General features: G+C 40.1%; 1 protein-coding gene across 1 annotated transcript; it reads right to left on the bottom strand.

Moving 5' to 3' along the window:
* Positions 1-21655: 21655 nt before the first annotated feature.
* LOC121876766 (melanotransferrin-like) lies at positions 21656-105595 on the bottom strand. Its single transcript, XM_042382138.1, has 17 exons — positions 105394-105595; positions 96897-97030; positions 96419-96551; positions 92163-92305; positions 91330-91447; positions 82522-82705; positions 78207-78360; positions 76029-76130; positions 70421-70588; positions 61655-61743; positions 59774-59940; positions 52206-52472; positions 51250-51393; positions 41124-41295; positions 38051-38099; positions 37751-37811; positions 21656-22542 (listed from the first exon to the last, which is right to left on the bottom strand). Exons 1-17 carry the CDS (start codon positions 105593-105595, stop codon positions 22430-22432), a joined length of 2400 nt encoding a protein of 799 aa, XP_042238072.1. The 3' UTR covers positions 21656-22429.
* Between the last annotated feature and the right edge of the window lie 31372 nt (positions 105596-136967).

Below are 136967 nucleotides of genomic sequence, written 5' to 3'. Positions count from 1 at the left end.
ATGGTACAACTTAGCCTCCACGATCAAATTCACTATGGAATTAGAGCAAGACTGTAAATTGCCATTTCTAGACTGTCTGATACACAGAATAGGTAACACTTTTAAGTTCAGTATTTATAGAAAACCAACTAATGTGTGTTCATACATTCATTATTATTCTGCCCACCATAACAGAGTCAAACAGTCAGTATTTTCAACAATGTTTTTACGTGCTTTGAGAATTTGCAGTCCGGAATTCATTGATGAGGAATACAAATATATCTATAATATTGGCTCAAACCTTAAATACCCTAGATCTTTCATGGACAAATGCCTAAACATTACTAAGAAAACTTTTTATAGAACTGATCCCATGCCCTCCCATGACCATAAGAATATCTTAATATTACCATTTCACACAAATTTCTCACATATTCCTTCACAACTAAAAACCTGGAACGTCAATGTGGCATTTAAAAACTCATGCACTGTTAAACAAATGTTAATCAAGAACTCCCCCAACAACACAATTGGTTGCATTTATAAAGTTCCTTGCAAGGAATGTAATATGTTGTGCTTAGGCCAGACAGGTAAAGATCTTGCAACTAGAATTAAACAACACAAATACAGTGTTAGGACAGGCCAGGAATCCAATGCTCTGTTTGTTCATTTGAGGGATAACAAGCATTGCATTAACTGGGATAATGCCTCCTCAATATTACCTTGTAATTCAATTGATAATAGGAACATCATAGAATCTAGTCTTATTAAACATACCGAAGCATTCAACATGAATTTGAGTAATGGCCTGTACAAACTGGACAATTTTGTAATTAAGAAGATTTGTAACCAGGTGAGAAAGTTGGGTCACCTTACCCTCTGACCTGACCACCAACCGTTGTGTGCTATTTAAAGATTAGTAGAGTCATTCCCTAATACCTGACCATTGTGGACCTGGTCTCACCCTCCTCTGTATATATACACCTTGGTTTGCATTTCTCTTTAGTCTGTACTCACCCCTGAAGATGTGAATTACACAAAAGCGCTTGGGAAATTCGTGGTTTCTTCTTTCCTTGTGGTTATCAGCATATACCTAGATCACGCGCACCTACAGTGATCTACTTGCATATATATATATATATATATATATATATATATATATATATATATATATATATATATATATATATATATATATATATATATATATATATATATATATATATATATATATATATATATATATATATATATATATATATATATATATACTATTTATATATATATATGTATATATATATATATATATATATATATATATATATACTGTAAAATTAAATGTCTTTGGATAAGTTAATTTGTTTGTTTTTATGTTCGCTATCTAGGGATACAGTTTTCAAGATAGAGAACTGAAATTTATTGCAGAGATTCTCATGTACCCCGGAAGTGTCCCAAGAGGGATTTGGGAGGGGGAGGGGGCCCTCTTCCCTTGTCCAAGGTTTTTAACACACAAAGCTGAAATAAATCGGTAAATCCATTTCAAGTAAATGAAACAATTGTATTCTACACCGACATTAGTTCAAGTTAAATAACGGACTTTTAAGTGAGTCACTAGTGTTTACACTACACCAACCTGTAACATTTGATGCCATTACTTGAAGTGAATTGGCCTTATTTTAAAAAACCAAGGATGTGTAAACAGCACTGGTCAATGGGATGGTTGGTAAAGGACTACTGGGTCAGTAAGCTCCCAATGGTAAATGTCACATTTGGGGTACCGGTCTTATATAGCGAATAGGGCTCAAAAGCTACTTTTTAAATGGAAATTTTGGGGGCCGTTTTATACATCCCGTCGCCTTGTAGGCCGAGATATACGGTATGTCACTTCATCCCTTTGAGATGTATTATTGTTTTTTGTATCTCAATAAACGTATCAATCAATTAATACACCTTGTTATGTACTTCTCCTTAGTCTGTACTCACCCCTGAAGATGTGAATTACACGAAAGCGCTTGGGAACTTCGTGGTTTCTTCTTTCCTTGTGGTTATCAGCATATATATATATACACTAGCGTAGCTAGGGGCGGGGGCGGTCGCCCCGGGCGGCACTTTTGGGGGCGGCACTTTTGGGGGCGGCACTTTTGGGTCTGCTCATCACCCATATCTGCAGCTACTGGAGACGTTAATCCATCCCTTTGTATCAGCGGCAAGTTAATCCTGTCGATCTGACCTAACACCTGACCCACATCATCACGGCCACGTCATGAGCTACACTCCTATAACGCCCCCTACCACACACACACAACCTGTAACCTGTTGAGGATTAAGGAAACTTATAAAGTTTAAGTATGTTTGTGTGTATTTAAAGCATACTATATTTGAGTATGTGAAAGTACAGTAATATTATAATGGTACATAAACTATTTATATATATATATATATATATATATATATATATATATATATATATATATATATATATATATATATATATATATATATATATATATATATATATATATATATATATAAGAGTGAGTCACTGTGCATATGTATTTTTGTGGGGCACGGGGGCGGCGAACTGAGCCGGCACACACACTCTAGCTACTAATGTATGTATATATATATATATATATATATATATATATATATATATATATATATATATATATATATATATATATATATATATATATATATATATATATATATATATATATATATATATAAGAACATAAGAAAATAAGGAGTCTCAATAGGCCGGTTGGCCTGTGCATGGCAGCTCCTGTCGAGAGTTACTACCACTCTCTATCATCCATGAATCTATCCAGCCTCCTTTTGAAACTTTCCAGCGTTCCAGCACTTACTACAAAGTTGCTAAGCTTGTTCCACTCGTCCACCACCCTATTTGTAAACCAGTTCCTTCCTATCTCCCTCCTAAGCCTAAACTTATCCAACTTAAATCCGTTGTTCCCAGTCCTATCCTGCTCGGATATTATAAGAACTTTATCTATATCGCCTTTATTGATTCCTTTCACCCACTTAAATACTTTTATCATATCTCCCCTCACTCTTCGTCTTTCTAGGGAATGCAAGTTTAGTTTCTTTAACCTATCCTGATATGGAAGGTTTCTAAGTCCTGGAATCATTTTCGTCATTCCTCGCTGCACCGACTCTAGTGAATTGATATCCATTCTATAATTAGGCACCAGAACTGAACCGTATAATCGAGGTGCGGCCTGACTAGCGCAAGATATAGTTGCAATAAGACCACTGCACTCTTATTACTTACACTTCTAGATATAAAACCCAATACCCTGTTTGCTTTATTTCGAACATTAACGCACTGTTTTCTAGGCTGTAGGTCCGGGCTTACAAGTACCCCTCGGTCTCTTTCACAAGTCGACTTCTCTAGGTTGATGTTAAGGCTGTACACATTGACAGTATTTGTTCTTCCAATATTAAGTACGCTGCACTTGCTGGTGTTGAATTTAATTTGCCATTTTTCAGGCCACCCCTGCAGTTTATTTAGATCCTCCTGTAATGCATTTGCATCCTGCCCTGAATTAATCTGCCGCCCTATTTTGGTGTCATCCGCAAACTTGCTGATGTCACTGCTGATCCCAGTATCTAGATTGTTTACGTAGATTATGAACAAGAGTGGGCCTAGTACTGACCCCTGGGGAACCCCACTGGTTACATGACCCCACTCAGATTTAACACCATCTACGCTGACCGTCTGTGGTCTATCGGTGAGCCATGATTTTATCCAATTTAAAACTTTCCCCTCGATACCATGAGCCTTAATTTTTCTCAGAAGCCTCTGATGCGGTACTCTGTCAAATGCTTTGCTAAAGTCTAAGTAAATAACATCGTAAATTTCGTTATTATCTACTAACTCGAAGACTTTCCTAAAAAAATGTCAGCAGATTTGTTCGACAAGATTTTCCCTTTATAAACCCATGTTGAGAGTCGTAGAGGAACTTTTGAAGAGGCATAGGGAGGCGCTGGGGAAGATTACTAGAGATAGGGGGATCTCGATAGGGCGTGGTGTCTGCCTAGAAGAAAGTTGGCCCAGAATGGCTGTCCAGGCAATTGCTATAAATTGCCGACTGGAAAAACATTGTGCAAACAATGGTTGGGCATTCATTGATAACTGGCAACGATTCTATGGCAACGACTACCTGTACTGTCGCGACGGAGTACACTTGTCTCGTGAGGGAGTAAAGACGTTGTCTGCATCCCTGGAGCGTGAAATTGTCACTCCGAAGGGGGGTTTTCGCCAGTAGAGAGGGGTCGGGGAAAGTGGGAGTCAAAAAACAAGCAGGTCCTGGGAAGTAAAATTAGTTGCTCAGGACAAGGGGTAAAACAGGACCAGGGAAGAGTAGGTTTAAATGTATACTATACAAACAGTAGGGGCAGTTCAAAAGATATCGAAGTCTTTAAACTGCTAAGGGAACATATGGGCACTGGGGTGGAGGAGACTGCAGTGGGAGCGGGTAAACAAAGTGAAAGACTACAGGGAAATAGTGTTAGGAATGATGACAAAACTAAATTAGACAGGGAATTTAAAACTAAACGCGGTAAGGGGAGGACTCAGAACACGACTAACTTAAATGTATACTACACGAACAGTAGAAGTATGAAAAACAAAATGGATGATACTAGGGCCTTGGTATGTACCGAAAAAATCGATATAATTGCATTCACTGAAACATGGATCAACCTAGACACGTGAGTTACCAGTCGAATACCAAATTGCGGGTTACAAACTGTCTGGCTACCCATAGGCAGCATCTGTGGAAGATATGGAGTAGCAATCTATGTTAGATAATCTGGGAAGTGAAAAATAAATAAGGAAATAAAACTGAGAGGAATATTAAAACAATTTGGATAGAATTGCTTACTTGTCGGGGAAAAATTAATCACAGAGTAAGATATAGACCTCTAATCTTGATAAAGGGTCAATGAGCGATCAGACATTCCTGATGAAATGCAGGGCTTCCATACACAACAAGTCTGTATAGTAGGCGACTTAACCTTGGCCAAATAGGATTGGACTTGACCTTACGGGCAACCTCCAGGAATCAGAGGATTTTTCGAGACTTATCCAGGACTGTTTCCTAAGTCAACATATAACCGAACCCACACGGGGTAATAATATACTGGATTTAGTTCTGTCGAACAGAGAAAACCTCATTAGCAATGTCGAGGTAGGGAACGAACTTGCAAACAGCGATCACAAAGAAATTCGATTCCAGTTAGATTTTCAGGGCAAACGTAAGGAAAATTCCACTAAAGTACCAGATTTCAGAAGGGCAAACTTTGACAGTTTAATGAGGCAGCTGAGAGAGGGGGTGTCGCGCTTGGCTGTGAACCTGACAGATGACACAGACCTGATAACGAGATCTGAGATTGCCGAGTTCCACGACAATTTAAATAGTGAGTTACTTAATGCACAAAGGCAGAACATACTATACAAAAACTCAGATCAGACAACAATGACCCCAAACAGGATAAATAATTATTTAAAGAACATCATTGGCCAAAGGAAGGCTAAGCAGGCAGAAGGATAAATCGTGGCGAAATTCACCTCCGGACTATTATTATAGTGGTATTACGAGTAGGGCTAAACGAGATACAAGCAAAGAGAATAATGAGGTAAGATAGCAAGGAGGCGAAGACAAAATCCCCAAAGATTCTACCAAATGTATCAAATCAAACACGAGAAAAGATTGGACCAATACTACGGTCAGACTTGGCGAGCTCACTGTCTTGACGAATGAGCAATAATTTGAATAAATATTTTCAACAGTTTTCACGAAAATTTAAACTTATGATACCCGAGGCACCCGACTCTATTCCAGAAATAGTGAAAACAAATTAATTGAGATAGTAGTGACTAGTAGCGATGTTGGTAAGCAAATAGACAAACTAAAATACAATAAGTCACCTGGTCCCAATGAGATATTTGCAAATATTAAAGGAATGTGGGAAAAGAGCTTAATATGCCCTTAGCAAAGTTGTTTAACATGTCATTAAAACAGGTGTAAATACCAGAATCCTGGAGGATAAGCGAATGTAATACCCGATTTTCAGAAGAGGATAGATCACTATCCTCTAACTACCGCTTAATCGATCTAACATCAATAGTAGGCAAATTACCGACAATCATTTCAACTCTATTCGAAATCACCTGGAGAAGCACCGATTGATCAATGATTCCCAGCATGGCTTCTGGCGGACGTTGTTGCCTAACTAATCTATTAACATTCTTTTCATCAGTTTTCGAATCGATTGGGCCCGAGGGCACAGTATGATGTGGTATATCTTGACTTTATGAAGCCTTCGACAGAGTCCCTCCCCGAAAGACTAATGACAAAGGTAAAGCTCTACATGGAATCAAGGTGACATCCTTAAATGGATTAGAGGCGTGGTTACAGGACGGGAAACAGCGAGTGAGCATTACTTGACACTACTAAGTCCCGGTGGAGCAACGTCACAAGTGGAGTTCCCCAGAATCAGTACTTGGACCATTGTATTTATTATATACATAAACGACATAGATATCGGCATTGACAACAACAAAGTAAATTTGCTGATGACACTAAAATAGGACGTGTTATCAAATCTGGCCGAGGACTCGGCAAAACTACAGGAAGATCTAAACAAATTTTTTTCAAATGGTCTGAAAAAATGGCAGATGAAATTCAGCGTTGACAAGAATTAGCAAAGAACTCAGTATAGGAGATGTAAACAGAAGCCAGATACCAGATGAACAACGATGCCATAGAGAAATCCGACTCGAGAGAGATTTAGGAATGATAATGATAAGTAGGAACCTTAAGCCAAGTAAACAATGTGTTTTTGCTCGTAACAAGGCTAATAAGTATAGGTTCATACAAAGGAGTGTTAGTCTAAGACTAGAGAGGTCATCCTAAACTGTATCTTTACTCTTGTGAGACCACACCTGGATTAGCAGTTCAGTTCTGGTCACGTATTACAGAATGGATATAGAATCATGGAAGAATTCAGAGAATGGCAAGACTAATCCCGGGCATTAGGAACATGAGTATAGAGACAGGTTAAAAGCATCTTAATTTGCACTCCCTCAAAGAGGCGTGGGGCGACCTGATAGAGGTGTATAGAGAGTGGAAGGCGGGGGCTAAACAAGGGACATTACAAAGGTACTCAAACTATCAACCAGGAGGCGAACTTCGTAACAATGGTTTTAAATTAGACAAATTTAGATTTACCCGTGAAATAGGTAAACACTGGTTTGGAAACAGAGTAGTGTGGATGAATGGAACAAATTGCAAATATCATCGTGCTTTCGAATCGCTGAATTGCTTCAAACATAGGTTGGATGCTTATATGAGCAATAGGGGTTGGGTGTAAGCAGGACTGCAGTATGGGTAATGGGCCACTGCAGTTTCCTCCATTCTTATGTTCTTATGACAGTACTCCAGATTGGGGTGACAGTACTCCAGATGGGGTGATAGTACTCCAGGCAGGGTGACAGTACTCCAGGCGGGGTGACAGTACTCCAGGCGGGGTGACAGTACTCCAGGCGGGGTGACAGTACTCAAGACAGAATGACAGTACTCCAGATTGGGGTGACAGTACTCCAGACAGGGTGATAGTACTCCAGGCGGGGTGACAGTACTCCAGACGGGATGACAGTACTCCAGACGGGGTGACAGTACTCAAGACAGAGTGACAGTACTCCAGATAGGGGTGACAGTACTCCAGACGGATGACAGTACTCCAGATGGATGACAGTACTCCAGACGGGGTGACAGTACTCCAGGCGGGGAAGTACCTCACCTTCTATGACACTGTTTCATACTTAAGCCTGGGCGTCAAAGCTTAAATCTTTAAATGTCTTAATCTGTTTACTAAGTTGGCAACAGTTCCTAACAGAGCGCCAGTACATGCCCACAGTGCCAACAGTACGTAACAGAGCCAGTACATGCCCACAGTGCCAACAATTCCTAACAGAGAGCCAGTACATGCCCACAGTGCCAACAGTACGTAACAGAGAGCCAGTACATGCCCACAGTGCCAACAGTCATAACAGAGGCCAGTACATGCCCACAGTGCCAACAGTTCCAACAGGGACATGCCCAGTGCAACAGTTCTAACAGAGCGTGTTGGGTTGGTTAACAGAGAGCACATGCCACAGTCATACGTACAAGAGCCAGCATGCCCACAGTGCCAACAGTACATAACAGAGAGCCAGTACATGCCCACAGTGCCAACAGTTCCTAACAGAGAGCCAGTACATGCCAACAGTGCCAACAGTATTGCAACAGAGAGCCAGTACATGCCCACAGTTGCCAACAGTAATGCAACAGAGTGCTGTGTGACATGCCCACAGTTGCCAACAGTACGTAACAGAGAGCCATACATGCTGCCAACAGTGCCAAGCAACAGTACCTAACAGAGAGCCAGTACATGCCAAAAGTGCCAACAGTACGTAACGGAGAGCCAGTACATGCCCACAGTGCCAACAGTACCTAACAGAGAGCCAGTACATGCCCACAGTGCCAACAGTACCTAACAGAGAGCCAGTACATGCCAACAGTGCCAACAGTATGTAACAGAGAGCCAGTACATGCCCACAGTGCCAACAGTACCTAACAGAGAGCCAGTACATGCCAACAGTGCCAACAGTATGTAACAGAGAGCCAGTACATGCCCACAGTGCCAACAGTATGTAACAGAGAGCCAGTACAGGCCCACAGTGCCAACAGTACATAACAGAGAGCCAGTACATGCCTACAGTGCCAACAGTTCCTAACAGAGAGCCAGTACATGCCCACAGTGCCAACAGTACATAACAGAGAGCCAGTACATGCCCACAGTGCCAACAGTTCCTAACAGAGAGCCAGTACATGCCCACAGTGCCAACAGTGAAATAGGTGTAGATCTATACACAGTTTGCACCCCCACCCCCCCACAACAACAACAACCATGAGTATATGTGATTACTGCAGGGAGACGTCGTATATGGAGGATACAGGCCTGATTAATACAACGTTTAGGAAGTTACTAACTGCCGTAAAGCATGATGGCTGTTTCTGGTATTGCCCTGGCTGCACAGTCAAGGTGAATGAAGCAATTGCAAGCCATAAGGGAACGAGTTCTCTTGGGACGAAAATAGATGAAGCAGGAGCCCTGCTGGTTGACAAACTGGAGCAAGTTGGGAAAGAGATTCTTGCTAAGACTGAGGAAGTAGCTGACAGAATGGAGGTGATTGCTAAGAGGAGTTATGCGGACGTATTAACAGGGCCACGGGAGGGGGCGGAGAGTAATGCAGGATCAGAACAGGTTCTACAGCAGATTGGGACTCTGAAGAAGTGCATTGAAGAAATTAAAATTAACGGACCTACTGTTAGGGGAGAGGAGGAACACCAGGAACGTCTCCAGTGCAGGAACATAAGAACATAAGAATGGAGGAAACTGCAGCGGGCCTATTGGCCCATACTGGGCAGTCCCGTTTACACCCAACCCCTATTGCTCATATAAGCATCCAAACTATGTTTGAAGCTATTCAGCGGATTCGAGTTAATGATGATATTTGGTAACTTGTTCCATTCATCCACTACTCTGTTTCCAAACCAGTGTGTACCTATTTCGCGCCTAAATCTAAATTTGTCTAATTTAAAACCATTGTTACGAGTTCGCTCCTGGTTGGATAGTTTGAGTACCTTTGTAATGTCCCCTTTTTTTTAGCCCTGACTTCCATTTATACACCTGTATCAGTCCCAGAGAGCCAGGCGGAGGGAACTTTGAGTAGGGTAACACACAATAAGATGCTGTTTCAAAATATTTGTACAGAGGTTCTGAAGATTCCATCAACCCCTCAGGATGTGAGGAGGCTGGGACAAAAGCAGGGGGCTAAGCCTCGCCCCCTCAGGATCACACTAGTGAGTGAGGAGGAGAAATGGCAGGTTATTCGGCAGGCAAAAAAAAAACAAGGAGCAAGGCATTTCGGGATGTGTTCATTCACCCAGATGGCACGGTAATGCAGAGGGAACAGCACAAGAAGCTCCTGTAGGACTTAAAGCAGAAGAGGGAGGAGTCGAGGAGGAACGGGGACGGGTGTATATGAGTTATACCCAGGGGGAGGGTAGTGGAAACAAGTGTGCTGATGTAACGGGCCGAGTTCTTCTCATTTTATATCCCACCTAATCTGCCATCATTTGTAGTGGCCGCAAATTATTTCACTTTAATATTCCATCTAAGTTGCCACTAATTGTACTGGGCCGAGTTCTTTACTTCATATTTTTCCATCCAGATATTCTTTTCTGTTATTATTCTTCAATTCTTTATTTATAATTATACTTTATATTCTTATTTAGTATTCTTATATAAGTAATTCTCTTCTCAGTTATGTATGTATATTAAACCTTCATGGTGTATTTATTTAATAATTTCTATGCTGTGGCTTTAGTTCCACAATGTACATACATGTCTTATCTTTCTTTTCTTGTACTTTCCAAGTCTTTCATTTCTTTCATATATATTATACGTACTCAATTTCATTGTTCTTACCTTTCTGAAGTATACTCTGTTTTACGTCTATTCTCATACATGGATTAGTTTGGGAACCATGTTATTCTTAGTACACATATTATACTTACAAATAGGCTGCCACCACCAGACTGTTGGGGTTAGAATATAACATATCTCATGGAAAGCTTATGTGTAGTGTGGTAGATGTATAGGCATGTGAGTAAGTATTATTTTCTGGGAACCAATATTTAGAAGGAGTAGAGAGGTGATACTCGTAGATTACTAATTCAATATTTATTAACACAGTGGGTGGATAAGATGTGACTTAGATTCACCCAGACAAAACTGGACTCTCAGGTCTTACTGTACCATTGACAAAACAGATCCGCAATTACTTATTAATTCATCAAACACTTCAGGTACTTATTAACTCATTACACAACTCCAAGTACCTGGTATATCATTTAACTATTTCAATACTCATTACCTCATAAGAACGGTGGTATTATTTCTCTGACAAATGAGATTCAGGAGTTACTACACACGGTCAGATAACACTGGACCCTCAGGTCGTACTTTTAAGTAACAAATTACATCTTCAATCCTAAGTTACAACATTTAACAATCACTATATTATTTCATTGTCACTGCAAGTGAATAATATGACACACTTGATATTATCCCAAATTAAAATAGTCTTTATAACAGCATGTTATTTCGGAATGACTAACGTGACACTTTAACGAGTATTCAGTGGTTTGGTGGACTAAACTCCGAGAATAACAATCACCCTAGAACCACCAACATTCATGGATTCAATACTTAACCTGGGATGACTATATTTCTGCTTGTCATCCCCAAGCAAGGATGTTAATACGGCTCCATACATATAACCAAGAACAGTAGATGGGCCACGATCACACGACGGAGTCAGTGGGCCAAAGTTGTTTACAGGCTCTCTCGCTAGCTCGGAGCACCTGGCCCAGAAAGGGTTGACTGTGGCATCTGCCAAGGAATCTCGCCCTGGGATTCTAATCTCGCCACCTTAAAGACATCCTTCGAGAGCCATCGTGCCCATAGGCGGCTCCCGAACCTCAGTCGTGTTGCCAACACACACAAACATCTGGAGACATGGAGGAGAAATCACAGAGGGAGTGAATATTTAACTTCACTATACAAAACATACGTCTGGCAACGGTCCAGACGATATCTAAATCTCTATGTTACTCGACTTAATTGGCACAGAAGTTACTATGTTAAAACATGAACACTGATATTCACAAAAATCGACTAAGTTAAACTGAATTAACACGGCAGCGAAACACAATCATCTACATACCTGGAGACGTGGAGGAGAATTTACAGAGGAAATGATTTCTCCTCGCGCGTCGGCATACGGTATATACAGGCCTGAGGGCATATCCCTACTAGAAAGACTAATTTTACTAACAATAGACCGTCTATTCAAAGTGGTCATTGGACACCTAGCTGTGACCGACAGTGTCACAGATCAGGCTAATTGTCTACGTCTATCTTTATGATGTAATCAGAGATCGAGTTTGTCAGGAAAGAGGTGAAATGGAGTTATATACGCACTAACAACTCTCCTCGCCTGACCGCAAACCACAGGCCAGGGCGAAACAGCCTTTAAGTCTTGGAGAATTTTAAGTTTGACAGGAAACGTTCAGGAGATTAACGACTTTCTTAAATAGACAAGAAGGTAAATCAGGCAAATAAATTATTGGGTCTTATAAGAAGGTTGTTCAGATATCTAGACGGTCCGTCCCTCGTAACGATCTTCAGGAGTGAAGTCCTTCCCCACCTTGAGTACTGTCACCCCATCTGATCCCCGAGATATGCTAGGGACTGTCAGTTGGTTGAAAATGTTCAAAGGAGGGCCACCAGACTGGTGCCTGTACTTTGGCACCTCAGCTACCCTGAGAGATTGGAGCGCCTGAACTTGCCTAGCTTATACTACAGACGGGCAAGGGGGGACCTAGTTGAGGTGTATAAGCATCTCAGGGGGCACTACTCAGTTGAGTGTCCTTACTTGGAGCTGGCGGACGCTCGCCCCACAAAGGGTCACAGCTCAAGATTGAAGAAGCCGCAAGTCCAGAACACCGTGAGGGTAAACTTTTTCGGAGTAAGGGTTGTAAACTCTTGGAACAATCTACCAGAGTGTTGTTGTGACGGCACCGAGTGCGAGCTCTTTCAAGACAAGACTTGACCAACACTGGAGCGGGTTCAGGTACATTCAGGAGCCAGTGCATGCCCAGTATTTGCCAACAGTGCATGACAGAGACGTGACCGATCGCCCAGGCTGCTAGCGAGCCAATCTTTTGGTGAAGAAGATAAATGAAAAGGAAAAGTAATCAGAGACGTGACCGATCGCCCAAGCGGCTAACAAGCCGATCAGCGGCGAAGAGGATAAAAGTGTCTATCGTAACTAATGACGTCTGTCTTAATGGCAACTGATGCTGTCCTTAAAACAATTAATGACGTCTTTCCATTCTCATGCTGAGTTATTATCTTCATTTTCATCTCAAAAGTAATTGCCTGTCTCCTTTTCTTTGGAGCACCACCAGCACTCTCACTTTTACGCTTTCCAGTCGTTATAAAGTCAATTAAATACGATAATAACGAAAGTTCACAGCGCAATCAGTATAAAGGATACGATAGCCAAACACCAACGAAGCGCTCTACTGAGTGAGTGTACCCACGCTCTCGCCCAGGACAGAAAAGTTTCGGTATAGAAAATGCGCGCGTCATTTGAAAATATTTTTGGTCACGACTGCCGCGGTCGTATGTCCCGACAGTCGTATGTCCCGACAGTCCTAAGGTCAGAGCAGGTCGTAAGTACAGATGGACGTAAGTACAGATGGACGTAAGTCCAAGCAGTCGTAAATCGGGGACTGTGTGTGTGCATATATATATATATATATATATATATATATATATATACACACAGTTGTACCCCACTTAACGCGGTCAATTGAACCCAGAGGGTCCCGCGCTAAGTGAAATCCGCGTTAAGTGAACAACAGAACATATGGGATTAATTCCAATAGAACCCAGCCCGACCCCCAAACTCCACTTTTTGACGACACATAACTATGTTGTAGTAAAAATTCTATCTTAACTTTATGATGGTATGAAAAAACAAGTAATATAGAAGAGGTTAGGTTAGGAAAGATAAAGGTTAACATAGGAAAAATGAAGGTTACCTAAGAGAAACTAAAAGTTAGGTGGAACACTTACGGTAGTAGAAGAGATGGGTCGGCATACGGGGATGGAGGCTGGTTCCGAGGCAGAGGGCAGATTACTGGCCCTCAGGTGAATCACCATTACTAGGTGAATCAACATCACTGTCACTTACAGTTGTCAGGGCTTCCCTGACAAATCCCTCAAAGTCAACTTCACTTTCACTATCACTGGCTTGGGCTGGCTGTGGTGGGTTGCGGGCGAAGAACTCGGTTATGCTTTGCTGACGGCTGGTGTTGATGTTGTCGTGATACACCTTGATGTACGGCTCCATAGCCTGCACCAGTCGGGTATGGAAGACTTCATAGCGTTCATCGTCATTGTCGCGGGAAAGGACGGACTTAATTTTTTCTGTAAACTCTATGACACACTTAATATCACTATGACTTAAACTAGGTTCTTCGGAGAATGACGCACCTTCTTCCTCCTCTTCACTGGCGTGTTCTTCTTCCAACATCTCGTCGGCAGTCACTTCAGGATCTTTGATCACCTCCAGGATGTCTTCGTTGGTGGTCTCGGAGAAGCCTTCAGCTGTAATATTGAGTGCAGCTTCTCTGGCAAGGTCCACTGCTACTGCAACAGTCTGAACCTGACCAGTCACAGGTTCACTCCTCCTCTCACCTGGTATGCCATGCAACACATGTCTCCATGCGTGACGAATCGTAGCAATAGTCAGCAGATCCCATGCCTCCACCAAGAAGTCTACAGCTTGTTTAACGTTAAACTTCTTCCAAAATTGTTTGACGAGAAGTTCTTGAGTCGCCGCCTCTTGTTCCTTGTCCTCGTCGCTTTTGCTCTCGCTGTCGGTGTCACCCAGCTTACGCAACTCATCCTTGGTGTTGGTAGAGTCGTTCAGGAGCTTGAACTTCTTTGCAGAGTACGCAGCTTTCACATTGCAGATCAACTCCTGGTCCATGGGCTGGATTAATGACGTAGTGTTGGGAGGAAGGAAGACCACTTTTACGTTGGGGTGACGATCCATAAGTAGGGGCGAGTGTCCAGGTGCGTTGTCAAGGAGCAACAAAATATTGAATGGAACATTCTGTTGCTCGCAGAATTTCTTCACGTCAGGAACAAAACAGTTGTCAAACCAGAAGAGGGACAGAGAAGAGGACATCCACGCCTTACGTGCGGTTAGCCAGTGGACATTAAGCTTGTTCATGTCCATATTCTTGTAGGCGTGCGGCTTGCGGGCTTTGTGAATCACCGATAACTTTGGTTTACAGGTACCGGAGGCATTGGTGGTAAACAGGACGGTGATGCGTTCCTTCTGCAACTTCCGACCCCTTACCTTGCTGGCAGACTGGACAACGAAGGTCTTGGAAGGTAACTTTTTCCAGAAAAGACCAGATTCGTCCATGTTAAACACCTGGTCGTCACTGTACTGTCCTTCCTCCATAATCTCACGTAAAAACGGAGGAAAATCTCTAGCCGCCACACGGTCAGCACTCGCTTCCTCACCACCAATGTTGATGTTGGTGATCTTGTTCCTCTTCTTAAACCTATGCAGCCAACCAGAGGAAGCATTGAAGGGTTTGGGCTCTGCAATTCCCAGTTTACGTGTCACTGCTGCGTATAGCTCACGTGCGTACTCCTGCACTGAGCGCGTGTCCACCGCCATGTTGCGTCGCGCCTGACGCACCAAATAACTCACCAGCAAATTTTCCACTTTTGCCAGCACCCTGTTCTGGCAATACCTGATAGATGAAGCACCTGCAGACTTTGTGATTTTCATGTGCTCTTTGATCTTGGCTGCATCCTTCTTGATCGTACGAATCGTAGATTCGTTGACGCCATGCTGGCGCGCGAGATCAACTTGCCGTCTTCCTTTCTCCAAATCTTGAACAATTTGGTACTTCATCTCGTAGCTTAATGAACGTCGTGTCTTCTTTGGCTTAGTGCCGCTGGGTCCAGGTAAGGAAAGGTCTCTCTCTGGGGGCGGTGGTGGTCCGGCGGAAGCCATTTTACGGAACAATGGATGCGCGTTAACCCGGGGTGGCCTTGAGGGATGAAACTGCCGCGGCTAGGTCAAGCGTCGTCTCTCCTCCCTCCCTCCCTCCCCGGGGGGGGTCACGTCATAATACTTTAAGCCAATTACAGCTAGCAGCAGAGGGGGTAGGGATGCATGGCCAATCACAGTCCGATACGTCATATGACGTCAGTGATAACCAACAAAGACACACTGCGCAACCTTACCGCGCCGCTTGGGTGGCGCGTGGGGAAAATCTAAAAATAGCGTCGCGCCGGACACTCACCGCGTATATGATGAAAAATTCCGCTCTGGCAAGGCACCGCGTATATGATAAAACGCGCTAAGTGAAACCGCGTTAGGCGGGTTAATACTGTGTGTGTGTGTGTATATATATATATATATATATATATATATATATATATATATATATATATATATATATATATATATATATATATATATATATATATATATATATATATATATATATATATATATATATATATATATATATATATATATATATATATATATATATATATATATATATATATATATATATATATATATATATATATATATATATATATATATATATATATATATATATATATATATATATATATATATATATATATATATATATATATATATATATATATATATATATATATATATATATATATATATATATATATATATATATATATATATATACATACATACACACACAGTATTACCCCGCCTAACGCGGTTTCACTTAGCGCGTTTTACCATATATGCGGTGCCTCGCCAGAGCTGAACTTTCACCTAACACGGGTTTTTTCCACATATAAGCGGTGAGTGTCCGGCTCGAGAGCTATTTTTAGATTCGCCCCACCCCCCACCCTGCCTGACTGCCTGTTTTAGCTCATAAAATTCATACAAATTACCCAGCCAGAATATAATTTACATTGCTGGAATTCTTATAATTTGGTGATCATTTTGAATATAAACATCATAGATTTTGCATTAGACATACAAATTTTAGATGTAAAGTTTATTCTGAGTAAATATGTTATCTTTTGTGAAAAATATATGACATTTATATTCAAAATATTCCTGGTCTTACAAGGAATCCAGCAATGTCAATTATATTATCCTAACTTTAGTTTGAGGTATTATTTATTACTAAAAGGTAAATATTCTGGTTTTCCCACACATCTGGTGAGACGGTTGGTGGGGGGTGGGGGGGAGGGAGGGACCGAACGACCATCTGTTACAGTGAAGAATATTTTTATTTTTTTATTAACTAAAGATATTTGTTTTAGCTCATAAAATTCATACAATTACCCGGTCAGAATATAATTTACATTGCTGGAATTCTTATAATTTGGTGATCATTTTGAATATAAACATCATAGATTTTGCATTAGACATACAAATTTTAGATGTAAAGTTTATTCTGAGTAAATATGTTATCTTTTGTGAAAAATATATGACATTTATATTCAAAATATTCCTGGTCTTACAAGGAATCCAGCAATGTCAATTATATTATCCTAACTTTAATCTGAGGTATTATTTAATACTAAATGTTAAAAACTCTTGAAGGGAGGATTGGTGGGGGGTTGGGGGGAGGGTTGGGACTGACCACGCGGTTGGAAGAGGGGGGGAAGGCAAGGTGGGGTACTTTGATTGACAGATAGTGTCGTGAAGAATATTTTTTTTTTTTTATTAATTGAAGATATTTGTTTTAGCTCATAAAATTCATACAAATTATCCGGCCAGAATATAATTTACATTGCTGGAATTCTTACAATTTGGTGATCATTTTGAATATAAACATCATAGATTTTGCATTAGACATACAAATTTTAGATGTAAAGTTTATTCTGAGTAAATATGTTATCTTTTGTGAAAAATATATGACATTTGTATTCAAAATATTCCTGGTCTTACAAGGAATCCAGCAATGTCAATTATATTATCCTAACTTTAGTTTGAGGAATTATTTATTACTATACCTGGTTTTCCCCCCCAAATTTCTCAGAGGGAAGAGCCAGCGAGTGTAGTGTGAGAGGGGGAGGGAGTCGAGTCCATTATTTGAATGGACATTAACTTGGCGACTGTATTTCTCTATTTCTCTTAAGTATTAATTGTGTGCATGTACCATCATAAAATTAAGATGTTATTTTTACTACAACATAGTTATGTGTCTTCAAAAAGTGGAGTTTGGGGGTCGGGCTGGTTTCTATTGGAATTAATCCCATATGTTCTGTTGTTCACTTAACGCGGATTTCACTTAACACGGGACCCTCTGGGTTCTATTGACCGCGTTAAGTGGGGTACAACTGTATGTTTATATATATGTATGTATATATATATATATATATATATATATATATATATATATATATATATATATATATATATATATATATATATATATATATATATATATATATATATATATATATATATACATACACACACACACACTACAATAATCACATCGATATGTTTACAATGTTTATGCATAATAAATGTGAAAAATATTTTTGGGGTTTCAATTAACCATTAGTCATGCCTACAAAACAATCTTGATTCTCTAAGTGCATGTGTGTGTGTTCAATAATGAGTAACTGATTCACATTATTTTGGTAAATAAAGAAATGAAAAGCAAGCACTTAACCATATGGATATAGATACACGGAAGAAGGGAAATAAGGATGAACCATGGTTTTGATGGAAACAATGTGCTCTGGGACGATGCTCACAATGACGAATGGAAGAAACGTCTTTATGAAACATCTTACCTACTAAGGATAAAGCTTAATGTTACAGAACACACACACACACACACACGCAGTGTAACTTTGTGTGATGCGTTGCATGACTTGGGGTGGCTTTGAGCGAACCATACACTTGATATTACAATTTATGTATACTTCCTGTCCATGATTTACAACAATAACTGTAGGGTAAAAGTTACAATATTATACTAATAACACTGTCATGTATTGATACTATGACTAGTTACCAAGATACAGAGCACGATGAACATAACATGATAATGATAGTGAAGCCTGGAAGGCTTCATATCATAACTTAAGTGTTCGTGTGTATGTTGCCCAGTGAGAGTTACCATGGGCCTCCATGTGCCCAGGTGGGTTGGTCAAAGTATTACACTATAAGTGTGTCAAATGAGGAGTGACTGATCCACATGTAATTTAAGGTTTTTGAAACATGTAGTTAAATTAAACGCGATTTTTATATAGTTATGCGAATTATGGGAAAATAAAAGATATAGATGGGGTGTGGTGGAAGCATCGTGGTCTGGCACACACACACACAAGCGCTGTAAACGTTGTGTGAATTCACTGGGTGGTTTGGAAGTGTTTATTTCCATTCATACTTTCGTAACTACAACCTAAGGTAATTTTTCTTCGTGTTCATATATAGTGAAGGTAATGCAGAGTATAAAATGCCATATACAATACTTAGACATAATGTCATCTATGCAGCCGTACTATGACTGTGTGTGTTCATGCATGTGTGCTTCGTGATAGTTAGAGTGGGCCCCCGTCCAGAAAGGACACTGTACTAACCTCCAGCACCGACCCAGGTGGGCTAGAGAATATGGTTACGACTGAACTTATAAACTAACCCTTAAAAATAAACATATGCTGTAAAATGCTCAGGATTTCATCTATAAATATCCAGAGAAATGTTTATTATACATATTCACAAAATAACTTTCATAACCTCATGCATATCATACACAAGTTTTTAAAATATAAAACTAATTACTGCAATAACAATTTCACACAACAATAAAAGGGGACGGATCCATTTCATTAAAAGCTGCCTTTATGCACCGGTCTAGGAACAGCTGCACAAGAAATCGCTACCAATCAGATTATTGATTCGTCGACTATCTTTCTCTTTCAATAAATACCATACCATACCTTTTCACCACCCCTCATACCATTCACCACGCCCCATACCATTCACCCGCCCTCATACCATTCACCACCCCCTATACCATTCACCACCCCCCATACCATTCACCACCCCTCATACCATTCACCACCCCATACCATTCACCACCCTCATACCATTCACCACCCCATACCATTCAACCCCATGCCATTCACCACCCCCCATGCCATTCACCACCCCCATACCACCCCTGTACCATTCACCACCCCATACCGTCACCACCCCATACCATTCACCACCTCATACCATTCACCACCCCCATACCATTCACCACCCCATACCATTCAACACCCCCCATACCATTCAACACCCCCCATACCCATTCAACACCCCTCACCATTCATCACCCCTCATACCATTCACCACCCCCATACCATTCATCACCCCCATACCATTCACCACCCCATACCATTCACCACCTCATACCATTCACCACCCCTCAAACCATTCACCACCCCTCATACCATTCACCACCCCCATACCATTCATCACCCCCCCACACCATTCACCACCCCCAATACCATTCACCACCCTCATACCATTCACCACCTCCATACCATTCACCACCCTCATACCATTCACCCTCATACCATTCACCACCCCTCATACCATTCACCACCCTCCATACCATTCATCACCCCCCATACCATTCACCACCCCTCATACCATTCACCACCCCTCATACCATTCACCACCCCTCATACCATTCACCACCCCTCATAACAGGAATAAACATGTCCAAAAACACTTATTCCTTTTTCAAATAATATATAATAATATTAAGACTTAAAAACATTCCTAACTACAGTACATAAAAATACTAGTCAATTTTAAATATAGTACTAAGTCTTTAAGCATGAGCAGTTTAATTTTCACATTGACGCTCAACATGTTCTGACATATTACAGCAAGTGAATGGAATATACATTAAATTTCACCTGAACAGCTTTGGCAGTCAACCTATATTAAGTTTTCACATCTAATATCAGAGTTTTCCCACTGAGGATGATACTCCAGATATATATTTTTTTAAGGCTTAGGATCAAGGAGCTAACAGCTTGTGAATTACAGTACAGTAAGTCATTAAACAAACAAGACAAACTAATTATAAAATTAACTTAAAAGATAAAAATTTTTGTTAGATTGGATAAATTATTATTTTTTCCCCAAAAACAATTTAGAAACGCTAAGATATTAGTTGAGTTAGTTGACAAGGTTGCTGCCAATTTCATACTGAACTCTTGAAATATGATAACTAGTACGGTATACTATACTGCAGTAGGGTTACCTATGTGCTGTACTGTGTAACTTGAAAACTTTACATATTTAACTACAATAAAGACTAAAATAATATTTATTACAGGACAAGGTGATGGAAACTACTTATGCAGGGGGTCCCCGGAATACAAACGGGTGCCGTTCCTGAGGACGTTCTCAATTCGGATTTGTACGTAAGTCGGAACACGTGCTATGTGCATACAACCGTACTTACAGAACAATGTTTAAAATCCCATTATATCATTTAAGACAAAAGAAGAAACAGAATGACAAAATACAGTTAATAAAAATAAAAATAAGTAATCAGGTAAATAAAATACAGTACAGTACTGTACATTTCAAGTTTAACCCCATTCATATCGGCGGACATTAACAAGTCGGGGACCCCCTGTACAAATACAGTATAGTCTCGATTTATGCGGATTTCATTTACACGTTTGGTCATTTACCTTGCCAGACCGACAATTTTTATTTACACGGTATTTTCCATCATTTACGCGGGAAGCGGCGCGGGCAGGGTGCGCACAAGGTCGCCCAGTCAACAAAACATTATGGAGTTTTTCACCCGCCACCCACCACAGCCAGCCCAAGTCAGTGATAGTGAGGATATGGACTTTGAGGAGTTTGACAAAGAGGCCCTGCAAGCCTCTGTGGTGGATAGTGATACAGGTGAGGGCCAATAATCTGCTCTCTGCCTCAGAACCAACCCCCCATCCCCGTGTACCCAGCCATCTCTTCTACTAACGTAAGTGTTAAAAAACCTAATATTATTGATACAGTATTTCTCTAAAATATTAATTGTGGGTGCATACCAACATAAAATTAAGATGTTATTTTTACTACAACATACGTATTGTGTCGGAAAAGTGTAGTTTGGGGGTCGGCCCAGTCTCTATTTCAATTAACCCCTTATGTTCTCTTATTTCGTTTACGCGTTCCTCGTTTTACGCAGACCTCCACTGGTTTAATTGACCGCGTAAATCGAGACTATACTGTATTGTACAATATCATAACAGTACTGTAATCTATACAAAAGTACTTATAATACTGTACATTATATAATTACTTTCCAATTTTAGGTAATACACCTGGGCAAAAGAATAATGTTAGGTTTACATGATCCAGACTCCCAGAATTTGGAGACACTATGCTGGCTGGAAAACCATCCTCAACCATTGTTCTTTTCTGCAATAGTTGATTCAGAGGAGTTAATACTCAAGATTCTTTACAGTACTGGTACAGTACAGAATATCAAAATGATAAAAAGCTGCAGGCATTTCCAAATTCCAGGAATACATTTATGTACCACAGAACCTTTGTTCAATCCTTAGATCTGTCATTGAGGCATTTGATTACAAAATTAACCATCTAAAAAAAGTATTTCAGATGATTATTGAAGATTTCTACAATATTTTGGGAATTTACAATAATGTTTCACTGTACAACATTCATCATCAGAGTTAGACACAGCAACAGATATGAGATTTGTAGTGAAGCGGAGTTAGCGGTGCAGTCCACTTCGTACCGAGCATTCAGAAACTCTAAGCCTGGGAAAAAAAATATTTATAAAAATTTATTTGTTTAGCATTTCATAAGATTTATGAGGAATAATGTAAAGCTTGATCCATAATTTTCCAACCACCTCTACCAATATCCAGAAATGGAGGATTATCATGGAAATATGTTACAAACGAGACCACAGATGATGGTTACGTAATCTCACACACCTTGCCTCTACACTTGAAGATTCTAAATACTAAAGGCAGGACCGAACCAATCAGGCCAATTTGCTATCTATATACCTCTGTACTGTACTTCTCATAGTAACTAACACTGTACCATTGAAAGAAAGACTGGAAGCAAGAGTTACCAAGCAGCCTGGCAGATAAGGTACTTAGGCTCCTTCTAAGCGACACGCCGCCACATGAGCCTAGTCTTTTAACATTCATATCTCAAAACATCAGTTTGGCATGACCTCATACCTTCTAGGGGTTTCTTTCTTGTTTTGTAATTCTTATACTGTATATGTGATATTCTGAAATTTTAGAACGGAAAATTACCGATTTGACGAACGGGGAAACATAAGTGAGGCAGTCGTGAGCACTCATACCGCCTGGCCAGTCTGGCAAAGCTATTGTTAACAGTGCACCAGGCAGGGAGTCGGGAACTAAGTGACCAACTAGCGTCATGCAAAATAGGAAAACGTATTTTATCAAATAAATTCATACACCATTGACGAAGTTAAAAGCCAGCTGTAATACAGTATGTTACATAAGGTATCTTGGATAATATTCCATTTGAAAATATGTTACGTGTCCCCTCAGTAAATAATTTAAATATGAGAAGAATGCCGTCCTGCAGTCATGAATTATTAACATAATTACCGGAAAGCCCGAAAGGACGTTTGTGTCCGGAAAGCCTGCCCCTGGATGCAGCATGAGTGAATTGAAATGTTGATGGCTCTGGGAGACAGAAATTCCTAAAGTGCTAGCGAGTACTGTATGCCCACCGAGTATCAGTGCCAAATCTTCGACTAGGTGTCTTCATCTCTCTTCAACTATGGGTGTTTGTGGTTTGTTTAACCATGTCCTGGTGTGAGGTCTACGGTGCTGATAGTTGAACTCACACTTTGGATGTGGAATTGTTTTTTAAAGGATTGTTTTGGTGCTATGATGTGATGGAACTTGACGGTAATGGTGTATTTTGGGCTAGTATTGTTGATCACAGGGACGGTGGAGGAGGAGGAGGAGGCACTCGTGAACTCTGGAGTAAAGTAATAAGAATAAACGGGTGAACCGCCCCCTGATGAGTGGTTTCTCGGTTCTCATATAATTTTGGGTCTTATGTACAGTAAGTTCTCGCTTAACGTCGGGGTTACGTTCCCAAAAATGCGACGTTATACGAAACAACGTTAAGCGGATCAATTTTCCCCATAAGAAATAGATAAAATACAAAATTTACATTCCTGAGCCTCCCTTTGCCCCATGAAATACATTACATATACATAAATTAAAAGATCCTTGTGTGATGCCTGGTAAGGTGCTTGTATGCATTACTATAGTCACATTCACTGAGATGTATAAGAGAAAAACTTAAAACTCCTCTATATGACAGATAAATAACATTAGGTAACCTTGGTTGGTCAGCGGGCTGGCGCCAGCTGTCATAAAAAATCTCCTCCCCTCCGAACTTCCGGCAAGATTGAAGGTTGTTTAGGCTTAAAGTCTTTGTCTTATAAAATAGCACAGACTAAAGTTAACAGAATATAAATTGCATTGCTGGAATCCTTGCAAGACAGCAAATAATATGATATAGACATCATATATTTTGCACAAGGGATAAAAATTTCAATTCCTAAAGTACATTTAAGTACTGTACATGTTTTTTAACTTATCTTTCAGTAGATATAGTAACTTTCATTTATTTTTCTCGTTTACATGCACACACCATCCTAAATACATATTGTGAAAAAGGTAAATGAAATATTTGTCCTAAGGGAGAGAATGATGCTCTGTAGTCCGTGACGACTTAGTACAGAGACACTGGGACATTAAAAAAAATTTTGGTCTCTTAAAGTTTAGCAATGTAGTACCGCAACAACATTAAGCGGGCCGACGTTAAGCGAGGACGTACTGTATGTGCATGCTGATTGGGCTCTGATGATCTCAGGCCGTTATGATTTATCCAAGTTTTTGTGTAGGTTATTAGTTGCCATCTTGGGTCTTTGTGCAGTATATTTAATTGAGAATGTGGAAAATCTCCTACAGATTTAACTAATAATTTTCTAGTAGTTAATATTATCTTTTGAGGTTTTCAGACCACTATGCTATTTTATGAATACAGTACAGTAGAACCTCATTAAATCTGACTAATTGGGGCAGACCCCAGTCCGAAAAATGCGAAAGTCCAAGAAAACCAAATACAGTTCAGTGATATCCCAGTTAGCCGGAACAATTGGTGCAGAGCACTTCCAGGAATGAGAGATTTCCGGGTAACGAGACGACTCTCTCAAAGCCGGAAAAAATCCCTCATCCCCGGAATTTTCCGGGAAACGGAAAAATATTCTTGGAAGTTCCAGAAATTGTGCCCGATTTTTAACTCTCGAACCTGGAAAAAAATTCACCCATCCCCGGAATTTTCCGGAAAATGTGTCCCTCGGAAAATTTCAATTCCAGCTATCGGAGTTCCGGGTTTGGGGGATTCCGGCGAACAGAGATATTACTGTACATGGGGCAGTTGGGGGGGAGGAGGATATAACACTGATTATCTGAACTGTTTAAAGAAAATTAGTTACAGTGAGTTCTGCTATAACGCGTGTTTTGATAACGCGAATTTGCTCTAACGCGATTTATGAATTAGGAACGATATTTGTATAACGCGAACGCTTGTTTGCTATAACGCGATTTTTGCTTACTCTTTCTCCAATTTTGTGGTACAGTGGGGTATGCTATAACGAATCTAATTGGTTCTAGAACCTTGCTCCTTACAGCATTCGTTCGTTATAGGATTAATCCGTTCCAGGCCCCCAAATACAACCACTTAACACTGAAAAATATAATATAAAATTTTAAAAATTGTAAAAAAGTGCATAAATATGCATCTAAACCCCTGAAATAAAGAATATCATTAATATTTGTAATAAAAAAACAATAAATTAGAAAAAAAAAAAATTAAATAATGTTCGTTGTAGGAGTTTCGTTCGTTATAGCATTCTCAATTTTATAGGTAAAACCGTTCGTTATAGGAATATTCGTAGTAGGATCCATTCGTTATAGCATACCCCACTGTATTAACTGTGAATATAGTAAAGAAGAATATCAACAAGAAGCGTTCTGGTGATAGAATTCCCGGTGATGATCGTAAAAGAAAGGATATAACACTTGAAGAGAAGCTCGATTTTATCAACCTCAAAATCACCCTTCTCCCCCATCAAGTAAAGTGTTACATTTACTGTATGATTTCATTATTAGATATGAATGTAACATTTATTTAGACTGTGCTATCCTTTGTGTTAGGCTAACTACTAAATTTTTTCGATTTCGAGTAATCTGCACCTAACCCTATTTTCTCCATAAGCCCTGTTATTTCTATTACGCGATTTTCTATAACACGATATTTTACAAGAACACAATTATCGCGTTATAGCAGAACTACCTGTATGTTATTACTGCACTTCAACAACTAAGGTCATTAAGTGTATAACAGGGTTATTAAAAGAATATTACATCAACAATAAAATAAATATGAAACAGAACTCTCTGGGTTGAAAATCAGACATTAAGTCAGGTTGTCACTGAGATGATTGTTATTTATTGTAAAGTGTAACATGTAAGTAACCATAGATTTGTCTTGTGAATTTAGAGATAACTGTATACTGTACAGTACTATAAAGATAAAAATAAGAACCAATAAGCGTAGGAGTAAAGTGGTCCTTCGGTTAACGAACACAATTGGTTCCACAGAGTTGTTCGTTAACCGAATCTGTTATTTCAATGGGATATTGGGTAATTGGTTCCAACTCACAGAAAAAGTACTACTGTACATACAAAGTACTGTATACCAGTAATAGAATTAACAAAACATTAAATATAAACTAAATACAGTACTGTACTGTACAGTATACTGTACAAAAATAAATAAAAAACAATAGAATACAGGGAAGCCTCGGATAACAACGGTTCGACCAACAACTTTTCATATTTGATACCCTTGATATTTAGGACCCAATTCAGTTTACATCCTTATTTCATTCGTATTTACGTCCAAAATATAATAAAAAATAAATAAAATTACATTTTCATATAAATAATAATTAAATCCTGATATGTAGTATTAAAAAAAAAAAATTACTGTAAAAAAATGAAGAGTGCCTTGCACAAAAAAGCTGCCTTGCTAATGGGTGGAAAACAACACTCTGAGCTTGGCGAGCCTTTTGTTTTCACGCATATGGAACAGGAACTGGAGAAAAATTTTCTCAGGTTTCTTACAGCATTTTTGCATCCCTATTCAACATGAGCAAGAGAGCAAGTGATGGTAGTGTTGTTTCAAAAGCTAATAGAAAGTATCTAAGCTTTGCCAAGAAACTAGATGTGTTAGAACGATATGAAAAAGGTGAGAGGTCTGTGGATATTATATGGAACAATGAACATATTTTCTGAAGTGGATCCATTAACAGAAAGCCTTAAAATTTAAATAAATGCAAAACACCTCTACATAAAGATGTATAATGAGAAAAGAGAGCAGCTGTGCAAGGTTCTTTCGAGAGCTTTATTATTTGAATGCCTAAACCAGGGGTGGGCAAAGTGCGCCCCGCGGGCCACATTTGGCCCGCCAAATTATTTCTGTGGCCCGCCACTGCATTTGGCAATCAGAAAAAAATCCTTATTAATTACAGAAAGGACAATTTTGGAAGTTGGGTGGACATAGCAGCAATACTGGCTCGTCGCTGTTAACCTGTGGCCCGCGAAGTGTGCCACCATTCATGAAGTGGCCCTCCATCAAAAACAATTGCCCACCCCTGGCCTAAACCATCCACTTCAGCATCATAAGCAGCTTCAACATCAACTTCAGGTTCAGTAACAGTTTCAGCAACAGCTTTATAGAAAGCTACAGCTTCAGTCACAGTTGAACCTACAGCTTCAGCCAGAGTTGAACCTGATGACTTCATCATCTGAGTAAAAACTCGCACAATATTCATTGGCTGTCCTTATGTTTTAGACTTTACTGCCATTGGTGAATAGAATTTTAGTTTTACATTCGTAAATATTATTTAAAACATATATGAACAGTAAATAAGTGTTGCTTTCATATTCATATTTTGAGAAATGACGATATGTTTTCACATGTACGCACTTACTGTTCATATGTTGGCGTTCCCAATCGTCTCGCCTTATTTCTTTACCATTAGTGGTTAGCTATTTCTAGTGTTCCATTTTTTAACATTAAATAGCATTACTTAAAACATACACACAGGTATTCAATTTTTTTTTTAATTAAGTTCACTACAGCTACAACCAAGGTATTATTTTCTTCAGTTTCTTATGTAGAACCATCGTCACTCACGAAAACAATGCCGTCTTGTCTCCTCGTGTGTGTTTTACTATTCTACGTATTATTAATGAATTGCATTGTTCATTTCACATATATAAACATGAATTCAATCAAATACATATTCAGTAATAAACAATAATGAATCTTTTGTACACATTCTTAAGATAAATGACGCGGTATCCTTAAATGCGCACGTATATGTTGGCATTCCCAATCCATCTCTTTTTTTTTCTTTGCCGTTAGTGGTTAACTACTTCGATTGTTCCATTTATTAACATTAAATAACGTTACTTAAAACAAATACCGTATATTAATTTTTTTACATTAAATTTACTACAGCTACAACCAGGGTGTTATTTTCTTCATTTTCTCGTGTAGAACTATCGTCCCGGACTCCCGGCTGTAAACACAAACGAAAACAATGGCGTCCCATCTCCTCTTGTGTGACCATATTATTACAGTGGTCCCTCGGTTAATGAGCACAATCCGTTCCAGCAGGTTGCTCGTTAACCGAAACCATTGTTTCAATGGGTTTTTGGGTAATTGGTTCCAGCTCACCGAAAATTGCCTAAATTCAACAAAAAAGGTAGAAAAGTACACTTACTTTGAGGTGTGTATGTAGAAGGCTCCTGGATGATGATGATGATGGGAATTAGAATGGGGGTGGAGAAGAAGGAAGAAGAGAAGGCATTGGGGTGGAAGAGAAGTCACCCCATGGCACCATTTCACCCATAAAATTTTAGTTCTCTTGGTGTAATTCAAGATTATTTTCTTTAAATCAACACTGCACTGCATTATATATTGTCAATATGTAAAATAAATTTCAAAATGACCAATAATTTGCTTGGAAACACAGAAAAAAGCGTTTAGTTGAAGAGAGTCTCAAGCAAGATGTTACCTCCACTGAAAACAGAGAGAGACTAACGCCTGTCTGGTGTGTTAACAGGCTGGATGGCACGCCAGAAACTAGTTTCTTTACCTTCAATTATGTTCAATAATTGTTAAAATGACTAAAAAAGTTAATATTAAACTTTTAAAATTATTGAATAGTATAAACTTCTTGATATTTACTAAAATAGTAAGGAATTTAAGCCCTAAAACCGATTACTGTATTGGCGGACTAATACTACAGCTGGTGGACCGCCAAATGCAAGCGAAAACATGTTGAAGTCGGCTCGTAAAAAACTCGTTAATCGAGGGATTGCTCGTTAACCGAAGTTAAGAATCTTATGGAAGGTAAATCGTTAACCGAAATCTCGTTATCCGAGGCGCTCGTTAACCGAGGGATCACTGTATTCATTTATATTGTATAAGGTGCATTCAGAAACATTATTTAAAGAATATAGTTTGCACTTTTCATTAATTGAATTGTATTGTTTTGTGGGGAAACGAGGGTAAAAAGCCACACAAAAGATATGAAAAGGTCACACTTGGAACGCATCTCATTATTATTGCGATATTTTAATGGTAATTAATGATTCGCGATAAGACGATTCACCTTACACTGCAATACTGGAGGACATATTAACGTTGTTATTCGAGGCTTTACTGTACTTTGAGGCGTGTATGTTGTATTATCGGAAGCTTTGTTTACATATCAAACAGCTGATTGTAGAGGCAGTCGATGATGGCATGCCATATTCTCTACAGAGTGCATTGGTTCTAATACCATCTTCATGTTTCATAATAATTTCTGCACTGTATATTATCAATATGTTAACTAAATTTCAGAATGACCAATAATTTTAATGTAAAAATGAAAAATATTCAAGAGACCAACAAAATCGATGTTCACTCCACTGTAAACAAAGTTAAACTGAGAAGCGTTGTTGGGCGATTCAATCAGCTGATGGGTGCACAAAAACTGTTTCCTGTACTGTATATATTATCAATATGTTAACTAAATTTCAGAATGACTAATAATTTTAATACAAAAAATGCAGAAATATTCAAGAGACCAACTTTCTTGATATTTACTTCACTGGAAATGAATGTAAACATAGAACCAATTACTGTATTGGTAGACTAGCCGATCAGCTGATGTGCACAACAAAACGTGTTTGTCGTCAGGATTTCGTTAGTCGAAGTTTTGTTCGTTAATTGAATTGAAAATCCTTATGGGAGCTAATTCATTAACCGAAATTCAATTACCGGGTAATCGAACTGTTCGTTAACCGAGGGACCACTGTATATTGTATGTGGAAGACGAATGTTTATCATATAATGTAAGATCATTTGGTGCCAGGTTGATAAAATATTATACTAAAAGAATCAACTTTCCTGAAAAAAGAATTCCACATTGAACACCAGGAGTCATTGTTTACAAAGAGCAAACAGCTGATCGGCTTACCACAATGTCTGTTTTCAACACTTAGTAAATTAGTACAGTACAGTTGCGTATTTATCATCACTTATTAAATAATATTGTAGGGTATTTATCATCACTTAATAAGTAATACTGTATTGTAGTCTAAAGTATTATGTATCTGCATATACCGTGGTTTATTCATTAATCATTTGTCTAAGTAAGAGTAGCCAAACTGAGTCATCATATAACACTCAAAGGTAGTAAATAATGTTTTTAAGAAGGCATCTTCATTTCAAATACTATACAGTGTGTCATAGTGACTCCTGTTGTAAGCTGGTCTGCTGAAAGCTCACACAAATGCATCTGAGTAAACAACCTTGCGATACAGCTTATCCTTTTATTTTCAAATCCTATTACAAATTACTTACAGTATTGTATTTCTTTCTATAACTGACGATGCTATATTAATCTTGATGAAAAACCATAAGTGACCAATCATATGAGAATATAATACTGAATCAATAAATAAATAAACCTGATGAATGTGGCAACACCTGATCAGCCCCAGCCTGCTTACATACTCAAGTGTTTTTTTTTTTTTTTTTTCTGGTGACCTTAGTATCTCAAGAGTCCGAAAAAAGCGAATTCCCATATATTAAAGTCCGATTATCAAGGTTTTACCGTACGTGTGCCAAAGGGCTGCCGAGATAAGGATCCGTCGGGGGTTCTGTTTTAATGGGAGCGTCAGTGGGCTTAAACTCGGAAGCGTGACCCTCGTCCTCGGCACCTCCAGAGCCGATGATGTCATATCACCCATTTTGTTGTGACGCCCGGTGTATTCAGGGACGTGCACGGGTCTCGTGTAATTATTGGGTCGTTGTCAGCTCACATTGGGACCAGTAACGTATTTTCTTATGTTGATAATAGTGGAGGCTAGCGATGTAGGATGTGTTGAGGGATCAATCACAATGAATTCCTGTCTTGTGCACTTAATATTTTTTTAAGTGCTGTAAGGGTGATGCTGTTTATTAATACAAGTGTCATTACGTGTGCATCTCTTTAACCCCAACCACAGGACCACCAGTCCAGGTCACGGCAAATATTACAGTGGTCCCTTGGTTAACGAGCACAATTCGCTCCAGAAGGTTGCTCGTTAACCAAAACCATTGTTTCAATGGGTTTTTGGGTAATTGGTTCCAGCTCACCGAAAATTGCCTAAAGTCAACAAAAAAGGCAGTAAAGTACACTTACTTTGAGGTGTGTATGTAGAAGGCTCCTGGATGATGATGATGATGGGAATTAGAATGGGGGTGGAGAAGGGAGAAGAGAAGGCATTGGGGTGGAAGAGAAGTCACCCCATGGCACCATTTCACATATAAAATTTTAGTTCACTTGGTGTAATTCAAGATTATTTTCTTTAAATCAATACTGACACTGCATTACATATTGTCAATATGTAAAATAAATTTCAAAATGACCAATAATTTGACTGGAAACAGAAAAAAAGTGTTTATGTTGAAGAGTGTCTGAAGCAAGATGTTATCTCCAATGAAAAGACACAGAGGCTGACGCCTGTGTGGTGTGTTGACAGGCTGTTTGGCGCGCTAAAAACTAGTTTCCCTGTACAGTACTTAATTATGTTAAAAAATTGTTAAAATGACTAAAAATTTTAATATAAGAATTTTAAAATTATTGATATTTACTAAAATAGTAAGGAATTTAAGCCCTAGAACCGATTTCTGTATTGGCGGACTAATATGACAGCGAGTGTGCAAGCGAAAACATGTTGAGGGGCGCTCGTAAGGAATTAGTTAATCGAGGGACTGCTCGTTAACCAAAGTTAAGAATCTTATGGAAGGTAATTCGTTAACCGAAATTTCGTTAACTGTGGCGCTCGTAAACCGAGGGATCACTGTATATTAAGTTTGTTTGTGCCGAGTTAGTATTCTGAGAGGCCTTTCCACTGCATCACCATCCATTTAAATAAACCCCAATAGGAATTCCTATCGGTTACATACTGTATATGAGAGCAGAGCCTTGATTGGATATAAGGATATGCAAGACCCACCTTCCTCATTACACACAAGATATTAAGTACATTCAGGCCTGGCCTACAAAATCTTATACATACATACATACATACATACATACATACATACATACATACATACATACATACATACATACATACATACATACATACATACATACATACATACATACATACATACATACATACATACATACATACATACATACATACATACATACATCATACATACATACATACATACATACATACATACATACATACATACATACATACATACATACATACATACATACATACATACATATACACATACATACATACATACATACATACATACATACATACATACATATATATATATATATATATATATATATATATATATATATATATATATATATATATATATATATATATATAAAATCAACACCTCAACCCGCCAGGATTCGAACCCACGGCCCACAAGCCTATGACTGTGACCGGGGAACGCTAACCGCTGGACCACCACCTACGTGATACGGGTGGTCTCCATTAGAGGTTCACGGCGCCATAAGCTCGTTGAAAGGCTTTGTGTGAAATATAACAAAGTCTAGGACTGCTTTTAGTATCCTGGTGGTCCAGCGGTTAGCGTTCCCCGGTCACAGTCATAGGCTTGTGGGCCGTGTGTTCGAATCCTGGCGGGTTGAGGTGTTGATTGTATGTAGAAGTCCGCGTGCTTTATTGAGCTAATGAAATATATATATATATATATATATATATATATATATATATATATATATATATATATATATATATATATATATATATTATATATATATATATATATATATATATATATAGATATATATATATATATATATATATATATATATATATATATATATATATTTTATTAGGCCAATAAAGCACGCTGGATTTCTACATACAATCAACACTTACCCGCCAGGATTCAACCTTACGCCCATGCTTATGATTAGATCGAACGCTAATCATGGACCACCAGGATACTAAAAGAAGTCCTAGACTTTTTGTTATATTTCACATGAAGCCTGTTCAATTCAGCTTATGGCGCCGTGAACTCTAATGTGACCACCTGGGATCATGAGGTGGTCAGAGCAACTGCTTACCAAATCAAACACGAGGGATCCATATATATATATATATATATATATATATATATATATATATATATATATATATATATATATATATATATATATATATATATATATATATATATATATATATATATATATATATATATATATATATATATATATATATATATATATATATATATATATATATATATATATATATATATATATATATATTATATTTAGCTTGCCTTATTCAGACATCTTCAGAATAAAGACGAAGCTAAGGTATGTTGTTTCATGTGATTTTATCGTTTATCTTCCACGTTTTCATTGTGATTTACTGAAATATATATATATATATATATATATATATATATATATATATACTTCATTTTTAGTCCATATAACACGCGGACTTTGAACATATAATCAACAACCTTACCAGCAAGGATTTTAACCGACCTACTGGGTGTGACTAGGGAACGCTGTATCGCTAGCCAAGGACACTAAAAGCAGTTCTGGACTTGTTTATTTTCACACAAAGCCTGTTCATCGAGCTGATGGCGCCTGAACCTCATTGGGACCACCATTGACACACATAAGAGCACGGGCAGTTTCCCTAATGAGGTTCACGGCGCCATCAGCTCGATGAACAGGCTTTGTGAAATAAACAGAGTCTAGAACTGCTTTTAGTGTCCTTGTGGCCCAGGTAAGCTGCTCCCAGTCACACCCAGTAGGCTAGGGTTGATTCCTGCTGGTGAGGTTATATATATATATATATATATATATATATATATATATATATATATATATATATATATATATATATATATATATATATATATATATATATATATATATATATATATATATATATATATATATATATATATATATATATATATATATATATATATATATATATATATATATATATATATATATATATATATATATATATATATATATATATATATATATATATATATATATATATATATATATATATATATATATATATATATATACATATATACATACATACATACATACATACATATTACATACATACATATATATACAGGTATATTATAAACTAACGGATCCTACTACTAATATTCCTATAATCTAACGGTTTTACCTATAAAATTGAGAATGCTATAACTAACTTAACTCACAACTAACGCATGATTACACGGGACTATTTCGCCTGGCTATGAATATTGTTGTACCGCAATCCACAACAAGAGCATCAGCGCCATTTTGTATCAGTAGCCAGTGCACCACTGTTATTGTTGAAATTTGTCTTGATGTGGAAATTGCTGTTATTTGTATAACTATTTTGTTATACAAGTATACAATTGTAACAATGAGTCATTCAAAGCAGTGAGAAAGCTAATAACCCTTGGAAACTAAGAAAGAAATTGTAAAGAAACCGTGAGAATGGAAGAAGATTGCAAACTTAGTGATGAATATGGATGGCTAAATCGACTATATGTCCGATTTGAAGAATAAAGAGGAGTTAAAAACTGCAAGTGGCTAAGGGATTTTTTAGACTTAGCAAAGCAAAGTGTAATGTGATTGAAGAGATGGAAAATTTACTCTAGTGTGGATAAAGGAGAAAGAAATGGCAGGTGGTACATTAGTGAAGCTATAATTTGTGAGAAGCGAAACAATTGTTTGAGGACCTTAAAGCCAAGACTCCAGTGGAAGTGATAGTGATGTGCCAGTGTTTAGGGTACCTGCATGCTGAATAACACTAAGGTAAGATAAAGTACCGTATTTTTTACATTTTCCACAGAATTTTTCAGTGTTATGGTTGTATTTGGTGGAACGATTAACTTATATCTAATCTAATCATACCAATCTAGGTTCTGGAACCAATACGTCATAGAAGATACCCACAGTATATATATATATTATACATTCGCTTAGCTGCCATGCCTCGCCAGAGCTGAACTTTCACTTAACGCGGGTTTTTTCCACGTATAGGCGGTGAGTGTCCGGCTCGAGAGCTATTTTTAGATTTGCCCCACCCGCCACCCTGCCTGACTGCCTGTTTTAGCTCATAAAATTCATACAAATTACCCGGCCAGAATATAATTTACATTGTTGGAATTCTTACAATATGATGATCATTTTGAATATAAACATCATAGATTTGCATTAGACATACAAATTTTAGATATAATGTTCACTCTGAGTAAATATGTTATTTTTTGTGCAAAATATATGACATTTGTATTCAAAATATTCCTGGTCTTACAAGGAATCCAGCAATGTCAATTATATTATCCTAACTTTAATCTGAGGTATTATTTAATACTAAATGTTAAAAACTCTTGAATGGAGGATTGGTGGGGGGTGGGGGGAGGGTTGGGACTGACCACGCGGTTGGAAGAGGGGGGGAAGGCAAGGTGGTGTACTTTGATTGACAGATAGTGTCGTGAAGAATATTTTTTTTTATTAACTGAAGATATTTGTTTTAGCTCATAAAATTCATACAAATTACCCGGCCAGAATATAATTTACATTGCTGGAATTCTTACAATTTGATGATCATTTTGAATATAAACATCATAGATTTTGCATTAGACATACAAATTTTAGATGTAATGTTTACTCTGAGTAAATATGTTATCTTTTGTGCAAAATATATGACATTTATATTCAAAATATTCCTGGTCTTACAAGGAATCCAGCAAAGTCAATTATATTATCCTAACTTTAGTCTGAGGTATTATTTATTACTAAAAAGGTAAATATTCTGGTTTTCCCACACATTTATCTGGTAGGGAGGGTTGGTGGGGGGGAGGGAGGGACCGACCGACCATCTGGCACGGTGTGAAGAATATTTTTTTTTTTATTAACTGAAGATATTTGTTTTAGCTCATAAAATTCATACAAATTACTGGACCAGAATATAATTTACATTGCTGGAATTCTTACAATATGATGATCATTTTGAATATAAACATCATGGATTTTGCATTAGACATACAAATTTTAGATCTAATGTAATAATTTGGTTTACACAAAGCAAGTATTTTATCTTTTGTGCAAAATATATGAAGTTTACATTCAAAATATTCCCTGACCTGCAAGGAATCCAGAAATGTCAATTATATTATCCTAACTTTAGTATGAGGTATTAATTATTACTAAACGTTAAAATCTAGTGTTTCACCCAATCATTTCTCAGAGAGGTAGGGGCCAGTGAGCTGGGGAGAGGGGGGGGGGGATGAGTCTATTATTTGAATGGACATTAACCTGGCGACTGTATTTCTCTTAAATATTAATTGTGTGAGCATACCATCATAAAATTTAGATGTTATTTTTACTACAACATAGGTATTGTGTCGGAAAAAGTGGAGTTTGGGGGTCGGGCCAGTCTCTATTGGAATTAATCCCATATGTTCTGTTGTTCCATTTTCGCGGATTTCACTTAACGCGGTACCCTGTGGGTTCAATTGACCGAGTAAATCGGGGTACTACTGTATATATATAAAGACATCAAACTTGGTTGAAAAATTGCCCATTCAAGATGGTGAACATAAGAAAACTCCCTTGTTTCTCCAAAAAGCCTGAACCTCAGAGGCACTTCTTTCTGATACCAGAGTAAGTCATAGGAAAACAGCTTCAATAGAGAAAATTTTTGGATTATTGACCACAAACTCCTCCATGAGTCCAGGACCAGGTGACCTATGGCAAAGGATATCAACAAGTCCTAAAAACCTTGCAAGAGGTTGACTCTATGATATTCTGGAATATATAGTTCATAATGCCGAGTCACCCACACATCATAATTTGACAATTTTATAGATACCAACATGGCTGACAATACTGTACCTCCCAGCATGGGGGTCTTAGCCTTGTAAGTATTAATTTTCTTCAGAATTTGTCTATTCTATAACTTATTATGATTCCTAGTAACTACTGAACAAATTTTCTTGTCATTAACTTCGCAAAGTTGAAAGCCATCTCCATGTCTTATGATAATCTATCTTAAATAAACCACAGCACTTTATTCACCATAACAATTCAACAATTACACCACAGTAAAGTATGTTGATCACCTCAACAACCTTGGATGAAACCACAAAACTCAGCAGCCTAGAGGTTCAAACCACATCACTCTACTCATCAGCTTAAGAGGATCAAACCACAGCTTGACTCTGCTCGACCCTTTAGTGACTAAGTTATACAAAGCAAGACATCCCTAATGTGTCCAAGAAAATATTTACCTAAATATGGATGATAGTGTTGTTCCTCTTCAGGCAGTGGCACCAGCTGTTGTGTGGCATCCTGGGAAAGAGAGAAATAACAATACATAAGACATATGTAATGCCACATCAAAACAAAGCATGATATCAAAATTTAAAGATAAAAACATATGGCAACTGAATTAATGTGATCCTTGTAATTTTCTGAGAAATGATTTACTCTTGTATGAGCAGTAATTATTACCCACAAGGCCAACAATAAACACACCTTCAAAACACCTGATAAAGAAGATAGGTAACAAGCACACACAAGACACATACCTGGAATATGAGATCAGCAAATGGTTCATCTGAATGAAACATCTTGAAGCTGAAACGGAAAATTAAACATTAAAAAAATACAAACACTGGAGTCTGAGGATTATGACATAAACCTTCCTAATAATGTAGGAACAGACTTACAACAGAAAATGTAGTGTATCAGGGGTTATCCCAAATTTCTACCATTTTTCTTGACTGTATTATGCAGTGATGCCTCTTCATTACTGAAAGCCCCAAAAATGAGACAGCATACCGGTACTCTAGATTTAATATACAGTGACCCCTCCGTTAACGAACTCAATCCGTTCCAGAAGGTCGTTCGTTAACCGAAAAGTTCGTTAACCAAAACCATTGTTTCAATGGGTTTTTGGGTAATTGGTTCCAGCTCACCGAAAATTTCCTAAATTCAACAAAAATGGTAGAAAATTTCACTTACTTTGAGGTGTGTATGTAGAAGGCTCCTGGATGATGATGATGATGATGATGGGATTTAGAATGGGGGTGAAGGAGAAGGAAGAAGAGAAGGCATTGGGGTGGAAGAGAAGTCACCCCATGGCACCATTTCACCCATAAAATTTTAGCTCTCTTGGTGTAATTCAAGATTATTTTCTTTAAATCAACACTGCACTGCATTATATATTGTCAATATGTAAAATATATTTCAAAATGACCAATAATTTGCTTGGAAACACAGAAAAAAAACATTTAGTTGAAGAGAGTCTCAAGCAAGATGTTACCTCCAGTGAAAACAGAGAGAGATTAACTCCTGTTTGCTGTGTTAAGAGGCTGGATGCCGTGCTTTAAACTAGTCAACTTTACCTTCAATTATGTTCAATAATTGTTAAAATGGCTAAAAAATTGAATATTAAACTTTTAAATTATTGAATAGTATAAACTTCTTGATATTTACTAAAATAGTAAGGAATTTAAGCCCTAGAACCGATTAATGTATTGGCGGACTGATACTAAAGCTGGTTGCCCGGTCAGTGCAAGCGAAAACATGTTGAGGTCGGTTCATAAGAACTTCGTTAACCGAATTTTTTTTCGTTAACCGAATTGAAGATCCTTATGGAAGGCAGTTCGTTAATCGAAATTACGTTAACCGAGGTGTTCGTTAAACGAGGGGTCACTGTAATCCGGTATAACGAACTCTCGATTTAAAGGAAGGAATTTTTTACGTTATTTTTGGCTAGATATGGTGAGCTAGCTCACTAAAACGAGATTAATTCCGATAATAATCTCACACCTACGGAGGCACCACAGATGCATGATACAGTAAAACTTACTTCGGCCGACAGTGAATTTACTATATGTATAAATACAATAATTAATGATATAAAAAACACCATACAAGATTAACCCCACATTTTAGGAGGAAGTATTTTGAAACTGTTACCATTAACATATACAACCAAAATAACAATGAAAGTATTTGTACCTACATCAAGTACATTATGATGTTCTTGAACTCGAGTACAGCAAGATAATCGTTTACTTGTACTAGATTTTTTCTGAACCCTCCTGGTTGGATAGTCTGAGTACATTTGTAATGTTCCCTTTGTTCAGCCCTGACTTCCATTTATACACCTCTATCATGTCGCCCACACAAACACACACACACCCTCTAACAACCACCCACACACACCCTCCAACAACCACCCACACACACTCCAACAACCACCCACACACACTCCAACAACCACCCACACACACACCCTCCATCAACCCCACACACACCCTCCCCACAAACACACCCACACACACCATCACCACTCACACCCCTCCAACAACCACCCACACACACCCTCCAACAACCACCCACACACTCCAACAACCACCCACACACACACCTCCATCAACCCCACACACACCCTCCCCACAAACACACCCACACACACCATCACCACCACACTCCACACCACCCACACACACCCTCCAACAACCACCCACACACACTCCAACAACCACCCACACACACACCCTCCATCAACCCCACACACACCCTCCCCACAAACACACCCACACACACCATCACCACTCACACCCCCTCCAACAACCACCCACACACACCCTCCAACAACCACCCACACACACACCAACAACCACCCACACACACACCCTCCATCAACCCCACACACACCCTCCCCACAAACACACCCACACACACCATCACCACTCACACACCCCCAACAAGGGAATTAAGACAGCAAGCATGACGAGTGAGGGTCTTATTGTATGAAAAATTTGTGTGTGTGTGACTGCATGGTAGTGAGTTAAATATCACCAGTTGAGGAGTGCTTGGCAACACTCATTTCCACTCCACATCTCTAATTACCCACACCTTTCTTCTTTCTCACTCAATATTTTAAAATTTTATGTAACGTAATGTTGAAGGGATTCAACTTTACTCAATTATACTTACACTAATCACAATCTCCCTGAAAATACTTTAGGTTTTGTGTTTATTCAAGACATCTTCAGGTCATGAGACCCACTTATCCCATACCTAAGAAAGGGTGAACTGACATTTCATCAGAAGGTCAGTAATGTGAGACCACTAATACCCCACCCTACCTCCACCTGACATTGCAACGTCAGGTGAGTTGCACAAGACCCGGTAATCCCCCACAGCTCCATGGGAGTGAAAAATAACATTCTTTGCTGTAACACACAGTTTCATTCATGCCCATATCATTGAGTTGTTATTTTTAAATATATTTATTTAACCAAACTTTTAGATCAATTATTCTGGATTATTATAGGAAAGAAATTAAGTTTCTAACTTAATTAGAACTGCATTTACAGACTCCAGGGAAACCATCCCTAGCACTCAGACACATTCTGGGTAAATGGGCTAGTGTCCATCAGTACAAGATACCTAGTTTAGACACTCGGAAACTTTTACCAGTAATGAGAAAAGATTCCGAGGAAAAGGAATTTTTCCGGGTTTGATAAAGTCGATCGGTCAGCCGGAAATCTCTCGTCCCCGGAATTGCTCTGCACCGACCGTTCTGGCTAACGGGGATATCGCCGTATTTCTATTGTATGTTGCAGAATTCAACGCCGCACTTACTTCCACTCGTCGTCAGAATCACGGCCAAAATGTTGCTGGGCGTACTGGAAGAGGTTAGTGAAAGTATCCACCTCAGTTTTGTTGTAGAGAGAGCCACCGCGTGTCACCACAGCGTTAGAACGAACTGTGCCTAGATTACAGTCCTCATAGTCTGTCACAGGAGCCCGAGTACCTGGTGTAGACACAAACCAAAAATGTATTAATTTTAAATTATATAATGTTGAAGAGTATTCCAGATTCATCCACATGCAAACTTTGGGGAATATAGTAAAGTATCTGTCAATAAAAAATTTGGGCTCCAAGAAGTTTCTGTAAAATTGATACAGCAAACATGTAAAGTGGCTATAATTATTAATATGTGTCCAGAGAGAGAGGAACAGTTCTGTATAGTAATATCTCGGCCGGAATCCCTCAAACCCGGAACTCTCCGATAGCCAGAATTGAAATTTTCTCGGAAAATCGTTCCCAAATACGTAATTTTCCGGAAAATTACGGCTCTGTGAACAATTGTCCGAGGGGAACATTTTCTGGAAAATTCAGAGAAAATTTTTACGATACCCGGAATATTCCAGGAATGGGGGAGGTTTTTTTTCCGGGTTTGAGGGATGAAAATCAGGCACATTTTCTGGAAATTCCGAGAAAAAATTTCTCCTACCCGGAAAATTCCGAGGATGAGAGATTTATTTTTATGGGTTTAAGAGTGTCGTCTCATTACCCGGGAATGAGAGATCTCTCATTCCCGGAAGTGCTCTGCACCAATTGTTCCGGCTAACAAAGATATCACTGTATAGTCAGTTCTGCTATAATGCGTGTTTTGTCAACGCGAATTGCCTGTAACGCGATTGATGAATACAAGAACGATATTTGTAAAACGCTAACGCATGATGGCTGTAAAGCGATTCCACTCGAACGTTTTAAGTGTACCTGTACAGTACTGTCGCTTGGAGTGAGGTTATGCAGTGTTTACAGTTCACGTTCGACATCACATGTTCAATTGATTCATGTGTTTTGTTTGTGAAGTGTTATTTGATAGGGACTATAAATTTCATCCTTTTTTTTTTTTGCAAATTTAGCTGTTCCCATAAATACTGTATGAAAAAATAAATAAAAATAATGTTTCGCAGTGCGGACTAATATCGTTTTACACCCGCGTTCTCTGTTTACATCACACGATCAGTTTAAACACGTGGGTTGTTTTGAAGCGTCCTCAGTGATTTTTGCTTACTATTTCTCCAATTTTGTGGTATTAACTGTGAATATGGAAAAGAAGAATATCTCCAAGAAGCGTTCTGGTGATCGCATTCCCGGTGGTGATCATAAAAGAAAGGCAATAACACTTGAAGAAGAGATTGATGTTATCCTCAAAATCACCCTTCTCCCCCACCAAGTTATATTCATATTTTTTCAAGGTAAATTGTTACATTTACTGTATGATTTCATTATTTGATATGAATGTAACATTTATTTAGACTGTGCTATCCTTTGTGTTAGGCTAACTACAAATTTTTTTTCGATTTTGAGTAATCTGCACCTAACCCTATTTTCTCCATAAGCCCTGTTATTTCCATTGCGTGAATTTCTACAATGCGAGGTTTTACAAGAACACAACTGTCGAGTTATAGCAGAACTGACTGTACTGTACTTGTCACTGCGGTTAAATTATTAGTTTCTGCAAATACCTGTACAGTTGGGTTGGGATATATTGCCAGATAGGGTCCAAGGATGTTCGCTATATACTAAATTGCTATATATATTTACATGTAATCAATGGGGGAAATAGGGTTAGGTTCTGGAGTCCAATAATAGTGACTAAATTGACATAAAATGGCACAGTCTAAAGTTAGCAGAACATAAACTGCATTGGTGGAATCCTTGCAAGACAGCAAATAATTTGAATATAGACATCATATATTTTGCACAAGAGATAAAATTTTTAGTCTTTTAGAGTACCGTACCTGTACATTTAAGTACCTGTACTGTACAGTTTTTAACTCATATTTTTTAGGCTATTCAGGATATTTTTACGAGTGTTTCTAACTTTATACGGTTTTTGGCTTTATGTGAGTTCCCAGGAACATAACTCCACGTAAGTTGTGTCTACTGTAAATAAATTTATCGCTATATATTGGAAAATGTCGATAATTTTGGTAGTCGTGATAAATTTGAAATGTTTTCTGCCCGATTTCCCTCACGAAATAAAAAACATTATCTCTATATACAGTCATGCGCCGGTTAACGTCCGACCGAACAAAGTCCGTGCCCCTCCCCCAAACACAAAACACACACCAAAAAAAAAAAAAAATAAAAAATACGTGATGCCTGCTGGACCACCACTCCACGACCCCCTGACGGAGACAACATGATCCTCCCCATACTGGTCAGATATTATGTGTTAAAGGAATATGCTTCCTTACTTAAGACTTTTTTAAGCATTTGCCTATAGGTGAAATGTTAACCTACATCTATTGAGGATAAAATCTTTCACCTACAAATTGACAATAACACATTTGCTTTAATCAGACATATCTAGTTGCCTCAACAATTGCAACCCCAGTTGCAATTGGGGTTGCAATTTCAAATTCTGTGGCATTTCTAAAAATAGTAAAGTTTCTGGTGCACTCTAAGATTAAGAGAGAATACGGAGGACTCAGGCGTCCTGAGGTGAGAGAAAATGGACTCGTATGATGGGGGACCAAATAAAAAAAGCATAGCTACATGTTTTGTGGACTACAGTATTAAGCGTACCCTTTTCATCACTTTGTAATAAACCTAGCCATGCCTATGTGTGTTTATGATATTTACCATAACATTATATATATATTTAGTGGGTCTAAATGGTCGTAAAATGGGAAACTTGGGGTTGGGTCTTGGGTGCCTGAACCAATTAGAATAAATCCCATAGGTTCTGTACTTTCGTTATTGGCGGGGTCCCAATTAGGCGCAATAACCAAGGGATGACTGTACTGTACTGTATATACTTGTGACACTGGCCAGTTGCTTCTGGTGTGATGGTACAGGAGTACCAAGTGACAGCACTAGGATCCCACTTCCTCTATCAAGGAATAAACAATTAAAATTTAAATTGAAAAAAAAAAAAAATTCAAATAATGGGACCAGTGAACCTAAATGAACCTAGAGCGGGCACAGTCACTTATACATCGCGTATTCTTATAGATTGTGCGGCCAGGCGTACGTTATCTAGTGAATTTAGTCAATATTGTACAGTAACAATGGACCTAAGTGCAAACCTGTATTGTACATGTACTAAATGATTACGGTACTAAAATTGTTATGTCTATTGCAAATATAGCTTGTTTATACAGGTATTCAAATAAATTACTATCTTACAAGAATCCCTCCAATGTAAGTTATATTCACCCAGTTTGTTTGGGTGGCAAATTTTGAGAAAAGCTTAGTCACTCTTAAGTAATGATAAATAAACACGCAGGCAGGCCTTCAGCGCCAACTGTCAAATCTTATCTCAAATAAATAAACAAACAATCGCCAGACATTCTGTCACCTCACCTCCCGCCCCCTCTTCCCACCCTGGTGATTTCTTTATGTTTATTTGCATTGCTGAAATCCTTGCAAGACAGAGATTAATTTGAATATAAGCGTCATATATTGTGCTCAAGATATAAAAAATGTAGTACATTAGTGTACAATACTATAGTACATTTTATAAAAAGTTTTTCAATTGTATTTTTGGGTAGATTTACATAAATTTCTTCATTTATTTTCATCCATTTATATGCACATACCATACTAAAAGAAATAAATGACCTTAGTGCAAAGCTGGAGTGCACATGTACTAATTTGATTACGGTACTAAAATTGTTATGTCTAGTGCGAATTACAACATGTTTATATTCAAATACAGTGATCCCTCGGTTAACGAGCGCCTCGGTTAATGAGTTACCTTCCATAAGAATCTAAACTTTGGTTAACGAGCAATCCCTCGATTAACGAGTTTTTTACAAGCCGACCTCAACATGTTTTCGCTTGCATTTGGCGGTCCACCAGCTGTAGTATTAGTCCGCCAATACAGTAATCGGTTTTAGGGCTTAAATTCCTTACTATTTTAGTAAATATCAAGAAGTTTATACGATTCAATAATTTTAAGTTTAATATTAATATTTTTTAGTCATTTTAACAATTATTGAACATAATTGAAGGTAAAGAAACTAGTTTCTGGCACGCCATCCAGCCTGTTAACACACAAACAGGAGTTAGTCTCTCTCTCTTCAGTGGAGGTAACATCTTGCTTGAGACTCTCTTCAACTAAATGCTTTTTTTCTGTGTTTCCAAGCAAATTATTGGTCATTTTTTAAATTTATTTTACATATTGACAATATATAATGCAGTGCAGTGTTGATTTAAAGAAAATAATCTTGAATTACACCAAGAGAACTAAAATTTTATGGGTGAAATGGCACCATTGGGTGACTTCTCTTCCACCCCAATGCCTTCTCTTCTCCCTTCTCCTCCACCCCCATTTTAATTCCCATCATCATCATCATCATCCAGGAGCCTTCTACATGCACACCTCAAAGTAAGTGTACTTTTCTACATTTTTTTTTAAATTTAGGCAATTTTCTGTGAGCTGGAACCAATTACCCAAAAACCCATTGAAACAATGGTTTTGGTTAACGAGTTTTTCGGTTAACGAGCAACATGCTGGAACGGATTGTACTCGTTAACCGAGGGACCACTGTAAATCAGTATCTTACAAGAATCCCAGCTATGTTAATTATATTCTCCTAGGTCATATCACTGGCATTTTAAAATGAGAGAAGCTTAGTAGGACTGTTAAATAAACACACAGAGACCTTCGCCTCAAACTTATCACCTCAACCCCCCACACCCCCCCAACCCCTCGCTGGGTGGGCTGGCGTCCCCCCCCCAGCCAGGCTTTTAGGCTTACAGTTTTTATCTTATATAATATCTCAGACTAAAGTTAGGAGATTATAATTTGCATTGCTGGAATCCTTGCAAGACAGCCAATAATTTGAATATAAACGTCATATATTTTGCTCAAGAGATAAAAATTGTTGTACATTAGTGTACAGTACTGTAGTACATTTTATAAAAAAGTTTTTCAACTGTATTTTTGGGTAGATTTACATAGATTTCTTCATTTATTTTCATCCATTTACATGCACACACCATACTAAGAGAAACAAATAGAAATAAAAGACCTTAGTGCAAAGCTGGAGTGCACATGTACTAATTTGATTATGGTACTAAAATTGTTTTGTCTAGTGCAAATTATAGCATGTTTATATTCAAATTAATCAGTATGTTACAAGAATCCCAGCTATGTTAATTATATTCACCCAGGTCATTTCACTGGCTTTTTATAAGAGAGAAGCTTAGTCACCTAAGAACTGATAAATATATACGCGTTAGACCTGGGCCTGTGCCCCCTCTCTCTCCCCCATCTGCTCGGCGTTGCTGGAATCCTTGTAAAACAGTGAATAATTTTAATATAAACGTCATATAGTTTGCACAAGAGATAAAACTAATCACCTGTATCACGTTACAGTAAAGATTTAAGAGTAAAAGTGTATATGTACCTATATAGTATTCCACATACACTTAAGTATAAATAAAAAGTTTATGTGATGATCGGACAACGTCCATTTCGGTTAACATCACGTTTTCCAAGAACGTATCTAGGACGTTAACCGGCGCATGACTGTATAGGAAAATGTTGACAATTTTGTTAGCCGCAATATAAATTTTTTTTTTAAATAATGTGGCTATATATCCCGACCTACTGTACACTAATTTACATTATTATTCACTAACACTATCAATGTTATTATGTCCCCATATAAGCTTTCAATGAGTCATCAATCACCATATAAACTGATCCTCAAACTAAAGAAAAGACAAGTAGACTCACACCACCAGACAGACACTAAGCCAGTTGCCTCAACTCCTCTCATGTAATACAATACTAAATGTGGAAAATTAAATAGAAGAAAAATATTCTACATTCTTAAAGGTCAGAGCTATTTACAATACTTTAGATTGTTTCATAAAGTGTATTTTGGGCTGACAGATACAGTAATTTACTGCACTGCCAAATAACAGGAATGAAAAAAAAAATATGCTATTATGTAAACCAAATACAGGTACAGTATTACCCGTAAAGGTTGGTTTCACTTTCCACGATTTCTCATTTACGGGGTACCTCGCCAGAACCGGACATTCACTTTCCACGGTGCATCTACTCATATACACGGGTGAAGTATAATTTTTTTATTTAGCTCATAAAATTCATACAAATTACCCAGCCAGAATATAATTTACATTGCTGGAATTCTTACAATATGATGATCATTTTGAATATAAACATCATACAAATTTTAGATCTAATGTAATAATTTTATCGTTTGTGCAAAATATATGAAGTTTACATTCAAAATATTCCCTGACCCGCAAGGAAACCAGAAATGTCAATTATATTATCCTAACTTTAGTCTGAGTTATTATTTATTAATAAAATTTTAAATATACTATTTTCTCCCAAACATTTCTCTGGCAGGGGGGAGAAGGTGGGGGGTAGGGAGGGAGGGAGGGACCGACCCAGCTAGGGCGGAGGTGGGGTATTTTGATTGACAGATAGTGTCCTTGAAGAATATTCTTTGTTTATTTACTGAAGATATTTGTTTTAGCTCATAAAATTCATACAAATTACTCGGCCAGAATATAATTTACATTGCTGGAATTCTAACAATATGATGATCATTTTGAATATAAACATCATGGATTTTGCATTAGGCATACAGGTAGTTCTGCTATAACGCGATAATTGTGTTCTTGTAAAATATCGTGTTATAGAAAATCGCGTAATAGAAATAACAGGGCTTATGGAGAAAATAGGGTTAGGTGCAGATTACTCGAAATCGAAAAAATTTAGTAGTTAGCCTAACACAAAGGATAGCACAGTCTAAATAAATGTTACATTCATATCTAATAATGAAATCATACAGTAAATTTAACACTTTACCTTGAAAAAATATGAATGTAACTTGATGGGGGAGAAGGGTGATTTTGAGGTTGATAACATCGAGCTTCTCTTCAAGTGTTATATCCTTTCTTTTACGATAATCACCGGGAATTCTATCATCAGAATGCTTTTTGGAGATATTTTTCTTTACCATATTCACAGTTAATACCACAAAATTGGAGAAATAGTAAGCAAAAATCGCGTTATAGCAAACAAGCGTTCGCGTTATACAAATATTGTTCCGAATTCATAAATCGCGTTAGAGCAAATTCGCGTTATCAAAACACGCGTTATAGCAGAACTCACTGTACAAATTTTAGATCTAATGTAATAATTTGGTTTACACAAAGCAAATATTTTATCTTTTGTGCAAAACATATGAAGTTTACATTCAAAATATTCCCTGAACTGCAAGGAATCCAGAAATGTCAATTATATTATCCTAACTTTAGTCTGAGGTATTACTCATTACTATATGTTAAAATCTAGTGTTTTCACCCAAACATTTCTCAGAGAGGTAGGAGCCAGTGAGCTGGGAAGAGGGGGGAGTTAAGTCCATTATTTGAATGGACATTAACCTGGCGACTGCATTTCTCTTAAATATTAATTGTGTGCATACCATCATAAAATTAAGATGTTATTTTTACTACAACATAGGTATTGTCGGAAAAAGTGGAGTTTGGGGGTCAGGCCAGTCTCTATTGGAGTTAATCCCATATGTTCTGTTGTTTACTTTACACGGTTTTCACTTTCCGCGGTACCCTGTGGGTTCAATTGACCGCATAAATCGGGGTACTACTGTACACGACCAATTTTCCAGAACTGATGGTCCGGCACCTCCTTTAGTCTGGACAAAATAACAAGTGTGCACTTGAAATTCCCGCAACTGCCAGACTAGTTTACTGGGCGGCCACAGATGGCGATGTGTGCTCACTTATGTTTACACTGCAGTTGTTGGTGGCATTAACTCGATTTTGTGCAATTCTTAACTAATTTTTCTTACATGTAAAGCTAGGTATGGTTTCTAAGAAATGTGCAAGTGTCAAGCATAAACACCAGTCCATATCGACACAAGATAAGGTAAAACTGCTGAAAAAATGGACCAAAGTGCTTCCGCGCGGAAGCTGTGTGATACGTATGGTAATAGTTCGTCAAGTGATTGCTAGTTGAGTGTCGTCTTCACTGGATTTACTGTTATTATTAGTGTTTACTGATATAATAATGCTTAACAGTGATTAATCGTGGCATTGTAGCTAGGTTACACTCGTCACTGCAACCACAAGGCTACTGGGCCAAGCTGTGAGGTGTTATGGTTGTTTTTCAACTCGTATTTTCGGGTAGATATATGTAACTTTCTTCATTTATTTTTACTTATTTACATGCACACACCATCCGAAATACACATTGTGGAAAAAAGGTAAAAGAAATAATTTTCCAAAGGACAAACCTGCACTCAAATGTACTATGTTAATTAAAAAAAAAATTGTCTAGTGCAAATTATGGGATGTTTGTACTTAAATTATTCACTATCTTTCAATAATTCAAGCAATGTAAGTTACATTCTGCTATGTGAATTCAATGACATTTTATATGCGCAATCCTTAAACTCTGTCTATTTGACTAATAACCACGCACTTTGTTATCTCCTCGCCGGCTGTCAACACCTCACCTCCCCCTCCCCCCAGCCAGGGTGAAGGTAGTTTTAGGCTTAAAGTTTTGATCTTATAAAGTATCGCAAGACTAAATTTAGCAGAATATTACTTGTATTACTGGAATCCTTGCAAGATAGTGATTGATTTGAGTATAAACATCACATTGCACAAGAGATAAAAAATTTTGTTCTTTAGTATACAGTAGTAAATTTGAGTACAAAGTGTGTACAGTAATGTTGCTCAAAATTATGGCTTTTTCACAGTCCACTGTGCTTTTGAGACACGGGAGATATATAATTAGTGGGTCAGAGGCGTCTTGTTTAATTATTGTTACATGACCTCGGTTGGTCTGGCAAAACGGATAATCCAGCAAGGCTTTGGAACCAAGGGTGATGGAAAATCGGTGGTGTACCTGTATTAATAAAAATAAAATAAAAATTAAAAACTTTCCTTACATTTAACTACAATAACAAAAGGTGTTACGCATTATAACTATATGGGAGACCTACAGTGACAGAGGTCACCCTTTGTCACAACACTATACAGTACAGTACAGATCTAGTACTGTACTGTATCTTACATTTGACTCTTCATCAAACGAATTATTGTACTGTACAAACCTCTTGAATGATGTAGATATTGGCTTGCCTTCACGGTACAGTACATTCTAACACAACTTGTTACAGGGATATAACACAATACAACACATGTACTGTACAGTATTTTCTCGATTTAATGAACTAATTCGAGCCAACCTTTTCTGTAAAACCGAAATTTCCATAATTTTCGCTCAATTTAGCAAATTAGTTCGCTAAATCAAGCATGATTCTGTTAAATTCGGCGCCACTTGGCACAGGGGGTTTATTTACACGTGCTCAGTCTGTGTCCTGCTGCCACAGCATGTGTTGTTCACTGCTACCTCTTGGTCAACTAACTACTGTACTTAGATATCAAGCAGAAAGTCTCTCAGAAGACTAAGAAAGGAAGTGGCATGGGGGAGAACATCAAAAGAGTGCAGTTATTAATGGAAAAAGTTTGAAACTTAAAGAAAAATTTTTAAATCACCGAACCCCCTAATTCAAAGTAAGCCATGAATGATGTTTGTAATGTTTCTATGTAGATATCACGTGTCTGAGGTGTCTGCGTAGGTGTGAGCATATTAACGGAATTAATCTATAGTTCACTAAATCGAGTGAAAATTAACGGAAAAAATTCCTCCTGCTATATCGAGAATTCATTATATCGGATTTCGTTAAATTGAGAGTGTACAGTACTGGATGTCGGCAGCCCATGAACAATGATCACAATACTGTACAGTACATACTGAGTAAAGTTACATTATTGTTTTGAAATCACATATTGTACTGTACATGTACTGTATATAATTTGTTATCATAACTGTCCATTCATTAATATTCTTTTTTTACTTCCTCAGCATAAAACAAAAAATACCTACCATCTCGACACACAAGTTGGTAGTCCGAGGTTAGCTGGTTACGAGCCCACCACTCCTTGCGCTTTCCGTCCACATTCTCACGTACGGTGGTATGCTTCACAAATGCAACATCTCCGCCTCCTTCTACGAGGCATCTAAAAGCACCTGGTAATGCATATATAATAAGATATCCTGTAACATTTACCCTCAGCATATAACTTCCACATACAGTACAGTATTGTCAATAGGAAATTAACAATCGATACATAATTTTGTATTCCATAAAAACAATTTGTTATCTTCGTGTCCCTTATTCATTTTTAATAATATGATGGTGAGTCACTTGAAAAACAACAATACAGTCAGTTGTATACTGATGGAGCAATAAAGCTGGAAACAAGCCAATGCTTTACTGTGTATGAAGCTGATCCTTATTTTGGTCTCACACTTGACGGAGAACAAGTACAAATAATATAGTGTTTGTTATTATAGAAAGGTAAGATGGAAGGGAGGTGAGGGTAAGGGAGGGCACATTTCTTACAAACAAAAGTTACAGTAGGCCGAGTGTACTCACAGAAGACTTACGGCTTTTTTTTTATCAAAAAATTATAGGCGTTCACGGTTGTTAGTAATGATCTGATTACAAACTGCATGAAGGATCAAAGCTCTCACTAGATAGGTTGTTTAATTGTTGGCCATATCATTAAACAACGGGTAACAGCAGCAATTTACAGATGTAAAAGTAAATCAACTAATCATGCTAAAAAAGCTAGAATCTAGGAACTTCCAGTAGGCTTAGTTACCCTGATCCCTCCCCCTTACCCAACCACATTAGTTTTGGGCCTGGGCAGCCCTTTGGACCTGCAGATTGATTTACTGATTTCCAGAAATGATCAGAAATAATCTATTATGAAACATTGACAACCAAGTGAACTACAGTACTGAAGTGACTGCACTGTACACAGATCACCACTTACCAGTAAAGCCATAGTAAGGTTCACTGTGGTCTCTGGCACAATAACCACTGCCAGTGCCATGACACAGGTGACACAGGTTGAGGCGAGTCATGTCGTGGCGGTAATAGCTGTTGAGTGCACCCGGTGCGCATGACTTCTGAAAATATTCTGATGCGGCTCTGACCGAGTTACAGTCGTACTGACGGATGAGATTGTTGTTTATGAGGTAAGCCATCGGCACCACCCACCCACCCCCGTGCATCACACCAGGATGGCAAGTCATCTTCCCTGTAAAACACAAAAATATATTTGTTGGTTCTGCAAAACTTTATCACTTAAGTTTACCTCCACAGTTCTCCATCCATTTTCAAATTCTACCATAAAAAAAAGGTACTAATTCATTCCCTTACTGCCTTCTTCACTCATTGCAATTAAGGAAAATGGCTGTAAAATGGTAATGTTGATGATGCAAATGTACTGTTGTGGGAAGGTGCACCCCACTGGTTGTCTTTCCTCAACTCGGCACATCAGCTTGCCCAGGCAGTTGGAGGCTGAGTTTATCAACTACCGTATTTTTCGGCTTGGAAGACGCTGGAGATGAAATTCTAATTTTTTTTTTGTGGCTATTAGCCCACCTGGGCACATGTCACTGACCCACAATGGGGCCTAGGGGGCAAAAATGTAATTATTAATAATAATAATAATAATAATAATAATAATAATAATAATAATAAAGAACCATAAAGAAATACAAAAATGAAAAAAAAATCAAGAGTGAGAAACAATACATGTATGTTGTGTTGTCAAAGTAAGAGAAACAATTGAGACCCTGCAATTGTGTGTAAATGTGGCAGAAAGTCAGATCAGCAACCTGGGACTTGGTCACAATTTTTGTGATGCCATATGGCAGCAGGGTCTACCAATATCTTCCCAAGCAGTAGTACCCGGTACCTCCGGACTACCGACACCAGTGAAACCATTGCTTGATAATTATACAGCCCTTTTGGCACAAGTACACACACCTCTTTGAATATCATCACTTAGAACTGCTTATCAGTCGTCATTTTCATCAATTAAAAAAAAAATCTGTATAAGAAGGTGAAATCATTAATAGAGCACTCATTTTATACACCTGGTCACCTCCACATCTTAGGGGCTGTAGTGTTTACATTCTTTCTCTCGTTTTTGTCGTTATGACAACGACGGGAAATATTTTCCAACAGTAGAAGGTAAGCAAATGTAAACATGTATATCAACGTCTATATAAAACAAAAAATCTTTATTTAAAAACAAAATAAAAGTAAAAACAACTCATTTTTTGCAAAACCAGTGACTGATTGGTTCTACATACAGTTGGGTCTCGCATTACGCGGTTAATGTAACCCGGAGGGTACCGCGGAAAGTGAGGAACGCGTAAAGTGAACAACATAACATATGGGATTAATTGAAATGGAGTCCAGGCCGATCCCCAAACTCCACTTTTTGACGACACATAACTATGTTGCAGTAAAAATTTTATCTTAACTTTATGATGGTATGAAAAAACAAGTAATATAGAAGAGGTTAGGTTAGGAAAGATAAAGGTTAACATAGGAAAAATAAAGGTAAGGTTAGAAAACTAAAAATTATGTGGAACACTTACGGTAGTAGAAGAGATGGGTCGGCATACGGGGATGGAGGCTGGTTCCGAGGCAGAGGGCAGATTACTGGTCCTCAGGTGAATCACCATTACTAGGTGAATCATCATCACTGTCACTTACAGTTGTCAGGGCTTCCCTGACAAATCCCTCAAAGTCAACTTCACTGTCACTATCACTGGCTTGGGCTGGCTGTGGTGGGTTGCGGGTGAAGAAATCTGTTATGCTTTGCTGACGGCTGGCGTTGATGTTGTCGTGATACACCTTGATGTACGGCTCCATAGCCTGCACCAGCCGGTTATGGAAGACTTCATAGCGGTCATCGTCATTGTCGCGGGAAAGGAAGGACTTCATCTTCTCTGCACACTCCATGGCACCCTTAATATCACTATGACTTAAATTGTGTTCTTCGGAGACTGCCGCACCTTCTTCCTCCTCTTCACTGACGTGTTCTTCTTCCAACATCTCGTCGGCAGTCACTTCAGGATTTCTGATCACCTCCAGGATGTCGTCGTTGGTGGTCTCGGAGAAGCCTGGAACTGTAACAGTCTGCGCAGCTTCTCTGGCAAGGTCCACTGCTACTGCAACATTCTGAACCTCACCAGTCACAGATTGACTCCTCCTCTCACCTGGTATTCCATGCAACACATGTCTCCATGCGTGACGAATTGTAGCAATAGACAGCTGATCCCATGACTCCACCAAGATGTCCACAGCTTTCTTGATGTTAAATACTCTCCAGAATTGTTTGAAGAGTATTTTTTGCTGTTCTAACCGTTGTTCCTCATCTTCGTCGCTCTTGCTATCGGTGGTGGTGTCACTCAGGTCACGCAACTCTTCCCTGGTGTTGGTGTAGTCGTTCAGGAGCTGGAATTTTTTTGTTGAGAATGCAGCTTTCACATTGCAAATCAACTCCTGGTCCATGGGCTGGATTAAAGACGTAGTGTTGGGAGGAAGGAAGACCACTTTTACGTTGGGGTGACGATCTAACAGTAGGGGCGAGTGTCCTGGTGCGTTGTCCAGCAGCAACAAAATATTAAATGGGACATTCTGTTGCTCACAGAATTTCTTTACATCGGGAACAAAACAGTCATCAAACCAGGAGAGGGACAGTGTAGAGAACATCCATGCCTTACGTGCTGTCAGCCAGTGGACATTTAGCTTGGTCATGTCCATGCTCTTGTAGGCGTGCGGCTTGCGGGCTGTGTGGATCACCGATAACTTGAGCTTACAGGTACCGGAGGCATTGGTGGTAAACAGGACGGTGATGCGTTCCTTCTGCATTTTCCGGCCCCGAATCCTGCTGGCATTCTTCACAACGAAGGACTTGGAAGGTAGTTTTTTCCAGAAAAGACCAGATTCGTCCATGTTAAACACCTGGTCGTCACTGTACTGTCCTTCCTCCATAATCTCACGTAAAAACGGAGGAAATTCCCGAGCCGCAGCACGATCAGCACTCGCTTCTTCACCACCAATGTTTATATTGGTGATCTTGTTCCGGATCTTAAACCTCTGTAACCACCCAGAGGAAGCAGTAAAGGGTTTGGGCTCTGAAGTTCCCATCTTTCGTGCCACTGCCATGTACAGTTCACGTGCGTAGTCCTTCACAGAGCGCGTGTCGACCGCCATGTTCCGTCGCGCCTGACGCACCAAGTACCTCACAAGTAATTTTTCTGTCTTGAGAAGCACCTGGTTGTGAAAATACTTGATCATAGAAGCACCTGTAGACTTTGTGATCTTCATGTGCTCCTTTATCTTGGCTGAATCCTTCTTTATAGTCCGGATCGTAGATTCGTTCACGCCATGCTGGCGCGCCAAATCAACCTGCCTTGTTCCTTTCTCCAACTCTTGGATGATGCTATACTTCACCTCGTAGCTTAAGGAACGTCGTGTCTTCTTTGGTTTAGTGCCGCTGGGTCCAGGTAAGGAAAGGTTTCTCTCTGGGGGTGGTGGTCCGGCGGAAGCCATTTTACGGAACAATGGATGCGCGTTTACACGGAGTGGCCTGGAGGGATGAAACTGCCGCGGCTAGGTCAAGCGTCGTCTTTCCTCCCTCCCTCCCTCCCCCGGGTGGACACGTCATAATACTTTAAGCCAATTACAGCTAGCAGCAGAGGGGGGTAGGGATGCATGGCCAATCACAGGTCTGATACGTCATATGACGTCAGTGATAACGCAACAAAGACACACACTGCGCAACCTTACCGCGCCGCTTGCCCAAGCGGAGGGAGGAGGAGGGAGGAGGACGGAGAGGCAGGCAGGCAGGTGGGCGGGTGGGTGGCGCGTGGGGCTAATCTAAAAATAGCGTCGCGCCGGACACTCTCCGCGTAATGGCGTTCACGACCGCGGAATGTGAGCATGTTAGGTTCTGGCAAAGCACCGCGTTAACGGTGAAACGCGGAATGCGGGACCGCGTAATGTGAGGATTGACTGTAATTATAAAACTGAAGAAAATAAGTCCTCCATTGTAGCTGTATTAAAATTAATGTAGAAAAATTAATATGGTTGATTTAAGTAATGTTATTTAATGTTAATAAATGGAACAATGGAAGTAGCTAACAATTCAGGGTAAAAAAAGTGAGATCGTGTATGTAAGTGAGCACATGTGTAAACATATCGTCATTACTCTACATAAGAATATGAAAGCAACACGTATTTACTGTTCATATATATATTTTAATTAATGTTTCTGAATAAAAAAAAAATTCTACCCACCAGTGGTAATACAGTTGAAAACATAAGGACAGCCAATGTTGTTGTGTGTGTGTTTTGACTTGGATGATGAAGTTTATTTAAATTTGGAAGATTTTAATTTTGTGGGGTTTTTACAGTCTAAATGGGTCTCCAAATATGAGAGCCTACTGTAAATAGGTGTCAAAATATGAGAGCCTACATATAAAGAAACAAACATTCCTGCATTTGAGACAAGCAGACAACCTTTAGCAATTCCTCAATAGATGGCGCTGCTGCACCACTGCCATTAGTAAACAAACCACACAGCAGCAATTTTTTTTTTTTTTTTGCAATATATTAACAATATTAGTTAAATCAATAGTTTTATAGTACTGTATAGAGAATACTAGTAATTGTTAAGTACTGTAATGAGGTAACAGTCCTTGTAAGGGGCTGATTTCAAAAACCTCTGCTACAACTCATCGACTAGTGTCCTGGAAGACGCATGGTAATTTTCGAGGTATATTTTTGTCATAAAAATTGCGTCTTTTAAGCCTTGTATTAGCCCCTGTCTTATAGGCAGAAGTATTTATATAAATGGGTTAATTACATTAGACTTATATACTCTATCACCCCCCATAACTTTCCACTCGCTATGAGGTAGCATGTTTACAGCACGTAATGAGGTGTGCCCACGGGAAGTTGCGTCACTTGGTGCCACCTATTGCAGGCAGTAGTTTGATAACCTTGACTAGAGGAAGACGGTATGGAGAGCCATCGTGGACGGTTCCGTCTTCCCTCGAGGGAGGATGTCGGATATACAGGTTGTACCTCTCTAGTCCAGCAACCTCGGGACCTGACCGGTGCCGGACCATGGAAATTCACCCTTTTCCTGGATAGATAGTGACTTGTGCTTATGCCTGGAAGCACTAGCACCACTTTCTCTGCGTCATGGTCTCTTTGAAGACATATTGAAGGGTTAAATGTCGTATAGTAGCTTCTCAAATTTCGCGAGTTTTTAATTCTTAACGTATTTTATTGGAACACACAAAAAAATAAATAAATAAAAATTTTGACAGCGGAAACTTGAATTTCGACGGGTTTGAACGGCCCGCCAACGTGCAGATGACGTGCATAATCGTGTAAACAGCGTCATTTTTCTTATGTACAAAAGATTCATTATTGTTTATTACTGAATGTCTTTTTTATTGAATTAATGCTTATGTGTGCAAAATGAGCAATACAATTCATTAATAATACGTAGAAAATTAAAACACATGAGGAAATGACACAGCATTGTTTTCGTTGATTACAAAACCAGTGACTGACTGGTTCTACATATAAAACTGAAGAAAATAAGACCTTGGTTGTAGCTGTAGTAAAATTAATATGGTTGTTTTAAGTAATGTTATTTAATGTTAATAAATGGAACAATAGAAGTAGCTAACGATAATGGTAAAGAAAAAGAGAGATCGCATATGTAAGTGCGCATGCGCACACGTGAAAACATATTGTCATTACTTTACATAAGAACATGAAAGCAACACTTATTTACTGTTCATATATATTTTAATTAATGTTTCTGAATTTGTTTTTATTGAATTAATGTACGTGTGTGCAAAATTAACAATACAATTTATTAATAATACGTGGAATATTAGAGGAGACGAGACGGCTGCCGGCATTGTTTATGTTAAAGCTTACGAAACCAGTGACTGATTGGTTCTACATATAAAACTGAAGAAAATAAGACCCTGAGTTTAGCTGTAGTAAAATTAATGTAAAAAATGAATATGGTTGCTTGAAGTACCTGTAATGTTATTTAATGTTAATAAATGGAACAATATAAGTAGCTAACCATTAATGGTAAAAAAAAAAGTGAGACTGCTCGTATGTAAGTGCGCACATGTGAAAATATATCGTCATTACTCTACATAAGAATATGAAAGCAACACTTATTTACTGCTCATATATATTGAAGGGTTAAATGTTGTACTCTGTATAGACAAGCAGAGAGAGAGAGAGAGCAGCCGAACTGCCGGATGTAAACAAACCTTAATTTCCCGCGGCTTTTTTTTTAAGGGGATTAGCCCACCCGGGCATAGGTCACTGACCCACATTGGGGCCTGAGGGGCAAAAATTTAATACTCCTGTAATAATAATAATAATTCAGATAAGTAAAAAAAAAAAAAAAAAAAAAAAAAAAAAAAAAAAAAAAAAAAAGCTTCCTATCTACCTATTGGACAAACTAAAATCGTTCCGGACCACGGGAGTTTCCGGACCACAGAATGCCGGACTAGAGAGGTACAACCTGTATTTCCGTTCTTCCCTCGATGGGTCCCTACTCATTCTCACTCGCCGCTCATTGACAGGACGTACTTAGCAGAGCTATTCAACTTAGCCTCCGTCCTCATTTAACACTCATAACTACAGTGATTAAGTTACGGTGATAATCCTTTTTGAAAGTGTACATGGAAACCTTTTATAATAAATACAAACAAAGGAACATATTGGATTTCACTACAGAAAATCCAATAAACTTTGATCGATATTTAGTATGTCTAAAATATAAGGTAACGTGCTTCACAAGTGATTGTTACAAGTGGTGAAAACGCAGGAAGGTTGTTACATATATGACAGTTTCACAAGTAACTGTTATGTTCACGGTAACAGTCACCTCAACAGATACACAGTTGGTAAAGGTAGATATATTATGTTCTCCCCATTACTGTGGCATACTGTTACATCTGTTAATAAGAAGCAAATCGTTATAACCTCATTCACTGCAGATAAATGGCACTTCTAGTGTGGCACATAGGTGGTTGTTTCTCTGTTACTGTGTAATACTTCACCATTCCTTCACTAGGCATTTTAACTTCTGATAAGAAAAGATAGGTGGACTACATGCCAATTACTTAGAAAACAGTAGTGCTTAGTTTACTTGAGTGTGGTGAAAGTGACAGCAGAGTTTAGCATCAGCTATTTATCTGTGAAAGCTTCACAACATGGAAGGAAAACATTTAATCTCTAAAGTCCAAACTCAAAATGTGGGAGAAATACTTATCTTTAAAGATAAGCCAGAATGATAAGCATGAGAATACTCTGCTGTTATGGGTGACCCAAATTTTGTATATTAATACTGTAATATGATCGTGCATTTGTATTAATTTATGAGTTGCTGGGCAAGTTACCTGGCTACCCGGGTGGAGGAGCAGCGTACAACCTTTCTTTAAGCCACCAGCATCTTCCTATAGTTCAATCAGGTGTACTTCCTCTCACCTTTTAGATAAAGGACGTCAGTGTCGGGATCATCCTCCTTAGACACAGCCACGACGTAGTACTCGAGGTTGTCCAGGTTATACTGCTCAGCCATTATAGGGATCAACTCATACCTCAGACCTCCACTATAGATGTCTCCAGCTTCAAAGAGAGCCACATCTGCTTCCCTGAGGAGGTGTAAATTTAGATTTAATTTACATTAAGATATTCTGCTCAAAAATTAAATTAAAAGCAGAGAATCCCTCATGCAGTAGAGGTACAGTAACCCTTGTTTGGTGACATTACTGTATCAAGGTTGACAACTTTACCTTGATGTGAAAGGTAAGTTTACATTGTACCCCATGTGGTCACAGTATTACATATGGATACAAATGTGTCAACAAGGTACTGGCATCTTGCGAGTGACCCCATGTTTGGGAACCACTGGATGGAACAGTAATATCATCTACTTGAACATTAATACTCCAGTAAGGTGGTGGAACAAAAAGCATTTTAAACACCATAAAACACATCTACAGAATTTTATCACAAATGAAAATATGTTGAGGAACCCCTATTTTATATAAAGGTGAACTGAGAAGTGTTGTGTTGTATATCAAACGAAACAACTCCTATCAAGAGACTCCTCTTGGTGTTGAAGGAAAAAGAGGAAGCAAACATTCCATCAGATAATTATGTACTGTGGATGTTGAAAAGATCCTGAGGTCTTCTGAAAATAAAAAGTAGTGCCTGTAGTGCACAGTATAATGCAATCCAGAGTCTCTCCCAGGGAGACACCATCCTTGAGATCAAAATATTTCGTGTGCCAAAATTATTTACTCATATCAATGTTCCAAAATTTTAGAGAAATAAAAAAATTTCTAAAGATCGTCAAGTTTCATTAATTAGCAAACTATTGCATAGAATTCTCATTTCCCATCTAATATCCAAATACAGTGAGTTCTGCTATAACGCGTGTTTTGACAACGCGAATTGGCTCTAACACGATTTATGAATAGAGGAACGATATTTGTATAACGCGAACACTTGTTTGCTGTAACGCGGTTTTTGCTTACTATTTCTCCAATTTTGTGGTATTAACTGTGAATATGGTAAAGAAGAATATCTCCAAGAAGCGTTCTGGTGATCGCATTCCCAGTGATGATCGTAAAAGAAAGGCTATAACCCTTGAAGAGAAGCTCGATGTTATCTACCTCAAAATCACCCTTCTCCCACATCAAGTTATATTCATATTTTTTCAAGGTAAAGTGTTACATTTACTGTATGATTTCATTATTAGATATGAATGTAACATTTATTTAGACTGTGCTATCCTTTGTATTAGGCTAACTACTAAATTTTTTTCGATTTTGAGTAGTAATCTGCACCTAACCCTATTTTCTCCATAAGCCCTGTTATTTCTATTACGCGAATTTCTATAACACGATGTTTTACAAGAACACAACTATTGCGTTATAGCGGAACTGACTAATGAATTAAACTTAGTTTATTCAAATGATCTTACAATAATTTTTTTTAGTAATTCTGCCAAGCAATGCTAACTATGTGGGTACTCAGACAAGAAAAAGGGAGGATAGAAGCAGAGCTACTCCATGGCATAATTCATTTCATCCCATGAAATGCACAAACCTTACAGATAGGAAGTCTAAGCTTGGCAACTGATGGATCATCAAGTTAGTGAGTAGCATTAGTCAATATGCAAAACCTAATTAAAATACAACACAGTGCCTCAGATAAACTCTGGCCATTAAACTTCAGCTCAAATTCCTTCATACAAAAATACACACTTCCAGCATTTTTCCTTCCTCTTTTCCAAAATCCTCCTGTTTGAAGTACAGTACAGTACTAAAAATAAAGACAAACAGAAAACGTGCAGCTTACCGACTCTTAATGGAAGCCATGCAGTCAAAATTGGACTCTCCTCTAAGGCATTCCATCTTTGGTTGAAGAAGTTGGGCGTGCAAAGCTGTCTGCATAATTAATTCTTAATGTAGACAAACAAAAGATTATGGTATATCATGCAATGGAACATCCATATAGTGTAATGCACAGTTGTTAAAACATATCAAGACATTAGAACAACTTATAAGTAACCACAAGAGAGAGGGTAGGGGAGTCATTACAGTGGCTAAGCACTATACAGTAGTAGAGGTGCTGTGTGGTTACTAAAAGAAAGGTCACTGTCTGCTGTTTAAGTAATAAAATGCAGTATAAAAATGGAGATTACAGCCCTCACTTCCATCTGGACCTACAAGGTACTGTTGACCCACAGCCAAACATTGCTCGTCACACTCTCCACTTAAAAAAATAAATAAAATTATCACAATATACCAACATCTACAACTTACTATAATATGATATTACACACTCATTAATATATTCTCTACATGCAGTACACATCCACACTCAATAAACCATGATATACTCAATTAAATAATCTCTTCACATACGTCCATAACCTTGAAATACGATACCGTACAGTATGAAGATACACTGTACACAAACCTGATTACTTGTTAATGAACAAGCTAAACACTTTGCAAACAAACTTTCACACACTTGCTAAACTATGATACAGGTATACAGTACTCAGACAGTCACAAACTCTATACAAATACAATACAGTCATCCCTTGGTTATAGCACACTTGGTTATCGCGATTTTAGTTATCACGCCTCCATCAAAATCTGCACACCTGCCGTTATAGCGCATTTTTCAGGCCGAGAATTTGGCTATCACGCATTTGCCTCCATCTATTGAGGATAAAATCTTTCACCTACAAATTGACAATAACACATTTTCTGTAATCAGACATATCTAGTTGCCTCAACAATTGCAACCCCAGTTGCAATTGGGGTTGCAATTTCAAATTCTGTGTCATTACTAAAGAATAACGAAGTCTCTGGTGCACTCTAAGATTGAGAGAAAATGGAGGATTCAGGCATCCTGATGTGAGAGAAAACGGACTCTTATGATGGGGGACTCAAAGAAAATATAGTTACAGTCAACCCTCACTTTACGCGGTTAATGTAACCCACAGGGTACCGCGGAAAGTGAGAAACGCGTAAAGTGAATAACATAACATATGGGATTAAATGAAATAGAGACCAGCTGACCCCCAAACTCCACTTTTTCCAACACAATACCTATGTTCTAGTAAAAATAACATCTTAATTTTATGATGGTACATGCACACAATTAATACTTAAGAGAAATAGAGATATACAGTCGCCAAGTTAATGTCCATTCAAATAATGGACACGACTCCCTCCCCCTCTTCTCACACTACACTGCTGGCTCTTCCCTCTGAGAAATTTTGGGGGAAAAACCAGGTATAGTAATAAATAATACCTCAAACTAAAGTTAGGATAATATAATTGACATTGCTGGATTCCTTGTAAGACCAGGAATATTTTGAATATAAATGTCATATATTTTGCACAAAAGATAACATATTTACTCAGAGCAATCATTACATCTAAAATTTGTATGTCTAATGCAAAATCTATGATGTCTATATTCAAAATGATCATCAAATTGTAAGAATTCCAGCAATGTAAATTATATTCTGGCCGGGTAATTTGTATGAATTTTATGAGCTAAAACAAATATCTTCAGTTAATAAAAAAAAAAATATTCTTCACGACACTATCTGTCAATCAAAGTACCCCACCTTGCCTCCCCCCCTCTTCCAACCAGCCAGATGGTCAGTCCGTCCCAACCCTCCCCCCCACCTCCCACCAACCCTCCCTTCAAGAGAAAGAGTGGGTGAAAAAACTAGATTTTAACATTTAGTATTAAATAATACCTCAGATTAAAGTTAGGATAATATAATTGACATTGCTGGATTCCTTGTAAGACCAGGAATATTTTGAATATAAATGTCATATATTTTGCACAAAAGATAACATATTTACTCAGAATGAACATTATATCTAAAAATTTTATGTCTAATGCAAAATATATGATGTTTATAGTCAAAATGATCATCAAATTGTAAGAATTCCAGCAATGTAAATTATATTCTGGCCGGGTAATTTGTATGAATTTTATGAGCTAAAATAAAAATCTTCAGTTAATAAAAAAAAAATATTCTTCACACGGTAACAGATGGTCGGTCGCCGGTCCCTCCCTCCCCCCCACCCCCCACCAACCGTCCCTACTACATAAATGTGTGGGAATACCAGACTGTTTACCTTTTTAGTAATAAATAATAAATCAGACTAAAGTTAGGATAATATAATTGACATTGCTGGATTCCTTGTAAGACCAGGAATATTTTGAATATAAATATCATATATTTTGCACAAAAGATAACATATTTATCAAGAGTAAACATTATATCTAAAATTTGTATGTCTAATGCAAAATCTATGATGTTTATATTCAAAATGATCATCAAATTGTAAGAATTCCAGCAATGTAAATTATATTCTGGCCGGATAATTTGTATGAATTTTATGAGCTAAATAAAAAAATTATACTTCACCCGTGTAAAGGGGTACACCCACCGCGGAATGTGAGCATCCTGGGTTCTGGCAGGGCACCGCGTAAACGTAGAAACGCGGAATGTGGGACAGCGTAAAGTGAGGGTTGACTGTACATGTTTTGTGGACTACAGTATTGAGCGTACCCTTTTCATCACTTTGTAATAAACCTAGTCATGCCTATGTGTGTTTCTGATATTTACCATAACATTATATATATATATATATATATATATATATATATATATATATATATATATATATATATATATATATATATATATTTAGTGGGTCTAAATGGTCGTAAAATGAGAAAGTTGGGGTTGGGTCTTGGGTGCCTGGAACCAATTAAAATAAATCCCATAGGTTCTGTACTTTCGTTATCGCGTTTTTCGTTATCACGCACTCGGCATGGTCCCAATTAGGAGTGATAACCAAGGGATGACTGTATACATACAGAATAATTAGAACGTCAATTATGTCGTGCCCGTAGGTTTTAAATCACCTTTACATACATTTTCTCAGTATGATTTAAACATATTAGTTTTCAGTTTCCAGACAAAAGACATTTTATCATTAAAATGACGACTGACCTATTACCCATTTTTTCAGCATGAGGCCTAAACATGGATTTTTTTCAAAATTCACAGAGGTACACTTTCATATACTGGTTAAGGATCTGGGTTGAGAATTTTAAAATTTGGGTAATTAACGAGCTTTAAAATAATTTAATACAGTAAACCCCCGCTACAATGGACTACTGTACTTGGGGAGAGGCCAGTCCGTTACAGCCAAAAGTACATTATATCAGATTCCAAAATAATAACAGACTCGTTTAGTTATATACCAACTTAGTCAGAAAAGACTATGATCATTTTACTGTGCTGGAGGATGCTGTTTACTTGTACAGTTAAGAATACCCCCCCAGGAGAAAAAGTTTATATAACGAGCTTCTAACGCAACTATATGCGAGGGTTGTGTATCACCACCACTATCATTCTATTCTTGCTTGTTTAGTGGCTAACTATAATACCTTTCAGGCATATACAGGTAACTCAATGAATATCTGTCTGTCAGGGGTGGAGAGTGGTGGTCTTAAAATCTTGGCTGGCTAAGTTCATGAACTATGTGGCTGGGTCATGTGTGCCCAATTACCTTGCTTACAAATATTTACAGCATTTGATACACTTGGAATTTTGGTATTTATTACAAGTACAAGTCTATATTGTTTTTAGGCTTCTATGTTTTAAACTAAAATACACCTTTTCACATATCCGTTGAGACATTGTTACATAACTATTTGACAAATTTCATAACCGAATGACAGAATACATATCGAATGACAATCTAAAATAACTGTTGGTGGTATGTCATTCTCCAATTGTTACATTCTCAAACTATATGTAGACTGTCGGTTTATTATTCACGTCTGTCAACTTCATAACATATGTCAATCACTTCCGTTAACATGAACGAACAGTTATTTTAGATTGTCATTCAATATGTATTCTGTCATTCGGTTATGAAATTTGTCAAATAGTTATGTAACAATGTCTCAACAGATATGTGAAAAGGTGTACTTCAGTAGCTGCATCAAGTGCCATAAATATTTATGTATACTGTATAAGCAAAGTAAATTTTTTCAATCACAGTTGGTGCAGCTGGCTGATCAGCCACTGCAAAGTTGCCAGATTTTTTATTTTACAGTACAGTATTTATATTTACCAAATAACTCAATAAACTAGTGATACAGTATAGTCTGCATTTACGCGGTCAATTGAACCCATGGAGGTCCGCGTAAAACCAGAAACGCATTTATGAAATAACAAAACATATGGGATTAATTGAAATAGAGACTGGGCCGACCCCCAAACTCCACTTTTTCTGACACAATACATACATTGTAGTCAAAATAACATCTTAATTTTATGATGGTATGCACACACAATTAATAATTAAGATAAATAACAATAATATTAGGCTTTTTTAACACTTACGTTAGTAGAAAAGATGGCTGGGCACACGGGGATGGGGGGGTTGGTTCTGAAGCAGAGGGCAGATTATTGGCCCTCACCTGTATCACTTGCATCAATTGTATCACTATCCACCACAGAGGCTTGCAGGGCCTCTTTGTCAAACCCCTTAAAGTCCATATCCTCACTATCACTGACTTGGGCCGGCTGTGGTGGGTGGCGGGTGAAGAACTCGGTAATGTTTTGATGACTGGGCGACCTTGTGCGCACCCTGCCTGCGCCGCTTCCCGCGTAAATGACATTTACCGCATAATTAAAACATTTCATTCTGGCAAGGCACTGCGTAAATGACCAAACGCGTTAACAAAAACACGTAAATGCAGACTATACTGTATTAAAAATTCAAAAATTAATTCAGTAAATGATAAAAATGATACACGTATGACATGTATGGGAACGATTTACCGAGGGGCACATTTTCTGGAAATTTCCGGGGATGCGGGGTTTTCTTCCGGGTTTGAGGGATGAAAATTGGGTATTTTCCGGAAATTCTGAGAAAAATTTCTGGTATCCGGAAAATTCTGGGGATGAGAGAGATTTTACCGGGTTCTAGAGATAATGTAATGCGCAATTTCCGGAACTTCCAGAAGTATTTTTCCGTTACCCGGAAATTCCAGGGATGGGAGATTTTTTTCCAGCTTTGATACGCTGCACCAATTGTTCCGGCTAACGTGGATATCACCGTAATTGAGTCCATAAATTTTTCACCAGAATGGACCGTTATTTTTTCTTTAACGGACCCGAATCCATATTATATGAACCTCGTCCGAACGGGTCAGAGGGTCCATTAAAACCAAGATCCATTATAGACGGTGTCCGTTATATCGGGGGTTTACCGAACATTCATAAATATGGTAAACAAATTACCATTTTACTGTCTCTTTGTGCATATAATTACTTTAACATACTGTATAAAGATACACTCACCTGCACAAGACTGAGCACACACGTAGACATGCAAACATTCAAAGACACACTCATTCAAGCAGACACATGCATAATACAGTACACCTTTGGTGTATTATTCACTACACTTACAGGGCAGACATTCAAATCACGTACAGTATACTACAGTACTGCCTTTTCACAAACCACATAATATGGATAACAGTAAATGTATAAGTACACTCTCATTTTCCATTATTAAATATTAGAACAGTACAGGGCGTCCACACTTAACGGCGGGGTTATGTTCCTGAAAATGCAGAGGGCAGGAGAGAAGGAGGGTGGTTAGTCACTGAGACTTGCGGCTGCCTCCTCCTCCTGCTCTGACTGGGGTTCCTCCGCCACCGTTGGCTCCTATGTTGTCGTTTGCTCCTCCTTGGCTGCCGGCCGTTGCGAAGAAGCCGCTTCTGCCGTCACGCGATGAAAAAATGAATCCAGTGTTGACTGCTTGGTGTTACTCATCTTCTCCTTATAGATCTCGGTGTAACAACCTAGACTGTCCTCAATGCTGCATTGAACCTTTGAGCTACGTTCTCTGTTTGGGTCACCATCTAGAAGGAGTTGCATTGCTTGCTGGAACATGTTCAACAATTCTGCCAACCTCTTGGAAGTTAGCGTTCATTGATGTTCTTCTTCATTGTCGTCGTCTTCAACGGGACTGTGTTCTGTTAATTGTTGCAGATCTTCGTTGGTGAGCTCTTCTGTATGGGACGCCAGGATGTCCTCAATATCCTCTGATTCCAGCTCATCAAAGCCTGCCTGTCTAGTCAAGCCGAGGATATCCCTATTCACAGCTGGGACTAAGTCCGTGAATCCCGTAAAACTGTTGACGCACTCAGGCCACAGTTTACGCCACACACCATTCAGGCAACTTTCTGAAACCTCTTCCCATGCCTTGGCAATGTTGTCAATTGCTTAAAGAATGTTGAAACCGCGCCAATATTCTTGGATCGCTGGTTAATTTTCTCCATCTGTAGCCTTGAGCAGCTGGGTCATAGTACGGCATAAATAATACGCCTTGAATGCGGCGATGACGCCTTGGTCCATAGGCTGCATCAGTCCTGTCGTGTTGGGAGGCAGGAATACAACTTTTGCACTGTCATGCAAGTCGTCGAGATTGGGAGGATGAGCTGGAGCATTGTCAAGGATCAGAAGAATTGTGAAGTTAAGGTTCTCCTTGGCACAGTATTCCTTCAGTGCAGGGACAGCGTCCACGTTTAACCACTGGCTATATATGCCTCCTTATTTGCCTTGTAGATCACAGGAAGGTAATCCTTAGAGTAATCTTTCAGGGCCCGTGGGTTGGCAGCGCGAGAAACAATATCGGCTTCAGCTTGAAGTCGCCGGCAGCATTCGAGCCAAGCAGAAGCGTCAAGAGGTCTTTTGCAGCTTTAAAACCTGGCGCTCTTTTCTCCTCCTTGGAGATATAGGTCCTCTTCCAAAAGAGACCAGATACATCCACATTGAAGACTTGCTTCGGTGAATAGCCTCCTTGTTGGATAATCCGTTTGAATTCTGGCTGGAATGTCTCGGCAGCAACCGTATCTGAACTGGCAGCTTCACCAGTCATCTTTATGTTGTGGAAGTTATACCGACGCTTAAATTGTTGAAACCAGCCTCGGCTGGCCGTAAATGTCTCTTAATTCAATCCTTCACCCTCCGTTTCCTTCATGTCATCAAACAAGGATCTGGCCTTATGCTGGATAACCATAAGGCTCACAGGGGCATTGCATTGATTCTGGTCCTCCATCCACATTACCAGCATCTTTTCCACCTTCTCTATCACAGTGATTCTAGTGTGAGTCATCTTAGTAGTACTCAGAGAAGAACCAATTCCAGCACTAACCTTTATGTTGTCAGCTTTGGTCCGGATAGTAGGCACCGTTGTGGGGGTTAGACCAAGCACAGCGGCTATGTCCACAGCACGTTTCCCTTTTTCAAATCGGGTTAATACATCCATTTTCGTAGTCAGGGTAATGTTCTTACGTTGCCTCTTCCCTACACTAGCATCAGTAGCACTTGATGGGTGCTTGGAAGCCATTTTGAATGGTTAGAGTACAGTTTTAGAGCAAAAGCACTTAAGCACACACGAATGATGTGAAGTCATAACAGACTGGCTCGGCGTCGCTTGGGGACGCTGTGACGTTTTGCGAGTGTGGGCAGCGCACCGAGCCGAGAGAGCGTAGCGCGGCTAGACAAGAGCAGGTGATTCACCATAGAAAGTAGTCTGTGATGACGCAAAACGACGTACAGTAGCGTCGGATCACTGGGACGTTAAAAAAATTTTTGGTCTCTAAAGTTCAGCGACGTAGTACTGAAACAACGTTAGGCGGGACGACGTTAAGCGAGGACTTACTGAATATGGAAGAAAGTGTCATGTGATGAACTATTCCTTACTTTATGTCTTCAGTCTTACTCATTATACTATTACTGCTAGTAACTACTGGTTATACTATTACTATTTAGAACTCAGTGCAAGAAGGGCCAATGTCATGAAAAGACATACTATTTTATGATATAAAAGATAGATATCTTATCATCACAAAATAGACTGAACAAGAGTCAAATTTATCATTTCAGATCATTATAGCAATAATTTATGGAAACAATTTGTGAAATTAAATTTTAACAGAGTTCTGCCAATAGCATTAATAATAATGACACAATAACCATAAGGATGCACTCCCACAGTGCAACCATACAGCGAAGTATTGAGCTCACTAACACGATTATCTTAATAATACAACAAAACTTACATTGGCCTACAATCAAGAAATATCAATCAAAATATTTTTATTAAATTTACAATGCAAAATTCAGCAATAGTTCTTAAGAAACAACAGATCTTAAGACACTTGTTTTCATCTGAAATAAAATATTATTTATGAGCATCAAAAGAGTTAGTTAATGGACTCATTAATATCAAATACAGAACTCAAAATCTGTTAGTTAATAGTGAAATATTAAAAACTGAACTTAAAAAATTAACTAAAAGAGACAACCACTTTCCTTCACTTGTGAACAAATACAAGAGGAACATCCAAACAATATGAACAAATAAGAAAATGAATTACAGATTATTTATTTTATACTAAATTTAAGAAACTAATTATTGGATCTTCAACAGTTTCTACATCTGACAGAAAGGAAGTGGTCTAGAAAATACTAGCATAGAGACCAACCCGCATCTTGAGGCACTTTAAGTATTCGGACCGAGAGGTGACGCAGAGGGTCATGGTGGCCACAGGACATGAATGCAAAGTCTCGATGTGGCTCATGATGTTTCCGACAAGATATTTCTGGAAGTTCTGTTGGCTGATGGCCAGCTCCACCAACATCTGTGTGTCATCCTACAAAACAAAAACAAGTGAAACATACAGTACTTATGTTCCCTTTAAGGAAGTCCAACACATCTTTACAACTACCCTGTAATCACTTTCCCTGACTTTTGACACATTGTTCTCAAGTTACAGTGAAACCTCCATATAACAGACTTCTATCTCCATATAATGTGTTAGATAGGGATTTCATATCTACTGGATCCTCCATATAACGACTCTCATCTCTATATAGGTCATTAGATGGAGGTTTCTTATATATAAGAGACCTTCGATATAAAGGAATTTTCTCTCCATTTCCTAATTAATAGAGGTTTCACCGTAATGGGTGATAGGAAGTCTCCAGGTAAAAAGTTGTGTAAAGTTAAATTAAAATTTCTCTGGTGTCTAGAAGTTATGGTTTGGACATGAAACAAGGAGGTGACAGAGGTACAGATGCAGTGGCTTTATATATATATATATATATATATATATATATATATATATATATATATATATATATATATATATATATATATATATATATATATATATATATATATATATATATATATATATATATATATATATATATATATATATATATATATATATATATATATATATATATATATATATATATATATATATATATATATATATATATATATATATATATATATATATATATATATATATATATATATATATATATATATATATATATATATATATATATATATATATATATATATATATATATATATATATATATATATATATATATATATATATATATATATATATATATATATATATATATATATATATATATATATACACACACACACACACACAGTTGTACCCCACTTAACGCGGTCAATAAAACCCAGAGGGTACCGTGTTAAGTGTAAACCACGCTAAGTGAACAACAGAACATATGGGATTAATTCCAATAGAAACTGGCCCATCCCCAAACTCCACTTTTTCTGACACAATACCTATGTTCTAGTAAAAATAACATCTTAATTTTATGATGGTACATGCACACAATTAACACTTAAGAGAAATAGAGAAATACAGTCGCCAAGTTAATGTCCATTCAAATAATGGACTCAACTCCCTCCCCCTCTTCTCACACAACACTGCTGGCTCTTCCCTCTCTGAGAAATTTTTGGGGGAAAACCACTAAATTTTAATAAATAATCCTCAAACTAAAGTTAGGATAATACAATTGACATTGCTGGATTCCTTGTAAGACCAGGAATATTTTGAATACAAATGTCATATATTTTGCACAAAAAATAACATATTTACTCAGAGTAAACTTCATATCTAAAATTTGTATGTCTAATGCAAAATCTATGATGTTTATATTCAAAATGATCACCAAATTGTAAGAATTCCAGCAATGTAAATTATATTCTGGCCGGGTAATTTGTATGAATTTTATGAGCTAAAACAAATATCTTCAGCTAATAAAAAAAAAAAAATATTCTTCACAACACTATCTGTCAATCAAAATACCCCAACTTGCCTTCCCCCCTCTTCCAACCGCTGGGTCAGTCCCAACCCTCCCCCCACCCCCCACCAATCCTCCCTTCAAGAGATGTTGGGTGAAAAACTAAATTTTAACATTTAGTATTAAATAATACCACAGATTAAAGTTAGGATAATATAATTGACATTGCTGGATTCCTTGTAAGACCAGGAATATTTTGAATATAAATGTCATATATTTTGCACAAAAGATAACATATTTACTCAAGAGTAAACATTACATCTAAAATTTGTATGTCCAATGCAAAATCTATGATGTCTATATTCAAAATGATCATCAAATTATAAGAATTCCAGCAATGAAAATTATATTCTGACCGGGTAATTTGTATGAATTTTATGAGCTAAAACAAATATCTTCAGTTAATAAAAAAAAAAATATTCTTCACACTGTAACAGATGGTCGGTCGGTCCCTCCCTCCCCCCCACCCCCCACCAACCGTCCCACCAGATGTGTGGAAAAACCAGAATATTTACCTTTTTAGTAATAAATAATACCTCAAACTAAAGTTAGGATAATATAATTGACATTGCTGGATTCCTTGTAAGCCCAGGAATATTTTGGATACAAATGTCATATATTTTTCACAAAAAATAACATATTTACTCAAAATAAACTTTATATCTAAAATTTGTATGTCAAATGCAAAATCTATGATGTTTATATTCAAAATGATCATCATATTGTAAGAATTCCAGCAATGTAAATTATATTCTGGCTGGGTAATTTGTATGAATTTTATGAGCTAAAACAGGCAGTCAGGCAGGGTGGCGGGTGGGGCGAATCTAAAAATAGCTCTCGAGCCGGACACTCACCGCGTATACGTGGAAAAAACCAGCGTTAAGTGAAAGTTCAGCACTGGCGAGGCACCGCGTATACGGTAAAACGCGCTAAGTGAAACCGCGTTAGGCGGGGTAATACTGTATATATATATATTGTTACGAACCACGCCATCAATTGTCATGATCTACCTACCCAGCACTACGAACCACGCCATCTATTGTCCTGATCTACCTACCCAGCACCACGAGCAACGCCATCTAGGGACGAAGCCCGAGTATGACTACTCTTAGTTACCACTCCGGGGTTTCCCTTCTCCATATCCTGGTTGTTGCGTCACCTCCTCCAAGTCTTCTTCATCAGCTCCAGTTCGAGGAGAGTTCAGTTCACTCTGGGAAGTGACCACAGGATCACCTATCCTGGAAACCTACGGCACAGTGACTACCTACCGTCTTCTACAATACTCAGCCTTACTCGTCAGCCATCTCAGCTCCGCACTTAAGTATTTGCAATCTTATTTTGCCTCCCCACGTCCACTTGCTTCAAAATTGTTGTATGTTGTATAAATATGTATATACTGTTAATGTTTAGGTTAAGTATGGTTAAGGGTAAATTATAGAAAGCTGAATATTTTGTTAAGGAATTTATGGTACTTTATTATACACAACAAAAACTCGCATCCTTTGTCTACCCTTTTATAGTCCGATTGTCTTTGTTTTTTTATTGTTGTTGCCTGTTGGGATCTGGGTAGACTTTTAACTATATTCTAAATCCCCCAACTCGTAACAAAATAAATAAATAAATATATATATATATATACAGTATTACCCCGCCTAACGCGGTTTCACTTAACGCGTTTTTTCATATACGCGGTGCCTCGCCAGAGCTGAACTTTCACTTAACACGGATTTTTTCCACATATACGCGGTGAGTGTCCGGCTCCAGACGCTATTTTTAAATTTGCCCCACCCGCCACCCTGCCTGACTGCCTGTTTTAGCTCATAAAATTCATACAAATTACCCGGTCAGAATATAATTTACATTGCTGGAATTCTTATAATTTGGTGATCATTTTGAATATAAACATCATATATTTTGCATTAGACATACAAATTTTAGATAAAATGTTTTCTCTTGAGTAAATATGTTCTCTTTTGTGCAAAATATATGACATTTATATTCAAAATATTCCTGGTCTTACAAGGAATCCAGCAATGTCAATTATATTATCCTAACTTTAGTTTGAGGTATTATATATTACTAAAGTTAAATATTCTGGTTTCCCCACACATCTCCTTGGGACGGTTGGTGGGGGGTGGGGGGGAGGGAGGGACCGACCGACCATCTGTTACCCCGTGAAGAATATGTTTTTTTATTAACTGAAGATATTTGTTTTAGCTCATAAAATTCATACAAATTACCCGGTCAGAATATAATTTACATTGCTGGAATTCTTATAATTTGATGATCATTTTGAATATAAACATCATATATTTTGCATTAGACATACAAATTTTAGATAAAATGTTTTCTGAGTAAATATGTTCTCTTTTGTGCAAAATATATGACATTTATATTCAAAATATTCCTGGTCTTACAAGGAATCCAGCAATGTCAATTATATTATCCTAACTTTAATCTGAGGTATTATTTAATACAAAATGTTAAAATTTATTTTTTTCACCCACATCTCTTGAAGGGAGGATTGGTGGGGGGTGGGGGGGAGGGTTGGGACTGACCGCGCGGTTGGAAGAGGGGGGAGGCAAGGTGGGGTACTTTGATTGACAGATAGTGTCGTGAAGAATATTTTTTTTTTATTAACTGAAGATATTTGTTTTAGCTCATAAAATTCATACAAATTACCCGGTCAGAATATAATTTACATTGCTGGAATTCTTATAATTTGATGATCATTTTGAATATAAACATCATATATTTTGCATTAGACATACAAATTTTAGATAAAATGTTTTCTCTGAGTAACTATGTTATCTTTTGTGCAAAATATATGACATTTATATTCAAAATATTCCTGGTCTTACAAGGAATCCAGCAATGTCAACTGTATTATCCTAACTTTAGTTTGAGGTCTTATTTATTAAAATTTAGTGGTTTTCCCCCAAAAATTTCTCAGAGAGGGAAGAGCCAGCAGTGTTGTGTGAGAAGAGGGGGAGGGAGTTGAGTCCATTATTTGAATGGACATTAACTTGGCGACTGTATTTCTCTATTTCTCTTAAGTATTAATTGTGTGCATGTACCATCATAAAATTAAGATGTTATTTTTACTACAACATAGTTATGTGTCTTCAAAAAGTGGAGTTTGGGGGTCGGGCTGGTTTCTATTGGAATTAATCCCATATGTTCTGTTGTTCACTTAACGCGGATTTCACTTAACGCGGGACCCTCTGGGTTCTATTGATTAAGTGGGGTACAACTGTGTGTATATATATATATATATATATATATATATATATATATATATATATATATATATATATATATATATATATATATATATATATATATATATATATATATATATATATATATATATATATATATATATATATATATATATATATATATATATATATATATATATATATATATATATATATATATATATATATATATATATATACAATATGCTCCTCTGCTTTTCAATGTTGGTTTTCAAATTTGTGTCATTACTTGAAGAACAAAAACAATAAACAAGGAAATTTGGAAAAGACATGATGGGAGGAATAGTGGGAGAAGGACAGAAAAATAAAGAAACAGGAAAGGGGTAAAAAAATAGAGGAAAAGACAGAGGACATGACTGATGAAAAAAGGAATGAACGATGCAATTAAAAAAAAAAGAGTGAAAGAAAAAGTGAAGAAAAGACATAAGAAAAAAATTAATTATCCATTTGATAACATATAAAGGAAGGAGGAAAAAAGAGGCGGAGAGTAAAGGGATGGGAGGAAGTGATTGACAAGTACTGTAGATAAGAATGAGAAAAAGCGAAGGGGTTTATTTAAGAGAAAGACGAGTAAGGGCGATTAAAACAAAACAAATGATAGTACAATAATCTGGCAACTCTCCCACCTACATACAGTACATCATATTCAACAACACCATAAAGCACCTACCGACAACAGCAAATCATAGGAGTTGCCATACTTCGGTGAGGATTCAAAGAGGAAGAATTCATTTGGATCTTCCGGCTTCGTCCCATACAGTGCGGTTATTTGCTGATGAAAAAAAAAATAATAATAAATAAACAAATAATAATAATAATAATTATAATTCATCTTAACAGATCAATTCAATTGTTTCCTTATACCTCATGTGTAACTATTAGGACAATGTACACACAGCAACAATCACAAATGTTTAACCCTTAAGCACCAGGTTAGGGAGCTGCTGGCAGTAAGTACCTCCCCCCTTCCCCCTGCGGGAATAAATCGAGAAAAATCAACTTTTTCAAAAATAATAATAATAATAAAAAAAAGTGGTGGGAATAGGCGGACGTTCTGGAACGTCACCCGGGGCGCGCTGGTCGGATGTTCTGAAACATCACCAGGGGCCTAAGGGTTAATAAAATTATACTTTGAGTTGGGGCATAGCACTGTACATCAATCCAATGCATTATCTTCATCCACACATGTACTACACGCATGCATGCATGCACACGCACACACACACTGCTACTACTATTTTGTTGTCACTGGGAATCGAGTATGATGATCATCCAGCTATGAGACAATGATATGAGTTATTAAGGATGTCACCTTCAATGGTGAGTTTTAAAGTGACTAAAGAGGCTGATACGGGATTGGCAGTGTCGTTCACAGATGTTGTACATGTGGAGGGTTCCATCTAGTGCGGGAGGTGCGGCGGTAGCGTCTTTCCGGCGTTGGCGCTTGTCTGCCTCAGTTTGCAGTCGGGCTAATTCGAAAGTATTGACACCGTCTCATGTGGTGCTCCTGCAAGCATTACGGTGTGGAGTAATTGTCTCCCAGGTGAAGGGGGTTGATTTGGCACTTTTTCTGGTTTGTCTTAAGACTATCCTTATACCTTTTCAGTTGCCCGCCAGCATTACGTTTACTATTTGTTATATGACTGTAAAGTAGCTGCTTTGGCAGTCTACTGTCGTCCATGCGGGTAACATGTCCAGTCCAATGTACAGCTCCTCCCCGACTTACGGCAGGGTTAGGGACCCAAATCCAGGTCCTAAGTCGAAAATGCTTAAATAATACATAGAAAATCTAAAATGGGTGTCTCCTTTTCTTCTCAGCACCACAAAACTCTCACTTTTAAGCTTGCCAGCCATTTTAAAGTGAATTAAAAAAAAATTTTGTCAGTACACAGCGCAATCACTGACGTTGGGAAAAGAAAATACGTAATTTGACAAAATTTTGGTACGGCTGAGGCAGGTCGTAAGTGCGGGTGGTCGTAAGTCGAGTAGGTCGTAAGTCTGAGAGGAGCTGTAGTTGTTCATGGAAAATGGTAGCCTCTATGCTTCTACAGTTAGTGTCAGCAAAAATACTGGCATTTGTTTTCTTGTCTACCCAGCGACCTTGTAGGATGGAACGCAGACTACGTTGGTGAAAGTTTTCAAGTGCCTTGAGGTGCCTCCTGTATGTGACCCATGTCTCACTGCCATACAGCAAGGTGGGGAGGACCACTGCTCGATATACGTGCAACTTTATAAATAATTTCAGCTCCCTGCAGCTGAAGAGAGGGTAGTACCGTTAAGATGAATGGATGATGGAGGTGTGGCTGAACCAGGGGCAGGCTGAAAGAGAATCTGAGTGTCACGTACAATCAGCTCAAGGTCTAAGTGTGCATATGCATCTGCGTAGGTGTTCAGGATCTCCTGTAGGTTGGTATCGGTGTGAGCGACAAGTGTGAGGTCATCTGCATACTGATGTTCAGTTATGGAAGCTGCCGACACCTTTGTTCCTGCCTGCAGTCATCTTATGTTAAAAAGACCCTTCATCCGGTACTTGATGTCCACCCTACCGGCTAATTGGCACTGGCATGAGTGAGGAAGGCAGCCAAGAAAATGGAAAAGAGAGTTGGTGCCAGTACACACACACCTTGCTTTACCCTTGTATGGATGGGGAAGAACTCAGACTGTGTGCCATTGTGCAGGACACTGTTGTTCATGCCATCATGGAGCTGCCTCACAATGGCAGGGTTAAAGCCAGCTAGTAAAATACTACGGTGAATCAGCACAAAACAAATATTTCTCCCACTGTACAAAACAAAAACTCTACAGATGTAAAACTCTGTAGATTTCAGCTAAATAATGAGAAACAGACCTTGAGAAATTCCTGGAGTAAACTCCGCTGTTCTGGACTCTTGGCAGAAGTGGTGACAATGGCATTGGATGGTACGGTTCCCCAGTTACACTCTTCAAAATCAGACATGGCCACCCGACGACCATCTTGACATAGGAGCTCAAATTCATCTTCTCTGTAAGTGTGATGTGTAATAACATGTTATATTTGAGGCATATAAGAGACCTTTTTGTCTGAAAAAATGGCAAAAAAAATTCAGCTTGCATCCTATGTGAAGCTACAGTCTACCCCAAGCTCATGAATCCCCTCATTGCTGTCTCCAGAAAGCTAAATTTTACCTAACCCAACTCCAGAATATAAAAGGTCAATCTATAAATACTCTGTACTGTACTGTACTGATGACGATAACCTGAGACAATTAACGTCTGTACAGCAGACACCCCAACTCTTCAAAGGTAGCTGAGCAGTACCCATTTCTGAACTCTTACAAGCATTACACTCTATTAATGCCATACCTGCAATATTTATTTTTCAATCTACAAATACCTGATACAAATGAAAATTTACAGAAAACTTTCTTTCCATATTTACATCTGTTGACATCGTTGCCGTCATTGTAGCCAGGTTACTCGTCTCTGTAACCACCAGGCTACTGGGCCAATCTGTTTTTTTTTAAACTCGTATATTTGGGTAGATATACGTAACTTTCTTCATTTATTTTTACTGATATACAGGCACACACCACCCTACATACATATTGTGAAAAAGGTACAAAAAATAATTATCTTGAGGGCAAACACATAAAAGGAATATAAATTTCTTTGCACATGAGTTAACTGGCTTAGTGGGGGAGTGGAAGGATGGCTGGGTGGTTGGTGGTGGGGGGTGCGTTGCTAGGAGGTAGCGTCGCCATTGCCATGGTGAACTGGGAGTACAGATGTATGGTAAAACCTCGCTCAGGCGGACCCCGCTTAAGCAAGACAAAATTATTTGAAAAAAAAAAAGGACATAATTTGTTTTAAGATGACATGTTCACCATAAGCTAAAATTTCAAGGGAGCAAAGTGGACAGACCTCGTGTTCTACCCACGCCACACACTCTCGTAAAGAAAGGGAAACGCATTATGCGCTCGGTCAAAAATTAACGTCGTCCGTGACAGCATCAATTCCGCTCTGTCGTTCCATCAATTGTGTTTTATTGCCATATAGACTCACTGAACTTTATTTGGAAACTTATTTGACATTGCCAGTAATGTGATTATATTGACGGCTACATATTTTTGCATTATTATTGAAAAATTAGACAATAAGAATGGCCCCTAAGAAAGTGTTTGGTTTCCGTAAGGGTGGTGAGATGGTTAAGCTGAGGACCTTATCAGTGAACGAAAAGTTAGAGGGGATTGAAAAGCTAGAAAAAGGTGCTGCTCCCTCGCAAATATGCGCTGAATATGGAATTTCAAAGCACTCATACTCGAGAGTGACTGCAAGCCCCTTGCAGTCAGAGGCATGTCCAGCTGGATCTGCTTTCCATATTTTGGGGTAAGTGTACAGTACTGTTCTTTGAGTACATTACTCTTTTTTAAATTATTTTTTATTAAAAAACATGTATTTCATTCATCGATGTTGTACTCATTTTTTTTTTCAATGGAGGTCTTTTATTTTTTATTTGTTCTATGGCAGACAAACTCTTATCCAGGACACCCCTTCCCCCCAATTAGTTCGCCTTAGCAAGGTTTTACTGTATGTGCAAATGGTGACTGTGTTACACTTTCATTTGGCTTTTATTTACTGGTTTGGCAATACATTATTTTTTTTTGTAACTTTTTTATTGGTATTATTATGAATTATTCCTCGCTTTTACTGCTACTGCATAGAGTAAACCCTCGTTATTCGAGGGAGTTAGGTTTCAAGGAATGGCCTGAATAGGCAAAACTGCGAATAGCAACTTTTACTACCTTAGTGCACTTCTGTATACCTATACCAAACAATCAACCAGCTGCGGCAGCACTCATCCCCTCTTTTAACTTATCTAATAATTCAACTTCTGCCTTTTACATTTCATTCCACTAGCACTGACACTAGACAGTCTTTTAGGGGCTATTTCACACAGAAACACTAAAGTTTTGAGAGTACAGCATGCCCTTCAAATTCGCAGGGGTTAGGTTCTCAAAATGGCTGCAAATCGCTAAATCCGTGAATGACATTTGCTGACCGGGGTGTGCACTTCCTTTATGTGTTTGCCCTTAGGACAATTATTTCCTTTACCTGTATTGTATATAATAATAATAATAATAATAATAATTAACGGTATATTGAAAAAGTTCTGCAGACCGAAGGCTGAAAATATACATTGGACATAAATGACTTATTACATACATTGGTGGTTTAACAAAAGCCTTCATTAGAGAAAGGTAAAGGAACATACAGTGAACATTCAGATTAATGTCGGTGTTGAACAGCAAACACGTAGTGTAGTAACTCTCTCCCAGATGGTGTTAGGAGGGACCTGATGTGGTGTAGTAATTCCCTCACAGATGGTGTTATGAGGGGCCTCACGTGTAGTAATTCCCTCAAAGATGGTGTTATGAAGGGCCTCACGTGGTGTAGTAGTTCCCTCATAGATGGTGTTACGAGGGGCCTCACGTGGTGTAGTAACTCCCTCACAGATGGTGTTATGAGGGACCTGACGTGGTGCAGTAATTCCCTCACAGATGATGTTATGAGGGGCCTGACGTGGTGTAGTAATTCCCTCACAGATGGTGTTATGAGGGACCTGATGTGGTGTAGTAATTCCCTCACAGATGGTGTTATGAGGGGCATCATGTGGTGTAGTAATTCCCTCACAGATGGTGTTATGAGGGACCTCAAATGGTGTAGTAATTCCCTCACAGACGGTGTTATGAGGGACTTGACGTGGTGTAGTAACTCCCTCACAGATGGTGTAATGAGGGGCATCACATGGTGTAGTAATTCCCTCACAGATGGTGTTATGAGGGACGTGACGTGGTGTAGTAATTCCCTCACAGATGGTGTTATATGAGTGAGGTGTGGCCCCAGGCCTTCCTATCGTAGACGGATTAACACATCGCCGGTTGTTGGGTCTCACGGGCCGTTATCACTGGGTACCTGGGACCTCACTGTGTGAAGGTTAACTTGAATACGACTTTTACTGTTGAGTTGTTCTCACTGACTCAAGCACTGTTCACCAATGTTCACCTCTGTTTAACACTGGTTCCATTCCTTTCCCAAATGAAATTGTAACTTCTGGCGAGAACCTGTTGATACTCCGGTGGGGAGAAGTGGTTCAGGGGAGGGGGTTGGTATGGGCCAACTTAACAGTTGACCTGGCTGCTCCGAGAGGAGCGCCAGGTACGTCTTGACCCTTCGGTGGTCAAGGATGTAGTGTAGTGTATATATGTGTGTGTGTGTGTGTGTGTAGACACACACACACACACACACACACAAAAAACACATACAAATAAATAATAATGGAAAAACCCTCTCACAAATAATCAGAAACAAATTTATTAAAAATGTGACAGTCTACCCTCAAGTCTACTCCATGCTTTGTGATTAATAAAGCACAGAGTAAACTTGAAGGTAAACTCACATTTTTTAATAATTTTTTCTGATTATTTGTGAGAGGGTTTTTCCATTATTATTTATTTGTATGTGATTTATGTGTGTCTACACACACACATATATATACAATACAGGTAAAGGAAATTACTGTCTCTAGAACGAATGGCTCCCTGTCCCCGCCACAAAAATGCCGGCAACTTTAAAACTACCCACAGACATTCTTGGGTACATCCTGGGTGTTATCCGCGAATAATAGAGGACCGAGAAATAAGAATCCGTGAATTATCTGGGTGTACTGTACAACACGAAATCCTGCATGGGATGACTCGTTGTGCTGCAGGAAAAGGCTTGCAAACTAGCCACCATAGCCACCATCTGCTTACTGTTAATCGTCGAAATAGTGAATTGCAAACCCACAAATGGCAAGGGTCTACTGTATTGTTTTAAGAAAACTATGGCCACAGGAGGAAAATACAAAAAAATTAAATTTCTTAAATACTCCCTGCTAAAATGGGGGGTGCATCTTATATGGCCGTACGTCTTATATGCCCTAAAATACAGTAAGTGATGGATTGATCCTGAAATCTTGTTTCATAAATAATATCAGACTGGATGATCTATGCTTTACAGCCAAGTAAGTCTTGGGTGTTAAATCTTTCCCCTATAAGGAACCCAAAAGCCAATTTTCCACAAGTTACGGACAGTAGACTAAAACATTAATTTGTCATCACAACAAAACATAATCACCAACTTACGTGTGCAATGATTCTGTTGACTCAATTGCTCTCTTGATCGTGGAATGTTTCATGAAGGCAATGTCGCCCTTATCCAGCAAACAGTTAAAAGCACCTTGATAACCAGCATAAATATCTTGACTCGTGCAATGTTGTCCTGGAAGGTCACTACCACATGCGCTGCAGAGAACTTGACTGTTGTCACCTGTGAACGACAGTTACCCAATGATCACCACTAAGGACCTACCGTAAACAAACAGAGTTAGTAAAGTGGAAGACCAAACACACGAGAGAACAGGAGAGAAGAAAGGGAAATGAACGCGAGGTTTCACAATAAAAGATACAGAACTGCCAGGTAAGGAATATATATACAGGCAACTGAAGATGTCTTGAATAAAGACGAAAGCTAAGGTGCTCCGTTGTTTCCCTTTTCCCGTGTGATTTTAGCAATATATATATATGTATGTATGTATGTATGTATGTATATATGTATGTATGTATGTATATATATATATATATATATATATATATATATATATATATATATATATATATATATATATATATATATATATATATATATATATATATATATATATATATATATATATATATATATATATATATATATATATATATATATATATATATATATATATATATATATATATATATATATATATATATATATATATATATATATATATATATATATCTATATATATACAGTGATTCCTCGGTTAACGAACGCCTCGGTTAACAAAATTTCGGTTAACGAACTGCCTTCCATAAGAATCTTCAATTCGGTTAACGAACAAAAATTCGGTTAACAAATTTCTTACGAACCGACCTCAACATGTTTTCGCTTGCACTGACCGGGCAACCAGCTTTAGTATCAGTCCGCCAATACATTAATCGGTTCTAGGGCTTAAATTTCTTACTATTTTAGTAAATATCAAAAAGTTTATACTATTCAATAATTTTAAAAGTTTAATATTCAATTTTTTAGTCATTTTAACAATTATTGAACATAATTGAAGGTAAAGTGACTAGTTTAATGCGCGGCATCCAGCCTCTTAACACAGCAAACAGGCGTTAGTCTCTCTCTGTTTTCAGTGTAGGTAACATCTTGCTTGAGACTCTCTTCAACTAAACGCTTTTTTTCTGTGTTTCCAAGCAAATTATTGGTCATTTTGAAATATATTTTACATATTGACAATATATAATGCAGTGCAGTGTTGATTTAAAGAAAATAATCTTGAAATACACCAAGAGAACTAAAATTTTATGGATGAAATGGTGCCATGGGGTGACTTCTCTTCCACCCCAATGCCTTTTCTTCTTCCTTCTCCTCCACCCCCATTCTAATTCCCATCATCATCATCATCATCATCCAGGAGCCTTCTACATACACACCTCAAAGTAAGTGAACTTTTCTACCATTTTTGTTGAATTTAGGAAATTTTCGGTGAGCTGGAACTAATTACCCAAAAACCCACTGAAACAATGGTTTCGGTTAACGAACTTTTCGGTTAATGAACGACCTTCTGGAACGGATTGAGTTCGTTAACCGAGGGGTCACTGTATATATATAATTTTTTTTTTTTTTACAAAACTGATTAAACTTATTCCTGGTTCAGTATTCACAATTTTACATAAGGATGCATGGGCAGCAATTCTTCAGGATTTGCTAAATATCTACCCATAGATTCTTAACCGAACAAGTCAACACCAGTCCTATTTCTACGAGTATTAGGTGGCAGTGTTAGTACATATTTTTAAAGTAGGGATAATACAGAACCTTGAAACAATTTGATACATAGTTTTAGTATAAGAACTGTATTGCATCATGTTCAACTTCTTGTTGTACAGTAATTGTGACTCGGCAGAAAAGCTATTCATTAATTCATACTGACACCTGCAGAGCTCAACATATCTGGTTCAGTTCCACCAGTTAAGCTACATGTCTAAATTTTATTTGATGACTGTATGCAACATAAATATTTATGTATATCAAACAATAAATGATGAATTAAGAATAATAATAAACCAATTTAATACGGTACAGTACTACAGTACCTTGCCACCTCAATCCTGACCTGTCCAGTACAGTCGGCCCTTAACATACGCGGGTTTAGCATACATGGATTTGCAAATACGCGGATTGCCCGGCCAGAGGAATATTCTGTACAGTACATCAAAGTAATTGAAGTACATTCAAATCGCGCGCCATTCAACTCGCGCGCGGCACCGAACACGGGACATCGCCAGCTCCCGCAACCTCACACGCACACACACATAGCTCTCCCTCACTCAGTCAGTCTCACTGTAACCACGCTTGTGTTGACATCAGCATTGTAGTTGCAAAAATATAACATTTCTGTGAATGTATTATATCAAGCACAGTATGAATAGAATATCACTAATATAAGAGTATTTTAACCGAAAACTACTAAAAAAATGAGTAACATATCTTGAACATCGGAAGGCTAGGTAAAGTCTTTTGTTTTCATGTAGTTTATCCTAATTTACACTAAAATACATTACGTTTCAGCAAAGCTACTATTTATTTCTGAGAATATGGAAATGTAATATTTTTGCTGAAATGACGTACGTATTACAGTGGAAAGTGACGAAAGCAATGACTTTTTGAATGGTTTTCAGTTAAAAACTGTTGTATTACAATAATATTCTATCTTAATTCACTTGTGATGCAACAGTTTTTTAACTGAAAACCATTCGTAAAGCAATTACAGAAACATCTTTTGAACGAAAGAAAGTGAAAGTCATTGTTTTCGTCACAATTTTATCCCACTTTCCACTGTAATACGTACATCATTTCAGCAAAAATATTATATTTCCGTGAATGTAGTATATCAAGCACAGTAGGGGGCAGGGAAAAAACACTTATTTGAGTTGCAGGCTGCACTTTTCAGGCATCGTTTGTATGGCTGTAACAAACACCTGTGCAAAATTTCATGCCATTTCATGCATACTTACCCTGCCGCATCGCGAACGACTTTTTGTCAACTTTTAGTGTATCCCAAAAATTAGGTGTCATTTAATGTTTTCCAGGATAATGATAAATTTTACATGGGTGACATCGATTTAATTCACATGTTATTTTACAGGTACAGTGAGTTCTGCTATAACGCGTGTTTTGATAACGCGAATTTGCTCTAACGCGATTTTTGAATTAGGAACGATATTTGTATAACGCGAACGCTTGTTTGCTATAACGCGATTTTTGCTTACTATTTCTCCAATTTTGTGGTATTAACTGTGAATATGGTAAAGAAGAATGTCTCCAAGAAGCGTTCTGGTGATAGAATTCCCGGTGATGATCGTAAAAGAAAGGATATAACACTTGAAGAGAAGCTCGATTTTATCAACCTCAAAATCACCCTTCTCCCCCATCAAGTTACATTCATATTTTTTCAGGGTAAAGTGTTACATTTACTGTATGATTTCATTATTAGATATGAATGTAACATTTATTTAGACTGTGCTATCCTTTGTGTTAGGCTAACTACGAAATTTTTTCGATTTCGAGTAATCTGCACCTAACCCTATTTTCTCCATAAGCCCTGTTATTTCTATTACGCGATTTTCTATAACACGATATTTTACAAGAACACAATTATCGTGTTATAGCAGAACTACCTGTACACCGTATAGAAAATCATTACAAGTTCATATTGAAATTCTTTTTTGTGCGGAACCTTGGCATCATTTTCCTAGACATAATCTTTGCCTAATATATCCATCTCTCGATTCGTATCCCGTCACTTCAGTGCAAGCTTCAGTCATCACTTTTATGCCTCTCTCGACCGCCTGAGTGCTGTTTGGCCACTTGGGCACCACTAATGGTGTCTCAAGAATGTCATTAACCTGTAGATTTGACAGAGAAGCAATGTAAGGAGGCTCAGTCTTGAGTTCATTCATCCAGTTAATCATGGAATGATAGTTTTTTGCTTGCCACTTTAGTTTCGGAGTCACCACCTTTCTCATGTTGACTACAGGAGGCACATCGTCATTCCCATCTCCATCTTTACCCTCTTCATCAGTATAGTTTAACAAATTCTCGTCAACAGCAGCATCAGAATCTTCCTCCTCCTCTTCAGATCTGCCAGTGCATTCTTCCTTTTGCTGATTCTCCTCTCTAATTTTTCTTATCATTGAGACAGCTTTTTCTCTAACAGTCATGTCCTCATCTGCACACATACCAAGAAGAAGTTGATCTGTGTGGGCGAAGTATGCATTTCTCTGGACAGCCTTCTTCACTATCGTCTCCTCCTCACTATTCAGGTGTTTCATATATAGCAGGGACTGGAATACGTTCCTTGAGCCGTGTGTTACGTAAGGGTGTATCTTGATGTAAAACCACATTGGAGCACTGAACTTTATTATTGTAATGACAATTCTTTTCAACTCATGGCTGGGTCTTGATGTTGCTACATACAGCCTGAGGATTCTACTCCATAAGGTGTTCCACCTTGACACACAGGGAGGACCTGGCTCAATAGCAGCCAAGTCATCTTCAACAACACCTGTGATAACTCCTTTACAAATCCTATACAGGTATTTCTGATCCCAGGACAGATCTTTCTCCACTTCATCATTAAACACAGGGAAATCAGGGAAACTGACTGGCTGGAAGGCGACAACTGGAAGCTCAGACAAAGACTCCTTGATCTGCTTTCCAATGGGACCACGCCAATGCTCAGGACCACTTGGTTTACCATCATAGTGATAAAAAACTGCGCGGAAAGGCAGCTCATTTCCGTGAAGCTGACATATGAAATAATGGAGCGGGTGACCAAGTAACATTTCAAGATGATGAATGACTCCATTTTCTGATCCTACATTTACATTGGTTCCATCACAACCAACACACACAATGGGCTGCTGGGTTAGATTTTTCTCCACCAGAAACTCGTGAATAGTTTTGGCAATCTGCTTTCCGTGTCCAGTCTTGGGAGTCACATGTGTGAGATATTCATTGCCAGGCTCAACCATGATGACATAATGATCTTTCACCATCATCCTCGAACTCCATTTCTCGGTCTTCTCATTCTTTATCATCACACGAGTGGCGGTCTTCTTACCATCAAAATAGAGTGACGTCAAATTATCTAAACTAGCCATCTCAATTTCTTGCCTCTTAAATCGGTATTTTTGTCTCGCATCCCGCAGCTTATGTGGTCCAATAACCTGACTCTTGTCATCCTTTGTGATAATGCCATAGTCAGTTAAGGTGGCAGTAGCAATGGCAGCTCCAGCATAATCACTAATCAAGTATCGGTCACAAGCGCCAACTTACCCAGGTCTCCCCTACATTACAGTACAGTAACACAACATTGAGAAATGAAATGAGAAAAGGCTGATAATCAATATAGACATAACACCATACTCATCTGCAACAAGACAACTTAAATGAAATAAGAGATATGAAAAAAAAGTTGATAAACACTGAACAGAACATTGCACCGCCACAGAGGCTGTTTGGCTAGTACTGTAGGTAAATTTAAAAATTTCAGTAGAAAATGCGGCAGACTAAACCTCGACATATCAGCTTCAAATTTGGCATGGAGTCTTAGATATGTATAAGGAACAATGCCTGAAGAGTGCAGCTTTGAGCAAAATTTCACTGCCCCCTAAAGCACAGTATGAATAGAATATCATTGTAATATAACAGAATTTTAACCGAAAACTATTAAAAAAACGAGTAACATCGGAAGGTTAGGTAAAGTCTTTTGTTTTTGTCATGTATTTTATCCTATTTTACATTGAAATACATCACGTTTCACCAAAACTACTATTTATTTCTGAGAATATATTCATTCAGGCGCAGTTTAGGTAAAATATACATGTGCTGTAACATTTTTTTAACTGAAAACGATTCGAAAAACACATACCCTCTAGCCTTGTTCAAGGAGAAGACTGGGGGGAGCTGTTTGGTGCTGAAAACGATGACAAGGAAAATGATTTTGATGGATTTTAATGAAAATATTCAGAAATATGGTATCGTAGTATTTATTCAAGTGAATTAGGATAGAATATTATTAAAATACAACAGTAGTGGCGATGTGGAGGAGGCAGTGGGATAGAGCGGGGAGGAGTGGTGACGAGTGGAGATGCCAGCCAGTACATTATGGGTGTACTGTATTAATTGTTTTTATAGCTCTTTTTGCATTTTAATATTAAATACTGTACATTACGTTTCAACAAAACTACTATTTATTTCTGAGAATATGGAAATGTAATATTTTTGCTGAAATGATGTACGTACGTATTACAGTGGAAAGTGGGATAAAATTGTGACGAAAGCAATGACTTTCGCTTTCTTTCGTTCAAAAGATGTTACCGTAATCGCTTCTCAAATGGTTTTCAGTTGTGGGATTATGAGGCTAATGATAGGATAGAATATTATTGTAATACAGTACAACAGTTTTTTAACTGAAAACCATTCGAAAAGCAATTACGGTAAAATCTTTTGAACAACGAAAGAAAGCGAAAGTCATTGCTTTCGTCACAATTTTATCCCACTTTCTACTGTAATACGTACGTCATTTCAGCCAAAATATTACATTTCCATATTTATTTCTGAGAATATATTCATTCAGTCACAGTCAAGGTAAAATATACTTGTGATATAATATTTTAATGAAAATACGGTATCGTAGTTTTCTTTTGTTTCAAATTTAATTAACAAAGATTGATGTTTCAAATGTAATGAACAAAAATTTATGTACAGTATCTATAAATAAACTTTTAAAAATGAATACTTTATGTTTTACATCGAACTATGCATACCATACCATGCATTTGGCTACTTTGGGCTTGCTATGATGACGCAAGAGATCTGCCCTGGCAACTGTACCGACACTCACAGCTGGTGGTGCGTTGGTGCGTCGTTTCCATTGTTTACTGGTAGTTACTGGTAAATATTTTTCAACCTAACGAAACTATTACCCATTTAGAGGTCGACCCCCAATTTTTTGCCAAATAATTTGGTCTTAAAAACTCAAACTACACACAGCACGTATACAGACATGGGGGAGGTGTTTTTTGGGGGATGTACATACGTATTTTAATATCTGTTACCTAACACCCCCGCGTATGTTAAGGGCCGACTGTATTATGTTTTTGGTAAGCTCCAGCATATATGGAGGCCACTTAGTCAGAATTCAGGCACACAGAGAATGGGTCCGTAAAAAAATAAAGAGATACAGTACAGTTGTCCCTCGATTAACGAACGATCCAATTAACGAAATTTCAGTTAATGAATTAGCTCCCGTAAGGATTTTCAATTCCATTAACAAACAAAACTTCGATTAAAGAAAGCCTTATGACAAACACGCTTTGTTGTGCACATCAGCTGATCGGCTAGTCCGCCAATACAGTAATTGGGTCTATGTTTACATTCGTTTACAGTAGAGTAAATACCAGTATCAAGAAAGCTGGTCTCTTGAATATTTTTGCATTTTTTATATTAAAATGATTGGTCATTCTAATTTAGTTAACATATTGATAATATATACCTGTACTGTACAGAGAACAGTCTTTGTGTGCCAATCAGCTGATAGAATCACCCACCAACGCTTCTCAGTTTAACTTTGTTTATTACAGTGAAGTGAACATCCAGTTTGCTGGTCTCTTGAATATTTTTGCATTTTTACATTAAAATTATTGGTCATTTTGAAATTTTTTTCACATATTGACAATATACAATGCAGAAATTATTATGAAACATGAAGAAGGCATCATCGACTGCTTCTACAATCAGCTGTTTAATGTGTAAGCAAAGCTGCCGGTATTATGACATACACATCTCAAAGTAAGTTAATACAGTTAACCCTCACTTTACGCGGTTAATGTAACCCGGAGGGTCCCGCGTAAAGTGAGAAACGCGTAAAGTGAATAACATAACATATGGGATTAATTGAAATGGAGTCCGGGCCGATCCCCAAACTCCACTTTTTGACGACACACAACTATGTTGTAGTAAAAATATTATCTGTCTTGTATATAGTATGCACACACAATTAATAATTAAGAGAAATATCAATAATATTGAGTTTTTTAACACTTAGCATTAGCAGAAAAATGCTGACACACGTGGGATAAAGCCATTCCGAGGCAGAGGACACATCACCTGTGTCATTAATGACACTATCCACCACAGAGGCTTGTGGGCCTTGTCAAACTCCCACATCCCACACACACTCTGACTTAAATGGGCTGTGGGGTATGGGTGGAAGAACTGGTATTGATGACTGGGCGATTTTAGGCGCATCTATGTTCGCGCGCAGCTTGCTGGCATAAATATGGCGGATGGCGGAGGTTTGATCTGTAAAATGGCGCCGTTTTCGCCACGCTCACAGAAAATCATGAATGGATATCCGCAGGCACCGCGAATGTGGAACGCGGAATGCGGATCATGTAGTAGAGGAACGGCGCGTATTCACAGTGATATTGTACAGTATACTGTACGGTACAGTACTGTATTTAGTTTATATTTAATGTTTTGTTAATTCTATTACTGGTATACAGTACTTTGTATGTACTTTTTCTGTGAGTTGGAACCAATTACCCAATATCCCATTGAAATAATAGATTCGGTTAACGAAATTTTCGGTTAATGAATGACTCTGTGGAACCAATTGTGTTCGTTAATCGAGGGACCACTGTATACTGTACCAAATATTTGAGCTAGTATAAATTACTGCACTGCGCATACTGTAACATAGCAAAGTCCAAGTGTGAGTTCAGTTTGTGGGATTGAATTAATAAACCACTAAAACCTAAACGCTCAGTACTACTCACCCAGGGGATTGTATTTATCAGAGAGGATGTTTACAGCACAACCACCACTGAAAAATTCAGATGCTGATTTGATGTGGTTGTTACAGTCAACAATCTTCATGGCTTGAGATCTGATTAACTGAAATACAGTATACATGTAATTGTCAGTTATACAGGTACTCTGATTAACGATAATTTGAACAGAGAAATTGGAATTGGTAATTTGGTCCAATATATCAAATAATCCAATATATGAAGTGTATATTCAACAAGTTTAACAATACAGAAGGAGTGTAGGTAAGAGGGAGGTTCCCTGTGATCATGGTGGACAGAAACAATAAAAGGACTTGACTTGACTGAAAGAACACCTATTTATACACCTGGTTGGAAGAACATTTTTAAGCTTCTAGTTATAGCATGTACAGTCCCCTTTACTAGTGCATTTACAGGAGCTCGTCATATAAACATTCCACAAATCAATACACTGAGATATTTGTTTCAAAGTTGTTGTACTTTGATTCCATAGTATGTTTACTATTGTGAGTTTCCTTCTATCGAATGTAAACAAACACAGCGCTGCCACACTGCACAAAACCTGACGAGTCCCTGTAAACACAATAGTGAAGGGGACTACATTCAACAACTTTTACAATACAGTATTATAATACAGAGAAAAAGGCCTGAGTAAAGAATGAATAAATGAGATATGTGTGGTCTAACAAACTCCTCAATAAAGTAGACAAATTAATAAAAGTACACTAAGATAGTATGGGCATGTAGAATGTTTGATGAACAATATTTTGATGGAGAAGATATAAAATAGCAGTGAAGAATTAAGAGTTACTGCCACTCACCTCAGAGATAGGTATAACCCAGCCACCCATGGATGCCACAGATGGGAAACAGGCAACAGTGCCGGCCAGATCTGCTAAACTTCTCACTGACGTCAGGTTGCCTTTGTGTACCACAGCCACCGAGTAGTAGAATTTGAGGCCATCTGAAAGACACAAGGCCAAATTGTCAGCATATCACTTATGCCAATTGCTACATTCTCTACTCCACTTACCAACCTGTACTGTGACTTCAACAACCAGCACCATAACGTACACAGCTAGAACTTTAATTTACCATTGACTGTAAGTAACACATACTTGCAATATTACTCATACCACCAGACCACCAGAACTGTAACTCACATATACTGGTCTGTAACTTTTTGAGAAACATATTTTTCCTTGAAATTTTCCCTTATCTTGCTAGAGTGAGAGATGTGGTTGTATTATCAGTATTGGTTCATCTCCACCATCCTTAACTCCGTTCCCCATACTAAGACCTAAATACAGTATAAAATTTAGTAATAACAATCCATAATGCAGGTAGTCCCCGACTTACGACTGACTCAACTTACGTCTATCCGCACTTATGACCTGCTCGGACTGTATGACCGTCCGCACATATGACCCGCCGCAGTCATGACCCAAAAATTTTTCAAATTACACGTGCATTTTCTATACCGAAACGTTTCCGTCCTAGACGAGAGTGTGGCTTGGGTCACCGCGTGGGTACATTCACTCAGTAGAGCGCTTAGTTGGTGTTTGGCTATCGTATCCTATACTGTGTACTTACGTTATTATCGTATTTAATTGACTTTATAATGACTGGAAAGCGTACAAGTGAGAGTGCTGGTGGTGCTCAGAAGAAAAGGAGACAGGCAATTACTTTTGAGATGGAAATGAAGATAATAATGCAATATGAGAATGGAAAAATTGTAGCAACAATCTCACGCGACCTAGGTTTCTCGCACTCGACCATATCCACTATTCTGAAGGACAAGGAATGTATTCATGCTGTAGTAAAAGGAACAACACCTATAAAGGGAACTATAATTTCGAAGAAAAGACAAGGTCCTATTCACGATATGGAAAAATTATTGGTGATATGGATAGAAGACCAGATACAGAAGCGTGTACCCTTAAGCCTTCTAACCTTACAGGCTAAAGCAAGAAGCCTGTTCCAAAGCCTGAAGGAGCAGGCAGGAGATGAATGTGAGCAAACCTTTACAGCAAGTCATGGGTGGTTTAACAGATTTAAAAAATGCTCCAGTTTACACAATGTTAAGGTGAGTGGAGAGGCAGCTAGTGCTGATGTTGGTGCTGCCGAAGCTTTTAAGGAGGAGTTACATGATTTGATTGTGGAAGGGAATTATTTGCCTGAGCAAATATTCAATGTAGATGAGACTGGATTATTGTGGAAGCGCATGCCTGAGCGGACATACATCCACAAAGAGGCGAACACAATGCCAGGATTCAAGGACAGAATTACACTTCTGTTGGGGGGAATGTTGCTGGTTTCAAGCTAAAGCCCTTCATGATCTATCATTCAGGGAACCCCAGGGCTTTTAAACATGTCAGCAAGCACACACTGCCAGTGTTTTATGGCAGTAACAAGAAAGCCTGGATGACCATTGTACTGTTTGAGGATTGGTTTATGAATTGTTTCATTCCTCGAGTCAAGGAGTATTGTCTGCAACAACGGATTCCATTCATGATTTTGCTGATTTTGGATAATGCTCCTGGACACCCACCACACCTGGCCGACATGCACCCTGATGTTAAGGTAGTGTACATTCCACCTAACACTACCTCTGTCATCCAACCCATGGATCAAGGTGCTATTGCTGCCTTTAAAGTGTATTATTTACGTACGACCTTCGCTCAGGCTGTTGCTGCTACTGAAGGTAAGAAAACGCTCAGAGAGTTTTGGAAGGAGTACAACGTTTTGTCATGTATAAAGAACATTAGTGCAGCATGGGATCAGGTTACAAAACATTGCATGAATGGAATATAGAAGAAAGTCCTGAAAAGATATGTGAACAGTTTTAGAGGATTTAATGAAAATGAAGATATTTCGGATATTAGTAACAAGATAGTGGAGTTAGGTAAACAGCTTCAGTTAGAAATTGATAATGAAGATGTTGAACAGTTGGTTGAAAGTGTAGCAAAGAGCTCAGTAACGAAGATCTCATCGAACTGGAAGCACACAAAGATGCAGAGGAAGAAGCCAGTCTAAATGTAGAAGAAGGACCTGCACCCCCCAAAAAGTTTTCAGTGAAGCAAATGGCAGAGGCATTTGCTATAATTAATAAAGGGATGCAAATGTTTGATGGCATGGATCAAATTATGAGCGTTATGCCAAAGTTGACAGAATGATCCAAGATGCACTTGCTTGCTACAGAGAAATTTATAATGAAAAGAAAAAGCAAACTGTGCAGGCTAAATTGGACATCTATTTCAAGAAGTCCCCCAGTCCTGTCTCCTCACACCCCACCATTGCTGCCTCTTCACTCCCTCAAGATGATCCAATACCTTCAACCAGCAAGTTTCCACAGTACATAAACCTGTCTGAAGAAAGCAACACTGATGACCCACCCAGTCCTGTCTCCTCCTCTGCTTCATCCAATTTATATAGTCTCCATGTATACCTGTAAATAGAAAATTATGGGGGTCCCGTGTGCATTCAGCTGACTACATTAAAGGTAAGTGCTCAGTCACACTGTATCCATTCCTCATTATTTATTACTTTTACTGTACTTTATCCATTCCTCATTATTTATTACTTTTACTGTACTGTATTTCATTGTAGATTCTTTTTATTTTTTTTTTATTTTTTTATTTATTAATTTTTTTTTAATCTGTCAGACTTACGACCATTCCGACTTACAACCTGGATTTGGGTCCCTAACCCTGTCGTAAGTCGGGGAGCACCTGTATATCCTCATATGGGGTTCAGTATGATGTAGCTAGTGTATTAAACAATGTCTTCGACAACACTTCACACTCAAGTTAATATGCCAAAGCCTTCCCATGACCTTCTATCAACCCCACATTTACCAAGACCCAGAACTGTGGGTACAGTACAGTACAGTATTCTGCTGCACCACAAAGGCAGGCAAGGTGTAGTTTTAAGCCATAACATCAGGCTCATACATCACAATAAATTGTTCAAGTTAACCCATGGCACTTTTCAAATCTTTTCTAATGGTCTTAAGACAATCAGCATGCCGTTTCTCTTGGCCATCTTTCATGAGCCCAACACATTATGCATTCAGTTGATGTATGTACAGTATTATACAGCAGTGAACAGTGTGTATATGGTCAGAGTCCTGGTATAAGGACTGATAGATAGCTCACCTGAATGGAAATTAGAATAATCTACAAAATTAAGTTATTTCAGTTGACTGATCCTGAAATACATTTTACTGGTGGAGTGTGGCCAGGCAGTGCTCACTGAACAGGATGACCGGAGTTTCCAATTTGACTAACCTGACAGCTGACCTGTGTGGCACACTGTAACACCAGCTTCTTACTCCACATAGTACAGTACAGTAACTGTTACTTTTCAGGTTGATGACCACAAAGGCAGGTGCAGATTAGTTACCAACATATACAGCAATGTTCAGCCTCTTACCGAAAAACTTACTTAAAGCATTAACGTAAGTCATGTGGCTTTGAATTTAGTTATAAAATGGGACTGTATCTAGATAATGCTGCGTATTGGATTCTGTACTATACTGTAGATAACTTCACTATCCTGAAATTTAACTACAGGTACTCCTTGACTTACGACATACTCGACTTACGACAACCCGGACATACGACCGCCGTGGTCGTATAAAATATTTTTCAAATTACGTATTTTCTAGTACAGACGTTAGTGATCGTGCTGTGTACTGATAAAATTTTCGTTTGTAATTCCCTTTAAAATGGCTGGCAAGCGTAAAAGTGAGAGTTCTCGTGGTGCTGAGAAGAAAAAGAGACACCATTGTGTAATTTCTATGTATTATTTCCGCCTTTTCGACTTACGACCTGGTCGTCGGGAAGGAACCCCGCCGTAAGTCGAGGAGAGACTGTACTTACCTCTTTCCAATTATGGCATTGTTTTCAGTCCTCAGCCCAAAGTAGCCTCTTGGTGGTGGTACAGTGCAGTATCTTCCTCTCCAGAAACATAAATAATCTTTAAACTAGTTATTGTACTACTGTATGTATCCTCCCCTAAGTGTTGAACAAACCAAAGAAAGGAAGCAGTGTAGGAGCCTCTCACTAACACTTACTTTCATAGGACTCCTTCATGATGGGTACAAGTGAGTGGTAGCGACCAGCAATGAAGATCTCATTTGGGTCCAGCACAACCAGGTCTGCTAAGCCATCGTCCACCATCAACATGCACTCGTCGTGGTTGCTCCGCTGCCCCACATACCAACAACATAAATATCATGTTATGCACTGTTTCCCTCACACTCACATTGTAATTAATTCCTCCAATTACATATACTGTACTGTACTCTACTTGTACTGTACGTACCCGGTATGCCTCTTTTTTTAATTCCAAATAATGAGGGAAAACCATTATTGTACTGTATATTGAACTGTACTGTACTCTCAAAAAACAAAAAATAATCTTTAACAAATCTAGACTCAAGTAATATATACCCAACCCTAAAAGTAACATCTATTGCAATTTCCTGAATGCTTTGGGATGACTTTAGTATATTTAAACATGAAGGTAAAATTTTATTCTACTGTACCTACCTGTACACATTCTAGGTTGGTAAACGTATGTATGAATTCGCTGGAATCTCTCTTGATGACCTGTGATAATGCATTGCACTTCTCTTGTTCTTGTGGGGAAACAGTGCACCAGCCCACAGGAGCTCTAGACAACCCTGATGATACACAACATTATTAGAGCAGTTTTTTAAAGAGAGTTAGTATGGTAATTTGTACAACAAGTTTATATGTTGCATGTGAATAAGTGAGATGGGGAATGGGTATTGTACTTTACCAAAAGAATGATGGGAAAAAACTGCACTGTATTATACAATAGTACAGTACTGTACTATATTATAAAATAAAGTACTGTACTAAGTTGCACTGTACTGTATATGATGGTAAATTGAATATTTAACATAAAGGCACACTTCATTAACCTTCATTACCACCTACTTTAGTTTGTATGACCATTTTCCACATAAGTGAGGGTTAGTTGCTTTTACAGTACTTGATGCCAGTTCACAATGCTGTACTGCATGGTCTCTGGTCTCTTGCAGCCGCTCTTGTTAGCTTCTCAATGCAAATCTCATTTACTTCAAGAATGAGCTTTTGGAAAACATTATTTAAAGTGACTGATTTTGGAGAAATTAGTCTTGTATTTAATGAGAGTACCGTTGTTGATGGTACAGTACTACTACATTATATAGTTTTTCATTAATCAAATGAACCAAACTAACCTAACTAAGTTAACCTAACCTACTTAAATTTTATGATTTAGGTTAGGAAGTTTTTTTTTTTTTTTTAAATGGGGATCAGCCCACCCGGGCACAGGTCACTAACCCCAAATCAGGGCCTGGGGGGCGAAAATGTAGTAGTAGTAGTAGTAGCTACATAAGTATTAGGATATTTAATATTAAGGTAATAAAATGGCGGCGAAGGTGTGACTGTTGGGGGAGGCTGGGCACGTTTAAAAAAAAAAAAAAAGTAGTACAGGTTGTACTTCTCTAGTCCGGCAACTTCGGGACCTGACCGGTGCCGGACCATGGAAATTCACCCTTTTCCTGGATAGATAGTGACTTGTGCTTATACTTAGAAGCACTAGCACCACTTTCTCTGCATCATGGTCTCTTTGAAGACATATTGAAGGGATAAATGTCGTATAGTAGCTTCTCAAATTTCGCCAGTTTTTAATTCAAGGTATTTTATTGGAACACACAAAAAAATTAATAAAAATTTTGACGGCGGAAACTTGACTTTCGACGGGTTTGAACGGCCCGCCAACGTGCAGACGACGTGCATAATCGTGGAAACAGCGTCATTTCTCTAATGTACAAAAGATTCATTATTGTTTATTACTGAATGTCTTTTTTATTGAATTAATGTTTATGTGTGCAAAATGAGCAATACAATTCATTAATAATACGTAGAATATTAAAACACACAAGGAAATGACACAGCATTGTTTTCGTTGATTACAAAACCAGTGACTGACTGGTTCTACATATAAAACTGAAGAAAATAAGACTTTGGTTGTAGCTGTAGTAAAATTAATGTAGTTGCTTTAAGTAATGTTATTTAATGTTAATAAATGGAACAACAGAAGTAGCAAACGATAATGGTAAAGAAAAAAGAGAGATCGCGTATGTAAGTGCGCACACGTGAAAACATATCGTCATTACTTTACATAAGAATATGAAAGCAACACTTATTTACTGATCATATATAGTTTAATTAATGTTTCTGAATTTGTTTTTATTGAATTAATGTTTGTGTGGGCAAAATTAGCAATACAATCTATTAATAATACGTGGAATATGAAAACACACAATGAGACGAGTCGGCTGCCGGCATTGTTTATGTTAAAGCTACAAAACCAATGACTGATTGGTTCTACATATAAAACTGAAGAAAATAAGACCCTGATTGTAGCTGTAGCAAAATTAATGTAAAAAAAAATTAATAAGGTTGTTTGAAGTACCTGTAATGTTATTTAATGTTAATAAATGGAACAATATAAGTACAGTAGCTAACTATTAATGGTAAAAAAAAGTGAGACTGCACGGATGTAAGTGCATACATGTGAAAACATATCGTCATTACTCTACATAAGAATATGAAAGCAACACTTATTTACTGCTCATGTTGTACTCTGTATAGACAAGCAGAGAGAGGGAGAGCAGCCAAACTGCCGGATGTAAACAAACCTTAATTTCCCACGGCTTTATTGTTGTTGTTTTTTAAGGGGATTAGCCCACCCGGGCATAGGTCACTGACCCACATTGGGGCCTGATCAGCAAAAATTTAATACTCCTGTAATAATAATAATAACAATTCAGATAAGTAAAAAAAAAAATAAAAAATAAAAAAATAAAAAAAAAGCTGCCTATCTACCTATTGGACAAACTAAAATCGCTCCGGACCACGGGAGTTTCCGGACCACAGAATGCCGGACTAGAAAGGTACAACCTGTAGTAGTAATAGTAGCAGCTGCAGATATTGACTATGAGGCTACAGTCACTGAATGCCGCATAGACCTGCGACTCAACTAATTCAACACAGCTAGGATAGCTACTTATGTATGAGGATACTTAATATTAAGGTAATAAAATGGTGGCGAAGGTGTGGCTATTGGGGGAGGCTGGAGGCCACAAAAAAAAAAGTAGTACCTTGTGGTAGTAGTAGTAGTAGGCGGCGGCCAGCGTGGCGTGGGTGTCGTGGACAGTCCCTCCTGATCTAAAGTGTTATTGGTGGGGACATACTAGCTGTGTGGGAGCGGGAATTTGACAATGTGTCCGTGAATATCGGATGTCACCCTAAGCATTGCCACCCAAGGTTTCTTCTCATCCCTTACGGCATAAATTGTAAATATTCCGTGTGTTCACCGGCGTTCTCCAAGTGAGTGGTGACCTGTGCTGGGTCGGTGGAGGGATAATGAGGAGGCTCGGCGCCAAGGTCAGTGTCGTTAGGCCTACTTTGACAGGGGTGGTCCCGAGACTATCGCCCCTATGGGGCCGAGAGTGCTGCCCATGTAGGGTCTCGACAAACCAAGTGACTATACATAACTGATATTACACCAGTGAGACCATATAAATAGTGGTTATTTGTGCCAAGGATATATAAACAAGTGCCTGGTGTGACAAACTCTTGTCCATAGTGTATCATTCTGATGTATGGATGGTCGCTATAAGAGGGGGTAGCCTACACACCCACGCGTGCACGTATGCCCCTACTACCTGGACACAGCAGTCCAGCCTGTCACCTCTCCGCCCTTCCCTCATAAGAACCAGTATAATCTTGTGCCTGGGACTAAATCAGATGTTCGGAGGCGGACGTTACCATCGCCCAAGGTGCTGTTCACTATGCCTGGTAACATTCTTTGCTGCGTCTGTGCTAGCCCGAACCAAAACTGCACAAATGGTGTTTGTGCGAGAAACAACCGACCATGTGTGGATTGCAGGAAGCTAGACCAGTGTCGGAACCCACATCGCAGGGAGCCGACACAGGTGGCCACAGTGGATATCGCCGGGACCCAACTACCCGATGATATCCGAAATGATAGCAGTGAGTCTACTCAACCCGAAAATGTAGTACTAATAAATGCTGCTCCCTTAGTAGCAGGTGTCCACGAGGAGAATGAGAGACAGCCACCTCAGTGGAATGGCATGTCGATGGAAAATGCAGACGTATGGGTCAAAGAAACCTACCCAGAAATTGTCAAGTGGTCGCCCGCTAACATATTTGAACCACCCAAGTGTGCGGCCACCAAAGAAATGATTCGGGAGATGACTCGCTTCATGACTGATTACACTCAGGACCGCTTCCTCGCCCCCCTAGCTCTTCAAATACTGGCAATAATACCACATCTATTTTGTCAGAGGACACACACAAAGGCTAAGCACAAAGAAAATGTGGCAGCAATAAGAGAAGATTGACAATGTGGCAGACTGGGGCCATAGATGATCTCCTATGTGAAGCAAGAACACTGCAGGAGAGACTAAAATTTACGGGTGACGGAAAGCAAAACACCGATGACGTGGCAAGAAAATTTGGAAACAAAATGCGTGTGGGAAAAGTGTCTCTCGCGGTAAGATCTCTCACACAGGAATCCTCCGGTGGGGTGATGCCAATAAACAGAGAGACATTAAAACTATTGAAAGCGAAACATCCCCCTGCAAGCGAAGATGAAGGCATCAGGTTCCAGGGTGCCTATATCCCACCAAATGCTGTCCTGTTCGAGAAAATAACAGGAGAGATGGTGTGGAAAAAGGCACTGAAGACTCGAGGAGGAGCCGGCCCTTCAGGTCTGGATGCAAATGGTTGGAGAGTCATCCTCAGCACAAACAAGTTTGGCCCTGTAGCAAGCGATCTCTGCACTGCCATTGCCGCCCTTGCAAGAAAGCTTGCATCCTCTTGCTGCCATCACCTCCAGGCCCTGACGGCCTGCCGCCTTATTCCTCTGGAAAATAAACCAGGATGTAGACCTATAAGGGTGGGGGAAGTGCTGAGGCGGATCATCGGAAAGTGCATAATAGAGGTGTTAAAGGACGATGTCAGGGCAGCAGCAGGGAACCTACAAGTTTGTGCAGGCCAACAAGCTGGTGGGGAGGCAGCCATTCACGCCATGAGATTGATATTTGAGCAGCGTGATTGTGAGGCCGTTCTCCTGGTGGATGCTTCAAACGCATTCAACATACTTAACCGCAAGGCTCACTGCACAACATCAAGATCAAGTGTCCTAGCTTTGCGATGTGTGTTGAAAATTCGTATAGGAATCCTTCAGACCTCTACATAGTAAACAACAAGGCTCTACGAGGTGATACCATCCTACAGTCGACCGAGGGAACAACACAGGGGGACCCCGTTGCAATGGCAATGTATGCAATTGGCCTATCAGTGCTCCAACAAGAAATAAAATTTGAAACAACTGGGGTCAAACAAGTGGCATATGCTGACGACCTTACAGGAGCAGGAAAAGTGGAGTGCATCAAAAAGTGGTGGGACCTGGTAACATCGCGAGGTCCACAAATAGGGTACCACCCAAACGCCAGCAAGTCCTTCCTCATCGCGAAGCCAGAACATTATGAACGGGCATTGGAGGTTTTTGGCGGAAGTGAAGTCAAAATAACTAAGGACGGCCAAAGACATCTAGGCGCAGTAATTGGCACTACGGACTTCAAGACCAAGTACGTAGTGGGAAAGGTGAATGAGTGGGTTAGCGAAATCCAAGCTCTATCTGAGATTGCTAACACAGAGCCACATGCGGCCTTTGCAGCATTCACCCATGGAGTCAAGCATCGCTGGAACTACCTGATGCGTACCATCCCTGAGATCGGACCCCTCCTCCACCCTCTGGAAGAAGCTATCAGTGTCAAGTTCATTCCCAAACTAGTGAAACACCCTGACTTAACCCCAGCAGAAAGAACACTTCTTGCACTTCCACCAAGACTGGGAGGGATGGGACTAACTAATCCAGAGGAGATTGCTGACACTGAACATCAATATTCACTTAAGCTCACGGCAGCCCTCACTGACCACATAATAGCCCAGAATGCAACAGGGGAAGTGGACACCAGCGAAGTAAATAAGATCCGTAGGTCCATTACAACAGATCGGCAGCACTGCCAAAATGACATGTTGCAGCAACTATTGCTGCAGGTTCCAGAAAATTTGACAAAAAAAGTAGCTATAGTGCAGGAGGTGGGCGCCTCGAACTGGTTAACTACGTTACCGATAAGGGCAAATGGTTTCAGCCTTAACAAACAAGAATTTACAGATGCCATTGCTCTAAGGTACGGTTGGCCAGTAGATGGTTTGCCCTCCCAATGCGTGTGTGGCTCTTCCTATGATGGCGATCACGCCATGGTCTGCAAGAAGGGAGGCTTCATATGCATGAGGCATGACGAGGTAAGGGATCTCACAGCAAATATATTGAAGGAAATCTGCCGGGACGTCATGGTAGAACCGACCCTCCTTCCACTGGATGGCGAGATCTTCCAACACAGGACTTCAAACACATCTAACGAAGCCCGTGTGGACATCAGTGCTCGAGGATTCTGGACGTGGGGACAGCGAGCTTTCTTCGACATCAGGATTTTTGATCCCATGGCCGCTTGTCACCGTAACCTAGCTCTCGATGCTGCACATAGGAGGAACGAGAACGACAAGAGAAGGGCATATGGGGAGAGAATTCAAAATGTTGATCAAGGCAGCTTCACTCCTCTAGTGTTCACAACCTCTGGTGGGATGGGCCCAAGTGCAAGATGTTTCTACGCCAGACTCGCGGAGTTGATCTCCGAACAGAAGCAGCAGCCCAGAAGTTATGTTACAGCCTGGATGAGATGTCGACTGTCCTTCTCTCTCCTTCGGTCGGCTTTGCTCTGCCTCAGGGGAACGAGAGCTTCTGCCCCTACTCCGACAACTGCTGCAGATATTGACTATGAGGCTACAGTCACTGAATGCCGCATAGATCTGCGGCTCAACTAATTTAACACAGATAGGATAGCTTCTTATGTATTAGGATATTTAATATTAAGGTAAATAAATGGTGGCGAAGGTGTGGCTATTGGGGGAGGCTGGAGGCCACGTTAAAAAAAAAAAAAAAAAAAAAAAAGTAGTAGTAGTAATAATAATAATAATAATAGCAAGGGTCTACCATTAGACAACATTATGCTTCCAATGTCTTCCCAGGCAGTAGTACCTCCTGTTTGGTAGCTGCCTACTACCTACTATTATAAAACTATGAAGGATGGAACCACGGACCCGCTAGAGTTACTACTGACTACCTATACCTGTCGGGTACTTGGTAAAGTTGCCAGTCAAATTGAGTGCCAACAAAGGTGCTCGTGATTTTATGCCCATTAATGCAAAATTACTTGCGAAAAGATTGAGTGGCACTGGCCAACAGATGATAACTGGAGAAATAAATTAACTTAAATTATTCCCGTTGTTCCTCCCATGTTGGTGTTCTAATGTATTACTAGCTTTACTTTTTGGGGGTAAATTTAGGATAGTAGCCAGGTTTTAGTTAGGTTAGCACCAGAAACGAATGTCAGATTCATTCCAATCACAACAAGAACCATAGGTAATGCGTATTTTTTATACAGTGGATAGTTTGCCGTTACTGAGTATGATCCTACTAATGCTATATTACCATGAGTGCGCTCTGATTGGCTAAGTACAGGGTTGCCTCACTTATCACAAAGGTTACGGGCATGAAACTCGTTGAGAATATCAAAATTGCTAATAGCGGAGCAATTTCTCCCATAAGAAATAATGTAAATAGGGGGGATACAGGCATTGCGGTAGTCACGAACGTCATATTTTTACACTTGCTTTACTCAATACAGTGACCCCTCGTTTAACGAACGCCTCGGTTAACGAACTGCCTTCCATAAGGATCTTCAATTCGGTTAACGAACAAAAATTCGGTTGACGAATTTCTTCTGAACCGACCTCAACATGTTTTCAGCTTACTGAACGGTCAACCAGCTTTAGTATCAGTCCGCCAATACATTAATCGGTTCTGAGGCTTAAATTCCTTACTAGTTTAGTAAATATCAAGAAGTTTATACTATTCAATAATTTTAAAAGTTTAATATTCAATTTTTAGTCATTTTAACAATTATTGAATATAATTGAAGGTAAAGTGACTAGTTTATCGTAGCATCCAGCCTCTTGACACAGCAAACAGGCGTTAGTCTCTGTTTTCACTGGAGGTAACATCTCTTGAGACTCTCTTCAACTAAACGCTTTCTGTGAACAGCAATTATTGGTCATTTTGAAATATATTTTACATATTGACAATATATAATGCAGTGCAGTGTTGATTTAAAGAAAATAATCTTGAATTACACCAAGAGCTAAATTTATGGGTGAAATAGGCGCCATGGGACTTCTCTTCCACCCCAATGCTTTCTCTTCTTCTTCTCCTCCACCCCATTCTAAATCCCATCATCATCATCATCATCATCCAGGAGCCTTCTACATACACACCTCAAAGTAAGTGAACTTTTCTACCATTTTTGTTGAATTTAGGAAATTTTCGGTGAGCTGGAACCAATTATCCAAAAACTCATTGAAACAATGGTTTCGGTTAATGAGCTTTTCGGTTAACAAACAAACTTCTGGAGCGGTTGAGTTCTTTAACGAGGGTCACTGTACATATATAACAAAATAAATTAAAAAACAAGGGCATAATAATCATCAATAGCAACCACTTTGAGTTTATTAGGCGTATATGTTTACAAGTACAGTATACTTAACATGTTTGAGTGTGTGTGTGTTTGAACGTTTATGTGCGCAGGTATGTGAGGTAAGTTTTAAACGCAGACTGTTAATTTACCTCTGATATGCTGTGTTGCTTGCTTGCTGGGGTTGGCATTATGGGAGAGGGTGCAGGTTTATTGGGGTGAGAGGATGCTGGGGTCGTCAGCCACCTCACTCTCCTCAATGACAAGGTCGTCAGCCACCTCACTCTCCTCAATGACAAGGTCGTCAGCCACCTCACTCTCAATGACAAGGTCGTCAGCCACCTCACTCTCCTCAATGACAAGGTCGTCAGCCTCCTCACTCTCATTATCACTGTCAATTTGCACTGAATCATGCGTTGCGAAAGGTGTTTTAAGGTTCTGGGTCTGGTCGTCAATCCACGTGCTCAACATTCGCTCCATCCTCTCCATCTCAGCAACACGGAACCTCATCACCTTCGTAGCCGTCAGTGGTGTTGCAGACCCGGCCATCTCCTGTGCTGGTGCGTTTAACTATAGAATGAAGTGAGAGGATCCAAGTCTTGAGCAACGCCAATCACTGACGTTCTCCGTGTTCATGTCTTTTTAAGATATCCAATTTCACGTCCGACGTAACTGCCACACGTGATCTCTGGCAACATTGCTGAGAGTTTTAGTAGCTGGTCGCTTAGGCATTGTGAGATCACACAAAACACAAATGCGAGATCACACAAAGCACACGCCAGCACATGTGAGACTGAGGTGAGCGGGAGCATATGGCAGAGGAATACGTACACAAGCTGCCTTCTACGGTTGAGGTGCACAGTTCAGAATTTTTGCTTGTAAGAATTTGCGAATAAACGGGACTACCGTTGCGAATAGTGGAAATGGGTAACAATATATTGATTGCAGAAAAACAGGGTTATGAATACCGAGGCTTTGAATAACGGGGTTTGCCTGTACTTTCTGTTTAATATGATGGGGGGTCTGCCCCCTGCTAGGAAGTTAGGTAAGGTTAGGTAGGTTTCTTTGGTTGCTTAGGTCAGGTTCTATTAGGTTCTAGTAAGAACATAAGAACATAAGAATGGAGGAAACTGCAGCGGGTCTATTGGCCCATACTGGGCCTCTTTTATAATGATAAGTTTCCATGCACAACAGAAATATGGTTAGGTATATTTATAGCTACACAACGATCAACTCACGGCAAAATAAATGCCAAATACTGCCAGAATCACAGTCAAATATAGTTCTTGCGTTGTTTGCCTGAGACAATTAACCCAGCACTTACGGTAAAATAGCGTTAGTAGGAACTTAGCCGGTCATGGCAAAATAATGCCTATTTTTTTTATGGAAAAATCGAAACCTAGCTACGAACATAAATTGACCCTTTTTTTTTAAAGATCAACAACTTAATTAACTCTGAGTATAAATTGGGTATTATTGCATTTACACACCACACATTCCTACCACTAATCTATTATCATTCGAATAAGACGTCTAATTATAAGATAATTTTCATCTATTACATTGCCTGCAAAAATGTATAATAATGGAGAAAATATAAAATTTTTTTCTATTTTCTTCCATTAATCTTGCACCATTATCGCCTACCTCACCTCCAACACCTTCATAAATCATGCAGCATCCGGTTTCATTTCCGTCATGCGGCCAATCAACAGCTTCTTTTTTGGGGCAAATTAAAATGATTTTGGGTTTAATTTATGGTATTTTGGGCCCAATCAAATTCGAGTTTTATTTTGGGGCTCATAATTAGAAATAAAAATTCATTTCCGACCATGGAAGTCTGCGATGGGTGTCACTTCAATTATATGGAGCTGATTGCGAGTTTGGGGGAAAAATGAAGAAACTATAGCATTTTTAGTCTCATGGTGTTCTCCTGACCTCAATAAAGTGTCCTAAGTGCAAGACTGAATGTAAATATCATCAAGACCAACATATGTGGCATTGCGTAAGAATCTCAGAATCCAACACGAACAAGAACCAGGCCAATAAGGTAAGAAATTGGTGATTACATCATATGGTGAGTCAGTTAGGTTAGGTTAAGTTTGTTTGTTTTCTAGTGTTTTTTTGGGGTATTTCTTGTTGCTTAGCCATTATTTTTTTTCGGAAAACGTCCAACTGAAAAAATCGATAAAAAACCAGGCTAATTTCCACACACCAGAAATGAAGGTCATATTCGGTCTAAACACACACAAATACACACTAGAAAAATATATTTTTGACTTTCTAACAGAGTGGTGTGCAAGTGCAATTTTACCATAAAATGACTCATATACTCCAGCTCAATAGCCTCTTTCTCACTCACAATGTGGCTGTGTGTGCTTGATATTTTCAGCCCTGCAATTACATATTGTTGCTGATTTTTCCAGTATTTATCTAATTTTGCTTCAAGCTCTTCCACCATCTCCACATTCACTTTACCCACTCAGGTAACCCATTCCAGTTGTTGACAACCCTACCATGAACTAGTGTCTGGAGATTTAGCCTCGCTCTTGTTTTGTAGATCTTCTTGTGTTCCCCGGTAGTGTCAGCCTCCTCATCTGGAACATTCCTGCTGTACATGCCTGGTCATATATGCCACACACTATCTTGTATATGTTTCCACTTGGTCCTACTTAGATCTTCTGTACGCCAGTGTTGGCAGAATCTCTGTAATTTACTTAGTCTTCATCATAAGATAAATCCTTGATCTGTGGTACTAATTTGCAGCCCTCCCTCTGTACATTCTCTACTGCTTCAATATCCTTAATGAGATATGGGCACCAAATTTGGATTAGCATACTCAAGGTGTGGCTCTAAATCCAGAGCAGTGTACAGAGCTCTTGAATATAGGTGCATCCAGATGAACAAAAAGTTCTTCTAATAATGCCCACTACTTTTTTAGCCTTGTTGATTTTCCTTGCTAGATGGTCAGAAAAGTCAGCTATCATCGGCGACTACCCCTATATCCTTCTCTACAGTGGTCTTCTTGATCATGGTGTACATATGATATCCATGGTCAGCAACTTTTTTCTTCCTATCCCTCATGTATTTACTTTTTTTTCTAAGTGAAAGTTCAGCATCCACTTCTCAGTCCAACCCCTGATCCTATCCAGGTCCTTCTGCAGCATGTCACAATCCTCAACCTGTATTTTCCTAAAATCTTGTGTCATCCGCGATATAGATATACCTCACTGTCATGTTTAATTGCCCCAGGCAGGTCATTGACAAAAGGATAAACAGCAGGGGGGCAGAGGACAGAACCTGAGGGACCCCACTAGTGACCTCTCCAGTCAGATACTTCCATTTACCACAACCCTGTTTTCTAAGTTAAAAAAATCTTTACCCAATCAAGATATTTACCAATGCAATAATCTAGATACTTTTCTATTAGTCTTTCAGGGTACTCTATCAAAAGCCTTCATGAAGTCATCACAATACACTGTCCACAGCCTGACTGTCATCGAAAAATTTCCGTCCACCTGTCTAGTACCCTAATCAACTGTAGGACTGTTGACCTGCCGGAATGAAGCCAAAACTGTTTATTACTAAACAATCCATATTTTTCATATGGGATATCATCTTCCCGCATTATTGACTCATTAATTTGCAGATTACAATTTAGTTAGGACTGACTGGCCTTTTTTTGTAGTTTCGTTCACTTACTTCTTCTTATAGATAGCTGTGATATAATGTAACACGCCAGTCCTGGATATATTTCCTTCTTGAAAAAGAGCTAAACAAGATCCTCAGAGGTTGAAGTGGTTCCTCCATCATCTCCTTAATGACTCTTTGATGTAACCCATCTGGACCGAGACTTATGTTTTTCAATTTCTTGAATCACCTTTCTATTTTACCTCGTTATTCCAGGTGCTGGAAGATGGCACGCTCTTTCTTGTTGGCTGTTGGTATCCCCTATCTGGTTCCTTGATAAAACTCGTGGAGAATCTTTGCCTGAGAGTATTATCTGCCTTTTCTGATCATTCAAGCAGCCTCTGTACTTTTTTCTCATCCTTGTAAAGATCTGCACTCCTAGCTTTTGTTCTTGTTTTTGTCTGTACATACTTCCAGAACACTTTTGGATTTGCCTTAACATTTTTTCGCAATCTCTTGTTCTTGCGTCAAGATGTTTCTAGTTTCCCATCTGACCTGGTTATTTAATCTCCTGTATTCCCTTTTCAGTTTCCAGATACATCTCCCTTGCATGCTCTTTCAATGAACTTCTGCTTTTCATTATTTTCCTCGCCTCTCCCACAGTCTCTGTTTTTTCTTACTTTAGCCCAGAGCTTCCTGTTCATGGGTAATTTTTTTCATTTCTTCTTTTTCTGCTAACCCTCAGTCCTCTGATTATCTTCTTAGGGACACACTCTGTCAATGACTGCCTGGGAATTTTAAACTTATTCCACTTACTTTCACATCTGGTTCCAATGGCTGGGTATTGGATACAGTCCATCGAAGCCTTTTTGCTTCATCAGTAGGTAATCTGCTTTTCTTGCTACATGTACACTTGTTTTTTTTTACTTTTTTGTTTTCTCCATCTCCTATATGTCACAATGGAAATAATACAGGCATGGTCATTCTTTCCAGTGACTCTCCAGCTTGATATATCTCCACTATAGATTCTTCGCTACTGAACAACAGGTCAAGGGTATTGCCTGTGCTGTCTCTTATCCCGGTGATTTATATGTTGGGAGGAGAGAAAGCAGTCCAAGATTTCGGGCGAACATCATCATGGTACCAACATCATTCAGTCCCATTACAGAAGTATAATTATCTAATTTATTTGTAGGAAGATTAAAATCACCTTACAATTATTTTATAAAGCACAATTTATCATTGACTTCCACAAGTTGAGCAAATTAGTATTATTGCTTTCATCATCATTAGGGCTTCTGTAAATGGAGGTAAATAGTAAATTACCACTACTACATGGCACTTCTATACAGCAATATTCACAAAACTTAGTATCAAGTTCAACACTGTAAAATTTGGTTCCTTTCCTAATATATATTAAGATACCTCTCCCTTCCGCCCTACCAGTCTAACATCAATAGTAGGCAAATTACTGGAAGCAATCATTTCAAACTCTATTCGAAATCACCTGGAGAAGCACCAATTGATCAATGATTCCCAGCATGGCTTCACAAGCGGACGTTCATGTCTAACTAATCTATTAACATTCTTTTCATCAGTTTTCGAATCGGTGGGCCGAGGGGCACAATTATGATGTGGTATATCTCAACTTTAGCAAAGCCTTCGACAGAGTCCCCTACGAAAGACTAATTAGAAAGGTAGAAGCTCATGGCATCAAAGGTAACATCCTTAAATGGATTAGGGCGTGGTTACAGGACAGGAAACAGAGAGTGAGCATTAACGGCATTAAGTCCCATTGGAGCAACGTGACAAGTGGAGTTCCCCAAGGCTCAGTACTTGGACCATTATTATTTATTATATACATAAACGACATAGATATCGGCATAGACAGCAACATAAGTAAATTTGCTGATAACACTAAAATAGGACGTGTTATTAAATCTGACGAGGACTCAGCAAAACTACATGAAGATCTAAACAAATTTTTCGAATGGTCTGAAAAATGACAGATGAAATTCAACGTGGACAAATGTAAAGTACTGTACTCAGTATAGGAGATGTAAACAGGGAAACCAGATACCAGATGAACGATGCCATAGAGAAATCCGACTGCGAGAGAGATTTAGGAGTAATGATAAGTAGGAATCTTAAGCCAAGTAAACAATGTGTTTTTGCTCGTAACAAGGCTAATAAAGAACTTGGGTTCATACAAAGGAGTGTTAGTTACAAGACTAGCGAGGTCATCCTAAAACTGTATCTTGCTCTTGTGAGACCACACCTGGATTGCGCAGTTCAGTTCTGGTCACCTTATTACAGAATGGATATAGAATCCTTGGAAAGAATTCAGAGGAGAATGACAAGACTAATCCCGGGCATTAGGAACCTAGAGTATAGAGACAGGTTAAAGCATCTTAATTTGCACTCCCTCGAGAGACTTAGAGCGAGGTGGCGACCTGATAGAGGTGTATAAGTGGAAGGCAGGGCTAAACAAAGGGGACATTACAAAGGTACTCAAACTATCCAACCAGGAGCGAACTCGTAACAATGGTTTTAAATTAGACAAACTTAGATTTAGGCAGGAAATAGGTAAACACTGGTTTGGAAACAGAGTAGTGGATGAATGGAACAAGTTACCAAATATCATCATTAACTCGTATATGCTGAATAGCTTTAAACATAGGTTGGATGCTTATATGAGCAATAGGGGTTGGGTGTAAACGGGACTGCCCAGTATGGGCCAATAGGCCCGCTGCAGTTTCCTCCATTCTTATGTTCTTACGTTCCTTATTAAGGAGATTTTGCTCTATAATGTCATAACCTTCTAGGTTATATTCAGCTGTAATCCGTTCATATCTGTAATGTTTTGGCTTTACCTCCTGTAGGGCTATTACTTGCAGAGTATTTTCCATCTCCTTCATCTGTGCATTTAACTCTATTTACTTGTCTGAACTCAACACATTCACATTATTAAACATAATACGAAATTTACCTACATTAACATTGTGTTCTTGTTTTTTCTATTTTTAATCAGTTTCCTTACACTATTTACACTACTGGTATGTACATGTTTCTCTTCTTTGGGCCTCACTACTTCTCTTGGACCCCTATTTTGACAATTCTTCGCCTCCACGGAGGACCCACCACTCTGTCTCCCCTTCCCGGAGTCCATTAAGTTTTTGCCTCCTGCCATAACACAGCTTCATGTTCTCTCTCCCTTTTAGTTAAGTCATTGGCTATTCTTATGTCTTGGAATTTCATATTACCTTGCAGGCTCCTGATGTTTCTAAATAGGTTGGCCTTTATATCTGCAGTAGATAACTTGACTTGCATAGGTCTAGCTTTTCCCTGGATAAATTTACCCAGCCGAATCACTTTAACTATTATCTCCTGGCCTACGCCACATTCTTTTATTAGGTTCAGTGCATAAGATTTATCACTCTCAATCCTTTCGCTCATTGTTGGGGATCCAGATTCTGGTGCACCATATACCACTATGTTGTTTTCCCTCATCTTTCTCTCATTCAGTTCCTCTATAAGTTCACCAACAGGCTCTGGTTTCCCTGTGTTGTCTTCCTGCTTCACTTCAGTGGCACTACCTGTTGCCCTGCTAGAATCTACTTTCCCTTCTAAACCCACTGTTCTAGCCTGCAAGGTTCCCAGTCTGTTTTCAAAACCCCTGTCATTCTTAGCATTTGTTTCCAACACATCATTTATTCAATAGATTTTGCCTCCAATATACCCAGCCTGACTTCTATCTCCTTATTCTTATCGTGTTCTTGTGCTGTAAATTCTCTCAGTTGATTTACTTTGCCTTCCAATTCATTTTGTCTGGTCATTTGTTCCACCTGTTGTTGTTGCTCAAATCTTTTTATGTACTTGTGCAGTTTAGCACAACCCTTCTTGCAGTGACTGCAATACCACATCAACACTCCTTCTGCCTCCTCATCTTGCATAAAGTTATATACCTCTTCTGGAAATTTTTCACATTCGATGTGGAACCACACTTCACAAACATCACAGCCAACTGCTTTGTCACTATCCTTGACTGTTAATCCACATTCTCCACACATTTCGGTGTTCTTCTTTCCTCCATGTTTGTTGACACTTGCCTTCCTTCTCCTGTCGCCTGAGTCCTTGGTCTCACTCATTTTGACTTCTTCTTTATTGTATATACAAAAATTTGATGGGCTTGCCTTCCTGTATGGGTCCGACTAATTACCCAAATGTACCCAAATGTAGCCGGAATGAAGTCAATTAATGGTCCTAGATGAATAAATCGGACTGCCAATCACTTCTCGACTAGTATTTGGTGTCAGAAAGTCACAAAAAATTGGAAAACTTACTTTAATCTGAGTTAATAGATCGAGTGCATGTACCTAACCTAACCTCACCTCGACTATTATTTGGTGTCACGAAGTCACAAAAAATTGGTAAACTTAATTTAATCTGAGTTAATAGATCAAGTGCATGTACCTAACCTAATCTAATCTAATCTAACCTAACCTAACCTAACCTAACCTAACCTAATCTAATCTAATCTAATCTAATCTAATCTAATCTAATCTAATCTAATCTAATCTAACCTAACCTAACACAACTCAGATCAGATCAGATTAAATTAAGTTTACCAATTTTTTTTCACTTTATGACACCAAATAATAATCGAGGAGTGATTCACAGCCCGAATTACGCTTGTACGACCATCATTTGACTTCACTGGGTACATTTGGGTAATTCCTCGCTCCGTCGGTACATGCACGCGATCTATTAACTCAGATTAAAGTAAGTTTTCCAATTTTTTGTGACTTTCTGACACCAAATACTAGTCGAGAAGTGATTGGCAGTCCGATTTATTCATCTAGGACCATTATTTGACTTCATTCCGGCTACATTTGGGTAATTCCTCGCTCCGTCAGTACATGCACGCGATCTATTAACTCAGATTAAAGTAAGTTTTCCAATTTTTTGTGACTTTCTGACACCAAATACTAGTCAAGAAGTGATAGGCAGTCCGATTTATTCATCTAGGACCATTATTTGACTTCATTCCGGCTATATTTGGGTAATTCCTCGCTCCGTCGGTACATGCACGCGATCTATTAACTCAGATTAAAGTAAGTTTTCCAATTTTTTGTGACTTTCTGACACCAAATACTAGTCGAGAAGTGATTGGCAGTCCGATTTATTCATCTAGGACCATTATTTGACTTCATTCCGGCTACATTTGGGTAATTCCTCGCTCCATCGGTACATGCACGCGATCTATTAACTCGGATTAAAGTAAGTTTTCCAATTTTTTGTGACTTTCTGACACCAAATACTAGTCGAGAAGTGATTGGCAGTCCGATTTATTCATCTAGGACCATTATTTGACTTCATTGCGGCTACATTTGGCTACATTTGGGTAATTAGTTGGACCTTCCTGGTCCTGTATGCCTCCGTATCTTCACAGAACTGCGTATCTACTTAATTCCACTTATGTTCCTTTGTTATTCATAAATTTGGGCAAAATTACAAGAGCTCTATCTTATCTTATCATGACCTAACAAATGTTTATTTACATCATGAGCGGAAGATAAAATGCGTCCTCTTGAACTTCATATTCTCCTGTACAGTATAGGTGTAAACAACCCACTTTGAGAAGCAAAATTTAGAATAGCTCAAATTACCAGAACATAACATTTATGGACAAAAATATTGTCCTGTGACCTTTACGAAAAAATATGTTTCCTTACCGTTCACTGGGACGAAAAGTGTGAGGACTAGCGGTAAATAGCTTCATCTTGTGAGAGGAAGAGGTCGGTCTCGTCCCCATAACATTCGAGTCAGTTACTAACTTATTTGTTTTTCCCAGGACGGTAACAACAAATATTTATTTTTGTCATTTATAATGTTGCCCTGGATATAATTTTGTTAGAAAATCTCCATTTATATATGGATAATCTAACTTTCAATAAGTTCAACATAGTTTTAATGATCATAAAATAAGCATTGAAGTTTCTCCTATTGATATGATACAGTATACCGTTGTTTGGTCAGTTCACCATCATAAAACACAGCTTGACCATGAAATTAGAAACATATTCTTTTTGAGAGTAACATGCTGGGTTATAATATAATACCTTATTTATTGATATTGCAACGATATATCAGCAGAGCAGTTAATAATTTTTTAACTCAATTGATGTGTCGTGTTACTTTAATCTACTTTATCTTCTTCCCTTTGTGTACTTTTAAGGCAACGCAGCTTAAATTTAACTTGACCATAAATTAATTACCTTTAACTCAGCTTGTTAATTTTATATTCACAAGTTAACTTACTATTTCAGTGTGAAGGTTAGTTCATTATACTTCCTGGGAAAAACACAGATCCCCCACGCCTTACCTGTGGCTGTTACCTGTTAGTGCATGGAGTATTGATAACTGCGAAGATGTTGTCCTGCTAAAGCATGCTTATACCTCTCTAATGGCCAATAATTTATTGTTAAACACATACAACGTGTTTATCCGCATTAAGGAGCTCTTTACTATCATAGTTATCATTAGAATTAAATTACTGTATTTGCGTATTTTTGCTTGCAGTCCTTGGGTGTTGTTGGGGAAACAGCAAGGAAAGTATTAGGAGGAAGCACGTTTCCGATTAGCCCGCCATCTAGTAGCCCAGTTTTGTTTAACAAATTTATTGGCAGAGCTTGTAGTACAGTTTGCCTATTCTGAGTAATTCAGTCAGGTCTTGACACTGAGGGTGGTATCACTTCTCACTGTCACGCAGAACAGAGGTTCACACACAAAGAAATACATCATATTCATTAACAACTATAAATGTATATAGGTCAGATTCATGTGGGTAATGCCACTGTTCACTGCCATGCAGGACAGAGGTTCGTACACAAAGAGATACATCATATTCATTGACAGTACATATACATATATGTAAACACACACACACACACACACATATACATACATATACGTATATACATACACATATACACGTACATGCACATATACATGCACACACGCACACATACATACATATACGTCGGTCAGATTCATGTGGGTAATGTCACTTTCCACTGCCATACAGGACAGAGGTTCGTACACAAAGAATGCATCATATTCATTGACACATACATACGTCAGATTCATGTGGGTAATGTCACTCTTCACTACCATACAGGACAGAGGTTCGTACACAAAGAATGCACCATATTCATTGACACTATATAGAGGTCAGCGGTTCACATACATTGGAGTCATATTCTAACTGAAGATTAATCAGTGTGGGCTAGCAAATTTGGGATAAACAGCAAGCATGTCCTCAAGCACCCCTGATTCAATGTAGTAATTACATAGTTCAAGATACAATAGGTCAGGTGGCCTGAAGTCTTTGACAGTGTCACATTCAATAATATAGTGTTCAAGTATATGCTTTAGAGGTTTATCACAAAGGTTACATGCCGAGTGTTCAGGTATGGGTACAGCGTTACTAACTTGCCAGATGTGTCTGTATCCTAGCCTAATTCTGGCCACAACTACATCACATTGTCTGGTTCTGTCCTTATGCTGGCCATACCGGTACCTCTTGTCACAAAATTTGTCATATTTACTAATTCTACAACTGCCAGGTCTCTCTGCATTTCTCACTTCTTCTAGATCAGAGTTTATGATTCTGACTTGAATGTTTTTAATTACAGCATTGGACAGGCCAAGGTCACGGTCAACATTTTCTTTCTTACATGCCTCATTGGCCAGTTTATCAGCACGGTCATGATACCTGATTCCAACATGGGACGGAATCCACACAAATTCAATACGAAAGTTGTTCTCATTGGCAGTTATCACATCCCTTTTAATATCACATACAACTTTAGACATAGAGCCTGACGGGTTGTTCATTGATTTCAAAGCACTTTGAGAGTCACAGAATATCACCCCGCCTCCATTTTCTTTGAGGTAGTCTGTGGCTAAGTAGATTCCAGTTAGTTCAGTTTGTGTTGTGCTGGCCCACTTGTTCAGCCTTTGCTTGTTTGACACTATCATCTCTTTTTCTTTATATATTACAATTGCACAGCCTGTTCTACCTGTGTTTGTCTGCACAGAACCACAAGTAAAAGCATAACATTCACTTGATTTAATACTCTCTATGTGTCTGTTAATAGTTTCTAGTGTGACGCATCTCACCACATCGGTGTTTAACATTTGCTTACTACCAACAGGAGTATAATTAATAGGAACTGATATATTCAGCCAAGGAGGAATGGCATTAATAGGTTCGTCTGGGGTGATTGGGACATTCAGTTTCAAGAGATCTGCAACACTTTTACGAAGCCACGCCCCAAAGAGAGTCTTTTGTGGAAGGTTAGCGAGATAGTCGGGATTACTTAGAACATCAACTCAGTTTGAGCTGTAGTTTGGGAACCATTGTTCTTCAAAACTTTGACACAAAACACGACTCTAAGAGAGAATGAATATTCTTTTAGGGCTAACTATAGTAAAATAGATATACTGAGAACCTGTCTCTCTCTCTTTATATAACCATATATATATATATATATATATATATATATATATATATAATATACATATATATATATATATATATATATATATATATATATATGCAAGTAAATCACTGTGGGTGCGCGTGATCCAGGTATATATGCTGATAACCACAAGGAAAGAAAAAACACGAAGTTCCCAAGCGTTTTCGTGTAATTCACATCTTCAGGGTTGAGTACAGTCTGTACTCACCCCTGATTGATTGATTGATACGTTTATTGAGATACAAAAAACAATACATCTCAAAGGGATGAAGTGACATAAGTCATCCCCACCCCAGTCCAGGAATGTCCCTCTCAGGACTCACATAAATCCCTAATACGGGTATTTCATAAAATCAGTTATAGTACATAGTTATATTCTAGATGCAAAATTTCTATATTTCTTTAACATTTCATCTATTTTCTTATTTTTAAACATCCACTCTATTTGCTTGGGGACATTATTTATATGGGCATTTCCATATACATGAAGCAATGGGCATTCCAGTATATAATGTGGCAGGGTATGGGATCTGGATGTTCTACAAACTCTACATTCTTTATCCTGTTCACTTCTCTTAGCTCCAAGTTCCCAATAATATTTATATCCTAATCTCAACCTCATATACACTGAATCTTTCCACCTACTCCTATCTTTCCCATATGTAAATTTTGTGTTCATGAGAACATGATGGTAATGTTTCATTGTTTCACTTTTCTCGTATATTTCATTCCTTTTGAAATTATCTTCTATTGATTGTATTTTCCGTAATTTGCTCCTTAATTGCTTCAAGGTTTTAGTACATATTATGTCGATCTCGGCCTTTTCCGTGGCTCTTTTTGCTATTATATCTACTGCTTCATTAAGACCAATGCCTACATGTGAAGGGACCCATACAAATTGAACAATATGGCCATTTTTCCTTATTGTATTTACTAATTTTCTACATGAACCAATAATGTGTCCGAAGACTGGACTCCCACTGTTCAAAGAATCCAAAGCTGCCCTACTATCAACAAAAAAAATATGCATCTTTATACCTCTTTACGACATTTTCCAATCCTACTAACATTGCATATAACTCAGCTTGTGTTGATGATATAAAACTGCTCAACCGAAGTCCAATTTTGATGTCATCATTTCCTTGTTCTGCGTACTGTCCTATAAGGATCCCGCACCCTGCCCTGCCACTTGACATAACTGAACCGTCACAATATACATGCAATGTGTTTATTTTAGGCAAATTACTAATCTTATTCCCATATAAAGCCCTTAACTGTCCTGGTTCATGTAATAATTTCTTCATTGTGAGAGGTACTATGTCTAACTCTACTTCTCGTTCTTCCCAGGGTGGATTCTTACAACTCTTCTGAACAGCTGTACACCAGTCTGCCAGATTACATTTTTTAATAATATTTACTAATCCAATCATGTATCCTCTCTTGCCTTGCCTGCAGAAGGTCCTCTTATCTTTTAAACCATCATTTATATCTTGTACAAATTTACCCCCACTGTTCCCTCTCATTAATCGAACTGCTGCAACTGTATTAATTTCAATGACCCTCTGTGAAATGCTCTGTAACCCTAGTTCCATTTTCATTATCTCAATCATTGCATTCTTTTGACACCCTAAAATTATTCTCATTGCTTCATTTTGCATGATCTCAAGCTTCCGTTGCCTTCCTTCACCAGTACAAGAGAGGACAGGTGCTGCATAGTCTATAAGTGATCTGATGGTAGAAATATACATCATTCTCAGTATGGGTACCCCAGCACCTTTACCACAACATGCGAGAGCCTTCAAGGGCTGTAATCTTGCTCTACATTGAGTGAGGACATGAAATATTTCTGCTTCTTTACTTTCACTAGTAAAGCCAATATACATTCCTAAATATTTATACTTTGACACTTTCTCAACAATTTTTCCATTTAGAAAAACGGATTCAGTTCCTCTTCCTTTACATTCACACTTGGTTTTTTCTTCATTGATAACTAAGCCCATCTTTTGAGAAAGAACACTAAAATTATTTAATGCAATCTGCAAATTTTTGACAGTTTCTTTGAAATAAGATATCATCTGCATAAATGATGGTTACAACTCCTTTAGGATATTTGTGTGAGGTTATCTTGTTCATTAACACATTAAATAACATTGGACTCAATACTCCCTCTTGGGGAGTGCCTAGTTCAAGTGCTCTTTCCTCAGACAAACATCCCTGATACCATACACAGATTCTCCTTCCATGCAAGTAGTCACCTATCTAGTGTAACAAATTTCCTGATACCCCTAGAGCAGCCAGTTCATTCAGAACTACTTCACTGTGAGCTTTATCAAATGCTCCTTGTAAATCCACAAAAACTCTACATCTGTCTGCATCATTTGATAAACATTTTATAACACAGTCTGAAGTACATTTCCCTTCCAAAAAACCAAATAAATTACAAGATATTTTTTCCCCCACAATATATACAAGCCTATTTAATAATACTCTCTCCATCATCTTGGAAAAACAAGATGTTAAAGACACCGGCCTGTATCCACCAGTTGCCTTAGGGACAGGAATGACTATCGCTTTCTTCCATTCTGTTGGTAATCTACCCTCTGTATAGCCCATGTTGAATAAATCTAATAATGGACTATTTCTCATACCAACTAGGCAGTTCAAAATTTCATAAATCACACCATCTTCGCCTGGTGCTGTAGATTTTCCTTTTTTTAACAGCATTTAATAACTCATCTTGAGTAATATCTACACATGTCACATCACAAATATTTAGAGCTGATGAAATAAATCTTCTTTCATTTTGCCACTCATCTAATGCTTCTATTGTCCTGTTAGGCAGGGAGGTAACACTAGCTGCTTTAGCCCATTTGTCAACCAGTTTATTAGCTTCTTCCTCTGGATGAGGATGACTAATAAAATTACTCCTTTTTCCTGATTTTGTTAATATCCTGCCATATTTCTTTGAGATTTTTACTCTCCCCAATGTGCTGTGCAAAGTCTTGCCAATATTTCTCCCTTGCCTCCTTCCTTGCCTGCCCACATATTTTGGCTATATCCATGAAGATTTCCCTATCTTCTTCTCTTCTACCATTCTTTACCCAATCTTTATGTGCTGCCCTTAACATTTGCGTCCATCCCTTCAACATTTTGTCATTGGTATAGCAGTGTTTCCTAGCCCCATGTCTCTTATCATTTATCTTTTTCTGTGTTGACTTAGTTAAATATCTTTCTATCTCCTCAACTAAGTCATTATAAAAGCTATCCATACAGACTAGTGTATAATTTCTGTACCATTTCTCTATATTTTGGGTAAACACTTCTGTGTCATCCTTGTTTAGTTTCAATCTCTTCCTCCTATATCTCACCTGTCTCTTCCCTAATGGTAATTGATCATACACAACAAAATGGTCACTGACTAGCTCCCTTATTATCTCACATTCTCCCTGGACTCCCTGACTGCTTATCATGCAAGCATAGTCTAACCTTCCTCCTTTAATATGAGTCACTTCCTCATTTCCTAACAAGTAAGCATCTGGGTGATCTTGTAAAAATTACCAAAATTTTATACCATTACTATTAATTCTCCCCATTGTTTCGAGTCTTGGATGTCGAGCATTAAAATCTCCTACAGCCAAAGTTGAGTCCAAAAAACATGCAATCTGGTAAGAAGTTGAGGTCAAAACAGCCTCCAGAAATATACAAATTTGCTATGTTCAATTCTCCTTCCTTCAAATATAACTTTATACAGACACTTTCTATTCCTTGTACTCTACTCGGGCTTCCAACTAGTTCTGCTGGTATGGAAGTCTTAATGTATGTTGAGACCCCTCTTATACCTTCACCCGAATAGAGATGAAATCCCTTATATCCAGACAGTTTAAGCAGGTCGCCTTTCCTGTCCCCAGTCTCTTGAAGGGTAATTATGTCAATATTATTTTTAAGGGTAAAGTAATGTACATCTGTCACTCTATTTCGTAGACCATTAACATTCCAGGACATTATCTTAAGGCTAGCTAGATCCATGATTAATACTTACACATCTTATATCCTTTCCAATCAGATTCTTTAAGAAGGCCCAATCCTCCTGCACAGATTCCCATTTCCTCAAAAGTTTTTCTTTATCAGCATCTTTACACTTTACCAACACCTTTTAAAAACTTTCAGTTGTTACTCCCTGCACTACACAATCCTTTATGTTCCTCTCCTTCCCTTTAATACTTATTTTAAGCACTGAATTTTTCAAAGGTTTGAGCTCTTCACTTTCCTCTTTCCCTTCTAATTATACATTATTCACAGCTTTGTTTTCCCTTTCTTTATTTATCACTGTATCAAGTCTTTTCTCTATCACTTCTATTTTCTGACCTAACTTTTGCAAAAGCTGAAACATCTTACGCACCTCTTCTCCCAGAATTTCTTGCACAGTTTTATCACTAACCTGGAGGGCTGCACCACTACTCTCACTTGCTACTTGTTCCTGGCATCAACAACTCTTCCGGCCGCAAGCGCAGTCCTTATCCTTCTTGAATCTTCATGCCAGGCATTCTCAGTGATCACTGTCTCCACTGTCTGTGTGTTCTCCTGCTGTCTTGTCACTGTCAAACCACAGCGTACTTCTTCAGTGTTCTCTGAATAATTCCTTTGTTGGTCACTTCTCATACGTGGCCTCATCTCGCATGCAAATGAACTAGCATTGTGAGTTTTACCACAATTACAACAACAAGGCTTCACTTTCTCTCCTGCATTGATCTTGTCCTTACAGTTGCTAGATTCGTGCCTCTTCCCACAGAATCTACAACGTGGGTCCAGTTGACAGCTCCAGGCCTTATGTCCCCATCTGCAACACTTGAGACACATTATTGGTCCCTCCACATATAGTGCCACCTTCCTATACCCTGCTCCTGTGATGAACACTTTCTCTGGAACCTTTCCTCTCATTAGAGCAATAACCTGGCTTCTCTCTTCGCCCCTTATTAAATGCCTCTTGACCCAAACAAATCTTTCGTCATCCAATAAGTATTCTGGATCTAGTATTACAGGGTACCTGAAGATTATAACCTTTGTAAGTAGTATGTCGCTCTCCTCTGGCAAAGCCATCAGTAATCCCTTGTACCCAACAGTTGTCAACAATTCCACAGCCTCCATAGTCCCCACTGTAAGATAAGGCTTGTGTGTGCCTTCTTTCAAAAGAGGCTCAAAGCTGCGATGCTCCCGTCCTAGTTGTACTGCCCATTTAAATTTTTCAAGGAAGGTCATCGGGCATGACTGTGGAAAAATTAATCTCTTCCTGACGAGACCAACTTCACCTTGAGTGTGTTCTTGTCTGCTTCCTTCAAATTCCATACTTTGCTCTGTTCTTGATCCATTCTCCACTATCTTCTTTCTGTTATTTCCATTATTATTACCACCCACACACGTTTTTTGTCCTAGATTTTTTTGTCTCTTCTCCTCTCTCACTTCTCCGCTTTCACTGTCCTCTTGCCAGCTTGTCTCCCTCTTTCTTTTAGAAATTTCTTTCTTTTTCACTACCTCTTGTTGTAGCTGTATTTTCTCACTTTCGAACTTCCCTTGTGCTTCATCACTCGTATTAGACTCATCACTACTCAACTCAAGGTCTTCAAGAACTTCGTCCAATACAATCTTTTCTTTACTCTTCCATGTAGAGTTCTTAAGCGATAATTCACTTTCCATGGGACAATGTTGACACCCCACAACACCCAGCCAGGAGTGATGGGACCCCGAGCAGTTATTTTCGTGTGGTAAACAGTAAGTTCCCAACACCAAAGTTGCTTGACGATACTTATCTTATCCTCAGGTCCTTATACACAAGTAGGTAAGTCTATATATCCTTCAGATAATGTAATAGGCTCGAAAACATCCCAAATTTGGGAGCTAGCACTCACAGCTGTGTTTACCAGTGCCAGCGAGCCAGTGCTCACCCCTGAAGATGTGGTTATCAGCGTATATATATATATATATATATATATATATATATATATATATATATATATATATATATATATATATATATATATATATATATATATATATATATATATATATATATATATATATATATAAGATTCAAAATTTTCCAGTAGATTTATTTCTTGTACATTAATTTTTATTGTACACAAAAGCATAGATCCTGGGAGGATGCCTCCCCCTATGATCAAGTTGACGGATTTCCTGTACAATTCATGTACTTCTGATTTTACGTTAACTAATATGTACGACCGTGGTCAGCACACTGGGAATGAATCTACTAAATATGACAATTTTTACTGGAGCTTTAAGTCTTTTATTGTACATTCTAATACCTGTATAAGCACGTAGTGGAAATTTCCCCTACAACTACAACTGCCATTTGTTGCTGACTAGCCGATCCCTTTTCGAGTTTCCCAACCAACGCCTTGTGGTCTAAGGTCGGCTTCTAGCGACGTCTGACAAAGCGGAGGTCAGCTATCAAGCCACGCCTACCTCCGCTATATAAGACCTGACCTCGCCGTGACCTGCCTTCTTCTTCTACCTGAGCCCAGCAGCACGCAACACCTCCTCCGAGCAAGCTCCTCACCAACCAGCTCTCTCTACTCCACGCTCCCGAACCAGCAAGCTCATAACCACGCAGCAGCTTCCCAGCACCAAGCTGCACTGTACATCCAATACAATATATATACAGAGAGCACATTGTGAGTTTCCTTTCTCCAACCCATCCTGAGTGTGAGACAACATCTTGAAACCCCATAAGCAAATAATCAAGCACCCTCCCTTTAAATTAACATGCTCATTGCTCAATGTATCAAGAAAAAAGTGAGTAAATACATTTACCATTAGCAGTATGTCCATCGCCACCATCAACACTTCCCATAGGATTTAAAGCATCTGATGGACCATTTGTTAAACATTGGTTACAGACTACTTTTCATAGTTCAGCTTCTGTATCCAATAATAATTAGTATCCTATATTGCTTCTGTTAAGGAACACTGTTACCTGAGCAGTGATTGCCCACTGTACACAAGGTTGAAAAGGTTAAACTGTGTTTGGGTGCCATACTTAAACCCCGAGGTAAAAGTCTGGTCCAAAAAACAGAATATGTATGAAAATATTACAACAACCATTTTCCATGATGAAGAAAACGAGATAAAATAAATACTGTATAGCAATATAGTTGAGAGAAAGATAACATATCAACTAACGTGCTATTGGAAGTGCAGTAGAAACAAGGAAACCAGCAGTTGAAGTGGTTCCTACAAACAACATGAGATTTATTTAGTTGATGTAGCATTTTAGTCTTCAGAAAGGCTATACAAATGTTTCTGGATGATGACAAGCAATTAAGGAAATTAAGAACCAAGCCGACTGTGAAGAGCTGCAGAAGGACCTCTGTGGGCTCCAAGAATGGTCGAAGAAATGGCTGCTGAGATTCAATGTCACGAAGTGTAAGAGGATGCACCTGGGGCATACCAACGGTAAGGAGGCGTATCATATGTCCCAACGGGATGAAGAAACTGCACTATTTGAGATTGAATGTGAGAAGGACCTAGGTATGTTGACAGTGAGCTGAAGTTCTCGGCCCATTGCGAGAAGAAAGTAAATCAGGTAAATAAAATATTAGGTCTTATACGAAGGTCGTTCAGATATCTAGACGGTCCGTCCCTCGTAACGATCTTCAAGAGTGAAGTGCTTCCCCATCTGGAGTACTGTCCTCGAGATATTTACTTTTACTTTTTACTTTTATCCTCTTCGCCACTCATCGGCTCGTTAGCCGCTTGGGCGATCGGTCACGTCTCTGATTACTTTTCCTTTTCATTTATCTTCTTCACCAAAAGATCGGCTCGCTGGCCGCCCGGGCGATCGGTCACGTCTCTGTCACGCACTGTTGGCGAATACTGAGCATGCACCGGCTCCTGAATGTACCTGAACCCTCTCCAGTGTTGGTCAAGTCTTGTGTTGAAAGAGCTCACACTCAGTGCCGTCACAACACTCTCTGGTAGATTGTTCCAAGAGTTTACAACCCTCACTCCGAAAAAGTTTGCCCTCACAGTTTTCTGGACTTGCGGCTTCTTCAATCTTGAGCTGTGACCCCTTGTGGGGCGAGCGTCCGCCAGCTCCAAGTAAGGACACTCGACTGAGTAGTGCCCCCTGAGATGCTTATACACCTCAACTAGGTCTCCCCTTGCCCGTCTGTAGTATAAGCTAGGCAAGTTCAGGCGCTCCAATCTTTCAGGGTAGCTGAGGTGCCGAAGTGCAGGCACCAGTCTGGTGGCCCTCCTTTGAACATTTTCAATCAACTGACAGTCCCTAGTATTATGCCGGGGCGCTCCTGCTTAACACAACTGCTCAAGGTATTGGATATATGGACCATATTCTGGAACGGGATGGTAATATCGACAATATTTACCTAGATTTTGACAAGGCTTTCGACAGTGTACACCATGAAAGGCTGAAAATCAAACTGGAAGGGTACGTAATTCGGGGAAATGTCCCAGCGTGGATAGAAGATTTTCTACATTTTCTACATGAACCTTCACCACCACAGCTACCAGGACCTTCACCACCACTACCACCACCACCTCTACCAGGACCTTCACCACCATAGCTACCAGGACCTTCTCTACCACCACTAGAAGGACCTTCACCGCCACTAACACCACCACCTCTACCAGGACCTTCTCTACCACCACTACAAGGACCTTCACCACCACAGCTACCGGGACCATCACCACCACTACCACCACGACCTCTACCAGGACCTTCACCACCACTACCACCACTACCAGGACACTTCACCACCATTACCACCACAACTACCAGGACCTTCTCTACCACCACTACCATGATCCCCAGGACCTTCCACCACTACCAGGACCTTCACACCACTACCACACGGACCTTCACCACCATCGCTACCAGTTCAACACCACCACTACCAGGACCTCACCACCACCACAGGACTTCTCTACCAGGACCTTCTCTACCAGCACTACCAGGACCTGACCTTCGCAACCACTACTACCACCACCACTACCAGGACCTTCTACCACCACTACCAGGACCTTCTACCACCACTACCAGGACCTTTCTCACCACTACCAGGACCTTCACCACCACTACCATCACCACTCACCAGGATCTACCACCACTACCAGGACCTTCACCACAACTACCATCACCACTACCAGGACCTTCTACCACCACACTACCAGGACCTTCACCACCAGCACTACAGGACCTTTCTCTACCACCCACTACAGGACCTTTACCACCACTAACACCACCACCTCTACCAGGACCTTCTTACCACCACTTAGGACCTTCTCACACCACTACTCAGGACCTTTCACCACCACCACCACTACTGGAACGCTCACCACCATTACCACCACCACTCACCAGGACCTCTACCACCCACCACTACCAGGACCTTCTCTACCACCACTCACCAGGACCTTTCTACCACCACTACCAAGACCTTCTCACCACCCACTACCAGGACCTTCCCTACCACCCTCTACCAGGACCTTCTCTCATCCACCACCACCAGGACCTTCACCACCATCACCACCACACCACCACTCACCAGGACCCTCACCACCACTACTACCTCCACCACCACCATCAGATCATCACCACCACTACCACCACTCACCAATACCAGGACCTTCACCACCACTCTACCAGGACTGTCACCACCACTACCAGGACCTTCACCACCACTACCAAGACCTACACCACCACAGCTACCAGGATCTTCTCTACTCATCACATCCAGGACCTTCAACATCACTCACTACTCAGGACCTTTCTCTACAACCACTACCAGGACCCTTCTCACCACTACTCACAGGACCTTCACCACCACAGCTACCAGACCTTCACCACCACCACTACCTACAGGACCTTCACCACTCATTCACCACTCTACCAGGACCTCCTTTCACCACCACTACCAGGACCTCTTCACCCAACCACTACCACCCACCCCACCAGCACCTCTCAACACCACCTCACCAGACCTTCCACCAAATCCACCACCACCTCCACCAGGACCTCCACCCTACTACCACCACCACCCCACCTGAACTCCAAACCCACCCACTACCATGACCTTCACCACCACCACCAGGACCTTCACCACCACCACCTCACCAGGACCTTCTCTACCACCACTACTTCAGGACCTTTCACCACCACTACCAAGACCTCTCCACCACCACCACCAGGACCTTCCCCACCACCACCAGGACCTTCCCCACCACCACACTACCAGGACCTCACCACCACCTCACCAGGGCCTCACCTCACCACCACTACCAGGACCTCACCACCACCTACCAGGACCTCTTCTACCACCCACCACCAGGACCTTTCACCACCACCACCAGGACCTTACCTCACCACCACTACCAGGACCTTCACCACCACTACCAAGACCTCTCCACCACCACACTACACAGGACCTCTCACCACCACTACGACCTCACCACCACTACCAGGACCTTCCCCACCACCACCACAGGACCTTCCCCACCACCACTCACTACGGACCTTCCACCACCCTCACTCACAGACCTTTCCACCACCACTTCATGACCACCACCACTACCAGGACTTTCTCACCACTCACACAACCAGGACCTCTTCACCACCACTACCAAGACCTCTCACCACCACTACCAGGACCTTCCCACCACTCACTCATGACCACCACCACTACTACAGGACTTTCCACCACCACACTTGCAAGACCCACCACCACTACAAGACCACCACCCACTACCAGGACCCTCTCACCACCACCACCAGGACCTTCCCCACCACCCCCACCAGGACCTCTCACCACCACCATCACCACCACCACCACCAGGACCTCTCACCACCACCACCAGGACCTCACCTCACCACTCACCCACCACCACTACCACAGGATCTTCTCACCACCACCACTCACTCAGACCTCACCACCACCTCACCAGGACCTTCTCTCAACCACCACCAGGAACCCCACCACCACCACCACCACCACCACTCACCACAGGACCTTCACCACCACCACTTTACCACCACCACTACCAGGATCCTCACCACCACTCACTAGGGACCTTCAACACCACCACTACCAGGACTCCTCACCACCACTACCAGGACCTTTCGACCACCACCACTACCAGGACCTTTCACCACTCACCACCTCTACAGGACCTCTCACCACCCACTTCACTCAGACCTCACCACCACCTCACCACCACCACCACACTCACCAGGACCTTCACCACACCACTCACCACCAGGACCTTCACCACCCCACACCACCAGGACCTTCACCACACTCCAACACCCCACCACCCCACCAGGACCTCTCCCCACACCACCACCAGGACCTTCCACCACCACCTCACCACCACCCACCACTACCAGGACCTCTCCACCACACTCCACCAGGACCTCTACCCCACCACTACCTCAGACCTTCACCACCACCACACCAGGACCTCTCACCACCTCACCACTCACCAGGATCCTCACCACCTCACCACCAGACCTCTACCACCCACACTACCAGGACCTTCCACCACACCACCACCTCACCTCACCTCAACCAGATCCCACCACCACTACCAGGACTCCACCACCACCTCACACCACCAGGACCTTCACCCACACCACCAGGACCTTCTCACCACCACCACCACCATGACCTCACCAAACCCCACCACCCACCAGGACCCTTCACCACCCACACCACTCAGGACCTTCACCACCACCCCCTCACCAGGACCTCTCACCACCACTACCAGGACCTTCACCACACCACCACCACCACTACCACAGGAACCCCACCACCACTGGCTCATCTCAACCTCACCACCACCAGGACCTCACCACCACTAGACCACCACCACTACCAGGACCTTTCACCACCACACCACCAGGACCTCTACCACCACCACCAGGACCCCACCACCACTTTCACTCATCACCACTACCAGGACCTTCACCACCACTCACTACCAGGACCTTCACCACCACCACCACCTTCCACCACTACCAGAACTCTACTAACCACTACCAGACCTTCACCACCACCACACTACCAGGACCTCTACCACCACTACCAGGACCTTCACCACCACCACACCACAGGACCTTCACCACCACTCACCACTCCACCACTCACACCAGGACCTTTCTACCACCCCACCACCAGGACCTTTCACCACCACCACCACCCACCCACACACCAGACCTTCACCACCACCACCAGGACCTCACCACCACACCACATCTCACCACACCCACTCACCAGGACCTTCCACACCCACCCACCAGGACCCTCACACCCCACTACCAGGACCTTTCCCTACCTCACCACTACAACCTCATCCACCACTCACTAGACCTTCAACACCACTACCATCACCACTCCCAGGACCTTCCACCACCACCACCAGGACCTTTCACCACCACACTCACCAGGACCTTCTCTACCACCTACTCAGACCTTCACCACCACCACCAGGACCTTCACCACCACCACACACCACCACCACTCACCAGGACCTTTCACCACCACTACCAGGAGATCCCCACCACCACCTCACCAGGACCTTTCACCACCACCACCACCAGGATCCCCTCACCACCACCACCAGGACCTTCACTCACCACTAACACTCACACACCACCCACACAGGATCTTTCCTCACCACTCACCAGACCTCACCACCACCACACCAGATCCCCACCACCACTACCAGGACCTTTCACCACCACTACCAGGACCTTCACCACCACCTCACTACTGAGATCTCACCACCACTACCAGGATCTCCATCTCACCACTACCAGGACTCAACCACTACTAGGACCCTCACTACCCACTCACTTAGGACCTTCTCTACCACCACTCTCAGGACCCCACCACCACTCACACCACCACCACCACCACGACTCACCACTCACAACCAGGACCTCTCTACCACCACCTCAGGACCTTCACCCCACCACCTCACTACCACAGGACCTTCTCTCACACCACCTCACCAGGACCTTTCCCCACTCACACTACCTGACCCTTTCACCACCACCACTGACCACCACACCCCACCAGGACCTTCTACCACCACTCACCAGGACCTTTCCCCACACCTCTTACCAGGATCTCTATCCACCACTACCAGGAATTCCACCACACCACACCTCACCTCACCACTCACCTACCAGGATCTCACCACCACTACCACCACCACCTCACCTTCACCAGGATCATTCACCACCACTTCACCAGACCTTCATCACACCCCACCACCAGGACCTTCACCACCACTACCTCAGGACCTTCACCACCACACTCACTCAGGACCCCACCACAACCAACACCACCACCCCTACCCAGGACCTTCTACCACCACACTCACCAGGACCTTCACCACCACTACCACTCACCCACCACCCAGGACTCCTTTCACCACCACCACCAGGACCTTTCACCCACCTCACCACACTACCCAGGACCCACCACACCACCACCACCACACTCCCCACCAGGACCTTTCACCACCCTCACTACCAGGACCTCTCACCACCACCTCACCACCACTTCACCACTACCAGGACCTTTCTCACCACCACACCCCAACCTCTACCACACTACACAGGACCTTCTACCACCACCACCAGGACCCCACCACCACCACCACCAGGGACCTCACCACCACTTTCACCAGACCTCATACCACCACCACCACCAGGACCTTCACCACAACTCACACCTCACCACTTCAACCAGGACCTCTACCACCACTTTCACTACAGGACCTTCACCACCACCTCACTACCAGGATCCTTCTCACCACCACTCACCAGGACCCTTCACCTCACCACCACTACCAAGACCTCTCACCACCACCAACACCACCACCACCTCTCACCAGGACCTTTCTACACCACCACTACCAGGACCTTTCACCACCACTACCAAGGGACCTTCTCTACCACCACCTACCAGGACCTCACCACCACTACCATCACCACCACCAGGACCTTCACCACCACCACGACCACCACCTCACTACTAGGACCTTCACCACCACTCACGCACTCACCACCACCATCACAGGACCTTTCTACCACTCCCACTACTCAGGACTTTCACTCACCCACCACCAGGACTCCTCTCACCACCACACACCAGGACCTTCACCACCACCACATCACCCCTGCACCAGGACTCTCTCCACCACCACACACACACCAGGACCTTCACCACCACTACCACTCACCACCACCAACCTCTCACAACCTTCACTCACCAGGACCTTTCTCTACCACCACACTACCAGGACCTTCCACCACCACCACCAGGACCTTCACCACCACCACCATCACCACTCACCAGGACCTTTCCACCACCTCACTACCAGGACCTTTCTACCACCACACTACTCAGGACCCTTCCCCTCACCACCACTACCAGGACCACCACCACTCACCATCACCACATTCAGGACCTTTCTTCACCACCACACTCACCACAGGACCTTCACCACCACTCACCACCACCACCACTACCAGGACTCCCACCACCACCACCAGGACCTTCCACACCACCACTCACCAGGACCTTCACCACCACCAGGACCTTCCTACCACCTCACCTCACCAGGACCCTTCACTACCACTCCACCAGGACCTTCCTACCACCACTACTCAGGACCTTTCACACCACCCACACCATCACCACTCACCAGGGATCCCTGCCACCACCTCACCACCACAGGACCTCTCACCACCTCACCACCAGGACCCTCTCACCACCTCTACCAGGACCTTCTCCACCACCACTACCAGGACTTCTCACCTCACCACCACACCACCACCACCACCACTCACAGGACCTTTCACCACCACTACCAGAGACTCCCACCACCACCACCAGGACCTTCTACCACCACCACCAGGACCTCTCACCACCACTAACACCACCACACCCACCAGGACCTTCTCTCACCCCACTCACCAGGACCTTCACCCCACCACTACCAGGACCTTCTCACACCTCACACTCAGGACCTTCACCACCACAGTACTCAGGACCTCTCACCACTGACCACCACTTCAGGACCTTTCACCACCACCTCACAGGACCTTCTCCACCACCACCACCAGGACTCCTTCACAACCACCACCAGGACCTTCTACCACCACACACTACCAGGACCTTTCTCTACCACCACTACCAGGACCTTCACCACCACTCACCACCACCACCACTACGACCACCCACCACCACCAGGACCTTTCTACCACCACTACCAGGACCTTTCACCACCACCACACTACTACCAGGATCTTTCTCTACTCACTCACACCACTCCAGGGACCTTTCACCACCACACCTCACCAGGACCTTCACCACCACCACACCACACCTTTACCAGGACCCTTTCTCACACCACTCACCAGGACCTTCTCACCCCCACCAGGACCTTTCTATCCACCCACTACCAGGAACTCCACCCACCACCACCACCTCACCACCTCACCAGGACCTCTCACCACCACCTCACCACCTCACCACCACCAGGACCTTCACCACCACTCACCAGGACCTTCAACACCACCACCACCAGGACCTCTCACACCACCACCTCACCAGGACCTCACCACCACCACTACCAGGACCTCACCACAACCAACACCTCACACCACCCCACCAGGACCTTCTCACCACCTCACTCACCAGGACCTCTCACCAACCACACTCACACCTACACCACCACCACACCAGGACCTTTCACCACCACTCACACCAGGACCTTCACCCCACCACCACACCAGGACCTTCACCACAATCCAACACCACCACCCCTACCAGGACCTTCTCTACCACCACTCACACAGGACCCCACCACCACCACCACCACACCACCACTACCAGGACCTTCTCACCACCATCACCAGGACCTTTCTCCACCACCACTACCAGGACCTTCTCACCACCACTACTCAGGACCTTCACTCACCACCACTACCAGGACCTTTCACCACCACTCACACCAGGACCTTCACACACTCACTCACCACTACCAGGACCTTTCTCACCACAACCAACACCATCACCTCAACCAGGACCTTTCTACCACCACACTACCAGGACCTCTCACCACCACCACTACCAGGACCTTTCCACCACCACCTCACCAGGACCTTCACCACCACCACTACCAAGACCCCACCACAACCACACACCACACTCCCCACCAGGACCCTCTCACACCCCACCACCAGGACCTTTCACCACCACTACCAGGACCTTCCCCACCACCACCACCAGGACCCCACCACCACACATCACCACCACCAGGATCCCCACCACCACCACACCACCACCACCTCACCAGGACCTTCACACCCACCACACTCAGACCACCATCACTCACAGGACCTTCTCTCACACCACTCACCAGGACCTTCTACCACCTCACCACCAGGACCTTCTTACCACCACTACCAGGACCTTCACCACCACTCACCATCACCCCCACCAGGACCTTTCTCCACCACCTCACTAGGACCTCACACCACCACTCACCATCACCACTCACCAGAACCTTCTCACAACCATCACCAGGACCTCACTCCTACCACTACTAGGACCTTTCACCACCCTCACTCACCACAGGACCTCTCACCACCACTACCATCACCACCTCACCAGGACCTTCTCTCACCACCTCACTCTGGACCTTTCACCACCACCACCAGGACCTTTTACCCCACCACTACCAGGACTCCCCACCACCACTCATCATCACCACTACCAGGACCTTCTCCACCACCACCACCAGGACCTCTCCACCACCACCACACCCCACCACCCACCAGGACCTCTGCACCCACCACCACCAGGACCTTCCACCTCACTCCACCACAGGATCTTTTCTACCACCACTACCAGGACCTCTCACCACCACCACACCACCAGGACCTCCCACCACCCCACTAGGACCTCCCATCTCAACCCACTACCAGGACCTTCAACACCACTCACCATCACCACTCCCCAGGACTCCTCCACCACCCACTACCAGGACCTTCCACCACCACACTACCAGGACCTTTCACACCACCCCACCAGGACCTCTATCCACACCCCACCTCACCAGGACCTTCACCACCACCACACCACCTCACCACCACCAGGACTCCCACCACCACCACCAGGACCTCTCACCCCACCACCACTCACCTCAGGACCTTTCACCACCACTACTCAGGACCTCACCACCACTAACACCACCTCACTCCCCACCAGGACCCCTACCACCACACTACCAGGATCCCACCACCACTCACACAGGACCTTTCTCCACCACCACTACCAGGACCTTTCACCACCACCACCAGGGCCTTCACCACCTCACCCCACTCACCAGACCTTCTCCACTCACCACCACCAGGACCTCTCCACCACCACTACCAGGACCTCTCACAACCACTACCAGGACCTTTCTTACACACTCACTACCAGGACCTTCTCACCACCACCACTACCAGGACCTTCCACCACAACTCACACCACCACCACCACGACCACCACCACCACCAGGACCTCACCACCACCACCAGGACCCCACCTCACCACCACCACTACCAGGACCTTCTCACCACCACCACCAGGACCTCTCACCACACCACCACCAGGACCTTCCCACCACCACCAACACCACCACCCCACCAGCCCCCCACTCACCACTACCAGACCTCCCCACTTCACCCCACCAGGACCTTCCCTATCCACCACTCACCAGGAACTCACCTCACCACCACCACCACCTCACACCACCACCAGGACCTCACCACCCACCACCACCACACCACCACACTTACAGGATCCTACACCACCACCACCAGGACCTTCTCAACACCACCACCACCAGACCTCTCACCACCACCACACACTACCAGGACCTCACACCAAACCACACCACCACACCACTACCAGGACCTTTCTCTACCACCACACCACCAGGACCTCTACCACACCACTACCACCACCACCACCACCAGGACCTCCACCACCACTCACCAGGACCTTCACCACCACCACTTACACCACAGGACCTCTCACCACCACCAACACCTTCACCACTCCACCACAGGACCTTTCACCACCACTCCCCAGGACCTCTCACCACCACTCACCAGGACCTCACCACCCCACAGGACCTCCCACCACCACCACCAGGACCTCTCAACACCACTACCACATCACCACCCCAGGACCTCTCTACCACCACACTCACCAGGACCTTTCTCACCACCACCACCTCACAGGACTCCTCACCATCCTACCAGGACCTTTCTCTCAACCACCACTACCACCAGGACCTCTCACCACACACCACCACCACCACCACCAGGACCCCACCACCACCTCACCTTCACCACCACCACTCACAGGACCCCACCACCACCACACCAGGACCTTCAACACCCCACCACCACCAGACCTCACACCACCACTACCAGGACCTCTCACCCACCACCACCACCATCACCCTCACCACAACCACTCACCACCCCACCAGGACCTTCTCTCACCTCACTCACCAGGACCTTCACCACCACCACTACCAGGACCTTCACCACCACACCACCACCAAGGACTCCCTCTCTCCAACCACACCTCACCACCACTACCACACCTTTCCCACAACCACTACCAGGACCTTCACCACCACTACCACCACCACCACCTCACTACTAAGGACCTTTCACCACCACCAACCCCCACCACCACACACCAGGACCCCACCACCACCACCACACACCACTCACCACACCACACACTACCATGACCCCACCACAACCAACACCACCACCCCACATGACCTTCTCACACCACTACCATGACCTCACCACCACCCCACTCACACTCCCACCACCACCACCAGGACCCACCCCACCATCACCACCCCAGGACCTTCACCACCATCACACCACAGGACCTCTACCCACACCACCACCAGGACCTTCCACCCCCACCACACTCACAACACCACCCACCACTACCAGGATCCCCACCACCACCACCACCACCTCACCACCACTCACCAGGACCCACCACCACCACACCCCCAGGACCTTCACCACCACTACCACCCCACCACCACCACTCAGGCTTTACCATTCACCACCACCTCACCAGGACCTCACCACCACCACCACCAGGACCTTCACAACCACTCACCAGGTCCCCATCTCAACACTACCAACTCACTACCACCACACTCCCCAGGACCTCACCACCACTCACCACCACCCCACCACACAAGACTCCACCACACCACTACCACAGAGACCTTTCCACCACCACACACCAACAGGAACCCTCTCAGCACACCACCTCACACCAGGACCTTCTCACCACCACACTACCAGGAACCTCTCTACCCACCACTACCAGGACCTTCACCACCACTCATCACCACCACCACCACCACAGACTCCCACCACCACACTACCAGGGACCCTTTCACCACCTCTACCAGGACCTTTCACCACCACCACTCACCAGAACTTCACCAAAACCACCACCACCACCACTACTTCACAACACCACCACTACCTTTCACACCACCACCACCAGGACCCACACCACTCACACCAGGACCTTCAACACCACCACACACACACACTACCAGAACTTTCACCCCACCACTCACCAGGACCTTCTCAC

Source organism: Homarus americanus, unplaced genomic scaffold, assembly GCF_018991925.1.
Source record: "Homarus americanus isolate GMGI-L3 unplaced genomic scaffold, GMGI_Hamer_2.0 scaffold50281, whole genome shotgun sequence".
Classification (NCBI taxonomy): Eukaryota; Metazoa; Arthropoda; class Malacostraca; order Decapoda; family Nephropidae; genus Homarus; species Homarus americanus.
This window is presented reverse-complemented; position numbering and strand designations above follow the sequence as displayed.

What these genes read in the sequence shown, in the direction of transcription:
- LOC121876766 (XM_042382138.1), bottom strand. Translation starts at nt 105,595, where the DNA reads ATGGCCGGGTCTGCAACACCACTGACGGCTACGAAGGTGATGAGGTTC. An exon ending in CGACCTTGTCATTGAGGAGA is followed by an intron (nt 97,031 to 105,393) that starts GTGAGGTGGCTG and finishes GTGTATCATCAG; the next exon opens with GGTTGTCTAGAGCTCCTGTG. An exon ending in GATTCTGACGACGAGTGGAA is followed by an intron (nt 38,100 to 41,123) that starts GTAAGTGCGGCG and finishes TTTCCGTTTCAG; the next exon opens with CTTCAAGATGTTTCATTCAG.